Here is a 121,896-nt window from a genome sequence, read left to right on the forward strand (position 1 = left end):
GCGGCCCCGCTCCTTAGGGCGCGCACGCCGGGTCACTGCAGTTTAAAGGGCCACTGCGCCACTGATTGGCGCAGCAGGCCTAATCAGTGTGTTCACCTGTGCACTCCCTACTTATACCTCACTTCCCCTGCACTCCCTCGCCGGATCTTGTTGCCATTGTGCCAGTGAAAGCGTTTCCTTGTGTGTTCCTAGCCTGTGTTCCAGACCTCCTGCCGTTGCCCCTGACTACGATCCTTGCTGCCTGCCCTGACCTTCTGCTACGTCCGACCTTGCTCTTGTCTACTCCCTTGTACCGCGCTTATCTTCAGCAGTCAGAGAGGTTGAGCCGTTGCTGGTGGATACGACCTGGTTGCTACCGCCGCTGCAAGACCATCCCGCTTTGCGGCGGGCTCTGGTGAATACCAGTAGCAACTTAGAACCGGTCCACCAACACGGTCCACACCAATCCCTCTCTGGCACAGAGGATCCACCTCCAGCCAGCCGAATCGTGACAACAAGAAGGGGGATAATGGGCGACCCTGTCTTCTACCCCGCCCTAAAGGAATTGCCTCCGATACCTCCAGATTCATACAAATCCCGGCCCTAGGACTATCATACAGCAACCGTACCAAGGCTTTAAATTTAGGTCCAAACCAGAGAACACCCAACAGGCACCAGCTATATTGCCATTCCATGGAGTCAAAAGCCTTGTAGAGATCAAGACTAACAACATAACCAGGAGAGACATCCCCTTCCAACGCAGCAGTATTGAGCTGAAGCCGCTTCACATTAACCCCTTCATGACCCAGCCCATTTTCACCTTCAGGACCTGGGCATTTTTTGAAAATCTGACCACTGTCACTTTAAACATTAATAACTCTGGAATGCTTTTACTTATCATTCTGATTCCGAGATTGTTTTTTCGTGACATATTCTACTTTATGTTATTGGTAAAATTTCACTGATATTTGCATCCTTTCTTGGTAAAAAATCTAAAAATTTCATGTAAATTTTGAAAATTTAGCATTTTTCTAACTTTGAAAGTCTTTGCTTGAAAGGAAAATGGATATTCCAAATAAATTACATATTGATTCACGTATACAATATGTCTACTTTGTGTTTGCATAAAAAAATTGACAAGTTTTTACTTTTGGAAGACACCAGAGGGCTTCAAAGTTCCGCAGCAATTTTCCAATTTTTCTCAAGATTTTCAAAATCGTAATTTTTCAGGGCCCAGTTCAGGTTGGAAGTGGATTTTAAGGGTCTTCATATTAGAAATACCCCATAAATGACCCCATTATAAAAACTGCACCCCCCAAAGTATTCAAAATGACATTTAGTAAGTGTTTTAACCCTTTAGGTGTTTCACAGGAATAGCAGCAAAGTGAAGGAGAAAATTCTAAATCTTCATTTTTTACACTTGCATGTTCTTGTAGACCCAATTTTTGAATTTTTACAAGGGGTAAAAGGAGAGAAATCACCCTAAAATTTGTAACCCAATTTCTCTCGAGTAAGGAAATACCTCATATTCGTATGTAAAGTGTTCGGCGGGCGCAGTAGAGGGCTCAGAAGGGAAGGAGCGACAATGGGATTTTGGAGGCATGTCCCATTTGGGGCATGTCCCATTTAGGAAGCCCCTTTGGTGCCAGAACAGTGGACCCCCCCACATGTGACCCCATTTTGGAAACTATACCCCTCATGGAATTTAATAAGGGGTGCAGTGAGCATTTACACGCCACTGGCGTTTGACAGATATTTGAAACAGTGGACTGTGCAAATCAAAAATTTTATTTTTCGTTTTCACAGACCACTGTTCCAAAAATCTGTCATACACCAGTGGGGTGTAAATGCTCACTGCACCCCTTATTACATTCCGTGAGGGGTGTAGTTTCCAAAATGGGGTCACATATGGATATTTATTGTTTTGCGTTTGTCAGAACTGCTGTAACAATCAGCCACCCCTGTGCAAATCGCCTCAAATGTACATGGTGCACTCTCCCTTCTGGGCCTTGTTGTGCGCCCCCAGAGCACTTTGCGCCCACATATGGGGTATCTCCGTACTCGGGAGAAATTGGGGGGCTTTTTTTCCCTTTTACCTCTTGTCAAAATTAACAGTATAGGGCAACACCAGTGTGTTAGTGTAAAAAATTTATTTTTTTTACACTAACATGCTGTTGTAGACCCCAACTTCACATTTTCATAAGGGGTTAAAGGAGAAAAAGCCCCACAAAATTTGTTAGGCAATTTCTCCCGAGTACGTAGATACCCCATATGTGGCCCTAAACTGTTGCTTGAAATACGACAGGGCTCCAAAGTGAGAGCGCCATGCACATTTGAGGCCTGAATTAGGGATTTGCATAGGGGTGGGTATTCTACGCCAGTGATTCCCAAACAGGGTGCCTCCAGCTGTTGCAAAACTCCCAGCATGCTTGGACAGTCAACGGCTGTCCGGCAATACTGGGAGTTGTTGTTTTGCAACAGCTGGTGGCTCCATTTTGGAAACAGTGGTGTACCAGACGTTTTTCATTTTTATTGGGGAAGGGAGGGGGGCTGTGTAGGGGTATGTGTATATGTAGTGTTTTTTACTTTTTAATTTGTGTTAGTGTAGTGTAGTGTTTTTAGGGTACAGTCACACGGGCAGGGGATTACAGCGAGTTTGCCGCTGCGAGTTTGAGCTGCCGCGCAAAATTTGCTGCATCGCAAACCTGCAGCCTGATACTCACTGTAAGCCCCCTGCCCATGTGAATGTACCCTGTACATTCACAGGGGGGGGGGGGGGAAACCTCCAGCTGTTGAAAAACTACAACTCCCAACATGCACAGTCTATCAGTGCATGCTGGTAGTTATAGTTTTGCAACTGCTGGAGGCACACGGGTTGGGAAACACTGAGTTAGGAAACAGACAATGTTTCCCAAACAGTGTGCCTCCAGTTGTTGCAAAACCACTACTCCCAAACATTCTCAGGCATGCTGGAAGTAGTAGTTCGGCAACATCTTTAGAGCCAGATGTTGCCGAACTACAACTCCCAGCATGCTTGGAGTTGTAGTTTTTCAACATCTGGAGGACTACAGTTTGCAGACCACTAATACAGTGGTTCCCAATCTGTGCCCTTCCAGATGTTACAGAACTACAACTCCCAGTATGCCTGGACAGTAAGGGCATGCTGAGGATGTGTAGTTTTGCAACATCTGGAAGAGCACAGTGGTCTCCACACTGTGGACCTCCAGATGTTGCAAAACTGCAACTCCCAAACGCCAAGGGCTGTCTGGGCATGCTGGGAGTTGTAGTGTAAGGGGACCAGACGGAGCAGTCCAGATCGCTTTACGGCGGTCTGGACTGCTGCAAAGGTCCCACAACGCCGCCGAAGATCAACTCACCTGTCGCCACCGCCGCCGTCTCCGCTGCCGGGATCCGGGTCTTCAGGGACGAGGTAAGTACCGGGGCCGGGCCCCAGCACGCCCCCGTCCCCCACCGCGTCCTCAGGTCTTCCTCCCATCCTCTTCGGACTTCCAGGGGCCGGGCAGGGCGGGAGGAAGTAACCGCCCCCCCTGCGATTGGTCAGTTAGCTAACCGAGGAATCGCAGGGGATTAGGAGGAGGTGGCTGTCTGTGACAACCGGGATCATGCAAAATTACCGGGCGGGCGGGTCCCAGAGACCCGATCAGCCCGGTATCGCCGCAGATCGCAGGGGTGATTTCCCTCGCGATTTGCGGCAATCGCCGACATGGGGGGGGGGCCTACATTGCCCCCCTCGGCATTTGCCCTGGATGCCTGCTGAAGCATTTCAGCAGGCATCAGCTTCCGATGTCATGCTCGGCACGTGGCAGGGACCGGAAAACGTCATGATGTCCCAGGACGTCATTGGTCCTTAACCCCTTAAGGACCCAGCCATTTTACACCTCAGGACCCGGCCATTTTTTGCACATCTGACCACTGTCACTTTAAACATTTATAACTCTGGAATGCTTTTAGTTATTCTGATTCCAAGATTGTTTTTTCATGACATATTCTACTTTAACATAGTGGTAAAATTTTGTGGTATCTTGTATCCTTTCTTGGTGAAAAATCCCAAAATTTTATGAAAAATTTGAAAATTTTGCATTTTTCTAACTTTGAAGCTCTCTGCTTGTAAGGAAAATGGATATTCCAAATTTTTTTTTATTCACATATACAATATGTCTATTTTATGTTTGCATCATAAAATTGACGTGTTTTTTATTTTTGGAAGACACCAGAGGGCTTCAAAGTTCAGCAGCAATTTTCCAATTTTTCACAAAATTTCCAAACTCACAATTTTTCATGGACCAGTTCAGGTTTGAAGTGGATTTGAAGGGTCTTCATATTAGAAATACTCCACAAATGACCCCATTATAAAAACTGCACCCCCCAAAGTATTCAAAATGACATTCAGTCCGCGTTTTAACCCTTTAGGTGTTTCACAGGAATAGCAGCAAAGTGAAGGAGAAAATTCACAATCTCCATTTTTTACACTCGCATGTTCTTGTAGACCCAATTTTTAAATTTTTACAAGGGGTAAAAGGAGAAAATGTATACTTATATTTGTAGCCCAATTTCTCTCGAGTAAGCACATACCTCATATGTCTATGTAAAGTGTTCGGCGGGCGCAGTATAGGGCTCAGAAGCGAAGGAGCGACAAGGGGATTTTGGAGAGTACGTTTTTTTTTTTAATGGTTTTTGGGGGGCATATTGCATTTAGGAAGCCCCTATGGTGCCAGAACAGCAAAAATCCCCCACATGGCATACCATTTTGGAAACTAGACCCCTTGAGGTACGTAACAAGGAATAAAGTGAGCCTTAATACCCCATAGGAGTTTCACGACTTTTGCATATGTAAAAAAATTAAAAAAAAATTTCACTAAAAGGTGTTTCCCCCCCAAATTTCACATTTTTGCAAGGGTTAATAGCAGAAAATACCCCCCAAACATTGTAACCCCATCTCTTCTGAGTATGGAGGTACCCCATAAGTTGACCTGAAGTGCACTACGGGCGAACTACAATGCTCAGAAGAGAAGGAGTCATATTTGGCTTTTTGAGAGCAAATTTTGCTCGGGGGGCATGTCGCGTTTAGGAAGCCCATATGGTGCCAGGACAGCAAAATAACCCCCACATGGCATACCATTTTGGAAACTAGACCCCTTGAGGAACGTAGGAAGGCGTAAAGTGAGCATTTACCCCCCACTGGTGTCTGTCATATCTTTGGAACAGTGGGCTGTACAACATTTTTAATTTGCACAGCCCACTCTTCCAAAGATCTGTCAGACACCTGTGCGGTCTAAATTCTCACTGCACCCCTCATTACATTCCGTGAGGGGTGTAGTTTCCGAAATGGGGTCACATTTTTTTGCGTTTGTCAAAACCGCTGTAACAATCAGCCACCCCTGTGCAAATCACCTCAAATGTACATGGCGCACTCTCCCTTCTGGGCCTTGTTGTGCGCCCCCAGAGCAGTTTGCGCCCACATGAGGTATCTCCGTACTCGGGAGAAATTGCGTTACAAATTTTGGGGGGCTTTTTTACCCTTTACCTCTTGTCAAAATGAAAAGTATAGGGCAACAACAGCATGTTAGTGTAAAAAGTTTATTTTTTTTACACTAACATGCTGGTGTAGACCCCAACTTCCCCTTTTCATAAGGGGTGAAAGGAGAAAAAGACCCCCAAGATTTGTTAGTCAATTTCTCCCGAGTACGGCGATACCCCATATGTGGCCCTAAACTGTTGCCTTGAAATACGACAGGGCTCCAAAGTGAGAGCGCCATGTGCATTTGAGGCCTGAATTAGGGATTTGCATAGGGGTGGACATAGGGGTATTCTACGCCAGTGATTCCCAAACAGGGTGCCTCCAGCTGTTGCAAAACTCCCAGCATGCCTGGACAGTCAACGGCTGTCCGGCAATACTGGGAGTTGTTGTTTTGCAACAGCTGGAGGCTCCATTTTGGAAAGAGTGGCGTACCAGGCGTTTTTCATTTTTATTGGGGAGGGAGGGGGGCTGTGTAGGGGTATGTGTATATATAGTGTTTTTTACTTTTTATTTTATTTTGTGTTAGTGTAGTGTAGGGTTTTTAGGGTACAGTCACACGGGCGGGGGATTACAGCGAGTTTGAGCTGCCGCGCAAAATTTGCTGCATTGCAAACTTGCAGCCCGATACTCACTGTAAGCCCCCTGCCCATGTGAATGTACCCTGTACATTCACAGGGGGGGGACCTCCAGCTGTTGAAAAACTACTACTCCCAGCATGCCTGAGAATGTTTGGGAGTTGTGGTTTTTCAACAGCTGGAGGCACACGGGTTGGGAAACACTGAGTTAGGAAACAATGTTTCCCAACCAGTGTGCCTCCAGCTGTTGCAAAACCACAACTCCCAAACATTCTCAGGCATGCTGGGAGTAGTAGTTCGGCAACATCTTTAGAGCCAGATGTTGCCGAACTACAACTCCCAGCATGCTTGGAGTTGTAGTTTTGCAACATCTGGAGGACTACAGTTTGCAGACCACTAATACAGTGTTTCCCAATCTGTGCCCTTCCAGATGTTGCAAAACTACAACCCCCAGTATGCCAAAACTGTCCAGGCATGTTGGGAGTTGTAGTTCTGCAACATCTGAAGGGCCAGATGTTACAGCACTACAACTCCCAGCATGCCTGGACAGTAAGGGCATGCTGAGGATGTGTAGTTTTGCAACATCTGGAAGGGCACAGTGGTCCAAAAACTGTGGACCTCCAGATGTTGCAAAACTGCAACTCCCAGCATGCCCAGACGCCAAGGGCTGTCTGGGCATGCTGGGAGTTGTAGTTTACAGGGTCCTATTACAGCAATGCATGTCGCTTTACGGCGACATGCATTGCTGTAAAGGGCCCGACCGCGGCTGAAGATCTACTCACCTGTCGCTGCCGCCGCCATCTTCCTCGCCGGGATCCGGGTCTTCAGGGACGAGGTAAGTACCGGGGCCGGGCCCCAGCACTCCCCCGCCCCCCGCCGCGTCCTCCGGTCTTCCTCCCGTCCTCTCCGGACTTTCAGGGGCCGGGCAGGACGGGAGGAAGTAACCGCCCCCCCTCCTGCGATTGGTCGGTTAACTAACCGACAGATCGCAGGGTATAGGAGGAGGTGGCAGGCTTGCCACCTCGCTCCTATACGTTAGCATGGTCCTGGCTGTCTGTGACAGCCGGGATCATGCGAAATTACTGGGCGGTCGGGTCCCAGAGACCCGATCAGCCCGGTATCGCCGCAGATCGCAAGGGCGATTTCCCTTGCGATTTGCGGCGATCGCTGACATCGCGGCGTTTGCCCTGGATGCCTGCTGAAGGATTTCAGCAGGCATCCAGTTCCGATCTCTGCCCGGCGAGCGGCAGGGACCGGAAAATGCCAGGACGTACGGGGACGTCCTGGGTCCTTAAGGCCCAGGGTGCGGGGACCTTCCCGTACGCCCTGGGTCCTTAAGGGGTTAAAGACACCCCTACCCTAATATGAATTTTAACCCCTTCCCACTATAGGATGCATCATCCGACACTTTCGCGCAATTGGACGTATGCATACGTCATATCGATCTCCTGCACTGCGACGGGCTGCGCAGGAGATCGGTGACAGGACCCGGCTGTTAATCACAGCTGGAGTCACGCCGCAGCTGCTGGAGCTGTGATCGTGCCGATCCCGGCAGCATTAACCCCTTAGATGCCGTGAACAATCCTGATCACGGCATCTATGGTGTTGACAGGGGTGTCGATTGCGGGTCGCCGTTGGTTGCTATGGCACCATGAGGTCCGATCATGGCCTCCTGTATGCCTGCTACGGAAGCCTGTGAGATCCAGCCAGAGGCTGGATCGCAAAGGCTGTAGTGTGTGCAGCTCATCAGGTCATACTGTGCTGCAGTACAAATGTTTAGCAGCATAGTATAACCTGTAAAAAAAATGTAATAAAAAGCTCTTCAATAAAAATATGAAGTGTAAAAAAAAAAAAAAAATATGCCCTTTTCCCAATAAAAGCCCTGTATTATCACCAAAAAAGATCAAAAACACAAATCATATACATACTAGGTATTGCCACGTCCGTAATGACGTGTACTATAAAACCATAATGTAAATTATTCCGCACGGTGAACACCGTAAAAAAAAAAACATTTTTAAAAAGGGCAAAATTCGCCAATTTTGGTACAAATAGCGGAATTAAAACGATCAAAAGGTAGCACATAGCACAAAAATGATACCAATAAAAAGTACAGCTCATCCCGCAAAAAATAAGCTCTTACTCAATGGCGTCAGACGAAAAATTTAAAAGTTACGGCTGTTGGAAAATGAACTGCAGAAAAAAAAATTTTGCTCAGAAAAGGAAAAAGAACATAGAAAGCTATATAAAATGGGTATCGCCATAATCATACTGACCCACAGAATAAATATAACATCACTTTTACCGCACAGTGTACAATATAAAAAAAATTTTAAACGCCAGAAATTTTCCAGTTTTTCACAATATTTTGAAGGTTTTCACAAAATGCTGCATGTGTCAACAAAAAATGCACCACTTATATAAAGTACAATATGTCACGAAAAATCTCAGAATCACTCTGCTCAGTAAAAGTGTTCTGAAGTTATTACCATTTAAAGAGTTACATGTCAAATAAAAAAAAAAAAAAGAGCCTGGTCATTGAGGTAAAAAATGGGTCCGTCCTTAAGGGGTTAAAAGACCTTCAATGGCAACCTAGCGATCTATAGGCAACTTTGGATTTCGCATCACTTTACTCAAACATCCCCCCACAAACTTAAACAAAGTACTGGAAAATGACACTCATGCCGGAAGCTCAGAAGCAGTTTGTCTCTTAAAGCTTAGAGTTTATTTTACATCACATCCACTTTTCATTCAAGAAAAAGATATCTATGCAAACCCGTGAAACCTCCATAGACATGCAGTTTGCGCCAGCCTTCACCAATTTGTATATGGGCTCTTTTGAACAAGAATATATTTATAACAATCACCAATGGAAGGGAAATATAAAGTGGTACAAAGGATACATTGATGACTTGTTATTTATTTAAACAAAAAAAAAAAAACTAATTAGACCAAAAGGGGAATATAGAGGCCAAGGAACACAACTAATTACCTAACCCCAAGGCCGTAGCCTGGGGTGCAAAACACCTCTAAATAGTACCCCCTAAAACATTAATTTTATTTCAATTGGATATATAATAAAAGTTATGTAAACCCAGTGAGATAAATATTAAAAATGGGATGTCAGGTAGGTTAGTGCTTGTGAGATCTGAGCATCAATGCTCCACTGTCAAGGGTTCTGCAGTAGCCCTGTACGCCTACTCTGACACCAACTAAAAACACTAGATTGCCACACAATCTAGTGTTTTTAGTTGGTGTCAGAGTAGGCGTACAGGGCTACTGCAGAACCCTTGACAGTGGAGCAATGATGCTCAGATCTCACAAGCACTAACCTACCTGACATCCCATTTTTAATATTTATCTCACTGGGTTTACATTAATTTTATTTTAATTGGATATATATAATAAAAGTTATGTTTTAGGGGGTACTATTTAGAGGTGTTTCGCACCCCAGGCTACGGCCTTGGGGTTAGGTAATTAGTTGTTATTTATTTGGCATGGAACAAAGGAAGATTTTATCGAGTTCACAGGCTCTCTCAACAATAACAGTTATAACATTTAACTTATTGGTAGATGCGATGAAACTGTGGAATCTCTCGATCTACAATTATCAAATGAAAAAGAAAATAATTACCAAAACTGGATTGTAATAGCTTGCTATCTTACAACAACTGTCACTTCAGAAAATGGAAGCTCAATCTCCCATATGGCCAATTCAATTGCCTAAGAAGAAATTGTACAAAAACTAAAGATTACATTGCACAAAGTAACATCATATCTGGAAGATTTATTGGAAAATGGAGATGTCGAGAAAAAAAAAACTAGTAAGAATAAGGGAAAGAAAGACCTGCAATCAGATTTCAAACACAATATTATAACTACGTACTCCTGGGAAAACATTGGAAGAGTCTGTTACAGGATCCGATTTTACAAAAACATATTTTGGAGAAACAACAGTTAACGAAGAGCTAAAACTCTTAAAAATAAACTGGCTCCAAGTAGGCTCAAGAATGAGAAATCCATCATAAAGAAAACTGAACAAATACGTAGAATCTTTAAATGCAATAGCAGTATGTGCAAATGTTGTCTACTTATTGAAAATGGCACTAAGATCTTCAAGAGCAACACTACAGGAGAATCCTTCAAAATGAGAACAGAATTGATTGCTCCACAACATTCGTAATTTATCTCTTGGAATGTGAATTGGCAGGGACCGACCTGGGGACAGGGAGAGTGAGCCCTAAACTGACCCTAAAACCGGTGGATAGACAACTGGGCGCCGGTCCCTCCCTGAACTAAAGTGCAGGGGCCTAAGAACAACACTAATAAATAGTCTGTCACAAACCAGAAACCTACCAGGAACATACAACTCTATAATATATTAAGTTCATAGGACACAGATTAGTGAGCAGCACAGAGGACACTATCAGCGGACATGAACAAAGGACTCAGTGGTCGTGAACAGAGGACACTATAGCTCAGTAGTCATGTACAGAACTCCAAAGATCTGAAATCAAGAACTAATAAACAGAGTTCAAAACACCAGACAGGAAAAACGGATAAGTCAACAGACTTTAAGAACAGACAGAAATATAGCATAATCCCCCAGAACATCCAGAAGACACAAAGTCCTCATGGACCAGAAACAGGGATCTATCACTAATCAGGAATATTCGCATTCCCTATGCAAAACCTCCAGTAGACACGAAGTCCCCATGGACAGGTAATAGGAATGCCAGATACACAGGATATATTTATAGAACACTGTTTACACTGAACACAAGACAGAAATCGCAATCCCTCAGAAAACCTCCAGTAGACAGGATTGTCACCATGGAGCAGAAACAGGGATGCTTAACATAGGACACTGTACACACTGGACACACAAACTGGACACTCCACTCCACTAGAAGAGTAGTCATTAAGAATAAATCCAAATAGACTACTGTCCAGCGGCACACTCCACTGAGGTCAGGATGCTGGCCCAGTAGGAAAACAGAAATATAAAACACAGAACTTCACATAAATGGATACAAGAGAAAACAGTGTGAACAGACACATAACAGAAAGGATAAATAAACCCTAAAACTGCTAAACAAACACAGCTTAAAATCTAAGAGCATACCCCATAACATGGCTAAAACCAGAACATACAAAGTGCATGCCAAAACAGAGATAGTAGATTAAAAGTTCAAATAAGAAGAGTTTCACCCAGCCTTCATTAGCAGTATGTCCAGCATAGCAGCAAGTCAGGATATAATGAAGATAATCACCAGCACAGAGGCTAGACTGGGCTGACATTAAATAGACACACCCTAAAGGCTATTGGCTAACAGAGGCTTAAGCTCAAAAAGCCAGAACATTTAACTCTTCCCTGACCAGTAAACATAAAACTGTTCACACACAGCAAAACCAATAGGCTGTGTGTGAACACAGACCAGGACAGACATGACACGAGTGCAACCTACAATATGTCCGACGCATGGTACAACAATTAAGAGCTCGAATGAACAAACACAGGTCAAATGTTCAAAAAGGATTTATCTTCCATAGTGTGTAGCAACATGCTAAAGAAACACATAACAATGATCTTTCTGCTAACATTGTAGCCATTAAATTCCTGAAGATGAAAATGTTCCATTCCTGAAGATTCCCATAACAGAATGGAACATTTACAACCGAGAATCCTTGGATTTATAAGCTCAACACTATGCAGGTCTCAGTGAGGGTATGGATCTAATCCGCTAGTCAGCCCTCTATTCCACACGGTCCATTTCTTCTACCCTGCATTCCACACACAGATATTATCCTTATATCCAACAATGTCACAGTTTCCAAATATATTTGTTTAAAATTTTAACTCTGCACCTTTTCATAGTACTGTATATTTGCAAAGAAGAAATTGTCCAGCGCCAGGTGTGCAGGTAAAATCTTGCTTTATTTAGTAACCAACAGAAGTCACATACCGAGAGCAGTGACTGACGCGTTTTGCACTGAGGTGCCTTAATCATAGACTAACACACTTTACAAACCAACCGGTTAAAATACCCAAGAATGGGGGTCACATGACCCTGTACGTCATAAATTACAAAAATATTTGCAAGGCAGTAGGGAAAAAATTTAATGGATGTGCGCATTGCGTCCATCAGGAGGGTACGGCAGTTTATACCTATTCAGGGAAACAACTTCAATTCATTATATTTTTTTAAAGAATTTGTATTGAAGATTTTTCAATAATTGGGACACCTGGATCAGCAAAGTTCCCAAGATTAAAGGGGTATTCCAGGAAAAAACTTTTTTATATATATCAACTGGCTCCAGAAAGTTAAACAGATTTGTAAATTACTTCTATTAAAAAATCTTAATCCTTTCAGTACTTATGAGCTTCTGAAGTTAAGGTTGTTCTTTTCTGTCTAAGTACCCTCTGACACCTGTCTCGGGAAATGCCCAGATTAGAAGAGGTTTGCTATGGGGATTTGCTTCTAAACTGGGCGGTTCCCGAGACAAGTGTCATCAGAGAGCACTTAGACAGAAAAGAACAACCTTAACTTCAGAAGCTCATAAGTACTGAAAGGATTAAGATTTTTTAATAGAAGTAATTTACAAATCTGATTAACTTTCTGGAGCCAGTTGATATGTAAAAAAAAAAAGTTTTCCTGGATAACCCCTTTAACTTCATAACGAATCTTCTGTGCTTTGATGCGTTTCCCATGATAGGAGCCGTTTCCAATTGTCGTTGCTATGGGTTACCTCCGATCGGACGCAATGCTCACATCCTCACAATTTCGTTGCTAAACCATTTTCAAAATCTAAGAGAAAACAAAGGATGGTAGAATTAGCAGGATTTACAAATGATATCAATAAACAGCAACACCAGATGCAAAATGCTAAATCAGGACATTTTATCTTGTTTAATGTAGAGAACAACTGTATGTGCATAGTTCATATTTTATACTATGTAATACTTTACAATGTGATACTTTACGGCAACCATTCCTCTCTTCCAACCCTGGATTCTATCCTGTGGCCTCCCGGTCGGAGGCCCTGGATAGATTCCAGGAGCTGGTCGAAAGGGACCTAGTGAAGTTGCATAGTAAAGTCTCATGCACTAGGGGTTATGATAACTTGAGTAAAGGAGAAAGGTCAGCCCTTAAAGAATTGTGTGACAATACTCATATTATTGTCCGCAATTCAGACAAAGGTGGAAATATCATATTACTAGACTCAGGCCTGTACAAGAAGTTGAATGAGGACATCTTGTCGGATACAAGTACGTACCGCAAATTGAAAAATGATCCAACTCGGGCATTCCAGGAAAACATGAAAAAATTGCTAAGGGAGGGAGTTACTTTAGGAGCAATAGACAATAAATTGGAAGAGTTTTTTTTCTGTCTAATCCCATTATACCTGTGTTCCACTCACTCCCCACACTCCACAAGGGCATTTTTCCAACTCCCCTCAGACCCATTGTGGCTGGTATAGGGTCCTTTGTGGAGAAATTAGGGTGGACCACTATTTACAGCCCCTTACTACTATTACTCCCACTTTCATACAAGACACCAAACATGTCATTAATATCCTGAATGACATAACATGGAAAAATGATTATTCGTGGGTCACATGCTATGTAGTAGGACTCTATCCCTCCATTTCTTGGGATAAAGGCCTGGAAGCACTTTCCATACATTTTAATAGGTGCCGAATTTTTGTTGAACCATAATTACTTTATGTTTGACAACAACTTATTCCTTCTGACCAGGGGACCGTCCATGGGGGCTATATAGTCCTCCTCATTCGCGAACATCTTTATGTTCCATTGGGAACAAGTGTATCTTTTAACACCAAGCAACCACTTTTTTGATGACACACACTGGATAGGAAGATTTATTGATGACCTGTTGTTAATATAGAAAAACACGGAACATCAGTTTACACAATTTGTAGACTACATGGGCAACAATGATCTCAACCTGAGATTCACACACCACTTTGGAGGCAACATGGTTAATTTCCTAGATATTACTGTATGTGGTGTGGGAACCCAAACTGAGATCATCACCTTTAGAAAACAGACTGCCACCAACTCCGTTCTGTTAGCATCTTCATGCCACCCAAGACACGTTTTGCAAAACATCCCTTTTGGAGAATTATGTCATTTAACGAATAAAGATAAACTAAAAACAGCCACGAAAGAACTTGTACATAGATTCAGGGATAGAGGTTATTCAGAAGCCGTTCTGAACAAGGCTTGCCACAGAATAGAAAGTATTGATCGGGCAGATTGGTGGCGTACTCTAGGAGACATAAAGGGGATACCAACTCCACAAGTGTCATCACAAATGGTGTAAATAAAAAAAGTGTACAATTCAATCAAATTAAACAAATTATAAATAAATACACGCCAGTACTTGAGACAGACCCTATTCTGAAGGAGGTAGTATCGGAAGGAATCTCTACTGTATCTAGACGAGGCTCCTCTCTGGGTTCCACGTTATCTCCTAGTCTTTTTACGAGTAACAGTAAAAAATCAAAAAGAAATGTGAATTGAGTGTTTATGGAATTGGAAATGCGAGCACACAAAATGTTTGACATGCAGCTACATGGATATTTCCAAAAGTGTTATATCATGCCACACAGGTGGCGAGTACAAGATACATGACTACATTAACCGCAATTCTAAATTTATAGTATTTGTAGCCACCTGCGTATTGTGTAAATTGCAATACGTAGTATGCACAAGCAATTCAAACACGTTTCAGGAAACATAGCCGATGTCAACAACAACGGGGTTAATATTTCAATGTTATCCAGAAACTGTAGGGATACCCATGCTGGGGACACAAATTCTCTTAGGGTGTCTGGTATAAAAAAGGTTAAATTGGGTGCAAGAGGAGGTGATCTCAGGAGAAAACTATATAACCGGTAAACCTTTTGGATATTCCTCCTGGACACAAGATATCCTCAGGGATTAAACAAAAGATTGGATTTAGTCATGACATGTCCGTGAATAAATATACCGGTTTATATCCGAAAAAAATCTCTTTCAATAAATGTTAAATCACTTCTTGGTAAAATGTAATTTCTAGAACTTAGAACAAATGAATATGCATAAATAATAAAATGACATTTATATTAAAGTACTATATGAAATATGAACTAGGCACATACAGTTCTCTACATTAAGCAAGATAAAATGTCCTGATTTAGCATTTTGTGTCTGTTGTTGCTGTTTATTGATATCATTTGTAAATCCTGCTAATTCTACCATCCTTTTGTTTTCTCTTAGATTTTGAAAATGGTTTTGCAATGAAATTGTGAGGATGTGAGCTTTGTGTCCCATCGGAGGTAACCCATAGCAACAACAATTGGAAACTGCTCCTATCATGGGAAGTGCATCAAAGCACATAAAATTCGTTATGAAGTTAATCTTGGGAACTTTGCTGATCCAGGTGTCCCAATTATTGAAAAATCTTTAATACAAATTATATAAAAAATATAATGAATTGAAGTGGTTTCCCTGAATAGGTACAAACTGCCGTACCCTCCTGATGGACAAAATGTGCACGTCCATTTAGTTTTTTCCCTTCTGTCTTGCAAACATTTTTGTAATTTATGACATACTGGGTCATGTGACCCCCGTTCTCATGTATTTTAACCGGTTGGTTTGTAAAGTGTGTTAGGCTGGGTCCACACTACGTTTTGTCCCATACGGGAGCGCATACGGCAGGAGGGAGCTAAAACCTCGCGCTCCCGTATGTGACCGTATGCGCTCCCGTATGTCATTCACTTCAATGAGCCGACCGGAGTGAAACGTTCGGTCCGGTCGGCTCATTTTTGCGCCGTATGCGCTTTTACAACCGGACCTAAAACCGTGGTCAACCACGGTTTTAGGTCCGGTTGTAAAAGCGCATACGGCGCAAAAATGAGCCAACCGGACCGAACGTTTCACTCCGGTCGGCTCATTGAAGTGAATGGCATACGGGAGCGCATACGGTCACATACGGGAGCGCGAGGTTTTAGCTCCCTCCTGCCGTATGCGCTCCCGTATGGGACAAAACGTAGTGTGGACCCAGCCTTAGTCTACGATTAAGCACCTCGGTCTCTGTATGTGACTTCTGTTGGTTACTAAATAAAGCAAGATTTTACCTGCACACCTGGCGCTGGACAATTCCTTCTTTGCAAGTATCCTTACTAAGCCGTGGGCGGGACCGGTGCGTCCCTGCGCAGGTGGTTCAGCAATTGGTTGCGAAGGTGAGCGGCACAACCTATTTGCATACTGTATATTTATGTATCTTTTATCCCACCCAGGAGTAATGTCCCTGGCTGTAAGTTTATTCTTACACATTCCCTTGATTGAACTTTCCTTTTATACATATTTTTTATGTCTATTTAATATTTTTTTATTACGCTATGCTCAGTGTATTGGAATATCAGGTCCTCTTATATATTGTAGGGATTTCACTCTGGTGTTAGCTCTGGGATTGTCCTTGACACAGCCACACGTTTCCACTTCATTCGGCAGGCAAACAATTCTTTATGCAAGTCTGCCAGCTTTATTAGATAGGTTACAGAATAAATTATAAACATTACACAGGAAAAAACAAACTAGAGCGTCCAGTCACTAACTACACATTAGTCACTTCCATCTCTATCCACTGGTAAGCTAGTTTCCACCAGCTTAAAAACACAAGTTTTATGCAACCTTTACTCACTGTTCACACACAGCGTTTGCAGCCTCATGCTGTGTGTACTAAGACCCCTTGTCTGTCCACTTCACTGGTGGGGGTCACTCACAGCGCCTGGCTGTGTGCTCCTCACAAGGATCCCTGCCTTCCCTCACAGCCACATTTGTTTTCTGGTTTCCTTTCCTTATGTGCAGACTTCCAACACTTCTGCTGATCTCATTAATTAGGGACCTGATGAACATCTCTGCTAGCTCACCTAGGATAAAGGACTGGGAAAAACACCCTTTCATCGCCCTCAATCATGCCTCAATTCCATAATAAAAATACATTTGTGATCGGGGCTCCATACGTGTACTAGTGACAGGAAAGATTGCCTACATACCTATACAAGATCTTACCCTAGCATAGCGGTCTGAGTTGTGCCATAACCGCGCAATGAGGGCACGCCTATAGAGGGCATGCACTTTAGTGAAGCAATAAGATAAGGGAGGGTTGGGAGGGTTCCACAAACGACACTTGCTCCGCCCCTGTAGGAGAGGGGGAAGTTATATACACACGCCCCCACCTGTTCCCAATAAGCCCCACCTGGAAGTGCAGGGAGCGATAATTACTTCCGCCCCTCACACAAATACAGCCCATCAGGCTTTATACTTGTGATCGGGGCTCCATACGTGTACTAGTGACAGGAAAGATTGCCTACATACCTATACAAGATCTTACCCTAGCATAGCGGTCTGAGTTGTGCCATAACCGCGCAATGAGGGCACGCCTATAGAGGGCAAAAAGCAACCATGCTAGGATGAATACAATTCCTGAAATAAAACATCCTACATCCAGCATTAATCTTCACATACCCGAAGTAGACTATACCTAGTGTGCTGAAAGAGTAGCCTGACCAATTAGTGACTACTAGAGGTGGTAACCATACCTTTGAAACCGTGGTAGTAATGTCCATCTGTAAAGAATCAACCTGAGAATAACCTTCCCGGCCAAATATACTAACTGAACTATACTTATCACCATCCCTACTTGTGACATTACTGTCACGATGCCGGCTGGCAGGAGGTGGATCCTCTGTGCCAGAGAGGGATTGGCGTGGACCGTGCTAGTGGACCGGTTCTAAGTCACTACTGGTTTTCACCAGAGCCCGCCGCAAAGCGGGATGGTCTTGCTGCGGCGGTAGTGACCAGGTCGTATCCACTAGCAACGGCTCAACCTCTCTGACTGCTGAAGATAGGCGCGGTACAAGGGAGTAGGCAGAAGCAAGGTCGGACGTAGCAGAAGGTCGGGGCAGGCAGCAAGGATCGTAGTCAGGGGCAACGGCAGGAGGTCTGGAACACAGGCTAGGAACACACAAGGAAACGCTTTCACTGGCACAATGGCAACAAGATCCGGCGAGGGAGTGCAGGGGAAGTGAGGTATACATAGGGAGTGCACAGGTGAACACACTGATTAGAACCACTTGCGCCAATCAGCGGCGCAGTGGCCCTTTAAATCGCAGAGACCCGGCGCGCGCGCGCCCTAGGGAGCGGGGCCGCGCGCGCCGGGACAGGACCGACGGAGAGCGAGTCAGGTACGGGAGCCGGGGTGCGCATCGCGAGCGGGCGCCACCCGCATCGCGAATCGCATCCCGGCTGGAGGCGGTATCGCAGCGCACCGGGTCAGTGGATCTGACCGGAGCGCTGCAGTAGCGAGAGTGTAGCGAGCGCTCCGGGGAGGAGCGGGGACCCGGAGCGCTCGGCGTAACAATTACTTCAAATGGACACGGAAAGGCTAACTTCATGGCAGGTCTGACAAGCACCAATCCCCTGCTATTTAAGAGGCAAAAACTAAACTGACAGGTAAATGACAAGAAATACCTACCTGATAGACCGTGTGGGTCATGTCACCTGACAAGGTTCACGAAGGCACCTTACCTGATTGAGACAGTAACAACAGACATACCTAACTAGCCACTGTACTGACCCAACTGGACTTGGAAGTGATGACCCGTTGCAGATGACAGCTCCCTGCGAGAGCAACGTACCTGTAGACGTGACCAGTGTTTAGGTGAACCATCATGCCTGTAGACCTGACAGGTCTTTGTGACACCGTCGTGCCTGAACCCGTCACAGGTCCCCGCGGAACCATCGAGCCTGTAGACATGACAGGTCTTTGTGAAATCATCGTGCCTGTAAATGTTACAGGTCTTTGTAAACCACTTTTTTTTTTTTTTTTTTTTTATACGTAAGTGTGAAATGCCATATTGAGATTGTATGCTATCTGAAACGTGTCAGATTACCTACATTACCATGTCAAATCAATTGCTCTGAAATGAGACAGCAGCAACCACGATTCAATCCCCGATCCTAAAGAAATGAGTCATGTAACTGTGTATTAAATGCACAATATATCTGCAACTAAATGCTGGCCCTCCTTAAAAGAGAACGTGCAATTATGCCGGATAGTTGAATCTGTGTACTATAACGAAATGATAACGTCATCGAGAAATACAACAGAAGAGGTTGTATCTGACCTGAAAACGTGTCTGGTCATAACAAATATAACACACGACAAAATTGCTCTGAAAACGAGTCAGTAGCAACTGGCATTACCCCTTTTAACCTGAAGAGGAGTCAGGCAACAGGGTAACATCATGAGTATTCATGACAAGATACCTGTATGAAGCTGGCGTGTTGTTCTGAAGGCGTGTCAGTAACAAAAATGACCAATTGTGTCCAATACCCTAAGCAAATGATCTACCTCCCCTGTGTGCACCGCATGAAACATGTTAACCGTATGTACGGCATAACCTGCTAACAGTATACCCAACTACAAGTCGCTACTCAATATGTTATTGCTCTGAGACATGTCTGTAACAATAACCTATGTGGTGCATCCCCCCCCCCCCCCCGCAGATGTAGGAGGTTTAAGAATATGTGCTCGATATATCTGCAATGAATGTAAGCACCATATGAATACTGTAATCGTGTATTGTAAATATATGTACAGCCAGAGGTGCAACTGCTATTCAACACTAGGAACGAATGCACATAATAACCTACCCGCATACAACTATGGTAGTATGCAACAAATGCTGTGTACTGGTGCATGTCTCATACACAAGCTGGGAGCGTAAGTACCGTGAAAACGTAAGGAACGTTATGAATTTATGCTCTAACACCATTATGAGTGCCGCATACATGCCTAGAAAATAAAGTGTAAACATATATCTAAAAAGATAAAAGACAACGTGCAACTATGCCGGATAGTTGAATATGTCTACTATAAGTAACTGATAACGTGGTCATGAAATACCACGGAGGAGGCTGTATCTGTCCTGAGAACGTCTCAGGTCATGACAATAAACCACAATGTAATTGCTCTGAAAATTCGTCGGTAGCAACCGACATTAACTCCTTAAGCTGAAGGAGTCAGGCAAATAGGGCAACATCCTAACAAAGCTGCATAAGCTTTCCGTATAAACACTATGCACGAATATGCAGTATGAAAGCTATGAGCATGAGTACAGTAAAGCTACGGGAGCATATGTGTAGTGTAGACTCTAAGGATGGAAATGCAGAAAAACTATTACCCATGTGCAGTACAACAAAATAAAGCTATGAACGTAACCAGACTATGAGCGTAACATGCAACTATGCCAGATAGTTGAATCTGTGTACTATAACGAAATAACGTAATCGAGAAATACAACAGACGAGGTTGTATCTGACCTGAAAACGTGTCAGGTCATAACAAATACACCAACGACAAAATTGCTCTGAATACGAGTCAGTAGCAACCGACATTACCCCTTAACCTGAAGAGGAGTCAGGCTACAGGTTAACATTGTGAGTATTCCTGAAATTGGTTGCTCTGAATGTGAGTCAGTAACAACCGCGATTCAACCCCTGAAGGAATGAGTCAAATGACCGGGTATTGAACAGCGGATTAGTGCCACTAAAATGATGACCACCCTTTGAACGAGTACCTGTGCCGGATAGTTGAATATGTGTACTATAACTAACTGATAACGTAGTCGTGAAATACAACAGAGGAGGTTGTATCTGACCTGAGAACTTGTCAGGTCATGACAATAAACAACAATGCGATTGCTCTGAACGAGTAAGTAGCAACCAACATTGACCCCTTAACCTGAAGAGGAGTCAGGCAATAGGGCTACATCCTGACAAACCTGAGTGAACTTTCCGTATAAAAGACTATGCACGAATACACAGAATGAATGCTCTAAACATACATACAGTAAAAGCTACGGGAGCATGTGTGTAGTGAAGACGCTATGGATGAACATGCAGAATAAATACCATTACCCATGTACATTAAACGCTATGGATGTTAGTGCAGAGAACATAACAGAATGAATGCTACATGTACACAGAATAAGTACTACAACGTGTCAGCATGATAATTACTACCATCGTATGTACAGAATGAATGCTACGAATGTCCGTGTAGTGTATTGCTACAATTCTATGTGCAATATACATGACGTGAACATGTCTGTGGTATGAATACAACGAGCATATATGTGGTATAAATGCTATGAGCGTATAGTGGTATGATACTATGAGCAGTATAATGCTATGAGTATACTTGCGGTATCAATGTTAAGAGCGTATGTGCCCGATGTAGGCCATGTGTATGTGCAGTATAAGTGCTACAAGTACATGTGCAGTATAAGCGTCGAGCATATGTGCTACGAATTAATATGTGGTATGATGCTATGAGGTATGAGTACTATAAGCAGTATAATGCTGTGAACATGCTATGAGCGCGTGGCCACAACTGCACGAAACAGCATGACACTGTGTGAGAACCGTATGAAACCTGCGTGTATGAATGCGGTGAACATCAAAACCATGACCATGTAACCAATATAACTGCCATGAGCGAATGAACCCTGCGTGTATGAATGCGATGAACGTGTGAACAACAAAACCATAACCGTGTGACCAATATAACTGCCATGAGCGTATGAAACCTGCGTGTATGAATGCGGTGAACAACAAAACCATGACCGTGTAACCAATATAACTGCCTTGAGCGTATGAACCGTATGAACCCTGCGTGTATGAATGCGGTGAACGTGTGAACAACAAAACCATGACCGTGTAACCAATATAACTGCCATGAGCGTATGAACCCTGCGTGTATGAATGCGATGAACGTAAAACCATAACCGTGTGACCAATATAACTGCCATGAGCGTATGAAACCTGCGTGTATGAATGCGATGAACGTGTGAACAACAAAACCATGACCGTGTAACCAATATAACTGCCATGAGCGTATGAACTGTATGAACCCTGCGTTTATGAATGCGGTGAATGTGTGAACAACAAAACCATGACCGTGTAACCAATATAACTGCTATGAGCGTATGAAACCTGGGTGTATGAATGCGGTGAACATGTGAACAACTTAAGAACCGTGAGCGTGTGACCACTATAACTGCCATGAGTGTATGAACCATATAATCGCTATAGGCAGTATACTGCTGTAACCAGTATGAAATACCATTAACATATGAACCGAATGATACTTTGAGCGTATGAACCAGTGATAATTACGAGGTGTTTGATTGCCATAAACGTAACATGGTAGAAAGAACGTAAGACCGTGAACATGCCAAGAATATGTGAACAGCATAAATGCGAAGTTTGTGGACCGTGTAAAACACCAGCGAGTGAGAGAATAACCATGAGGTGAACAGCATAAACGAGTTTGCACAGTATAAATGCTGTGAATGTATCGTCATGTACCGTATATAATGATATTAGCACATGAAACTGTATACATACTATGCGCGTACAAGCAGTGTGCCATAAGCGTATGAATTAACCATGAGAGTAAGGATAAGAAACTATGGAGTTATCAAACCGTGAAGATGCTCTACTCGTGTGCCCCTTGTACCAGTAATGCGTGTATGCCCATTATAAACCAAGCGTATGAACTGTATGGATACCATGATCGTGCAAATAACGAGTATTACACTGTGTATACTATGATTTAATTGGATGTAGCCTATTGTTACGCCGAGCGCTCCGGGTCCCCGCTCCTCCCCGGAGCGCTCGCAACATCCTCGCAATTGCAGCGCCCCGGTCAGACCTGCTGACCGGGTGCGCTGCGATACCTCTCCCAGCCGGGATGCGATTCGCGATGCGGGAGGCGCCCGCTCGCGATGCGCATCCCGGCTCCCGTACCTGACTCGCTCTCCGTCGGTCTTGTCCCGGCGCGCGCGGCCCCGCTCCTTAGGGCGCGCGCGCGCCGGGTCTCTGCAATTTAAAAGGCCACTGCGCCACTGATTGGCGCAGTTGGCTTAATTAGTGTGTTCACCTGTGCACTCCCTATTTATACCTCACTTCCCCTGCACTCCCTCGCCGGATCTTGTTGCCATTGTGCCAGTGAAAGCGTTTCCTTGTGTGTTCCTAGCCTGTGTTCCAGACCTCCTGCCGTTGCCCCTGACTACGATCCTTGCTGCCTGCCCCGACCTTCTGCTACGTCCGACCTTGCTCTTGTCTACTCCCTTGTACCGCGCCTACCTTCAGCAGTCAGAGAGGTTGAGCCGTTGCTGGTGGATACGACCTGGTTGCTACAGCCGCTGCAAGACCATCCCGCTTTGCGGCGGGCTCTGGTGAATACCAGTAGCAACTTAGAACCGGTCCACCAGCACGGTCCACGCCAATCCCTCTCTGGCACAGAGGATCCACCTCCAGCCAGCCGAATCGTGACAGTAGATCCGGCCATGGATCCCGCTGAAGTCCCACTGCCAGTTGTCGCCGACCTCACCACGGTGGTCGCCCAGCAGTCGCAACAGATAGCGCAACAAGGCCATCAGCTGTCTCAACTGACCGTGATGCTACAGCAGCTACTACCACAGCTTCAGCAATCATCTCCTCCGCCAGCTCCTGCACCTCCTCCGCGGCGAGTGGCCGCTTCCGGCCTACGATTATCCTTGCCGGATAAATTTGATGGGGACTCTAAGTTTTGCCGTGGCTTTCTTTCGCAATGTTCCCTGCACTTGGAGAGGATGTCGGACCAGTTTCCTACTGAAAGGTCTAAGGTGGCTTTCGTAGTCAGCCTTCTGTCTGGGAAAGCTCTGTCATGGGCCACACCGCTCTGGGACCGCAATGACCCCGTCACTGCCTCTGTACACTCCTTCTTCACGGAGATTCGAAGTGTCTTTGAGGAACCTGCCCGAGCCTCTTCTGCTGAGACTGCCCTGCTGAACCTGGTCCAGGGTAATTCTTCTGTTGGCGAGTACGCCATCCAATTCCGTACTCTTGCCTCCGAATTATCCTGGAATAATGAGGCCCTCTGCGCGACCTTTAAAAAAGGCCTATCCAGCAACATTAAAGACGTTCTGGCCGCACGAGAAATTCCTGCTAACCTGCATGAACTTATTCATCTGGCCACCCGCATTGACATGCGTTCTTCCGAAAGGCGTCAGGAGCTCCGCCAGGATATGGACTTTGTTCGCACGAGGCGTTTTTTCTCCCCGGCTCCTCTCTCCTCTGGTCCTCTGCAATCCGTTCCTGTGCCTCCTGCCGTGGAGGCTATGCAAGTTGACCGGTCTCGCTTGACACCTCAAGAGAGGACACGACGCCTCATGGAGAATCTGTGCCTGTACTGTGCCGGTACCGAACACTTCCTGAAGGATTGTCCTATCCGTCCTCCCCGCCTGGAAAGACGTACGCTGACTCCGCACAAAGATGAGACAGTTCTTGATGTCAACTCTGCTTCTCCACGCCTTACTGTGCCTGTGCGGATATCTTCCTCTACCTTCTCCTTCTCTACTATGGCCTTCTTGGATTCCGGATCTGCAGGAAATTTTATTTTGGCCTCTCTCATCAACAGGTTCAACATCCCGGTGACCAGTCTCGCCAGACCCCTCTACATCAATTGTGTTAACAATGAAAGATTGGACTGTACTGTGCGTTACCGCACGGAACCTCTCCTAATGTGCATCGGACCTCATCACGAAAAAATTGAGTTTTTGGTCCTCTCCAACTGCACTTCCGAAATTCTTCTTGGATTACCGTGGCTTCAACGCCATTCCCCAACCCTTGATTGGTCCACAGGAGAAATCAAGAGCTGGGGTACTTCTTGTTTCAAGGACTGTCTTAAACCGGTTCCCAGTACTCCCTGCCGTGACCCTGTGGTTCCCCCTGTAACCGGTCTTCCTAAGGCTTATATGGACTATGCTGACGTGTTTTGCAAAAAGCAAGCTGAGACTTTACCTCCTCACAGGTCTTATGACTGTCCTATTGACCTCCTCCCGGGTACTACTCCACCCCGGGGCAGAATTTATCCTCTGTCTGCTCCAGAGACTCTTGCTATGTCTGAATACATCCAGGAAAATTTAAAAAAGGGGTTTATCCGCAAATCCTCCTCTCCTGCCGGAGCTGGATTTTTTTTTGTGTCCAAAAAAGATGGCTCCCTACGTCCTTGCATTGATTACCGCGGACTTAATAAAATCACGGTAAAGAACCGCTACCCCTACCCCTTATCTCAGAACTCTTTGATCGCCTTCAAGGTGCCCACATCTTTACCAAACTGGACTTAAGAGGTGCTTATAATCTCATCCGCATCAGGGAGGGGGACGAATGGAAGACTGCATTTAACACCAGAGATGGACACTGAGTATCTGGTCATGCCCTTTGGCCTGTGCAACGCCCCTGCCGTCTTCCAAGACTTTGTTAATGAAATTTTTCGTGATCTCTTATATTCCTGTGTTGTGGTTTATCTGGACGATATTCTGATTTTTTCTGCCAACTTAGAAGAACACCGCCAGCATGTCCGCATGGTTCTTCAGAGACTTCGAGACAATCAACTTTATGCCAAAATGGAGAAATGTCTGTTTGAATGTCAATCTCTTCCTTTCCTAGGATACTTGGTCTCTGGCCAGGGATTACAAATGGACCCAGATAAACTCTCTGCCGTCTTAGATTGGCCACGCCCCTCCGGACTCCGTGCTATCCAACGTTTTTTGGGGTTCGCCAATTATTACAGACAATTTATTCCACACTTTTCCACTATTGTGGCTCCTATCGTGGCTTTAACCAAGAAAAATGCCAATCCCAAGTCCTGGTCTCCCCAAGCGGAAGACGCATTTAAACGTCTCAAGTCTGCCTTTTCTTCTGCTCCCGTGCTCTCCAGACCTGACCCATCTAAACCCTTCCTATTGGAGGTAGATGCCTCCTCAGTGGGAGCTGGAGCTGTCCTTCTACAAAAAAATTCTTCCGGGCATGCTGTTACTTGTGGTTTTTTTTCTAGGACCTTCTCTCCGGCGGAGAGAAACTACTCCATCGGGGATCGAGAACTACTGGCCATTAAATTGGCGCTTGAGGAATGGAGGCATCTGCTGGAGGGATCAAAATTTCCAGTTATCATATACACCGATCACAAGAATCTCTCCTATCTCCAGTCTGCCCAACGGCTGAACCCTCGCCAGGCCAGGTGGTCGTTGTTCTTTGCCCGTTTTAACTTTGAAATTCATTTTCGCCCTGCCGACAAGAACATTAGGGCCGATGCCCTCTCTCGTTCCTCGGATGCCTCGGAAGTAGAGGTCTCTCCGCAACACATCATTCCTCCTGACTGTCTGATCTCCACTTCTCCAGCCTCCATCAGGCAAACTCCTCCAGGGAAGACCTTCGTTTCTCCACGCCAACGTCTCGGGATTCTCAAATGGGGACACTCCTCCCACCTCGCAGGCCATGTGGGCATCAAAAAATCCTTGCAACTCATCTCTCGTTTCTATTGGTGGCCGACTCTGGAGACGGATGTTGTTGATTTTGTGCGGGCCTGTACTGTCTGTGCCCGGGATAAGACTCCTCACCAGAAGCCTGCTGGTCTCTTTCATCCTCTGCCTGTCCCCGAACAGCCTTGGTCACTGATTGGTATGGACTTTATTACAGACTTACCCCCATCCCGTGGCAACACTGTTTGGGTGGTCGTTGATCGATTTTCCAAGATGGCACATTTTATTCCTCTTCCTGGTCTTCCTTCAGCGCCTCAGTTGGCAAAACAATTTTTTGTACACATTTTTCGTCTTCACGGTTTGCCCACGCAGATCGTCTCGGATAGAGGCGTCCAATTCGTGTCTAAATTCTGGAGGGCCCTCTGTAAACAGCTCAAGATTAAATTAAACTTCTCTTCTTCTTATCATCCCCAATCCAATGGGCAAGTAGAAAGAATTAACCAGGTCCTGGGTGACTATTTACGGCATTTTGTTTCCTCCCGCCAGGATGACTGGGCAGATCTTCTACCATGGGCCGAATTCTCATACAACTTCAGAGTCTCAGAATCTTCTGCTAAGTCCCCATTTTTCGTGGTGTACGGCCGTCACCCTCTTCCCCCCCTCCCTACTCCCTTGCCTTCTGGTTTGCCCGCTGTGGATGAAGTGACTCGTGATTGTTACGCCTAGCGCTCCGGGTCCCCGCTCCTCCCCGGAGCGCTCACGGCGTCTTTCTCCCTGCAGCTCCCCGGTCAGTCCCGCTGACCGGGAGCGCTGCACTGTCATGGCCGTTGGGGATGCGATTCGCACAGCGGGACGCGCCCGCTCGCGAATCGCATCCCAGGTCACTTACCCGTTCCCGTCCCCTGCTGTCATGTGCTGGCGCGCGCGGCTCCGCTCTCTAGGGCGCGCGCGCGCCAGCTCCCTGAGACTTAAAGGGCCAGTGCACCAATGATTGGTGCCTGGCCCAATTAGTTTAATTGGCTTCCACCTGGTCCCTGACTATATCTGACCTCCTCCCATGCACTCCCTTGCCGGATCTTGTTGCCCTTGTGCCTAGTGAAAGCGTATTGTGTGTCTAAAGCCTGTGTACCAGAACTTCTGCTATCCACCCTGACTACGAACCTTGCCGCCTGCCCCCGACCTTCTGCTACGTCCGACCTTGCTTCTGTCTACTCCCTTGTACCTCGCCTATCATCAGCAGTCAGAGAGGTGACCCGTTGCTAGTGGATACGACCTGGTCACTACCGCCGCAGCAAGACCATCCCGCTTTGCGGCGGGCTCTGGTGAAAACCAGTAGTGACTTAGAACCGGTCCACTAGCGCGGTCCTCGCCAATCCCTCTCTGGCACAGAGGATCCACTACCTGCCAGCCGGCATCGTGACAGTGATCTTTCCACCATATGGAAAGAGACCCAAAATTCTCTTTTACAGGCTTCATCCCGCATGAAAAGGTTTGCCGATAAGAAAAGAAGAACCCCTCCCATTTTTGCTCCCGGAGACAAGGTATGGCTCTCCGCTAAATATGTCCGCTTTCGTGTCCCCAGTTACAAACTGGGACCAAGCTATCTTGGTCCTTTCAAAGTCTTGTGCCAGATTAATCCTGTCTCTTACAAACTCCTTCTTCCTCCTTCTCTTCGTATTCCCAATGCCTTCCATGTCTCTCTCCTTAAACCACTCATCATTAACCGCTTCTCTCCCAAACTTGTTTCTCCCACTCCTGTTTCCGGTTCTTCTGACATCTTCTCCGTGAAGGAGATTCTGGCCTCCAAGACGGTCAGAGGAAAAAAAAAATTCTTGGTGGATTGGGAAGGCTGTGGTCCAGAAGAGAGATCCTGGGAACCTGAGGACAACATCCTAGACAAAAGTCTTGTCCTCAGGTTCTCAGGCTCCAAGAAGAGGGGGAGACCCAAGGGGGGGGGGTACTGTTAGGCCGAGCGCTCCGGGTCCCCGCTCCTCCCCGGAGCGCTCGCAACATCCTCGCAATTGCAGCGCCCCGGTCAGACCTGCTGACCGGGTGCGCTGCGATACCTCTCCCAGCCGGGATGCGATTCGCGATGCGGGAGGCGCCCGCTCGCGATGCGCATCCCGGCTCCCGTACCTGACTCGCTCTCCGTCGGTCTTGTCCGGGCGCGCGCGCGCCGGGTCTCTGCAATTTAAAGGGCCACTGCGCCACTGATTGGCACAGTTGGCTTAATTAGTGTGTTCACCTGTGCACTCCCTATTTATACCTCACTTCCCCCGCACTCCCTCGCCGGATCTTGTTGCCATTGTGCCAGTGAAAGCGTTTCCTTGTGTGTTCCTAGCCTGTGTTCCAGACCTCCTGCCGTTGCCCCTGACTACGATCCTTGCTGCCTGCCCCGACCTTCTGCTACGTCCGACCTTGCTCTTGTCTACTCCCTTGTACCGCGCCTACCTTCAGCAGTCAGAGAGGTTGAGCCGTTGCTGGTGGATACGACCTGGTTGCTACCGCCGCTGCAAGACCATCCCGCTTTGCAGCAGGCTCTGGTGAATACCAGTAGCAACTTAGAACCGGTCCACCAGCACGGTCCACGCCAATCCCTCTCTGGCACAGAGGATCCACCTCCAGCCAGCCGAATCGTGACACCTATGTTATATCTCTACAGAGCATTGCACCCTACTGTATACTATATTGAAACAAGACAGTCTGCAGAGCACTGCATCACCACACACAGCATTATGCTACCCTGCAACGTGATCCTCTGCAGAGTATTGCACCACACCAAACAGTAAATGCCACCCTGTGTTGCAACTGCACCACACTGGACATGCTAACTGTAACGACCCTCTGCAGAGCATTGCACTATGCCCTATATAATATGTTGTATTGAAACCATCCCATCTGCAGAGCATTGCACTAACTGTATAAAGTTTGTTTATAATGAGACCATCTGCAGAATATAGCACTATACTGTATATAGTATATATTATATTGTAACAAGACCATCTGCAGAGCATAGCACCATAACTGTATATCATGTATACTATATTGTAACGAGACCATCTGCAGAGCACTGCACTATACAGTACATGTTATATTGTAACGAGACCCTTTGCAGAGCATTACACTGTACCGTATACTGCAAGGGCACCGTATACCCCGCAGCACACAGCAAAAGTTATGTTGAAATGACTCTTTGTAGAGCATTGCACTACACTGTGTACAGCAAACGTTATATTGAAACAACCCTCTTCAGAGCATTGCACTATACTTTAGATTAACGATAGCAGACAAGCTGACAGGACCGCATAACGAGGACTGGGCAGCTGCCGCAACCTGTCCCAAGGGCATAGACAATTGTAGCTGTGCGGGTGGCGGGCGGTCCACATGTCGCCATGAGGCAGCTAGCGGGCTGCGCGAAATGCTGAGGCCGCACCACCCCCAGCACCGATTTAACTCACCTGCTTGCCACTCCTGGCCCCCACTACCTCTGCAGGCAGAGCCAGCCAGCACCATACCTGCCCTATATTACCTTATAATCAGAGTGAGACATCCCCAGATAAGACAGCATGCGGAGCTGCCAGGATGCCGCGCCTGCACCACCCAGACTCATGATCAGCGAGGCCTCCGCACCGTGAGCAGTAGCTCTGAAGATTTTTGTGGGAGATTCAAACACCAGACACAGGAAGCAGAGATTCCACAAACGACACTTGCTCCGCCCCTGTAGGAGAGGGGGAAGTTATATACACACGCCCCCACCTGTTCCCAATAAGCCCCACCTGGAAGTGCAGGGAGCGATAATTACTTCCGCCCCTCACACAAATACAGCCCATCAGGCTTTATACGTGCATCTGCCTGTCGTTACAAGTATGGTTACTAATAACAAATACTGTCACATCAGGTTTCTATAGATCTCATTGTTCTAAGGTCAGCGCTATATGCGCTGTGTTACTGAATAGTTTCCTGATCCATATATATGTCTGCACCGATTTGTAACTACAGGCTTATTCTATCAATACAACCCTACGCCCCCATGCCGATGCTATATGCTCAATCCGTGGCATGAATAAATCCCTGTATCACAGCAATCTAATCCCATTTTATGCTATTCAAAATGCCATTAATAGCAATTCCTCATACCAATACACGCACAGTAGACAATTCTCCTAACCTAATACCTATATTATGCGTGCTGTTACATCAATAGAACGGATCCACGTATCATGCCAGAGAAGCAGATCCCCGCAGTATGTCATCACTAGTATTTTTCTTTGTTAGCACATGCGCATTAGATCAAATATGATGTCGGCCGCTGCGCACAGATGCGCAGACAACAGACGCCATGTACTCCACACTTCAGTATACAGGAACACTTGTAGTAGTGGGTCAGCTGGACCTGTGTGGCAGATGACTCTGATCGCACCAGGGAGCGGAGTCTAAGGTGGCGCTGGTTTTCACCAGAGCCCACCGCAAAGCGGGATGGACTTGCTGCGGCAGGCGGCACCCAGGCCGCTACCCCTGGCACGATCCGTCCACACAGGTTGCCCAGTTGATGCTTGGCACAGAGGAGTCAGACAAAGCACGGGTAAGAAGGCAGGCAGCAAGGTAGTATAGTACTGTCACAAGCAACAAGTCAGGAGGCAGGCGGCTAGGAAACTTAGTCAGGTCACAGGCGCAAGGTCAGGAGGCAGGCGGCAAAGGAGCAAGGTCAGGTCACAAGCAAGAGGTCAGGAACACTATATGGAACACACCAAAGTAATGCTTTCTCTTAGGCACGAGGCATGAAGATCCGGCACAACACCAGGGAGGTGCCAGACTAATATAGGGTCTGCCCAGCAGGGCACCAATTAAGGTTGTACTGGCCCTTTAAATTTAGCAACGCCAGTGAGGCAAGACAGAAGAGAGGCAGGGGACGGAGGAAGGTAAGGAGATGCCCGGGGGCTCGCATGCGGGAGTGCTCCGCACAGCGAGTCAAGGGGTGCGCTCACGGCCGGAGCGTTGCCCTTAGTAATGCTCAGGACGCGGGTGCGTCCCGCACCGCGAGTCCCGAAGCCAGGGAAGTTAGGGAGGGGGGAGCGCTTACGGCCAGAATGAATGGCAGGAGTGCTGCCCCTGACACACCTGGTTACTGGCACCTTCCTTGGTTACAGGTCTTAACAACAGGACTTAAAAGGTATATACATCTAAAGTATAATACATTAACCATTTGTATTAACAATCACATAACCAGAGTGTGGGGCGCATGAAGAACCTGTCTAAGCTGTAGATACCAATAATGGGAATTCTGCGGGACATTAAAACATAGTCACACATATCCGCAAAGGATGGAAAGGAAGTAGCCTCACCAAACAAGTGCATAGCAAACTTGCCCCCATGGGAGCTCAAAAACCCAGCTGCCTCCAGCTCCTGCAGGAGCTCAAAATGAGGGTTCCCCCACAGAATTGCTCTAGGAGACACGGCTGGTTGCGGGAAGCACCCAGATACCACGACCACACCGCAGCCACTGTTTTAATTGGAGGCAAGTGAGGAGAAGAAGGATATATCTATACCGGATATTAGATAAAGTCTCATACAAACCCATGATAGCACCTGCCAGAGGGGTAGTCACATTGGAGAGACCCAGATCGATCCAACAGGCCGCGTACACCAGCTGAGATGCTAAGAAATAATTATACAGGTTAGTAGCCGCTAAGCCACCCTTTAGTTTTGGCACCTGATGCAGTGCCTGACTAAGTCTCGGTGGCTTATCCATCCAGTAGAAGGATCTCAGGATACCATTCATTTGTACAAAGAACCGCTTTGGGGGGGTGTATAGCAAATAAAATGTATGTCATTTTCATGTCCATAACAGGGGGGATCACAGGTGACAAATGGAACACATACAAGAACTTAGGAAGATAAATCATCTTGAAGATATTAACCCTGCCTGCCAATGATAGTGGTAAGGACGACCATGCCTGCAGCCTGACCGCAGTAGAGGACACAATAGGTTCTAAATTGAAGACCAGAAAATCCCCAAGGCAAGCCTCAACCCCCAAATACCTAAACTTGTCAACCACCCGGAGACCATTGGATAGAGAGGGATGAGGAACAGCCGCCCTAGATAGAGGCATTAAGGAGGACTTTGACCCGGAAGCCCGAAAAGGAACCAAACTGATCAAGTAGATCAAACAGCACCACCAAGGAACCTTCCACATCAGCTAGATAAATCAAAGTGTCATCTGCATACATAGAAACCTTCTCCTCCAATGGCCCCCTGTGCAGTCTACAGATCAGAGGACCGAATGGCAGCTGCCAATGGCCCCACAGCAATAGCAAACAGAAAGGGGGATAACAGGCAGCCCTGGCGAGTACCTCTACCCAAGGGGAAAGACTCAGACACCTTCAAAATTAGTACGGACACGAGCCCTAGGCTTATTATAAAATAAACACTCAGGCTCTAAATTTAGGGCCAAGCCTGAGAACACGTAGCAAGCACCAGATATACTGCCTTTCCACGGAATTAAAGGTTTTGCAGATATCCAAGCTAGCCACATAACCAGGAGAGGCATCCTCCCTCGACACTGCAATATTAACCCCTTCCCGACCCATGACATACATGTATGTCATGGGTCAGCTCCCATTCTATAATGCGGGGCCATGGTTAATAAGTGCCGGTTAGCTCAGGGGGGCTGTTCGGGACCACCGCGGTAAAATCGCGGCATCCCGAACAGCTGTAGGACAGGAGGAGGGTCCCCTTACCTGCCTCCTGGTGTCCGATTGCAGAATGACTGCTCAGTGCCTGGGATCCAAGCATGAGCAGTCAAGCGGCAGAATCATTGAGCAATGTTGTCCTATGGTATAACAATGCTCAATGTAAAAGATCAGTGTGTGCAGTGTTTTAGCCCCCCCTGGGGGCTATAACATTGCAAAAAAAAAAGTTAAGATCATTTAACCCCTTCCCTAATAAAAGTAAGAATCACCCCCATTTTCCCATTTAAAAAAACAAACATTGTAAATAAAAATAAACATATGTGGTATCGCCACGTGCGGAAATGTCCGAATTATAAAAATATAGTTAATTAAACTGCATGGTCAATGGTGTACACGCAAAATAATAGCGTATTTTTGGTCACTTTTTATATCATGAAAAAATGAATAAAAAGCGATCAAAAAGTCTGATCAATACAAAAATGGTACCACTAAAAAATTCAGATCACGGCGCAAAAAATTAGCCCTCATACCGCCCCATACGCAGAAAATAAAAAATAAAAAGTTATAGGGGTCAGAAGATGAAATTTTTAAACGTTCAAAGGGGTACTCCGGTGCTTAGACATCTTATCCCCTATCCAAAGGATAGGGGATAAGATTCCTGATCGCTGGAGTCCGGAGTTCAAAAAGACCGGAGAAAAGTCAGGGTAAAACGTCACTCTATTGTCATTGAAGCGCACCACTCCTTTGATGCAGACAGCTCTCAGTATAGCGTCCCGATCTCAAAAGTGCAACAGCTTGGCCAAGAAGGGGCGAAGTGAACCACCAGGAGGAGGTGGCCGATCTGGCACCCTTTGAGCCCGCTCCACAGTAAAAAAACGGTGAGACGATGTCAGCAGGCAAGATGGACTTTAGCCAAGATTCAAGAAAGGCCACAGGGTCCGACAATTTAGCTTTTTCGGGAAGACCCACCAACTGAATATTATTGCATCTGAGGCAGTTTTCCATATCATCTGCCCTCTCAAAGACTGGCTTGATCTGGTGCTGTTAAGGTATCCTCCACAGTGGAAACTCTGTGCTCCACCTCGACAGTACGCTCCCTCAACTTTTGCATTTCATGATGGAGGATTACAAAGTCCGATGCTGCAGAATAGGGAGCACGCTCAGGAGACAGGTGCCGCACCGGGCTCGGGGAGCCCTCAAACAAGGGTAGGAAAAGGTCCGGAAACATACGCCCCGACTCTCCAGGTAGCCTGAAAAATTGGTTGAGGGCCTTAGCGGCTTGAGTAGAGACTTTAGAAGACAGCGGAGTAGGGGCACAGGACACATACTGGGACTGCCTGCCATGTTGGGAACAGGCCTCATCAGAAGAGACATCATCATCTGAAGAATGCCTGGCAGCCTCAGCAGGCAATTTGAATTTATTGGATTTGTCACAGAAGCCCCCCATAACAGCTTCCAGGTAGAGAAGAGGCAGCAAAAGGCACTTTGAGGCAGCAGATAAAGCCCACTAGGCTATAACAGAAGATAGGAGTACACAGCAAAAACAGAGAACCACAAGTCCCAGCAGTACGCACAGCCAGCAGATATTATGAAGCAGCACAGACTGACAGCAGGTGCAGACACTTGGTTCTCCGCCAGCAGCAGCAGGGCCAGTAGCACACTGTAGGCAGAAGAAGCTGCAGAAATCCAGCACGCCAAGGGCGGCAATACAAGACCCAGCTGTACTTACAGCCAGAAGATGTTATGAAGCAGCACAGGCCAACAGCAGGCGCAGACACTCTTCCAGTAGTAGCAAGGCCAGCAGCACACTTGAGGCAGAAGAAGCAGCAGAAGTCCACCATGCCCAGGATTGCACTACAAGTCCCAGCAGTACTCGCAGGAGGAAGATGGTGTGAAGCAGCACAGTCCAACAGACCCAGTGCTCTCCACTAGTGTTGCTCTCGAATATTCTCAATTCAAATTTTATTCGCGAATATAGCACTATATATTTGAAATTACGAATATTCGTTATTTTTTTTTCACAGTACACATCACACTAATCACTGATCATCCCTCTCTGCTTCCAGCTTGTGTGATCTAAAGAAGGCTCTAATACTACTGTGTGAGACTAGTGCACGAATATTCGCGAATATTGAGCCCTCCCTTCTTTTAGCTTGTGGGCAATCTGCATCATTCTCATTAGTCCACAAGCTAAAAGAAGGGAGGGATCAATATTTGAGAATATTTGTATCTGCAGATGCGAATATTCGCGAATATTGATCCCTCCCTTCTTTTAGCTTGTGGGTCAATGAGAATTATGCCAATACAGCTGTCAGAGGTTATCTATAGCAACCATTATATGAAAGTATCCCACCCCTTCACTATATAAGATTCCTCCCAGCAGCAGCTCCCTGCAGTTTCTTGAGGCGGATAATGTGATAGGACAGTGGTCTTCAACCTGTGGACCTCCAGATGTTGCAAAACTACAACTCCCAGCATGCCCGGACAGCCGTTGGCTGTCCGGGCATGCTGAGAGTTGTAGTTTTGCAACATCTGGAGGTCCACAGGTTGAAGACCACTGTGATAGGAGCTAGAATACTGTCCGTGGACTCCTGTGTATTACCGTGAGCATCGGAGCGGTGCTCGCGTCATACACGGCTGGACCCGACGGTAATGGCCGACAATCACGCAGATGTCTGCCATTAACCCCTCAGATGCCATGATCAGTACAGATCACGGCATCTGCGGCAGTGCGCATGTTAAATTAGATGATCGGATTGCCCGCATCGCTGCCGTGGTGATCCGATCATCTCTAATGGCAGACGGAGGTCCCCTCAGCTGCCTCCGTCCGTCTCCTGCTCTGGTCTGAGATCGAGCAGACCAGAGCAGAAGATGACTGATAATACTGATCAGGGCTATGTCCTATGCATAGCACTGAACAGTATTAGCAATTAAATGATTGCCATTGATTAAAAGTGTAAAAAAAAAGTTGAAAAATGTAAAAATAAAAAAAGTCATAAAAAAAGTGACGAATCCCCTCCCCCATTAAACATGTAAATAGTGCGTTTTTTCCCATTTTACCCACAAAAAAACGTAAAACAACATTTCTTTATAAACATATTTGGTATCGACGCATGTATAAATGTCCGAACTATCAAAATATAATGTTAATGATCCCGTACAGTGAACGGCGTTAACTTAAAAAAAAAAAATGCTGCTTTTTAGTCACATTTTATTTCAAATTTTTTTTAAACAAATGATCTAAAAGTTTTAAATATGCGAATGTGGTATCAATAAAAAGTACGGATGATGCACAAAAATTGAGCCCTCATAACACCCTATATACAGAAAAATGAAAAAGTTATAGGTGGTCAAAATAGGGCGATTTTAGATTACGGATTTTGTACCAAAACTTTTAGATTTTTTTAAAGCGGTACAAAAATATAAAAGTATCTAGACACGGGTATCAGATTAATCGTATTGCAGGGATACAGATGTGGAGGATGGGAATCCTGGCAGGGGTTCCCTTGTTCTTCCAGCGAAAAAAGACTTCGGCACTGACAGCTATCATGCCCTCTCCCGTAGGCTTGCATTGAGGGGCGGAGCGTGACGTCACATGGGGGCGGAGGCGTGACATCACACGCCGCCGGCCCTGTGGTCGCCGGTAATCAGACCCGAAGCAAACACGCTCCGGGGACTGATTACAAACGGGGTGCCACGTGCAAGATCACGGGGGTCCCCAGCGGAGGGACTCTCGCGATCAGGCATCTTATGCCTTTCGATAGGGGATAAGATGTCTAAGCACCGGAGAACCCCTTTAAACTTTTGAGTTTTGGCGTGTCTGAACGCTATTGGAGGCTGAGTGTGACGTCAGCCTCCAGGGTAAGTATGGTATAGGGAACTAATGGGCTAGTGCATGAACTCTGATTTTTTGCCCATTGAAACCAATAGGCCCATTGTGGTCTATGGGGATCTCATAGTATGTAAAAGTGTAAGATAAGCAGGAGGGTCTGGTCGATACAGTGGATGGGAGACCCTGGTGGTGGTTCCAGTCCCAGGATGGCACACAGTGTTGTGGTTAAACTTTACTAGTGATTCACAAATGGTAATTAAGAAAGCCTTTGAACTGTGGGAACTAGGTCAATTGGCAATTAACTGAGTGTTTGAACCAGTCCCAAATATGGGTATTGGGGTTAATTGAAACTGGATGTAATGTGTAAGGCTGGGTATAAATGAATGGGAGGTTAAGGAACATAGGGGGAGATTCCTCAAAACCAGTGTAGAGGAAGACTGTTGCAGTTGCCCATAGCAATCAGACAACTTCTTTCATTTTTAACAGGGCCTTTAAAAAATGAAAGAAGCAATCTGATTGGTTGCTATGGGCAACCTTTACTCTGCACTGGTTTTGATGAATCTCCCCCTAAATGAATATCTATCAATACCTGCGCATAGTAAAGGTTGCCCATAGCAACCAATCAGAATGCTTCTTTCATTTTTCAAAGGCTTTGTTAAAAATGAATAGGTTCTATAGGAAAAACGAAAAGCAGAGCTCCTCATAGGGCAATATAGTCTTGTACAGGTGGTATAGTAAGGGTAAGGGTGAGCGTCAGTGTCCAATAATGAAACCTTGCTCACCTTGTTCTGTTGTGTATGATGACAACAGCAATATGTGCATGAATCAAGAGTTCCAGTGGTGGTGTAGCTTCCTGGTGGTCGGTGGCAAGGATCCAGACCGAAGTAGCAAGCAGAAGTAATGGAAGAAAATACCAGGTAGGTATAGCGCGATCCACCATTCGGGAGACTGTCTCTACTACACTACATGTAACTGCAGGGGGGGGAGAAATAGTCAGAACCTAACTGAAGGTTTTCCAACCAGTGTGCCTCCAGCTGTTGCAAACGTACAACTCCCAGCATGCACGGTCTGTCAGTACATGCTGGGAGTTGTAGTTTTGAAACAGCTGGAGGTTTGCCCCCCCCCCCCATGTGAACATACAGGGTACATTCACACGAGCAAGTTTACAGTAAGTTTCTTGCTTGAAGTTTGAGCTGCAGCAAATTTTTCGCCGCAGCGCAAACTCCTAGTGGGAAACTCACTAAGCTCTGTGTGAATGTACACTAAAAACACTACACTACCACATAATAAAGGATGAAACACTACATATACACCCCTTACACTGTCACTGTATTGTACGGCAGTGTTTCCAAAACGGAGCCTCCAGCTGTTGCAAAACAACTCCCAGCATTTCTGGACAGCCACTGACTCAAGGCATGCTAGGAGTTTAGCAACAGCTGGAGGCACCCTGTTTGGGAATCACTGGCATAGAATACCCCTATGTAATCCCTAATTTAGTCCTCAAATGCGCATGGCACTCTCTCGCTTTGGAGCCCTGTCGTATTTTGAAGAAACAATTTAGGGCCAAATATGGGGTATTTCCGTACTCGGGAGAAATCGCACTACAAATTTGGGGGGGCTTTTTCTTCTTTTACCCCTTATGAAAAGGAAAAGTTGGGGTCTACACCAGCCTGTTAGTGTAAAAAATAAAAATAAAAAAAAGTTTACACTAACATTCTGGTGTTGCCCCATACTTTTTATTTTCACAAGAGGTAAATGGAAAAATAAGACCCCCAAAATTTGTAACGCAATTTCTCCTGAGTACGGAAATACCCCATATGTGGGTGTAAAATGCTCTGCGGGTGCACAACATGGCTCAGGAGTGAGAGCGCACCATGTACATTTGAGGACTAAATTGGTGATTTGCACGGTGTGGCTGATTTTACAGCGGTTCTGACATAAACGCAAAAAAATAAATACCCACATGTGACCCCATTTTGGAAACTACACCCCTCAAGGAACGTAACAAGGGGTATAGTGAGCCTTAACACCCCACAGATGTTCGACGAATTTTCGTTAAAGTTGGATGGGAAAATGAAAAAAAAATTAAATTTTCTCACTAAAATGCTAGTGTTACCCTAAATTTTTTATTTTCTGAGTAAGAACATACCCCATATGTGGATGTTTAGTGCTTTGCTGGTGAACTACAAGGTTCAGAAGAGAAGGAGTGCCATTGGGCTTTTGAAGAGAAAATTTGTCCGGAATTGAAGGCCACGTGTGTTTACAAAGCCCCCATGTGCCAGAACAATGGACCCCCCCCCCCCACATGTGACCCCATTTTGGAAACTATACCCCTCACGGAATGTTATAAGGGGTACAGTGAGCATTTACGCCCCACAGGTGTCTGATTTGGAACAGTGGTCCGTGAAAATGAAAAATTTAATTTTTCATTTTCTCAGCCCACTGTTCCATTACCACTGCACTGCATTTATTTATGTTTTTATCAATAAAAAAAAAAAAAAAAAAAAAGCACACGTTTTAACTAAATAATTCTTTTATAACAAAATTATACAAATGTATATAACATAAAACAACAACAACAAAAAAATATGCCCTAAGGCATAATATTATTTTCAGGTCCAGCAGCTTCTGGACCTTTTTCTTATGAGTCTTCTCCAGACCTCTGATCAGGTGCTTCAGGCATTGAATCCTCGCAATGTGCTGCCGCTCCATCTGCCTAATTTTAACTCCTAATATGTAATTGAGTACATCTTATGTATATAAAAAGTTATAATGCTGTGTTCACATAGTTACCCTCCTGACGGAGGCAGTGGGCAACTGCCTCTTCCTCCTCTACTGGTGGTGGGGGGGGGGGGGGGGGCACAGTGCGGCTCCTCCTCCGCCACCACCTCTACATCCCCCCCCACTTCCGGTGAGGACTCTTGGGTTGATTGCTGTGACGGACCAGCCTCCTCCTCTCCATCATCTTGCTGATCCTCCCCCTGTCCTCTTCCTCCTCCTCTGTTCCTTTCTTCCTAACAGAGGGTAGTGTAGCTTCTGTAATGACACAATGTTGAGAATGTTGACAAACAACTTACAACTCATAACCAATGCAAATTCACCCCTTAATGACCTGCCATTTTCCACCTTTTTAGCAAATTACAAATGATTACTTACAATTTACAAACGGATGAAATACTTATTTTCATAAATGTATATATATATTACATTTGTTTCTCTCGTCCACACTCTGTAATGTAAGCATTGTACCTGGGAAAGTCAGTTCCTTGATCTCAATGATCCTATCCAATTGTCTCCTTTTCAGGTCAGACCATTATTTTTACAATGGAAAGAGGGCTGTGCCTCTTTCGGCATAGTTGCTGCAGCTCCTCCTGCACCGCCACTACAATTACTCTTTTGTCAGCATTTGACCGGATCTGATTGTATCCATGTATCAGGAAACGCTGCAGGATGAAAATGCAAGTATATTAATTATCACATTCTAAAAGTATTGTAACATCACAGCACTATGTCTGTGGCATTTATGTATATACAGCATAGAAATATATCTCACATTCACATTGCACATCCATTTTCCTGCCTCACAGACTATATATCAGGGGTACTATTTTTAGTGAGGGTCTGCATATAAAAGCTAAAGGTCCAAGGTGAGCGCAAAGGCCTGATTCACACCTAGCAACCTTTCCGCTGTGCCCACAGAATTAATTGTGCCGATGTGTACCCAGAATTAACCCCTTAAGGACCCAGACAATTTTCACTGTAGGACCGGGCCATTTTTTCAACATCTGAACACTGTCACTTTAAGCATTAATAACTCTGCGATGCTTTTACTTTTCATTCTGATTCCGAGATTGTTTTTTCGTGACATATTCAACTTTATGTTAGTGGTAAAATTTTGTCGATACTTGCATAATTTCTTGGTGAAAAATTCCAAAATTTGATGAAAAATGTGAAAATTTCGCATTTTTCTAACGTTGAAGCTTTCTGCTTGTAAGGAAAATAGACAAATTATACATTGACTCACAATGAGGGAGATTTATCAAAACCTGTCCAGAGGAAAAGTTGCCCAGTTGCCCATAGCAACCAATCAGATCGCTTCTTTCATTTTGCAGAGGCCTTGTTAAAAATGAAAGACACGATCTGATTGGTTGCTATGGGCAACTTTTCCTCTGGACAGGTTTTGATAAATCTCCCCCAATATGTCTACTTTATGTTTGCATCATAAAGTTGACATGTTTTTACTTTTGGAAAACATCAGAGGGCTTCAAAGTTCAGCAGCAATTTTCCAATTTTTCACAAAATTTTCTAAATCTGAATTTTTCATGGACCTGTTCAGGTTTGAAATGGATTTGAAGGGCCTTCATATTAGAAATACCCCCACAAATTACCCCATTATAAAAACTGCACCCCTCAAAGTATTCAAAATGACATTCAGTAAGTGTTTTAACCCTTTAGGTGTTTCACAGGAATAGCAGAAAGTGAAGGGGAAAATTCAAAATCTTCATTTTTAACACTCGCATGTTCTTGTAGTTCTAGTTTTTTAATTTTTACAAGAGGTAAAAGGAGAAAAATCCTCTCAAAATTTGTAACACAATTTCTCTCGAGTAAGGAAATACCTCATATGTGGATGTCAAGTGTTCGGCGGGTGCACTAGAGGGCTCAGAAGGGAAGGAGCAACAATGGTATTTTGGAAAGTGAGTTTTTCTGAAATGGTTTTTTGGGGGCATGTCACATTTAGGAAGCCTCTATGGTGCCAGGACAGCAAAAAAAAAAAAAAAAAACCCATGTGGCATACTTTTTTGGAAACTACACCCCTCAAGGAACATAACAAGGGGTACAGTGAGCCTTAACACCCCACAGGTGTTTGACAACTTTTTTTTTTAAGTCAGATGTGTAAATGAGAAAAAATTATTTCACCAAAATGCTGTTTTTTCCACAAATTTAACATTTTTTCAACTGGTAATAGGAGAAATAGGAGAACATGCCACCCAAAATTTTTAACCCCATTTCTTCTGAGTATGGAAATACTATGTGGATGTAAAGTGCTCTGCTGGCGCACTACAATGCTCAGGAGAGGAGGAGCGCCATTGTGGGGGGTTCACTGTTAACAGAATTTAATAAGGGGTGCAGTGAGTATTTACACCCCACTGGTGTTTGACAGATCTTTGGAACAGTGGGCTGTGCAAATGAAAAATTACATTTTTCATTTTTACGGACCACTGTTCCGAAAATCTTTCAGACACCTGTGGGGTGTAAATGCTCACTGCACCCTTATTACATTCCGTGAGGGGTGTAGCTTCCAAAATGGGGTCACATGTGGGTATTATGTGGGTACAGAACCGCTGTAAAATTAGCCACCCCTGTTCAAATCACTAATTTAGGCCTCAAATGTACATAGTGCCGTGTTTTGCGCCCACATATGGGGTATTTCCATTCTCAGAAGAAATTGCGTTACAAATTTTGGGGGTCTTTTTTTCCTTTTACTGCTTGTGAAAATAAAAAGTATGGGGCAACAGCAGCATGTTAGTGTAAAAATTATTATTTTTTTTTTTACACTAACAGGCTGGTGTAGACCCCAACTTTTCCTTTTCATAAGGGGTAAAAGGAGAAGAAGCCCCCCAAAATTTGTAACACAATTTATCCCGAGTACGTAGATACCCCATATGTGGCCCTAAACTGTTTCCTTGAAATACGACAGGGCTCCGAAGTGAGAGAGCGCCATGCGCATTTGAGGATTACATTAGGGATTGCATAGGGGTGGACATAAGGGTATTCTATGCCAGTGATTCCCAAACAGGGTGCCTCCAGCTGTTGATAAACTCCCAGCATGCCTGGACAATCAGTGGCAGACCAGAAATGCTGGGAGTTGATGTTTTGCAACAGCTGGAGGCTCCGTTTTGAAAACACTGCCGTATGATGTTTTTCATTTTTATTGGGGGGGGGGGGGGGGGGGGCGCAGTGTAAGGGGTGTACATGTAGTGTTTTACCCTTTATTATGTGTTAGTGTAGTGTAGTGTTTTTAGGGTATATTCGCACTGGCGGGTTTACAGTGAGTTACCCGCTAGGAGTTTGCGCTCTGGCGGAAAATTTGCCGCAGCTCAAACTTGAAACAGGAAACTCACTGTAAACCCTCCCGTATGAATGTACCCTGTACGTTCACATGGGGGGTGTGGGGGGCAAACCTCCAGCTGTTGCAAAATTACAACTCCCAGCATGCACTGACAGACCGTGCATGCTGGGAGATATAGTTATGCAACAGGTGTAGGTACACGACTACAATTCCCAGCATGCCAAGACAGCTGTTTGCTGTCTGGGCATGCTGGGAGTTGTAGTTTTGAAGTTTTTCTCATGTTATTATGTACAAAAGTATTACACTATTATCATCAACACTGTTGATTATTCTTTCCTCCATCCTCGTGTACTGGCAGCGAACCATGTTGCACTTGCTTCTCTCACTGGAAGTGTTAGGCGCAAGTAATCGCAGTATTCACACTAGAGTCACGGTAGTGGAATACCTAAGATCTCGCGATAGGGCGCATAGACCTTTCGCATATGCGAAAAGATTTTCATATATGTGCATAGAAAAAAATTATCGCGAATATAACGAATACGCGAATTTAGCGAATATATGATGAATATTCGTCCATATATTCGCAAATTCGAATATGGCCCCTTCCGCTCATCACTACTCTCCACCAGCAGCAGACCATGGGCAGAAGAGGCAGTAGAAGTCCAGCACACCCAGGCCCGCACCACAAGTTCCAGCAAGGATGATGACACAAGAGGAAAAGCAGTCCTCGCCAAGGGCCCAGAGACCCACTTTCATAAAGGTAATGCCACCTTCCACCATAGAGGCCGCGGGAGTTGCCCCAGCAATGTGAAGCCTCGCCCACAAAGGAGCTGCGGATCTAATGGCAGCCCCTCCACAGCCCTCTCGGACTTGTGGCAGTCCCAGGACAGGACCCCGCTACAGCAGCCCTCCGCTGAAACCTCCAGCCAGCCAGGAGGAAGAAGACTAGCAACAGCACTCCCTGATCTCCACCCACGGCCGAGCAGCGCTCCTCAGCGACGACCTTCAGTGCACACAGGAGGACCCAGGACCCTTCCCAGCTGAGCGGCACCCGACAGGAGGAAGGTAAAATCAGGATAATTGTCCAGGCCAGTGGGAGCACAGAAATGTGCGACCGCTCAGCGTGTGCCATACAAGCCACTCCCCCCAAATGTCCAAATGTTGACTGTTTGAGCCATTGAAGTGAACTACATTGTATGCATTAACATCCAGTTTTCGGCAGAATACTGACATATGCGTCTGACAAAACCCCTAAGGCAGCGTGAGTTTTTTTTTTGCCTTTTCTGGACCAACTCAGCAGGGACTCAATAGGGATAAAGGTTGAACTTAATGGAATCTGGTCATTTTTCAACCTTATAAACTATGCAACTGTTTAACTTTGGCTAGGTTTACACTACATTAATGCTCCCGTTAGCCATATAGTCTTCAGCAGATGTCAATGTATATGTCAGGATCCAGACTGGTATGCGGGGAGGACACTGGTAGTGGATCCTCTGCGTCAGTGAGGCGATGGCGTGGGCCGTACCAGGGGAACGAAATCTAAGGGGTTACTGGTTTTCACCAGAGCCCGCCGCAAAGCGGGATGGACTTGCTGCGGCAAGTGACCTCCAGGTCGTTCCACCCGATAGCGACTCAACCTCACTGACAGCTGAGACAGGCGCGGGACACAAGGACAAGGCAAAGGCAAGGTCGGATGTAGCAGAAGGTCAGGGCAGGCGGCAACGGTTCGTAGTCAGGGACAACGGCAAGGGTCTGAATACACAGGCAACAGGCACACTGGAAAACTTTCACTGGCACAAAGGCAACAAGATCCGGCAAGGACAGGAAGGGGAAGTGGGTTTATATGTGTGGGGAGTGCTTGGGAACGGATTGGACCAGGCACCAATCAATGGTGCACTGGCCCTTTAAATCTGAGAGACCCGTCGTGCGCGCGCCCTAGAGAGCGGGACCGCGCGCGCCGGGACTCAGCAGTAGGACGGGGCAGGTGAACAGAACGGGATGCGACCCATGGGCAGGCACGTCCCGCCGCGCAGATCGCATCCCCGCCGGGGGACACAGAGCAGCACTCCCGGTCAGCGAGTCTGACTGGGGCACCGCAAACAGGAGCCGAACGCCGCAAGCGCTCCGGGGAGGAGCAGGACCCGGAGCGCTCGGCGTGACAGTACCCCCCCCCCCCCTTGGGTCTCCCCCTCTTTTTGGAACCAAGGAATTTGTGGATGAGCTCCTTGTCCAACATATTGGCCTCAGGCTCCCAGGACCTCTCTTCAGGACCACAATTCTCCCAGTCAATTAAAAAAAATCTTTTACCTCGGGCAATTTTAGATGCGAGGATCTCCTTCACAGAGAATACATCGGAGGAGCCAGAGACAGGAGTAGGAACAGTGACCTTCGGAGAAAAACGGTTAAAAACCAACAGGCTTGAGCAAAGAAACATGGAAAGAATTAGGGATACGGAGAGAGGAGGGAAGATGAAGTTGATAAGAGACAAGGTTAATTTGTTTTTTGACTTTGAAGGGGCCTAAAAATCGAGGGCCCAACTTGTAACTGGGTACCCGGAAACGTATGTACTTCGCAGAAAGCCATACCTGGTCATCGGGGGAAAAAACAGGAGGAACCCTTCTCTTGTCGGCGTGTCTCTTCATAAGGAAAGACGCCATTAGATGAGACTTTCGAGTGTCACGCCAAATAGAGGAAACATTTTGAGTCAGTTCATCCACAGCAGGAACTCCAGGAGTTGGTGGCCGTACACCACAAAAAATGTATACTTGGAAGAGGATTCAGAGTTTTTAAAATTGTAGGAAAATTCGGCCCGAGGTAGACCCAATCATCTTGACGGGATGAAACAAAATGTCGCAGGTAGTCACCAAGTATCTGGTTCACTCTTTCCACTTGGATTGTGGGTGGTAAGCAGAAGAGAAATGTAATTTGATTTTTTCAAATATGGCGTACAAATGATTTTCACGAAGACGCTGAAGCACTTGACGGACATGGAGACGATGTTCCTCTAGGTTGGAGGAAAAGATTAGAATGTCGTCTAAGTAGACTACCACGCAGGTATACAGCAAGTCCCGAAAAATTTAATTAAAATCTTGAAAGACTACAGGGGCATTGCAAAGTCCAAATGGCATGACGAGATATTCAAAGTGTCCATCTCTAGTATTAAATGTGGTTTTCCACTCGTCACCCTTACGAATTTGAATGAGGTTATATGCGCCCCTTAGATCAAGTTTGATGAAAATTTTTTCTCCACGCAGTCGGACAATGAGTTCAGAGATCAGTGGCAGAGGATAGCGGTTTTTCACTGATTTTATTAAGACCGCGGTAGTCTATACAAGGGCGTAGAGATCCATCTTTTTTGGCAAGGAAGAATCATCCAGCTCCGGATGGAGAAGAAGATTTCCGGATAAAACCTCTTTTTAGGTTTTCCTGAATGTATTCTGTCATGGCTTGTGTTTCTGGAGCGGAGAGTGGGTAAATCCTACCACGGGGTGTTGTGGTACCAGGAAGCAAATCAATAGGGCAGTCATAGGGTCTGTGTGGTGGTAAGACCTCTGCTTACTTTTTACAAAAGACATCAGAATAGTCCTGATAGGCCTTAGGAAGGCCTGGCAATGGTGTAGCAATGGAGACTTGACTGGTAGGAACAGACTTGAGACATCGCTTGTGGCAGGAAGATCCCCTACTCTTAATGTCCCCAGTTGCCCAGTCGAGGATAGGTGCGTGACGCTGGAGCCAGGGCAAGCCAAGAATTTCTGAGGTGCAGTTGGGCAATACCAAAAATTCTATATTTTCATGATGGTGAACTCCAACACTCATGAGCAGAGGTTCTGTGCGGTAACGCACGGTGCAGACCAGTCTTTTTCCATTCACAGATGAAATGAAGAGAGGTTTGACGAGACGGGTAATTGGAATATTGAATCTGTTGATGAGAGAGGCTTCAATGAAATTTCCTGCTGAACCTGAGTCCAGAAAGGACACAGTGGAGAAGGATGTATTAGTATTAGCGGGTACAGCAATCCGCACAGGTATAGTCAGTCGTGGAGAGGAAGAATTCACACCTAGCATTTCCCTGACGCGGAGGACGAATAGGACAGTCCTTGAGGAAATGTTCGGTACTAGCACAGTACAGGCACAAGTTTTCGTTCCTGCGGCGAGTCCTCTCTTGTTGGGTCAGGCGAGACCGATCCACTTGCATAGCCTCCTCGGCGGAAGGCACAGGAACAGGTTGCAAAGGACACTGGAAGAGAGGTGCCAAGCGAGGAAACCGCCTGGTGCAAACAAGATCCTTTTCCTGGCGAAGCTCCTGGCATCTTTCAGAGAAACGCATGTCAATGCGGGTGGCCAAATGGATGAGTTTAGACAGGGTAGCAGGAATTTCTCGTGCGGCCAGAACATCTTTGATGTGGCTGGATAAACCTTTCTTGAAGGTCGCGCAGAGGGCCTCATTGTTCCAGGCTAGCTCAGAGGCGAGTTTGCGGAATTGTATGGCATATTCGCCCACTGAAGAGCTCCCTTGGACAAGGTTCAATAGAACCGTCTCGGCTGAGGAAGCCCGGGCTGGCTCCTAAAAGACACTGCGTACTTCAGAGAAGAAGGACTGAATAGTAGCAGTGGCAGGATCGTTGCGGTCCCAAAGCGGTGTGGCCCAGGATAAGGCCTTTCCAGACTGCAGGCTGACCATGAACGCCACCTTAGACCTTTCTGTAGGAAACTGGTCCGACATCATCTCCAGGTGTAGGGGGGACAGGAACCCACAGCACAGCTTAGAGTCCCCATGAAACTTATTAGGTAGGGACAGGCGGAGTCTAGAAGCGGCTACTCGCTGCGGAGGAGAAGCAGAAGCTGGCGGAGGAGATGGTTGCTGCTGGGGAGGCAGAAGCTGCTGTAGCATGGCAGTCAACTGAGTCAGCTGTTGTCCTTGTTGGGTGATCTGCTGAGATTGCTGAGTGACCACGGAGGTTAGGTCAGCGATACTGATACTAGGCAGCGGCACCTCATCTGGATCCATGGCCGGATCTACTGTCAGGATCCAGACTGGTATGCGGGGAGGACATGGGTAGTGGATCCTCTGCGTCAGTGAGGCGATGGCATGGGCCGTACCAGGGGAACGGAATCTAAGGGGTTACTGGTTTTCACCAAAGCCGGCCGCAAAGTGGGATGGACTTGCTGCGGCAGGTAACCCCCAGGTCGTTCCACCCGATAGCGACTCAACCTCACTGACAGCTGAGACAGGCGCGGGACACAAGGACAAGGCAAAGGCAAAGGTCGGACGTAGCAGAAGGTCAGGGCAGGCAACAACGGTTCGTAGTCAGGGGCAACGGCAAGGGTCTGGATACACAGGCAATAGGCACACGGGAATGCTTTCACTGGCACAAAGGCAACAAGATCCAGCAAGGACAGGAAGGGGAAGTGGGTTTATATGTGTAGGGAGTGATTGAGAACTGATTGGACCAGGCACCAATTAATGGTGCACTGGCCCTTTAAATCTGAGAGACCCGGCGCGCGCGCGCACTGGAGAGCGGGACCGCGCGCGCCGGCACTGAGCAGGAGGACAGGGCAGGTGAACGGAACGGGATGCGAACCGCGTGCAGGCACGTCCCACGGATCGCCAGGGGACACAGAACAGTGCTCCCAGTCAGCGAGTCTGACCAGGGCACTGCAATCAGGAGCCGAACGCCGCGAGCGCTGCGGGGAGTGGGACCCGGAGCGCTCGGCGTGACAGTATACTGTAAAGGGTAGGTTTATACAACCTTAGTGCCCATGTTGGTTACATCTTTCGGTACCCCAACAAAAATGCAATGCCAATGTATAGTGTTAATGGGAGCAGAGAACTCCATTAATTTCTGTGAATGAAAGAGTCACCTGGGCACCAGCCCGTGCATTTGAGTTCACATAGGTCCTGAACAGTCACATTTTTGGGGGGATGCTGACGGCTACGATTAACAGGGAGCACTAACATAGTATGAACTTACCCTTAAATGGGCACTGTGAGATACAAAAACTTTTGATATGTTGTAAAGCATTGCAAAACAATGATTTACTAAGAGTGGAATGGAGTTTTCTTTGTGGGTATTAATTTTTCCACAGTATTTACTAAGGTTTCCCTACATTTTGCACTTTTTCCTACATTTTTTTTTTTTTTTTTTTTTTACACATGCTCTGATCTGTGGGGTTTTCCTTAGCTCAAATCCACCACATTTTCTGTGGAGACCTTAGTAAATATGTAAGATTTTTGTGAAAATCTCGTGGACAAGCCCCATTTTCAGCGCCACACTCACTTTCCATGACATCCACACCCCTTTTCAGTTTCTCAGTAAAATGGAGAGTTAGTCAGTTTTTACTTTTTTTATTCTGGTGCAAATTCAGGTGCACCTTCTGACGCAGACAGAATTTCTGGCGCAATGTGCCAGAATCTGGCGCACAACCAGACAAAACATGTCTGGTTTACATTTGCTACAATTGCAATTGCCTTCCACAATTTTCAGCCTTTCCCATTGAAAAAGCCAGTCAAAACACTGGCCACTAGGGGTCCCCCTACCTTCTAGGACACACACCAGCCTGGCCATGTCCATCGGTCATCGTGATGTCATGGATCCACTTCTTTGATTGACAGCGCTGTATGCAGGTCCAGCACTGCTGTGCTCACTCCCAGCCCTCTCACTCTGCCTATGTGAGCGTGTGACCGCCGGGAGCGAGCACAGGGTAAGTAAATAGCTGCAATGCCTGTGTCGTGCCTCCCATGCTGTGAGGGAAGCATTAGTTTTCACCATATCGGATCTCCACAATAGCCAACAACAGAGTGCTCCTAGCATCACTGATGCTGTGAGTGCTAGGAGTGTATGTCGGCTGGTGCAGCTCCTGGGATTGGAGCAATCACTATTCAGCCCTCTCATATAGCCGCCGGCTGCTGCCACCCACATGTATGCCAGCTGCCACCACTCACATGTCGGCTTGCCATCGCTCACATCTCCCCTAGGGTTAGAATTACTACAACTGTTTGCCCTGACAGTGTGGACATGCTGGGAATTGTAGTTTTGCTAATGATAGGAGATGTGAGCAGACAGCTTACTGAGGGAGGGGGCTAAAGCCTGCACAGTGAGGCCACGCCCCTCCCTTGGAGAAGAATTCAAGCAAGTGAGCGTCAATAAAAAAGTTTAATAAAAAAATAAATAAAGGCGCTAGACACATAAAAATTAGATGTACATGGTCAGGATTAGGTTCGGAGTCAAATATAAACCTGTTAAGGACGCAGGGTGTACCTGTATGCCCTGTGCCTGCTCCTGCAATATAACACGGGGTCACAGGCTGACCCCCGCGTCATATCGGGATCCGTTGCTAATACCGGACATCACCAATCGCTGTGATGTCCGGTATTAACTCCTTAGACGCGGTGATCAAAGTTGATCGCCCCGTCTAAAATGTAAAAAACGCTTCCCGGCAGCTCAGTCAGGCTGATCGGGACCACCGCAGTGAGGACACACGAGGAGGGTCCCTACCTTCTTCCTCAATGTCCAATTGGTGATTGATTGCTCCATGCCTGAAATCCAGGCTGGATCAATCGAGCGAGGAAAACACTGATCAATGGAATGCTATGGCATATCAGTGTATGCAATCAATGTATTGTATGTTATAGTCCCCTATGGGGGCTATAACAGTGGGGAAAATAATATACATGTGGTATTGCCACGTGCCTAAATGTCCAAACTATAAAAATATATTGTTAATTAAACCACATAGTCAATGGCGTAAAAATATTCCAAAGTTCAAAATAGCATATTTTTGGTCACTTTTTATACCATAAATGAATAAAAAGCAATCAAAAAGTCCATTCAAAACAAAAATGGTACCAATAAAAACTTCTGATCACGGCACAATCCCTCATACCACCCTGTATGCTGAAAAATAAAAGTTATAGCCGTCAGAAGATGAAATTTTTAAAAGTATTCATTTTCGTGCATGTAGTTATGATTGTAACCAGAAGTAAAACAAAATCAAACCTATATAAGTAGGGTATCATTTTAACTCCTTGGGGATGGAGCCCATTATAACCCTAAGGACGGGAGCATTTTTTGAAATTCTGACCACTGTCACTTTAAGCATTAATAACTCTGGGATGCTTTTACTTTTCATTCTGAATCAGAGATTGTTTTTTCATGACATATTCTACTATATGTTAGTGGTAAATTTTCGTCGATACTTGCATCATTTCTTGGTGAAAAATTCCAAAATTTGATGAAAAAATTGAATTTAGCATTTTTCTAACTTTGAAGCTCTCTGCTTGTAAGGAAAATAAACATTCTAAATAAATGATATTTTGAATCACATATACATTGGGGGAGATTTATCAAAGGATTTAGACTGGTTTTTCTTGTCTAAATTTGTCGCACAGAAAGTCGCAGTCTAAATATGTGCAACTTTTCTGCGACTTTTGCTCTAGAGGATTTTTAGAACATGATGCATGCAAGTCTATTTTAGACTGAAATGCATTGAAAAATGCATTGGTGCTGAATTTATCAAGTGCGACTTTTCAGCGACAAGTCGCATAGGCTGAAAGTACGCCGAAATGTCAGACCATGTTGGAGCAGGTTTAAATATAGACTAAAGCATAGATCATGCAGTCTGTGCACAGAATTTATCAAGAGCCGTGCGCCATTTGATAAATTAGGTGCACAATAGACCAGACTAACCCTAGACCAATAGTTTGGTCTATATTGATGCGGGACATAGACAACTTTGATAAATATCCCCCAATATGTCTACTTTATGTTTGCATCATAAAGTTGACATGTTTTTACTTTGGAAGACATCAGAGGGCTTCAAAGTTCAGCAGCAATTTTCCAATTTTTCACAACATTTTCAAAATCTGAATTTTTTAGGTGCCAGTTCAGTTTTGAAAGAGATTTGAAGGGCCTTCATATTAGAAATACCCCATAAATTACCCCATTATAAAATCTGCACCCCTTAAAGTATTCAAAATTACATTCAGTAAGTGTATTAACCCTTTAGGTGTTTCACAGGAATAGCAGCAAAGTGAAGGAGAAAATTCAAAATCTTCATTTTTTTTTTACACTCGCATGTTCTTGTAGACACAGTTTTTGAAATTTTAAAAGGGGTAAAAGGAGAAAAAGCCCCCCAAAATTTGTAACCCAATTTCCCTCGAGTATGGAAATACCTCATATGTGTATGTCAAGTGTTTGGCGGGTGCTGTAGAGGGCTCAGAAGGGAAGGAGCGACAATGGGATTTTGGAGATTGAGTTTTGCTGAAATGGTTTTTGGGGGCATGTCGCATTTAGGAAGCCCCTATAGTGCCAGAACAGGAAAAAAAAAAAAAAAACACATGGCATACTATTTTGGAAACTACACCCCTCAAGGCACGTAACAAGGGGTCCGGTGAGCCTTAACACCCCACAGGTGTTTGACGACTTTTCGTTAAATTCGGATGTGTAAATAAAAATAAATTTCACTAAAGTGCAGTTTTTTTCCCCAAATTTACCATTTCTACAAAGGGTAGTGGGAGAAAAATCCCCCCAAAATTTGTAACGCAATTTCTCCCGAGTACGGAGATACCCCATATGTGGCGACGTGTAAGGGGGTGTATATGTAGTGTTTTAACTTTTTATTATTTGTTAGTGTAGTTTAGTGTTTTTAGGGTACATTCACACAGGCAGGGGTTCACAGTAAGTTTCCTTGAAGGAAACCCACTGTAAACCCCCCCCCCGTGTGAATGTACCCTGTACATTCACATGGGGGGGGGGGGGCGCCCCAAACCTTCAGCTGTGACAAAATGACAACTCCCAGAATGCACTGACAGACCGTACATGCTGGGAGTTGTAGTTTTACAACAGCTGTAGGCACACTGGTGGGGAACCCCCCCCCTCTCCGCCCGTGTTCCCCCCGCTCTGTACCGACTTCGATCGGTGCGCAGAGCGGGGGGAAATGAACTCTAACCCCCCGCCCCCCTCCTGCCATTGGTGGTCAGCCTGACCGACCAATGGCAGGGGATAGGAGGGGGTGATAGCTCCGATCAGTCTTATTTTCCGGGAGATCGGGTCACCAGTGTCCCGATTTGCCCGGATCGCGGCAAATCGCAGATCTGAATTAACCTGCGATTTGCTGCGATCGCTGATATGGGGGGGGGGGGGTCTCAGGACCCCCCTAGGCATTGCCACGGGATGCCTGCTGATAGATATCAGCAGGCATCCCGGTCCGATCACCGCCCGGCGAGCGGCAGTGATCGGAAATGCCGAGGGCGTATGGATACGCCCTCCGTCCTTAAGTGACAGGACGCGAGGGCGTATGGATACACCCTTCGTCCCCAAGGAGTTAATCGTATGGACCTACAGAATAAAAATAAAGTGTAATTTTTACCGAAAAATGCACTGCCTAGTAACGGAAGCCCCCAAATATTACAAAAAGTTTTTTTATTTTTTTTCAATTTTGTCCCACAAATAGTATTTTTTTGGGGGGGTAAAATGACTGATGTCATTACAAAATACTATTGGTGGCACAAAAAAAACAAGCCATCATATGGGTCTGTAGGTGCAAAATTTAAAGGGTTATGATTTTTAAAAGGTGAGGAGGAAAAAACGAAAGTGCAACAACGCTCAATCCTTAAGGGATTAAAAAAATATTCTTGGATCTGAAAGGTACGCTTTAAGCACACAATGATAAATTCCCCCAATGTGTTCTACCTGTAGCTGTAGCATACTAACACTATAAAGGAGATTTATCAAGCGATTTAGAGGGGTTTTTTTTGCTTATAAAAGTGGCACAAAAAGTTGCTTGTGAGCAACTTTTTTGTGCGACTTTTGTGGGTAACAAATAGTCGCTTCTTGTTCCCACTTGAGCATAAGCTCTGGGGTACGTGATCGCTCAGCAGGGACTTTATTAATCCTCAGCCCTTTTGGGACGATATTATTAGAAATGGAACTTTCCAAAGAGCGCACTTCCCACCAGGACTTGATATTATCCCTATATTTATTTGCCAGATCCTTAAAAGTTGAATTTAGAGTGGGTATACCTTTACTTTCCAAATTGATTTCTTTCTCAGAGAATACCTCTCTTGCCTCCTCAACCCAACTATCCACATTAATGCGGGTTGACAGAAAATTTGCCATCTACTGGAACAAAAAAAGTTAATAAACCCAAAACAAGGGGAAGATATTGTGATGTTCTTACAGAAGTACAATCACTGTTATTGTTAACAGCCGAACGTAGATCCAGTATAACCTGGACAAAAACTGGAAAAAATATTTCACCGATCCCAGATCACACAATAACTGTGGTCAGGGTAACAACATAATGACATGAGGATTCTAAGACAAGAATTCACCGAAAAAGAATTCCTCCTGATCTACTAATGATAATTATTAAAACATAGCCTTTATTTTACATTAATAAAAAACTGATGAAAACAGTCAAAAATCGAAAGTCAAAAAATTGTGCACTAAAGTGTCTTACTAACACAAAAACTGGTATATAGAGCCCAGAGGTATACTCCAGGATGACAAGATATTAACAATGTATAGAGCAGAGTAGCAGGGGTAGTTGTGGCTATAAGATGGTCAATGCGTCCCAGTTGTCAGACATACTATGGCTATAGGATGTTAATAATAGCCAAAAGAAAAGGGGTTAGTGCTCTCTAATCGTCTAACGTACCCCTCCCTCTGTCCCTGCCTTTTGAGGGACCCACCTCCTTAACAGGGTGGCCTCAACCACAGTGCCGGGCCCTACACTCTCTAAACAAAAAATGTGTAGAGATATACAACAAGTATACTGGTGTATACCCCGGGGCTCTAGATTGACCAATTAACACAAAAAAGCATGCTCAAAAATGTGATCTAAAAACAAACAAAGTTTGCCAAGAGTAGAAATAAATTGTCCTACGCGTTTCACCTGCCTGATAGATGCAGGATCATCAGGGAAAAAACAAAGAAAAGGAACCACTTGGCACATAAATCAATAGTAATTAAATGTATACCAGTAAAGTATATATATATATATATATATATAACCATAAGATATAGAGCAGATGAAAGCACAGCAGCATAGAGAAACGCATGTAAATGTCAGCCAACTTATTGAAAATGCTATCAAATATATTAAATGTAAATTTCACGGCCAAGAATCGCCATGTATTTTTACCTCCAACCAATATGTATTGTGGGAATTAGCTGAACAAATGGTAGGCTGACAGGCAGAAGGCTGGTGCAAAACAAAAAGGTTTATTTAAAAAAAACAAGCAGGAACTAACTATGTAACTATGTAACTATGAACATAACAGTTCAGCAGAAGGCTTCTCAGCAGCCGGTTAACTCAGTCCATACAACAAAAAAATAGAAGGTTGCTCCCTCATAAACATCCATATATGACCTTGTAGTGGTGGTTACTCCAAGTGCAGGGCAGCAAGGCTCTCTCAGTCCTGTTCTCAGGGCACTGCTGTGACTGCTCCAGTCTGTAGCTCACTGCAGAGCAAAAAAAAACCATGACAACCACACTCTTTAGTCCACACTCTCCTCACCTGAGGTCTAGGAGCAGCAGTTTTAATACAGACTAAGTCTAGTAAAGCCCGGACCGGACTCTGGGAACGGCCTCCCACCCACACTACAGCCGTTCCAGAAAAAGAGCCCACTAAAACTGCATGGCAGTTATCCTAGCTATGCACATATCAGTAACCTACTGTTACTGATTAAAAAAAATGCTCTTTTCCCCCACCGAGCCCCGGGACTTCGGTGGCACATACACTGCAGCTTCTTTGCTTTAACTTAGCTGCATGGCAACACTGAAACGGATTGCCGGATCGGCCTCTTTGACAACCCTGGAAGTTTAGTAGTGAATACAGAAATCTACTTGGCACATTTCTACCTTCCACCACTTTGCCTGCTGGTCTCCTACAGTATATATAAATACAATTGTATTCCTAGATGAGCAGAACACAAAAAACACTCTACAAAGGACACAAGAGGTGTCCATACATAGGATGTTAAATTGGGGACCATCAAGGATAATTCATATCCAGGACAGCAAAATCAAAGAGATATCGGTGGGGAGAGGCTCTATGACAGTTAGAATGGAGCAGGTGCAATGGTGCACTCCCCTAATCAAGTACACCCTGCTGGTAACCGGCCGGCTACAGCTAGATACAATAGTATGCTTTAAAATGATAAATCAAACACAAATGGACATAGTGTCTGGGCACATAACTTCAAGACAAAATATCATGATAATATAAAATAAAATAGAGCCGCGGTGTGTAATGGCACACGGCGGTAGATACTTATATGTCACCAAAAGAAGTGCGTGCTCCAAACCGATAGAGTTCTCCGTGACAGATGTACCAGGCATATGGGAGCCCCACTGATGGCAGATAACCTTGATAACTTGCTGCAGGCTAGTGAGTTAACCGTGCAGCAGAGTTTATAAGTCCCGCTGTTCTCTTACCTTCCAGTGATGCAAGACGTCGGGAGCGGCTGTACTGCGCATGATCGGATGGAGCACTCGTCACGTGTGCATTCCAAGTCGAGTCACGTGAAAGGAGACACTTGGAAGGTAATCCAATTGAGGACCAATATATGGAGGGTTGCTTTAACCCCTTAAGGACACAGGGCGTATCCATACGCCCCCGTTTCCAAGTCCTTAAGGACACAGGGCGTATGGATACGCCCTGCGCATTTTCGGCCCCAGCCGCTAGCTGGAGCGGAGCCGGTGCCGGATGCCTGCTGAAATCGTTCAGCAGGCATCCTGGCATATTGCCCAGGGGGGTCATTATGTCCCCCCATGTCGGCGATTGCCGCAGATCGCTGGACAATTCAGTCCAGCGATCTGCGGCGGATTCCGGGTCAATCGGGTCTCCAGTGACCCGATGACCCGGAATTACAGGCTGATCGGGGCCGTCAGAGAAGGCCCCGAACAGCCATTGCCAGCCATTGCCACCTCACGATCGCCCTGATTCGTCGGCCGGTTTCCCGGCCGACCAATCAGGGCGCCTGCTGCGGGTGTCACTCCCGCTCCGCCCCTCTTCCGGAAGACGTGAGCGGGTGCGGGCAGAAGACCCCGGGTGCTGGGGACCCCGATCCCCGGCGTCCCTGTTGGGATCGGGGCCCCAGGAGCGACGGCGGCGGTGGCGAGGGACTGACATGTGCGGCGGCATCGTGGAGCAGCAGCAGGAGGTGAGTGACAGCCTCCTGCTGTTGCTTAGCAACAGTTCCCAGAATGCAAAAAGGGCATGCTGGGAGCTGTAGTTATGCAACAGCAGGAGGCAGACCACCACAACTCCCAGCATGCCCTTATGGGCATGCTGGGACTTGTAGTTTTGCAACAGCTGGAGGCACATTTTTCTATGGAAAAGTGTACCTTCAGCTGTTGTACAACTACAACTCCCAGCTTGCACAATCAGCTAAAGTGCATGCTGGGAGTTGTAGTGGTGCATCTGGTGGTTGCATAACTACAACTCCCAGCATGCCCGTTGGCTGTCGGTGACTGCTGAGAGTTGTAGTTTTGCAACAGCTGAAGGCACACTGAGTTAAGTAGCAAACCAGTGTGTCTCCAGCTGTTGCATAACTACAATCCCCAGCATCCCCAGCCAAAGTAGTATGCCTCCGGCTGTTGCATAACTGCAAGACCCAGCATGCCCTTCTGCTGTCCGTACATGCTGGGGGTTGTAGCTTTTGCAACAGCTGAAGGCACATTGGTTGCAAAACACTGAGTTTGTTACCAAACTCGGTGTTTCACAACCTGTGTGCCTCCAGCTGTTGCAAAACTACAACTCCCAGCATGCACTGATAGACCATACATGCTGGGAGTTGTAGTTTTGCAACAGCTGGATGTTTCTCTCCCCCCCCCCCCCCAATGTACAGGGTACACTCACATGGGCGGAGGATTACAGTAAGTATCCGGCTGCAAGTTTGAGCTGCGGCAAATTTTCTGCCGCAGCTCAAACTGCCAGCGAGAAACTACTGTGAACCCCCGCACGTGCGACTGTACCCTAAAAACACTACACTACACTAGCACAAAATAAAATAAAACGTAAAAAACACTACATATGCACATACCCCTACACAGTCCCCCTCCCCAATAAAAATGAAAAACGTCTGGTACGTCACTGTTTCCAAAACGGAGCCTCCAGCGGTTGCAAAACTACAACTCCCAGCATGCACTGATAGACCGTACATGCTGGGAGTTGTAGTTTTGCAACAGCTGGATGTTCCCCCCCCCAATGTGAACGTACAGGGTACACTCACATGGGCGAAGGTTTACAGTAAGTATCCGGCTGCAAGTTTGAGCTGCTTCAAATTTTCTGCCGCAGCTCAAGCTGCCAGCGAGAAACTACTGTGAACCCCCGCCCATGTGACTGTACCCTAAAAACATTACACTAACACAAAATAAAATAAAAAGTAAAAAACACTACATATATACATACCCCTACACAGCCCCCCTCCCCTCCCCAATAAAAATGAAAAACGTCTGGTACGCCACTGTTTCCAGAACGGAGCCTCCAGCTGTTGCAAAACAACTACTCCCAGTATTGCCAGATAGCCATTGACTGTCCAGGCATGCTGGGAGTTTTACAACAGCTGGAGGCACCCTGTTTGGGAGTCACTGGCATAGAATACCCCTTTGTCCACCCCTATGCAAGTCCCTAATTTAGGCTTCAAATGCGCATGGCGCTCTCACTTTGGAGCCCTGTCTTATTTCAAGGCAACAGTTTAGGGCCACATATGGGGTATCGCCGTACTCGGGAGAAATTGTGTTACAAATTTTGGGGGGTATTTTCTGCTATTACCCTTTTTAAAAATGTAAAATTTTTGGGAAAACAAGCATTTTAGGTAAAAAAAAATTATTTTTTTTACATATGCAAAAGTCATGAAACACCTGTGGGGTATAAAGGTTCACTTAACCCGTTGTTACGTTCCCCGAGGGGTCTAGTTTCCAAAATGGTATGCCATGTTTTGTTTTTTTTGTTTTTTTTTTGCTGTCCTGGCACCATAGGGGCTTCCTAAATGCGGCATGCCCCCAGAGCAAAATTTGCTTTCAAAAAGCCAAATGTGACTCCTTCTCTTCTGAGACCTGTAGTGCGCCAGCAGAGCAATTTTCACCCCCATATGGGGTGTTTTCTGAATCAGGAGAAATTGGGTTTCAAATTTTGGGGGGTATTTTCTGCTATTACCCTTTTTAAAAATTAAAAATTTTTGGGAAACCAAGCATTTTAGGTAAAAAATATATATATTTTTTTTTACATATGCAGAAGTCGTGAATCACCTGTGGGTTATTAAGGTTCACTTTACCCCTTGTTACGTTCCCTGAGGGGGTCTAGTTTCCAAAATGGTATGCCATGTGTTTTTTTTTTGCTGTCCTAAAGGTGACATGCCCCCCAAAAACCATTTGTCGCTCCTTCCCTTCTGAGCCCTCTACTGCACCCACTGAACAATTAACATAGACATATGAGGTATGTGCTTACTCGAGAGAAATTGGGTTTCAAGTACAAGTAAAAATTTTCTCCTTTTTACCCCTTGCAAAAATTCAAAAATTGGGTCTACAACAACATGCGAGTGTAAAAAATGAAGATTTTGAATTTTCTCCTTCACTTTGCTGCTATTCCTGTGAAACACCTAAAGGGTTAATACATTTACTGAATGTCATTTTGAATACTTTGGGGGGTGTAGTTTTTATAATGGGGTCTTTTATGGGGTATTTCTAATATGAAGACCCTTCAAATCCACTTCAAAACTGAACTGGTCCCTGAAAAATAGTGAGTTTGAAAATTTTGTGAAAAATTTCAAAATTGCTGCTGAACTTTGAAGCCCTCTGGTGTCTTCCAAAAGTAAAAACTCATAAATTTTATGATGCAAACATAAAGTAGACATATTGTATATGTGAACCCCAAAAATGTTTATTTTGAATATCCATTTTCCTTACAAGCAGAGAGCTTCAAAGTTAGAAAAATGCAAAATTTTCATTTTTTTCATCAAATTTGGGTTTTTTTCACCAAGAAAGGATGCAAATTACCATAAAATTTTACCACTAAGTTAAAGTAGAATATGTCACGAAAAAACAATCTCGGAATCAGAATGATAACTAAGAGCATTCCAGAGTTATTAATGTTTAAAGTTACAGTGGTCAGATGTTCAAAAAATGCTCTGGTCCTTAAGGTGAAAAAGGGCTCGGTCCTTAAGGGGTTAAACCAATTAACCAAAAGATCACCAAAAGAGGTGATCCACTAATCCCCTATATTTCCCATATATTTAAAAACTATAATCTTTATTAATGATACAAAAACACCAAAATAATTAATGGGTTAAAAGTATCAGTGTGTCTCTCTTCCCATAGTAATAGTCATTTTAGTGCCACTCTGGCATCACTGTTTCTCGATCTGTCCGTGTGCACCTGCAGTGTGCACACTGTAAGGGAAGAGCATACACTGTATATTAAAACCTACTCGCGGCCCCCCTCGACATGTTTCGCTGCTATACACGGCTTTGTCAAGAGGTTTTAGGGCACTGAGCGAGGAACGCCAATTAAGGGGTTTATATAACCTCCTATTGTGACATCACTATTAGGGGAGTACTCATCTCTGATTGGTAGGATGCAATCCCATCCAATCATAGTACACTATATCTGACAGATCTGTCTCTCCACCTATGGCTGCGCTTTTGCTTCCACCAATCCGCATCATTGTTTCATTGTTACCATGATCACATGACCGTTTACGTGCGGCGCCGTAACCCCTGCGCCAACACTTTAATGTTTTCATTCCTGCGCCAACCCTTGTCCTAGCAGCCGCTTCTGCTGCACCTTCCTACATCGGAGCTGCGCGGTTTCACATGCGCGGGGACTTAGTCTCCACAGGATCCAGGCTTGTGCCGGCAGCCTTTCCTGCTTCCTATATCGGAGCTGCGTGGTTTCACACGCGGGGACTTATATGGACATTTATCAACGGGTTTAGTCAGGTTTTCTTAACTATAATTGTCGCAACTGCGACTACGCAATTTTTCGTGAAACATTTTGACTGGAAAGCGAGAAAAGCAAGTTTTCCAAAAATTAACTACGTAGTAATAATTTTAAAATGGACTACGGGTAGTCAGGTATTTATTAACTGCGACAGTCGCAACTGCGAAAAAGGGTTAAAAATTTACTAAATTTACTCGAGCTCAAACTTGGAGCAGAAAAAGCTACTACCAAAGTAAAAAAGGAAAAATTGCTTACGTGAAAGAAAATTATCAACAGGCTGAAACCAGTTGATAAATAAGTCACACACAAGCAAAAAAAAAAGTAAGGAAAAAAAAAAAAATATGTAAGCAAACTGTTACGCCGAGCGCTCCGGGTCCCTGCTCCTCCCCGGTGCGCTCGCGGCATTCCCCTCTCTGCAGCGCCCTGGTCAGACCCGCTGACCGGGAGCGCTGCACTGACACTGCCGACGGGGATGCAATTCGCATAGCGGGACACGCCCACTCGCGGATCTCATCCCAATCCACTTACTTGTCCCGGTCCCCGGCTGTCACGCCCTGGCGCGCGCGGCTCCGCTCCCTAGGGCGCGCGCGCCAGCTCTCTAAGATTTAAAGGGCCAGTGCACCAATGATTGGTGCCTGGCCCAATAAGTCTAATTAGCTCCCACCTGCTCCACGCCTTTATAACCTCACTTCCCCTTCCCAGCTTTGCCGGATCTTGTTGCCATTGTGCCCATGAAAGCGTTCCTTGTATGTCCCAAGCCAGTGTTCCAGACCTCCTGCCGTTGCCCCTGACTACGATCCTTGCTGCCTGCCCTGACCTCCTGCTACGTCCGACCTTGCTCTTGCCTAATCCCTTGTACCGCGCCTATCTCAGCAGTCAGTCGGGTTTGAGTCGCTATCGGGTGGAACGACCTGGGGGTTACCTGCCGCAGCAAGTCCATCCCGCTTTGCGGCGGGCTCTGGTGAATACCAGTAACCCCTTAGACTCCGTTCCCCTGGTACGGCCCACGTCATCACCCCACTGACACAGAGGATCCACCACCAGTATCCTCCCAGTACCCGGATCCTGACAGTAGATCCGGCCATGGATCCCGCTGAGGTGCCACTGCCAAGTCTCGCTGACCTATCCACGGTGGTCGCCCAGCAATCCCAACAGATCGCCCAACAAGGACAGCAGCTGTCGCAGTTGACCGCCATGCATCAGCAACTTCTGCCACAGCTACAGCAGCAACCATCTCCTCCGCCAGCTCCTGCACCTCCTCCGCAGCAAGTGGCCGCTCCTAACCTCCGCTTGTCCCTGCCGGACAAATATGATGGGGACTCTAAACTCTGCTGTGGTTTCCTGTCTCAATGTTCCCTACATTTAGAGATGTTGTCTGTGGAGATTTCCCACAGAACGGTCAAAGGTGGCTTTCGTGGTTAGTCTCCTTTCTGGGAAGGCCTTGTCATGGGCCACACCGCTCTGGGACCGCAACGATCCTGTCACTGCCACTGTTCAGTCCTTCTTCGCTGAGGTTCGTAGTGTCTTCGAGGAACCAGCCCGAGCCTCTTCTGCCGAAACTGCCTTGTTGAACCTTGTCCAAGGAGATTCTTCTATGGGCGAATATGCCATCCAATTTCGTACCTTCACCTCCGAATTATCTTGGAACAATGAGGCCCTCTGCGCGACCTTCAAAAAAGGCTTATCCAGTAACATCAAGGATGTGCTGGCCGCACGAGAAATTCCTGCCAACCTGCATGAACTTATCCATTTGGCAACCCGCATTGACATGCGTTTTTCTGAAAGACACCAGGAGCTCCGCCAGGAAAAGGACCTTGATCTCTGGGCACCTCTCTCCCAGTATCCTTTGCAATCTACCCCTGTGCCTCCCGCCAAGGAGGCTATGCAAGTGGATCTGTCTCGCCTGACCCATGAAGAGAGGACTCGCCGCAGAGATAAAAATGTATGTCTGTACTGCGCTAGTACCGAACATTTCCTAGTGGATTGCCCTATTCGTCCTCCGCGTCTGGGAAACACACGCACCCAGCTCACGTGGGAGGGGCGTCTGTTGGTGTGAAGTCTGCTTCTCCACGTCTCACTGTTCCAGTGCGGATTTCTCCTTCTGCCAACTCCTCCTTCTCAGCTGTGGCCTTCTTCGACTCTGGTTCTGCGGGAAATTTTATTTTGGCCTCTTTTGTTAATAGGTTCAGCATCCCAGTGACCCGTCTCGTCAAGCCGCTCTACATTTCTTCTGTCAACAGAGTAAAATTGGACTGCACTGTGCGTTACCGCACAGAACCCCTTCTTATGAGCATTGGACTGCATCACAAAAAAATAGAATTTTTTGTTCTGCCCAACTGCACCTCTGAAGTCCTCCTCGGTCTGCCATGGCTCCAACGTCATTCTCCTACCCTTGACTGGACCACCAGGGAGATCAAGAATTGGGGTCCTTCTTGTCACAAACGATGCCTCACATCTGCTCCCACTTGTCTAACTCCTGAGGTTCCACCCATACCGGCTCCTCCCAAGGCATACCAGGATATTTTCGGCAAAAAGCAAGTTGGGATTTTGCCTCCTCATAGCCCCCTTCCTGGTAACACTCTGCCCCGTGGCAAGCTTCACCCTCTGCCCCCCTCCCCATTCCCACTTCTTCTGGATTGCCTGCCATTGATGAAGTTACCCAGGACTTCTCTGTCATCCGGAAGGAAACTCAAGAATCGCTCCCAATGGCCTCGTCTCATGTGAAGGGACAAGCAGACAAAAAGAGGGGGAGACATAAGGGGGGGGTACTGTTACGCCGAGCACTCCGGGTCCCTGCTCCTCCCCGGAGCTCTCGCGGTGTTCCCCTCTCTGCAGCGCCCCGGTCAGACCCGCTGACCGGGAGCGCTGCACTGACACTGCCGACGGGGATGCGATTCGCATAGAGGGATGCGATTCGCACATCCTGGCGCACGCGGCTCCGCTCCCTAGGGCGCGTGCACGCCAGCTCTCTAAGATTTAAAGGGCCAGTGCACCAATGATTGGTGCCTGGCCCAATCAGTCTAATTAGCTCCCACCTGCTCCACGCCTTTATAACCTCACTTCCCCTTCCCAGCATTGCCGGATCTTGTTGCCATTGTGCCAGTGAAAGCGTTCCTTGTATGTCCCAAGCCAGTGTTCCAGACCTCCTGCCGTTGCCCCTGACTACAATCCTTGCTGCCTTCCCTGACCTCCTGCTACGTCCGACCTTGCTCTTGCCTAATCCCTTGTACCGCGCCTATCTCAGAAGTCAGTCGGGGTTGAGTCGCTATCGGGTGGAACGACCTGGGGGTTACCTGCCGCAGCAAGTCCATCCCGCTTTGCGGCGGGCTCTGGTGAATATCAGTAACCCCTTAGACTCCGTTCCCCTGGTACGGCCCACGTCATCACCCAACTGACACAGAGGATCCACCACCAGTATCCTCCCAGTACCCGGATCCTGACACAAACATTGATAAATGTCCCTCTTAGTCTCCACAGATATTCCGGGCTACATATATATCTACATACAATATTATGAGGTCTGATGTACATCTATCAGGCGAGGATGCACAACGGAATCTGTACAGTACAGATTGATCTGAGGTTAATAATCTTCGTGGAATAAGACACATCACTTGAAACACCATTATATGGGAATCTGATGTTATTTATAATTCTTCTATTGTACAGCCCTATATATATGTCAGAATAAGGAAAATGTTTGGCTACATATATTCAATTCATAACTATGCATGGTCACACATATCTTCCAGATCATCAATTTCCATATATAGTACTACATTCTATAATATGTGTTATTGTCATATGTTGGACTCACACCAATAGATGTCACTCAGTGTCTATTTTTCACTCCCACATCGTAGTATTTTACAATCGGACATTGATTCCAATATTATCTCCCAATTATATGACAGTCATTGGGACATATATAGTCACACAATTATAGATAATACTTATCATTACATTTGAGCATCCCTCTCTCACATTATAATGATAATAATATTGCTTGTACCCTGAAAATTCTTATACGTCTTTCATGCCTGTCCATGTGTGCATTGACAAATAGATATATATATTAATGTACATTACATTGACAAATAGATATATATATATATTAATGTACACCACCCATATTACATTTAAGTATGATTTTGTGCCCTCATGAATCCATATACTTCATTCCTAGACGCATCGATTGGAGACACAGCACACTGGATCCTTCCAACTCATCTTCATCACATCTATACTCCCTTCTGTAGTGACAACTTGGCCAGGTGTTATCGGTAAGTATGGTAAGTATGTACATATATTTTTTCTTCTTTATACTTTATGGCAGTAACTGTTCTTAAATAAACGCAGAGAAGGTAAATCCTTCATTTAATCCATTAGGACTCAATGTTTTGAGCCGCTGAATCCATCTTGCTTCCTCACAGAATAGTTTTCTATCCAGATTTCCACGTCTGGGGCCCAATGTCATCTTGATTAGTCCCCAAAATTTTAGGGTTTGAATGTCCCCTTTATGGATCATTCGAACATGCCTTGCCAGTGGGGTATCGGCTCCAGTGCGGACAGTACTGAGATGTTGGGAGATCCTTCTCCTGAACTGTTGTGTGGTTTTACCCACATAAAGCTTACTACATCCGCACTGGGCCACATATATCACTCCCGACGTCTGGCAATTGATGAAATCTCTGATGACATATTTTTTAATGTCCATTGGATTTATAAATTCCTTCATCCTCGGTAGGAAATTGCAAAATCAGCAATTTCCACAGGGATGGGACCCTTTTATTGTGGACTTGAGCCATGTTCCCTCCGATTTTGAACCAGATGTTCTCGGATATTTTTCCCTCTCCCATATGTAATAGAGGGAAAAGGTGTAATCACGTCTTTCAGGTCATTATCTGCTTGTAATATAGGCCAAAATTGGCGTAAAATGTTCATGACCTGATGACTATTTTCGTCATATGTGCCAATGCACCGTACTGTCTTATTTGTGATCCCCGGTGTCTGTCTATTTTTCAACAATTCCTGTCTCGGGGTATCACGAGCCCTAGCGAAGGCTCTATGCAGAACCTTCTTGAGATAACCTCTACTGATGAATCTCCTATATAACGTCCTGCATTCCCGTAGGAATGCTTCATCTGTAGAGCTATTCCTCTTAGCACGTAGGTATTGTCCTACGGGAATGCCTCTCTTGAGGGGGCCAGGATGGTAACTGCCCCACTCAAGGAAGCTGTTAGTGGACGTAGGCTTCCTATAGATGCACGTTTGGACGCTACCTCCGGGCTGCAGTGAAATTGGTAAATCAATTGATAGTGGTTTGGGGAATTTCAGAGGTGAAAAACGTCCCTATTGTATTATTGTTTAGTGTAGTTACAAATTGCTGAAAAAGTGCCTCAGTGCCATCCCAAAATAATAAAACATCATCAATAAATCGTGCCCAAAATAAAATATGTGAAGTGTACTGGTGGTGAGTGTCGGTGAATACAATCGTGTCTTCCCACCACCCAAGAAATACATTTGCCAAATTTGGTGCACATGCAGTGCCCATTGCTGTGCCTTTGTGCTGTAAATAAAAGTGACCATCAAATATAAAGTAATTATGTGTGAGTAAGAAACGAAGAAGTGACAAAATAAATTTGTTGTGCTCAGTGAATTGTGTCCCTCTCGTGTTTAAAAAGTGTTCAACCGCCCTCAAACCCAATTCGTGTTTTATATTAGTATACAAGGCCTCAACATCGAGGCTCGCAACATATGTATTGGGCTGGAACGAAATTTCCTGCAGCCTTGATACAGCGTCCCCTGTATCCCTAACATAAGACGGTAACTCTTGGACGAAGGGGGTTAACATCTGGTTGACATACTGACTGATGCCCTCTGTGAGATTTTCATTTCCCGATATAATGGGACGTCCTGGGATAGGTACTTTTCTTTTATGAATTTTAGGCAACGCATACATTGTCACTATAGTAGGCTTAAGATTAAGCATATACCTAAATTCATCTTCAGTAATCAATCCATTGCTTTTTGCTTCCAAAAGCAACACTCTCAGTTCATTTAAATATCTTTCCGTAGGATTCGACTTGAGACGCTGGTATGTGGTTTCGTCCCGAATTAATCGCTGAACCATATAAAGGTACTCTTCCTTATTCAAAATTACTATGTTGCCCCCCTTATCGGAGGGCTTAATAATTATTTCTTGATTTTCTTCCAACTCATGCAACGCTTGACTCTCCTCACAGGTAAGATTGTTGTTTTTCCTTTTTCTAGGTCTAAGGAAGGTAGCGCAGTAGTGATGTGCGTGCGTTCCACGCTACAATACATGTGCGTTCCAGCTGCCGGAACTATATTCGAGATCGGAAACAGCCATTAAATGGTTTAAACCTAGAGTTATACGTCCAAAGGTTTATGCATAACAATCGCCATATGGAGGTATGGACATGTAAAACAGAAATATTAAATGGATGGACAGTAAATAGAGTTACTTTATTACATAATAGATGATAATTTATCAGATATATATAGATTATGAAGGGCTGAATGAAAGAAGTATGTCATATAGCTGCTGCTGGTGAAGCATGTGCATCAGATGCTAAATATAGGCATAGGATACATTAGCGGACTTGCAAAAAATATATGTATATATATATTACCACTCACAAGTAGTCCTAGATAACAGGATGAATTATAGAGTGGGTTTCAAGAAAAGGGACTGTTCAAAAAATATATACATTAAAGCATAGGTACAATTAGGAGTTTCAGTGTGGCTATATGAATATCAACTCATTAGACATAGAGTGTAAATGCAAGACTATGGGGCAATATAAGAGGACTAACGAATGAAGGAGGTGAAACAGAGACATTCATTTAGGCCTCTTGGGGCTACCGTCCCCAGTCTATATATCCACTGGGTTTCTTTTTGTAGAAGCCTTTGATCAAGGTTTCCCCCTCTGATGTTAGGGCGAACCACTTCAAAGGACCTGAAAAGAAAGTGCTCTACGAGTCGATGCATGTGTCAAGCACATATGTTTGGATACCGGTTTGTCTCTTTTGTGGTCAATGTCGCCAATATGCTCAAGGATAGACGTAGCTCCCAAGGGCATTGACATATGTATATCACCCCATGTGTCTTACAATTCGCAAAGTCCCAATTGGTGTAAACACGACCATCATGTGGGCCTGTGAGGTATTTGGTGACCTTGATGTATTCACAGCCCTTGCAGGACCCACATCGGTATGTGCCCGTAATCTTTCGATCCAGCCATGTACCTTTTACGTGCGGGGGTGAGAGATGACTATGAATCAATCTCTCATCTAAATTTCTGCCGCATCTGTATGTAATCTGAGGACGTTCACCTACCAAATCGGATATAGAGGTATCAGATGTAAGGATAGGCCAGAATTGGGTGATAATTTGGCGAATGGACTTTGCTGCTATATTGTAGGTGCCAATAATTCTAAGACAGTTGTCCTTCTTTTTTGGTTTAGGTACTAGTAAGGTACCTCGGTCCCTTTGATTTGCTTCGTTAAAGGCTTTTTTGAGAATCCTGTCCGGATAACCTCATTCTTGGAATCTTTGTCTTAATTTATTAGACTCAGATTTAAAGGTTTCATTACTAGAACAATTTCTTCTCATACGAAGATATTGAGCCTTTGGAATGCCACGTTTCAAAGGGACCGGGTGGTGACTTTCCCACTTTAGAAAACTGTTGCCTGCAGTAGGTTTTCTATAAACGCAGGTCTCTAAATGACCAACGGAGTTTCTGTCCAGAACTACATCGAGAAAGCATAGGGAGTTTTTTTGAATTTCATAGGTGAAATGCAGGCCCAGGTCATTGACGTTGAGTTCCTGTACAAATTATATAAATTCATCCCTTTGACCAGTCCAGATAATCAGCACATCGTCAATGTACCTACCCCAAAAGGATATTGACGATTGATATTTTTCGAAACTGTCACTGAAAACCACAGATCTCTCCCACCAGCCCAGATATATATTTGCATAGGTGGGTGCTGCGGGACTGCCCATGGCAGTCCCTCTGAGCTGGTGGAAGATTTCCGTGTTGAAGATGAAATTATTCTTAGTCAGGACAAAAGTTTAGTAGTTTTAAGATGAAATTGTTATGTGCTCTCATATGTATGCTTCGACTGGACAAAAAGGAATTCACGGCCTCCATGCCTTTCTCATGTGGGATTGAGCTATACAGGGCCTCAACATCAATAGAGCAAAGCCATGCTCCTTCATGAAGGGTTACACCCTCCAACTTCAATAGCAGGTCTGTGGTGTTCCTAATATACGAGGGGAGAGTTAGTACAAAGGGACATAGGATTTGATCCAGATATACCCCTGCGTTTTGAGTAAGGTTATTGATGCCTGAGACTATTGGATGACATTTTAGGGGGGTAAGGCCTTTGTGTATTTTAGGGAGGCCATAAAAGGTGGCAAGAGTAGGATGCAACGGATAGATGAAATCATATTCTTTTTTATCAATAAGGTTGGACCTCAATGCCTCATCAACCAGATCTTTAAGTTCTTTCTGGAACATAAGTGTGGGATCTCTCTCCAAAACTCGATACCCTGTTCTGTCCCTAAGGGCATTTTTGCACATGGTCACATAATCAGAGTAGTCCAAGATGACCAAATTGCCGCCCTTATCAGACGATTTTATCACTATTGTTTTGTCTTTTTCAAGGACACCCAGAGCATGTAGCTCTTCTTTTGTCAAATTTGTGACCGGGTGATGATCCGTTCTAATGATGTCCTCTATGGCCTTGGTCACCATCCTAAGAAAGGTACCAATGCTGTCCTCATCACTTATGGGAGGCATTCTCGTACTGTGTAGATAACATGAGGAGAATGGGCCTCCCCCTAGTTCTCTGTCATATTTCTTCCAAAAGGGAAACTAGGACCTGTGCTTCAGTAAATTCTTCACGGGTAAGCCCATGTTCCATGCCCAGTCTCTGATCACGCATTTTAAAGAACCTTTTTCATTTAAGTGATCTGGCAAATAAATGGAGATCTCGTACCCAACTTAGAGAGTGTAGGGCCCGGCACCGTTGTTGAGGCCACCCTGTTAAGGAGGTGGGTCCCTCAAAAGGCAGGGACAGAGGGAGGGGTACGTTAGACGATTAGAGAGCACTAAACCTTTTCCTTTGGCTATTATTAACATCCTATAGCCACAGTATGTCTGACAACTAGGACGCATTGACCATCTTATAGCCACAACAACCCCTGCTACTCTGCTCTATACATATGCATTGTTAATATCTTGTCATCCTGGAGTATATCTCTGGGCTCTATATACCAGTTTTTGTGTTAGTAAGACACTTTTGTGCACGATTTTTTGACTTTCGATTTTTGACTGTTTTCATCAGGTTTTTTTATTAATGTAAAATAAAGGCTACGTTTTAATAATTATCATTAGTAGATCAGGAGGAATTATTTTTCGGTGAATTCTTGTCTTAGAATCCTCATGTCATTATGTTGTCACCCTGACCACAGTTATTGTGTGATCTGGGATCGGTGAAATATTTCACTTTGCAGTGGTCAGGAATTTATCAAGTGCAAAAGTCGCACATAAGCGAAAAAAGTTGCAAACCCCTTTCAAAAAGTCGCAAGTGTAAGCTAGGTCAGACCTGGCTTACAAACTTGCTTTTGACAGCATTTTTAAAAAGTCACACAAAAAGATGCAACTTTTTGCGCAGCTCAGCTCCCCGACACCTGCTCATGTCTGCTACCTGTCCGCAAGCTGTTGGGACTACAAGTCCCAGCATGTCCTCACTGTAAGGGCATGCTGGGAGTTGTAGTTCTGCAGTAGCTAGCAGGTGGATGGTAGATGCGGGCAGGTGGCCAGGGAGCAGAGCTTTACAAAAAGTCACACGAAAAGTCGCAAGTGCAACTTTTAGTGCGACTTTTTGTAAAGCTCAGCTCCCTGGCCACCCGCCCGCATCTACCACCCATCTGCTATCTACTGCAGGACTACAACTCCCAGCATGCCCTTACAGTGAGGACATACTGGGAGTTGTAGTCTTAACAGCTTGCGGGCAGCTGGCCGGGGTGCGTAGCCGGCCGACAGGAATATGAAATTACAGCACTGTATTTTCATATTTCCCGGGTAGACCTGTGATTGGTCCAGACCTATTGGCCAACCACAGCTGCCAGAGGAAAACATGAAGTTACAGTAGTTTTCTTGTGACCCGCCCACACCGCACTACTACAACTCCCAGCATGTCCTTACTGTGGCGGTGGGTACCGGGGTAATAATTGGGGGTTAGCACTAGCTGTTTTTGGAGCTAACTCTAAGCTCCGGCTTAGTAATCGATTCCGTCTATAGGACAGCTTCGCTTCCACTACTAAGCCTGTAAAGTAAAGCAGTCCACCGAATCTGAAGTAGTCCACAGGTTACACGGATCTGAAATGAGAAGGAAAAAAAATTGGGTTAGTACATTTAGGGTGAAAAAAGTGGTAAAAAAAATGTAATAAACACACTCATTTTATATATATATATATATATATATATATATATATATATATATATATATATATCGCACATTGTTTTTTCACAGCTGCGACTTGAGGTGGGATTACAAATTGGTGTTCTGAAGTAATTTATTGGTTTTTGCTTATGTGTGCTAAAAAATGGTATTCAAAAGTGATTTATTTTGCTTATGTGAGCCAAATTTATCAACCTCCTGTGATAGTATGATACATATGTCACACATAAGCAAAACCAAAAGCAAGAAAAAAATTACAACAGAACTCGCTTACTAAAGCAACAATGATAAATGTCCTTCTATGTATTTTGCAGGTATCATGCAGTCTGCACACAGACTAAGGTAAAGCACATTCAAGTGCTTGTGTGTCTTTAACCTCTTCAGGACACAGGGCCTATGCATACGACCTGCATCCTGAGTCCTTAACTCCTTCAGGACGAAGGGCGTACCTGTACGCCCTTCACCCGGTCCTTAAAATGGGGTCACACCGTGACCCCGCATCACACCGGGTTGGTCCCGTCTGCTAACGATAGCCGGGACCCTGGGCTAATAGCATGCGGCACCGATCGTTGTGCCACGCGCTATTAACCCTTTAGACCCGGTGATCAAAGTTGATCGCCGCGTCTAAAAAGGAAAGTAGAGATATAGAAAGGTGGGCAGCACTGATAGATGTATGCTGGTGCTGCAGGTAAACCCGGTCACAGGTCCAATAAATCCAACGAAGAGAACAGCAGCACTCAATTCCGTGAAAAAATGTGTGGCTTTATTCAACCAAACATACAGGAGGCAACGTTTCAGCTGTCTCACACAGCCTTTGTCGCCTCCTGTATGTTTGGTTGAATAAAGCCACACATTTTTTCACGGAATTGAGTGCTGTTGTTCTCTTCATTAAAAAGGAAAGTAAACGCTTCCCGGCAGCTCTGTCGGGCTGATCGGGACAGTGGTATAGATAGTTTGTCAGCACTTCGTCGTAGAGGTGGTGCTCGTGGATAAGATAGTCAATAGAATAAGAAATGGATCCCGGCACTCACCAGATGATGCAATAAGTTCAGTTTTATTTGTAGAAATACATCTTTTGGTATAGGACGCATTTCGGCAATGTATGCCTTCCTCTGCTGTCTAACCTAAACCACTGTAAGTGACAATTTAAAAGCACGAGGAGGCACCCATAAAGTGACGTCATTCACCGGTCGGCACACCGGGAGTGACGTCAGGTAGTCATAGCAACTCATGTGAATACACAGTAAAGCAGCAGTGAAGAAAACCAACAGTAATAATATGCAATATATATATTATCATCTAGGTCAGTACTGTGCGTACTCCTTAGAGTATCATCTGGGGATCGCTAAGCAGAAAAGGTAAAGTCTATGAGCGGTGGTGCCGTGAAGCGCTCTTCTGGCAAGGGAGAGTTAGTGACGTGGCCGCCGGTTGTCCTGTCTCTGAAGCGGAGCCCCGTGGTGAGACAGTCGTCGGGAAAAGATTGCAGCAATGTCTTTTGGTTGTATAAAGTTCCAAGGAGGAGTGTCGAGTTGTGGCAGACTCATCATGCTTGAAAGGAGAACATCGTAGAAGCGCTGCAAGTACCTGGAAGCGGGCCCACTCGTGATATACATCTCCCGATGGCTTGGTTAGTGGTAGTGTCCGATTGCGCTGTAAGCTCTATATTTGCAAGGACTATGCCCACTTTAAGATCCATCTGGGGTGTATACGGGAGTGATGCCCGTAAAGGGTAGCGAATCCCCTGAGTGCACAAGGGAAAATGAATAGTATGCTGGTAGACGATCGGAGGATGCACAGATAAAGCGGGATCCCAGCAGGGAACGTGTATTGCTACATTTTCAGCAGATAATCGAGCATTTGTAATATTGTAACATGAAGGTAAATATTGAGGAGCAAAAAACAAAGGTCCAATATCACAGGAATAGATAGTGTTCGATCAATGTGTGAAGGCAAAAATAACCAGATAGACATACCCATCTTGTAGGCCGTATGACATACCCCCACCCCCTTTAAACTGGGGGGGACTGCTTCAGGCTGATCGGGACATCGCGATGTCCCGATCAGCTAGGACGTGAGCGGAGACCCCCTTACCTTGCTCCGTCGCGTCCGATTGGCGTTTGATTGCTCCAAGCCTTAGCTACAGGCTTGAGCAATTGAGCCCCTGTCTCGCTGATCCATGCATAGCTATGGCTTTGCAGGGATCAGGGTAAAATATCAGTGTGTGCAGTGTTATAGCCCCCTATGGGAGCTATAGCACTGCAAAAAAAAAAAGTGAAAAAAAGAAGTTAACAAAGGTCATTTAACCCCTTCCCTAATAAAAGTTTGAATCACCCCCCTTTTCCCATAAAAAAAAGAAACTGTGTAAATAAAAATAAACATATGTGGTATTTCCGCGTGCAGAAATGTTCAAACTATAAAAATAGATCGTTAATTAAACCGCAGGTCAATGGCGTACGCGCGAAAAAATTCCAAAGTCCAAAATATAGTATTTTTTGGTATTTAAAAAGCGATCAAAAAGTCTGATCAATACAAAAATGGTACCGATAAAAACTTCAGAACATGGCGCAAAAAATGAGTCCTCATACCGGCCTGTATGCCAAAAAGTAAAAAAGTTATAGGGGTCAGAAGATGAGAATTTTTAACATGTACATTTTTACCTCCAGCTGTTGTATAACTACATCTCCCAGCATGCCATTCGGCGATCACTAAACTGTGTTCCTCTAGATCTTGCAAAACTACAACTCCAAGCATGCCCACACATCAGTTTGCTGTCTGGGAATGCTGGGATTTGTAGTTTTGCAACATCTGGAGGGACACAGTTTGGAGATTACTGTGCGGTGGTTTCTAAACTGTGGCCCCCTAAATCTTGCAAAACTACAACTCCCAGCATGCACGAACAGCAAACGGCTGTCTCACCATGCTGGGAGTTGTAGTTGTGTACCTCCAGCTGCTGTATAACTACATCTCCCAGCATGCCATTCGGCGATCAGTACATGCTGGGAGTTGTAGTTTTGCAACAGCTGGAGGAGGCACACTGGTTGGAAAATACTGAGTTAGGTAACAGAACCTAACTGAAGGTATTCCAACCAGTGTGCCTCCAGCTGTTGCAGAAGTACAACTCGCAGGATGCACGGTCTGTCAGTGCATGCTGGTAGTTGTAGTTTTGCAACACATTGAGGTTTTTCCCCCATGTGAATATACAGGGTACATTTACACAGGCGGGTTTACAGGGAGTATCTTGCTTCAAGTTTATCTACGGCAAATTTTCAGCCGCAGCGCAAACTCCTAGCGGGAAACTCACCGTAAACCCGCCCGTGTGAATGTACCCCAAAAACGCTACACTACATTAACACAAAATAAAGGGTAAAACACTACATATACACCCCCTTACACTGTCCCCCCTCCAATAAAAATTAAAAACGTATCGTACGGCAGTGTTTCAAAACGGAGCCTCCAGTTGTTGCAAAACAACAACTCCCAGCATTTCCGGACAGCCACTGACTGTCCAGACATGCTGGCAGTTTAGCAACAGCTGGAGGCACCCTTTTTGGGAACCACTGGCGCAATATACCTCTATGTCCACCCCTATGCAATCCCTAATTTAGTCCTCAAATGCGAATGGCATTCTCTTACTTCGGAGCCTTGTCGTATTTTAAGGAAACAGTTTAGGGCCACATATTGCATATTTCCGTATTCATATTTTTTCTGAGTAAGAACATACCCCATATGTGGATGTAACGTGCTCTGCGGGCGAACTACAATGCTCAGAAGAGAAGGAGGGGGGGGGGGGGGGGGTCCACAGTTCTGGCACCATGGGGGGCTTTGTAAACGCACAACCAAATTCTCTCTCCAAAAGCTCAATGGCACTCCTTCTCTTCTGAGCATTGTAGTTCGCCAGCTGAGCACTTGACGTCCACACATGGAGTATTTCCATACTCAGAAGAGATGGGGTTACAAATTTTGGGGGGCATTTTCTCCTATTACCCCTTGTAAAAATGTAAATTTTGGGAAGGAAAAATGCATTTTAGTGAAAAAAAATTCATTTACACATCCAACTTTAACGAAAAGTTGTCAAACACCTGTGGGGTATTAAGGCTCACTGTACCGCTTGTTACGTTCCTTGAGGGGTGTAGTTTCCAAAATAGTATGCTATGTGGGTTGTTTTTTTTTTGCTGTTCTGGCACCATAGGGGCTTCCTAAATGTGACATGCCCCCCAAAAACCATTTAAACAAAATTTGCTTTCCAAAAGCCAAATGTGACTCCCTCTCTTCTGAGCATTGTAGTGCGCCAGCAGAGCACTTCACGTCCACACATGGGGTATTTCCATACTCAGAAGAGATGGGGTTACAAACTTTGGGGGACATTTTCTCCTATTACCCCTTGTAAAAATGTAAAATTTGGGGAAAAACCAGCATTTTAGTGAAAAATAAATACATTTTATTTACACATCCAACTGTAACAAAAAGTCGTCAAACACCTGTGGGGTGTTAAGGTTCACTGGACCCCTTGTTATGTTCCTTGAGGGGTGTAGTTTCCAAAATATGGGGGGGGGACGCCAAGAAAAACGCCAATTCTGCCACATGAACGCTACGGCCAGATGTTTGCTGTAAATCAATGAGAAATCGCAAAAATCTTTTTCCACTTGATGTTTTTCAGTTTATCATTTTTCTAATCCTTTTGGTGTTTTTTTTTCACTCTTTTTTAGCTCCTTGGCAGTTTTGCAAAGTCGCAGCATGTTTTTTCCTTGAAATCGTGGCTTTTTTCTCCCATAGAAGCCTAAAACGACATGTTGGTTTTTAACTTTGGCGTTTTTGAAGGCAGTTTTTATTCTTTTTTGATGGAGATAACTTTTTTTAAAATAAAATTTCTTAGGGTACCAGATAATTTTTTTTTTTTATAACATTTCTTAGGGTACCATAAAAAAAATAAAAATAAATAAAAAGATACAGTAGTGAAGGAAAAAATTGTATATAACGAAATGTATCTTTTTTTTATAACATTATTCAAATTTTTATTGATTTTTAAAACAGGGATCAATTTATGTGTGCGGACAGGGCACTAAAATTGTAGCCGGCAATATTAAAAATGTGTAAGTGTGTTTTTCACTTTTTTTTTCTTTTTTTTTTGTATTACTACTACTTTCAGCATGGAACACACTGTTTCATGATGGGGGTAGTAGTACCTGTACTAATTGACAGATCGCCCGGGTTCCGTTGCGATCCTTCTGTATAATTTATAGATGCGGCCGGCCGCTCTTCTATGGTCCCCTGCACTGCCGTTTATATATACCTATTCATATTTCCCGCAGAGAGCTGTGATTGGCCAGATGATTCCAGCCAATCACAACTCTCTGTGGGAAATATAAATAGGTGTATATATACGTCAGTGCAGGGGACCATAGAAGAGCGGCCGGCCACATCTATACATTATACAGGAGGATCACAGCGGGTGTCAGGAGTGACATCCGCTGTGATCTTTCCGTGACTGCAGGTACTACTGCTCCCAACATGGAGCAGAGTGTGCTCCATGTTGGGAATAGTAGTACCTGCAATTAAGGACATATCACAGCGGGTATCACTACTGACTGTTCCATGATGGGAGTAGGAGTACCTGTACTAATAGACATATCGCCCCGGGTGTCAGTTGTGACACCTGATGCAATCATCCTATCTATTGCAGAGATATGGAGCGGCTATATACAGCGCTCGCATCTCTGCACTATACTCCGGCCAGTGATGTGAATGGAACTGCAACCATCCGGGCCAGTCCCCACTCTGGGTGGAAGAGACGAATGAGTGATGTTCTATTCACATCACTGGCTGGAGTATAGTGCAGAGATGTGAGCGCTGTATAGAGCCGCTCTGCGTCTCTGCTATATTATGGACGATCGCATCAGGTGTCACAAATGACACCCGGGCCGATATGTCTATTAGTACAGGTAGTAGTACTACCTAAAAAATGTAAACAAAATAGAGGAAAAAAAAGTGAAACACACACACTTTATTAAAAATTAATTACAATTTGGTTGGAAAAAAATGTATTTAACGAAATTTATATTTTTTATATCACTACTGCATCCTTTTTTTTGGTACCCAACTATTTTGGGTACCAAAAAAAACACCAAAGGGGCCAAAAATGCAATTTCTACTCAAACTCAAAAAACGCAAGAAAAAAATGCCAGGAAAATGCCTTGGGTTTTTTTTCTGGTGTTTTTTTCTGGCGTTTTTTGGGCCAAAAAAAAGAAAAAAAGAAAAAACAAGTAGAAACTTAGCCTGAGGCTAAGTTTCCACTTTGTTTTTTTTTCTGGTAGTTTTTGGAAAACTACCACTGCGGTTTTTGAGCCAAAGACAGAAGTGGATCCATAAGGGAGGAGAAGTGCAAGTCCTTCCTTTATATGTCCAGTTCCTTTTGAATAAATTTCTGGCTTTGGCTCCAGAAACTGCAGTGGTAGATCTCCAAAAACTGCCAGAAAAAAAAACTAAAACAAATGGAAACTTAGCCTAAATGTGAAAAACCCAAAAAACCATTTCAGAAAAACTCACTCTCAAAAATGTCCCGCCCCGGCCTGTGCGCAGGGGGGAAGGGAAGCCTGCGTGCGCACTGCGCACATAGCGTACTCCTCTACACCCATGTACACTCCTCTACACCCCTCTGTCACCCATGTACACTCCTCTACACCCCTCTGTCACCCATGTACACTTCTCTACACCCCTCTGTCACCCATGTACACTTCTCTACACCCCTCTGTCACCCATGTACACTTCTCTACACCCCTCTGTCACCCATGTACACTCCTCTACACCCCTCTGTACACTCCTCTACACCCCTCTGTACACTCCTCTACACCTCTCTGTCACCCATGTACACTTCTCTACACCCCTCTGTCACCCATGTACACTCCTTTACACCCCTCAGTTACCCATGTACACCCATCTGTCACCCATGGACACTCCTCTACACCCCTCTGTCACCCATGTACACTCCTCTATACCCCTCTGTAAACTCCTCTACACCCCTCTGTCACCCATGTACACTTCTCTACACCCCTCTGTCACCCATGTACACTCCTCTACATCCCTCTGTCACCCATGTACACTCCTTTACACCCCTCTGTCACCCATGTACACTTCTCTACACCCCTCTGTCACCCATGTACACCCCTCTGTCACCCATGTACACTCCTCTACACCCCTCTGTAAACTCCTCTACATCCCTCTGTCACCCATGTACACTTCTCTACACCCCTCTGTCATCCATGTAAACTCCTCTACATCCCTCTGTCACCCATGTACACTCCTCTACACTCCTCTTTCATCCATGTACAGTCCTCTACACCCCTCTGTCACCCATGTACACTTCTCTACACCCCTCTGTACACCTCTCTACACCCCTCTGTCACCCATGTACACTCTTCTACACCCCTCTTTCACCCATGTACACTTCTCTACACCCCTCTGTCACCCATGTACACTCCTCTACACCCTTCTGTACACTCCTCTACACCCCTCTTTCATCCATGTCCACTCCTCTACACCCCTCTGTCACCCATGTCCACCCTCCTGTCACCCATGTCCACCCCCCTGTCACCTCTGTCCACCCCCTGTCACCCTTGTTCACCCTCCTGTCATCCCTGTCACCCATTTCCACCCCCCCTGTCACCCCTGTCCACCCCCCTGTCACCAATGTACACCCCTCTGTCACCCATGTACATGTGGTGTCCCAGTACAGGTACATTGTGTCAAGGTATTTTAGGCCCTGTCAGATTGAGACCTCCAATGTCCTGGGGGCTCCCCTGCAGGGACTCAACCATTTCTAATGTGTATTTGCACTGTTATAACTTAATAATCTGTTATTAGGTATCTTTAGCTTTAAGTATGTTACCTAGCAACCTCATGCTCAGTCAGGGTATGGAGGACTGAGGGCTAGACTAAACTTTTGTGTAAGGTGTTATAATATGTTCTTAATTGTATGTAACTTTATTGTAAATCCTAAAGGGGATACAGACAACTCTATGATCCACAGCTGCCTGGCCAATGAGCTTTAGTTTAGTCTTCCCTGATAAGGGGTGGAATTTCCTGTGTAGTTCAGTTCAGAGGTGGAGTTCAGAAGGGTTCAGAGTTCAGGTGTGGAGAGAAGCGGAGTGGAGGGGAGTGCATGAGTTCAGAGTGAAGAAACAGTAACTCATTTCAGTTCAGAGTACAGAGTGGAGAAATATCAAGCCTTTACTTCAGCCTTGATCAGACAATTCCTAAAGGACAATTCAGTAAGTGACTTTAATCTCAAGCCTAATATAGCGCAGACCTAAAACTACTAGTCCGGCCGTAAGAGCCAAGCATATATGCAATATCAAGTCCAGGCACTACAAGCTGTGTGGTCCTCTAGAGACTGTCTGTTAAACCGTTGGGAGACTTTGGTTGAGCGCTGTGAAGATTGTACCACCTATCTTCAAGTTAGTAAAGCCTCCGTTAAACTGCAATCTAGTGTGGAGTCAATTCTTTCCTTGCTAGCCTGTGGGGAGACGGAGTTCCCCGGACCTGTAGTACCCCGGGAGATACCAAGACTACAGTGGCGTCACGTGACATTAAGGGTTAATACCATCCGACCCTGGGTTCATAACCCCCCCAAGAACCAAGTAACTAACCCCAGCGTAGCGGTGGCTGCGGACCATACCCGTGGCCACCACAGCGTTTTTGGCGTCCACGAACAGGATACAGGTGTACGCCTTAACTATTCAGCCACTAAATCAAGTCCTTCCCCCAAGTCTGAACTGTGTACGGGACTGTGTTATTGAAAGAAATTTGTCTAAGAAGGTGCAAATACAAGTGGTGGGGAAGGTGAAGTTTATTGCATTCTCTGAAGTCAAAGAACCGCCATGTGTAAAGGAAAGACAGAAATGATGCTTCCCGATACCTGAAAGAGTTAAAGATCCTCTGGAAAAGAGCGCCAAGGACTCCCACCAAAGTCTTCATCCCGCCCCTGGGCGAGGAAATAGTGTGGTTGTGTCCAGAGCCAAATGGAACGGAAGAAGTCCAGCCCCTGTTGCCAAGGGGGCGGATGAAGTGAATACGCTGCTGTGCAACTTCCGGTCCCAGGCGCAGCCGATGACGCACTTCCGGCTGGTGGCCATTTTGGCGAAGACCTTCATAAAAGGAGAGACACACAGCGGCCTCTTCAGTCTACGAGAAGTACTACAGAGGAGAGAAAAGATGGCGGAGAGAAAGAGCGACACATGTGCCGAGAGTTCCAAGGTGGAGTCCGAGGGTTGGAAGATTGCCGCGGCGGCATTGGAGATGTTCCGGGAGCTGGCGGAGAAGTTGCAGCGACTGTCCCTCGTGGCCGACAAGGCCTACTGCCAAGTGCCGTTGCCGGAGGATGACGGCGAGTGGGCCGCAACGCCGCCTGGGAGTTCCAGAGACCCGTCGCCTGTAAGGTTGTCGCCCCATATCGCACCTGGGGCTCGTGGGCAGAAATCCCGACGGAGTCGGACGTGAGTACACCAGCGGAAGCTGATTTCTCCACTCCCTCTTCTAATAGTCCCGAAGCCAGCCACGAGGCAAAGGTCCCGCCACCTCCACAGGCCACGGCCGCCCAAGACCAGCCCCTCAGTCGGCCGAGCGCCCGCCATCACCCCTGCTTCCTAGATGGTTGTTCGGGGATGAGCCCGCCATCATCAAATACATGTGGGACAATATCCTCCCATTGCCTGGGAAATTCCTGCCTCCCATCCCTCCGGCCTGGTCAGAAAAAGCCCAAAGAGACGCCAAAGTGGCTGCCATACTAGAGCATCTTTTCTCTTTATTCTCTTCCCCCTAACCAACAGGTGCTGTTACTCATGGGGCAACTGCAGGGACCTGCACGTGAAGAAGTTCGCACCTGGCCCACTTCTGAGAGGACTACAGTAGAGCAGATCTTCGAGGGATTGCACCAGGTATTTGAGTCCCACTCCCCCTCAGAGGTCCGCCTCCGACTATATGAGAGGCGACAAAAGCCAGGTGAGACACTACGGGCATACGCAGTAGCCTTACAAAATGCCCTGGAGGCAGTTCAAAAATTAGACAGCATAACCCCCGATCAGGGTAATAAACTTTTGCTGGACAGATTTATTGAAGGGGTCCAAAATAAATGGGACAAGGCCCAGTTAAAGATGTTGGCTGTACAGAACCCCAATATGTCTTTCTCTGCGTTTAAGCGTCTAGCCCTTCAAGTTATAGAGCAGGGGGCAGACCCTGAGAAAAGTCCTGACCCTAGATCAGAGCCCATGGGTGCGGCGGCTAACTCTACGCCAATTTTACCAACAACCCCCACACCCATGGCTGACACTCCAATCCCCGCCACAATTTCTGAAATCCAAGGGATCAAGCAGGACATTGCCCAGCTCACTCAAATGGTAAAGGAGCTAGCTACTCAAGCCACTATGGTCGATAGAGAGCCTCCAGTGACTAAGAGACCTACCCCTGCTCCTCCTTCCCGTTCCAGTGGCTCTCACCCGGTCCCTTCTAATCGGCCTTTTTGTGAGTATTGCAACAAACCTGGGCATTGGAAGATGCAGTGCTGGGCTTTAAACGGGCATTCCCTGAGGTCGAGGGCCGGCCCTCAGGAAAACGAATCACAGGTCCAGCAAAAGAGCAACCCCACTCAGGACAATCATTGTACATTGCATCCTGCCCCTATGTAAATGTTACTATAGATGGTATCCAGCTGCAGGCACTGAATGACACAGGCTCGCAGGTGTCTACCATCTCTAAGGGCCTATTTTATAAATATTGGAATGTTGATTCATTGTGTGAGCCAGACGGTATGGATTTTAGTGTCATGGCAGGAGACGGGAAACCAATTCCCAGACATGGGTACTGGGAGCCCACTATTCAGTTGAGAGGTCACACACTTAGGGGGCAAGGAATAATTGTTACCGATGTGACGGTACCAGGGGCCACATAGTTCATTCTAGGGATGAACATCATGAGACATTGCTTCACTGATATTGTAGATGCTTTGCATGCCTCTCTCCCTTACATGTCTCCTTCCAGACAAAGGACTGCGCAGCACCATCTCAAAATTCTGCGGGCGGAGCAGAAGTTCGTGAACCAAAAAGGAGAGATCTGTAAAGTCCGGATCCAGGACATGAGGTCAGTGACCCTACAGCCAAATACGTAAACAATTTTATGGTGTCGAGCGCGTCCTGGCATAAGGAATCAAGATTATCAGGCTTTGTTAGAACCTCTACAGTCTGAAGATTTTCCCTTGGTTCGAGCTGCCAGAAGTCTAGTGACAGTAGTAAATGGACGAGTCCCAGTTCACTTAGTCAATTTGTCCGGTGTAGCCACTGTATTGCCAAAATACACCCCAGTGGCCCGTCTCTTCTTCCTGGACTCCAGTGATATTCTGTCCTCACGTAAGGTGGCTCAACAACAGACTGCTCAAACTACACCGGGCCATACCGAAGTTTCTCCAGAACATTGGTGGCGCCAGCTACAAGTAGGAGGCTCCCTTACCCCACCGGAACAAGTCGAAGGGGTCATTGAAGTGGCGAAGAGGTGTCAAGATGCCTTCAGCAAACATCCAACCGGATTGAGGAATAACTCACTGCGTTGGGTTCTGCAGCATACTTCTCCACGTTGGATTTGACCAGCGGGTACTGGCAAGTGCCCATGGTCGTAGAAGATGGAGAAAAGACAGCCTTTGTAACCCCCATGGGTCTGTTTGAATTCAAGAGCATGCCCTTTGGGCTATGCAATGCTCCGGCTACCTTCTAACGGCTGATGGAACGATGCCTAGGGCACCTTAACTTTCAGAGTGTCCTACTCTATCTTGATGATGTGATCGTGTACTCCAAGTCTTACCAGAAACATTTGACTCACCTGTCTGATGTATTTCAAGTATTGATCCAACATGGTTTAAAAGTTAAGCCCTCCAAGTGTCACTTACTCAAGCCACAAGTACATTACCTGGGCCATGTCGTCAGCGCTGAAGGGGTTCAACCTGACCCGGCTAAAGTGGAAGTCGTCAAGAACTGGCCTACCCCACGCACTGTCAAGGATATCAGGAGCTTCCTAGGATTTGCGGGGTATTATCGCCGCTTTATCCCTCATTTTGCCCAAATTGCTGAGCCATTGACTTCCCTTCTGCGAGGCACCGCAAAGGAAAACTATAATGGGAAGCTACCTGTAAAATGAGCCAAGGAGCAAGAAGTGGCCTTCCAAGCTCTGAAACACCTATTAACAGAACCCCCCATCCTGGCCTACCCGGACTATACTCAACCCTTCTGGTTATACACCGATGCCAGTTTCGAAGGATTAGGGGCGGTTTTATCCCAGATGCAAGGAAGACAAGAACGAGTGATAGCTTATGCCAGCCGGAACCTGCGAGGAGCTGAAAGGAACGATTCCAATTACAGTTCATTCAAGTTGGAGCTCCTAGCCCTCGTCTGGGCGGTAACCGAGAAATTCAAAGATTACTTGGCAACAACCTCGTTCACTGTTTACACTGATAACAACCCCCTGGCCCACCTGAACACCGCCAGGCAAGGTGCTCTTGAACAAAGGTGGGCCTCCAGGCTAGCCAATTAGGACTTCTCTATTAAATATCGAAGTGGCAAATCCAATGTCAATGCGGATGTGCTATCCCGAATGACTCCCGGCGAAGATCCCCCGGTGGAGGACAGATGGGAAGAGGTGGAGATGCCCCCATTCTATCAGAGGTTCGTGAACCAAGATGTGGCAACCACCCTCGAGGGGAGGGAGTCTAGGTCTAAAACAGTCCAGGAGGACTTGTATACCTGGAGGACCTTACAAGAAGAAAGTCAGACCATGGGGGATCTGTTAGAGTACTTGTTGACCAGAAGGGTACCTCCCCGTTTACGCCGGAGTCAGAGTGACTATGAATTGAAGCGTCTGTGGCGCCAGAGAAAAAGGCTATTTGTGCACAAGGGAATGGTGTACAGGAACTTCTTGGACCCAGTGTCTGGCAAAAGGCTACATCAGATCCTGATTCCTCGTAGAGATGCTGCAATGGTTCTGAATGCCTACCACGATCATTCAGGACACTTTGGGGTTCACAAGACGGAAGCCACCGTCCGACACCGGTTCTACTGGATTGGAATGAGAAGTGATGTTGAAAAATGGTGCATTGAGTGCGCAGTTTGCAGTATCACCAAGAATGGCCGCAAGGATGCCCGAGCACCCCTCCATTCCATCCAGAGTGAGAGGCCTAACCAATTGGTCGCATTGGATCATGTCAAGCTATTGCCTACCCGGTCCAGGTATTCGTATGCCCTCACCATGGTGGATAGTGATCCAAGTGGGTAGTGGTTGTGCCAGTCAAAGATCTAACGGCCAAGACCACAGCCCAGGTGTTCTACACCCATTGGGTACAGATACTCGGATGTCCTGAGACTGTCTTGTCCGACTGAGGACCGGCCTTTGAGGCCCAACTATTCCAGGAATTGTGCCAGTTCCATGTGTGTAAGAAACTCAGAACCACTGCTTATCACCCGCAAGGGAATGGACTTTGTGAAAGAATCAACCAGGTGTTCATCCACATGCTGAGAGCTGCATCTGTGTCTCAACCTGAAGAGTGGCCACGATTGATGCCCGAGTTGTTGGAAATTTATAACAATACCATTCACTGCTCCACGGGATACACTCCATTTTATCTAATGATGGGCCGACATGGCCGACTGCCCAAGGACAGGATCTTTGGCCTTCAAGCACCTTTCAACAACTCGCCACAAGCCTCTATGGAATGGGTCTCTAAACACCAGAAAAGGATTCAAGGGGCAAAAGCGATTGTCAACAAAAAAATGGGTGAGGCACACTATAGACAGCAACAGGACTATAACCGCCATGCCTCTGCCCAGCCATTGCAGATTGGTGACAAAGTTTGGTTGAAGAAATTCCCCAGGACTCATAAATTGGACTCCTTTGGGAAGCTGAGCCTTATACTGTGATCGCCGTACCCTACCCAGACACCGATGTCTACACAGTCCAAAAAGTAGGGTATGAGCCGCAAGTTGTTCACTGAAACCGGATCAAGATGTGTCATAAAGGGGATTTGCCTTTATTGCCGCCTTCTTCTGCACCCCCAAATCTTCCACCTCCAGTTCAGCCAGCACAAGTCCAGCCAGCAAGAACAGTTGAGCCTGAGAGACCGCTCTTAATGTTTGAAGATGATCCTCTCTTCCCTTCAGATCAAACTGTCTTCTTCGGCTACATGCCAGCCAAGACTACCCCATCAACCCCAGTCTTGGTGCCAACAGATAGTTGTTATGATTCGGCAAGCTGGAGGTGGATCCTCTGTGTCAGAGAGGGATTGGCGTGGACCGTGCCGGCAGACCGGTTCTAAGTTGCTACTGGTATTCACCAAAGCAGGATGGTCTTGCAGCGGCGGTAGCAACCAGGTCGTATCCACCGGCAACGGCTCAACCTCTCTGACAGCTGAGATAGGCGGGGTACAAAAGGACAAGGCAAGAGCAAGATCGGACGTAGCAGAAGGTCAGGGCAGGCAGCAAGGGTCGTAGTCAGGGGCAACAGCAGAAGATCTGGAACACAGGCTTTGGACAACACTAAACGCTTTCTCTGGCACAATGGCAACAAGATCCGGCAAGGAAGGGAAGGGGAAGTGAGGTTATATAGACAGGGAGCAGGTGGAAGCTAGTTAGACTGATTAGGCCAGGCACCAATCATTGGTGCACTGGCCCTTTAAATCTTAGAGAGCTGGCGCGCGCGCACCCTAAGGAGCGGAGCCGCGCGTGCCAGGACGTGACAGCCGGGGACCGGGACAGGTGAGTGACTTGGGATGCGATTCGCGAGCGGGCGCGTCCCGCTATGCGAATCGCATCCCCGCCGGCAGTGTCAGTGCAGCGCTCCCGGTCAGCGGGTCTGACCGGGGCGCTGCAGAGAGAGGAACGCCGCGAGCGCTCCGGGGAGGAGCAGGGACCCGGAGCGCTCGGCGTAACAATAGTTTACTCCAGTCATCCATCCACCTGCCTCAATTTCATCTGAACCTTCCAATGTGGGAGAATGCTCTGGGAATCATCACCTGTCCCAGTTGCCGAGAACGAAAGCGCTGTTGTCAGTCCAGCAGAATCAAATCCTAAAGAAGAGATTGTTGTTCCAGAAAATTCAGAGATGGTGTTGCGTAGATCCACACGTTCTAATTTTGGACAACCCCCAGCAAGATATAAGGATTAGTCTAAAAACATGTACAAAAACATATGTAGATAAACTACATACACATAAATCAGTATACACCTCAAGTATACTTCATTGATAATTCACTACAAGTGTATCTAATGGGTAAACCATTATCAGCTCAAAACCTTTTAACCCTGTTTGTGCACAGGAACCTACCTGGCCAGTAAGTATCCTGTCCCTAACATAAGCACTACAGTAAAGAAAAAAGGGTTATATAAAATGTCTAGCTTTGTATTACATGCATACATAAAAATGTCTAGCGTAAAATAAAATGTGTTCTGGGGAGAAGTGCTTGATCGCCCAGGGGCCCCAGAAGCCCAGGCATTGAGTAGAGAGCCTCTGGCAGCCCAATCCGCACCTATTAAAATAAGAAATGTATCTAATGTTACGTAATATAAGGTGATATAATGTACAGTAAAGTTATATAAGTCTGTATATTCAGATACCAAATTGTCTAGTTAGACATGTCAATTGTGTATAGTGTATCATATGCATAGTCCACTTATAGAAAGTACATAGAAAGGTCTTTACAAATGTATATACATGTGTACAGGTTATAAATAGTAAAATAGTTAAATCTTATTAATAAGAACCCTTCAATACTCTGGATAATCAGTCTAATAAACCAGTCTGTTAGTATACTTGGATAAATGCTATCCCATTTACACCTACTTATTATACAGGTGACATAGCAAAGTATATAATGACAATAATATCCTAGTTATAACTATAAATATAAATAGTTTATACACATAGGTATAGTCTGAAGGTTATGTTAGAGGGTTAACTAAAAAACCTGTTCGAAACACTTTGATAAGATATAATAGATATATATTCTGTCTGGGACCCAAATAACCACGGGGGGCTTTACTTTCGGTTTCCCCGTTCTGCCCACCCACAATAGGCGGGGCAGGACGGGGAAACTGACAGGCACCGGGCACCAAAGTCCACTCACCCATTGGCGACGGCAGCGGGCGACGATCGGCGGCAGCAGCGGGCGACGATCGGCGGAAGAAGAGGACGGCGACACAGCTCCCTGGATCCTGCAGAAGCCGGTGAGTTACTTAGCAACATCTGGAGGGCTATAGTGGTCTCTAAACTGTAACCCTCCAGATGTTGCAAAACTACAACTCCCAGCATGCCCAGAAAGCTGTTAAGGCATGCTGGGATTTGCAGTTTTGCAACAGCTGGAGGTCTACAGTTTGAGACCACTGCACAGTGATCTCTATACTGTGCACCTCCAGATCTTGCAAAACTACAACTGATAGCATGCCCACATAGCAGTTTGGTGTCCGGGCATGCTGGGATTTGTAGTTTTGCAACATCTGGAGGTCCACAGTTTGGAGATCACCTTGCAGTGGTCTCTAAACTATAGCCCTCCAGATGTTGCAAAACTGCAAATCGCAGCATGCCCAAACAGCAAACAGCTGTCTCTGCACGCTGGGAGTTGTATTTGCATACCTCCAGCTGTTGCATAACTACATCTCCCAGCATTCCTTTCGGCGATCAGTACATGCTGGGAGTTGAAGTTATGCAACAGCTGGAGGCACACTGGTTGGAAAATACTGAGTTAGGTAACTGAAGATTTTCCAACCAGTGTACCTCCAGCTGTTGCAAAAGTACAACTCCCAGCATGCACGGTCTGTCAGTACATGCTGGGAGTTGTAGTTTTGAAACAGCTGGAGGTTTCACACAGGCAGGTTTAAAACACACAGGCAGTTTTACAGTTAGTTTTCTGCTTCAAGTTTGGGCTGCGGCAAATTTATCGCCGCAGCACAAACCCCTAGCGGTAAACTCACTGTAAATGCCCGCCAGTGTGAATGTACCCTAAAAACACTACACTACACTACACTAACACATAATAAAGGGTAAAACACTACATATACACCCCCTTACACTGTCCCCCCAATAAAAATGAAAAACGTATTGTACGGCAATGTTTCCAAAACGGTGCCTCCAGCTGTTGCAAAAGAACAACTCCCAGCATTTCCGGCAAGCCACTGACTGTCCAGGCATGCTGGGAGTTTAGCAACAGCTGGAGGCACCCTGTTTGGGAATCACTGGCGTAAAATCCCCCTATGTCCACCCCTATGCAATCCCTATGAAGTCCTCAAATGCGCATGGCGCTCTCTCACTTCAGAGCCCTGTCGTATTTCAAGGAAACAGTTTAGGGCCACATATGGCCGTACTCGGGAGAAATTGCACAACAAATTTGGGGGGCTTTTTTATCCTTTTACCCCGTTATGAAAAGGAAAGTATGCGCCAGGGCCCTCAGGGAACGCATAGCCACAACCCATATCCCGTGTGTTAAACGGCACTCTGGTGAGAAGGTTCATACTACCCCGAAAATAGCAGAGGAGTTTTGCCAATTTTATACTGATTTATATAGTCTACCTGCCGCTGCCTGCCCTGACCCTGTCTCTTTCCCTCGGCCTGGGCTCCCTACACTATCTGCTGAGGTGTCAGCTGAACTTGATGCCCCATTCACAGTGGAACAGCTCCTTGGGGTTATTTCCTCTCTACCGGGGGGTAAGAGTCCGGGCCCGGATGGGTATACTGCGGCATTTTATAGGAAATTTGGGGAGCGGCTGGCCCCTTTACTGATAGCCGCATTTAATGCGGTGGGCCCGGAATGCCCCTTTCCCTCCCAATCTACTATGGCCCACGTCGCAGTGCTTCCCAAACCTGACAAGGATCCACAGCTATAGGCCCATTTCCTTATTGAATCTGGACCTTAAGCTGTTCTCTAAATTGATTGCGAATAGGTTGGGGTCTTATTTGCCTCAGTTGATTCATCATGATCAGGTTGGCTTTGTTCTGGGGAGGGAAGCACACGACAACACTTTAAAAACCTTAGATATTATGCACTTTGCCCAATCCAGAAAGATCCCCTTAATTATTCTATCCCTTGACGCTGAAAAAGCGTTTGACCGCATTTCGTGGTCATCGAGGTTCTGGGTGCTATCGGTCTGAGTCCGGTTCTCACAACTAAAATTATGTCCCTATATCGGTTCCCTTCAGCTAGGTTGCGAATTAACGGCTATCTTTCCCCTTCTTTTTCCATACATAATGGTACTCGCCAGGGTTGCCCCTTATCTCCCCTCTTATATGTATTAGTTATGGAGCATCTCCTGGCCTCTATCCGTAGCAATCTGGACATCTCGGGGGTTAGGATTGGAGATGCTGAGTATAAGTGCTCGGCCTTTGCTGACGACCTTTTGGTCTACGTTACCAACCCTCATATTTCACTTCCCTCCTTAATATCCGTGGTGTCCGAATTTGGGAAATGGTCTAATTTTAAAATTAATGTGTCTAAATCTGAGGCTTTGAACGTTTCCCTCCCGCTCTCTGTGGTAGATTTGCTTAGGAGGAATTTCCCTTTCGCTTGGCCGACCCAAGGCATAAAATATTTAGGGATTGGGGTCCCTTCGGACTTATCTCTTCTGTATCACCGTAATTTTGCCCCACTTCTTTCCCAGTTTAATACCTACCTGGACCGGTGGCAGACCAGAACTATCTCTTGGTTTGGGAGGGTGAACGCCTTAAAGATGACCCTCTTGCCTAAATTGTTGTATTTACTCCAGATAATCCCAATTACCTTATCTGCCTCATATTGGCGTGCCATGCATGGTAGATTTGGCTCTTTTTCCTTTTGGGCCGGGGGGCGAACGAGGCTTAACCGTAGAGTGCTATTCCGTCCAAAGGGGGAGGGGGGCCTTGGCCTCCCGGACTGCCGTCTATACTATTTGGCTGCCATGCATGCCAGACTGTTAGATTTACTACACAATTCTACATCGAAACTCTGGGTACGAGTGGCACATGATATCTACCCGGGAGAGTTGGCCGGACTGCCGTGGACATGGTCCCCGCCTCCCTCCTCCTTGCCCTCTTTATCTTTTACCTCGCGACAGACGCTGACTGCTCTTTGTGACCGGAGGTTGAGGGATTCTTTAATCGACCATAATGGATCCATGCTCCCTGTGACAGGTAACCCTGCATTCCCCCCGGGTATGTCCCCCAGGTGTCTACTGAAGGTATCTGATGTGCTCCCTCTGCGTTTTTATCATGTACTCTCCTCTGCTGCGTTGCTGCCCATGGCTTCTCTTGTGCGGCATGGGTCCTCTGACGGCAGTGGCCTTTTTATTTATACGCAGCTCCAACATTTTTATGCCTCGGTTAAGCGACATGCGACATTGCATAGAGACCTGACCACATTCGAGAAGCTGTGTCTACCACCCCCGGTACCCCCACACACTATTGGTTTTCTATATCGCATACTGCTTTCTCGTTATCATTCCGCCTTGCCTACATATTGCGCAGCATGGGAACAGGAACTGGGCTTAACACTTACCCCGGCACAATGGGCTAAGTGTTTTCAGCTATCTCATAAATCGGTGGTAGCGTGCAAGGCTCAAGAGACGAATTATAAAGTGCTTTCCCGCTGGTACCGCACACCGGTCCAACTTCACGGTTGGTTCCCTATGGTTCCTGACTCATGCTGGCGATGTGGGGACTCGGTGGGCACCATGTCACACATATGGTGGGCATGCCCCAAATTGTCATCCTTCTAGTCCACGGTTCTTAGGGTGACTCGGGAGGTGACAAAAATAACTATCCCTAGTTCCCCGGGAGCTGCTTTACTGTCCCATCTTCCAATGTCTGCCAGTTCCTTTCAAAAATCCCTCCTTAGTTACATGCTTCAAGCAGCACGTACGGTTATTCCCCGCAGGTGGAGGTCTATTGAACTTCCCACGATTGGTGAATGGCTGGCTGAAATTGCGCTCACTCAAAGAATGGAGGAATTGGTGGCCCTTACCCCTGCGGAGAATGATCGCTGCACGTGGTTTGACTGGTTGACGTTCCAGTCTTCGCCTGGATACGGAGCAATGTTTGCCCTAGCTCCCCAAGCTCTCCCTTAAGATGCTTGTCCTCCCCCTTAGAGCGTACTATCCCCTTCCCCCTTTTCCTTCCCTTCCTTGGATGTCCCTGTGTCCCCCTCCCTTTATTGTTTCCAGTGTGTTTCCCCCTGTCCGTCCATGTTTCTTCCTACTTTCCCTTCCCTACACTTTTGTTTTCCTTCTCACTTTGGCTGCTTTTCTTCTTTTCTTCCTTCCCCCCCCTTTTTTTTTTCTTCTTTCTTTTCTTGTTTGCATGGTTATGTTCCTTCTTTTCATGTTAAGAGTATGCAGGTCTGACATCTTGGGGATCGCGAATACTCACCTACTGTGGCTTTTCATGCTGTTTATGCCTTGTAATTATTGCGGTGAATGTAGCCTTATGTTCTTTTGGTTAATGGACTGACACGGTCTATCACGAATGAGCATACCATCTTTGTGCCTCACATGCTCCACTCTTGTGATCTTAGGTATTGTCTGCCTTATACCATTGTACAATGGCATTTTCCTTGTTCGCAATCTCTGCACTTGTACATGTTACTCAATTCTTATGTTGTTTCTGTTTTATCATTGGAAAATAAAAAAATTTCAAATAAAAAAAAAAGGAAAGTTGGGGTCTATACAAGCCTGTTGGTATAATTTTAAAAAAAATTTTTTACACTAACATGCTGGTGTTGCCCCATACTTTTTATTTTCACAAGCGGTAAAAGCAAAAAAAGACCTCCAAATTTGTAACACAATTTCTCCTGAGTACGGAAATACCCCAGATGTGGGCGTAAAATGTTCTACGGACGCACAACAAGGCTCAGGAGTGAGAGCGCACCATATACATTTGAGGTCTAAATAGGTGATTTGCACAGGGGTGGCTGATTTTACAGCGATTCTGACATAAACGCAAAAAAAAAAAATACCCACATGTGACCCCATTTTGGAAACTGCACCCCTCACAGAATGTAATAAAGGGAACAGTGAGCATTTACGCCCCACAGGTGTCTGACAGATTTTTGGAACAGTGATCCGTGAAAATTTTAAATTTAATTTTCCATTTGCACAGCCCACTGTTCCAAAGATCTGTCAAACGCCAGTGGGGTGTAAATGCTCACTGCACCACTTATTAAATTCTGTGAGGGGTGTAGTTTCCAAAATAGGGTCACATGTGGGGGGGTACACTGTTCTGGCACCACGGGGGGGGGGGGGGGGGCTTTGTAAATGCACATGGCCCCTGACTATCATTCCAAATGAATTCTCTTTCCAAAAGCTCAATGGCGCTCCTCCTCTTCTGAGCATTGTAGTTCGCCCATAGTGCACTTCAGGCCAACTTATGGGGTACGTTCATACTCAGAAGAGATGGGGTTACAAATTTTGGGGGGTATTTTCTGCTATTAACCCTTGCAAAAATGTGAAATTTGGGGGCAAACACACATTTTAGTGAAAAAAACATTTTTTTTACATATGCAAAAGTCGTGAAACCCCTATGGGGTATTTAAGGCTCACGTTATTCCTTGTTACGTTCCTCAAGGGGTCTAGTTTCCAAAATGGTATGCCATGTGTTTTTTTTTTGCTGTTCTGGCACCATAGGGGCTTCCTAAATGCAACATGCCCCCCCCAAGAAAAATTTGCTCTCAAAAAGCCAAATATGACTCCTCTTCTGAGCATTGTAGTTCGCCCGCAGTGCACTTCAGGCCAACTTATGGGGTACCTCCATACTCAGAAGAGATGGGGGGTATTTTCTGCTATTAACCCTTGCAAAAATGTGAAATTTGGGGGAAACACACATTTTTTGCTGTTCTGGCACCATAGGGGCTTCCTAAATGCAACATGCCCCACAAAAACCATTTCTGAAAAACGTACTCTCCAAAATCCCCTTGTTGCTCCTTCCCTTCTGAGCCCTCTACTGCGCCCGCCGAACACTTTACATAGACATATGAGGTATGTCCTTACTCGAGAGAAATTGGGCTACAAATATAAGTATACATTTTCTCCTTTTACCCCTTGTAAAAATTCAAAAATTGGGTTTACAAGAACATGCGAGTGTAACAAATGAAGATTGTGAATTTTCTCCTTCACTTTGCTGCTATTTCTGTGAAACACCTAAAGGGTTAAAAAGCTGACTGAATGTCATTTTGAATACTTGGGTGCAGTTTTTATAATGGGGTCATTTGTGGGGTATTTCTAATATGAAGACCCTTCAAATCCCCTTCAAACCTGAACTGGTCCCTGAAAAATAGTGAGTTTGCAAATTTTTTGAAAAATTGGAAAATTGCTGCTGAACTTTGAAGCTCTCTGGTGTCTTCCAAAAGTAAAAACACGTAGACATATTGGAAATGTGAATAAATTTTTTTTTTTTTTGGAATATCCATTTTCCTTCAAAGTTCGAAAAATGCAAAATTTTTAAATTTTTCATCTAATTTTGGGATTTTTCACCAAGAAAGGATGCATGTTACCACAAAATTTTGTGTGTGTGTATGTATATATGTATGTATGTATGTATATATGTATGTATGTATGTTCCACAAAAACTTTCAAACGGCTAAAGATATTAACATGAAACTTGGCACACGTTACTTGTATGTCAACAACAAACATAGGATAAGTAATTCAACCCTTACTCACCCCCATTTGCCAGGGGCTGGGCTTATGTTTAAAGTCCCATGAAAGTCGATGGGAGGTCGAGATATGAAGACAGGAAAGGAGGTCGGGATAGGAGGACGGGATAGGAGGTTGAGATAGGAGGACAGGATAGGAGGTCGGGATGGGAGGTCAGGATAGGTCGGGATAGGAGGTTGAGATTGGAGGACGGGATAGGAGGTCGAGATAGGAGGACGGGATAGGAGGTCGAGGATGGGATAGCAGGACGGGATAGGAGGATGGGATAGGAGGTTGAGATAGGAGGTCGGGATAGGAGGACGGGATAGGAGAACGGTATAGGAGGTCGGGACAGGAGGTCGAGATAGGAGGTCGGGATAGGAGGTCGAGATGTGGGGTTGGGATATGACAACAATATATGAGGACTGCATATGAAGTCAAAAGCTTCCTTCTTTGTTTATTTTCCTCCCCAACAAGGATTAGGAAGGAAAAACCGGGCAACGCTGGGTACTCAGCTAGTAATATATATATATACATATAAAACTCAACGTGTGTGTGTATATATGTATGTATGTATATATGTATGTATGTATGTATGTTCCACAAAAACTTTCAAACGGCTAAAGATATTAAAATGAAACTTGGCACACATGTTACTTATATGTCAACAACAAACATAGGATAGGTAATTTAACCCTTGCTCACCCCCATTTGCCAGGGGCGGGGCTTATGTGTAAAGTCCCATGCAAGTCAATGGGAAATATATGTTACTGCATAACTTCCAAATGGCTGGAGATATTTCGATAATACTTGGTCATATGTTACTTATATGTCCACTTAAAATATAGGATAGTTAATTTAACCCTTAACTACCCCCATTTGTGAGGGTCAGGTTTTTTTTTTTTAAGTCCCATGCAAATCAATGGGAAATGTATGTTCCCATCTAATTTACGTTCGGCTGGAGCTATTTCATTACCTGGTACACATATTACAAGTCAGGATATGAGGACGGGATGGGAGGTCGGGATAGGAGGACGGGATATGAGAACGGGATATGAGGTCGGGATAGTAGGTCGGGTAGGAGGTCAGGATAGGATGTCGGGATAGGAGGTAGGGATAGGAGGATAAGATAGGAGGACGGGATATGAGGACGGGATGGGAGGTCAAGATAAGAGGTCGGGAAAGGAGGACGGGATAGGAGGTCGAGATAGGAGGTCGAGATATGAGGTCGGGATAGGAGGTCGGGGTAGGAGGACGGGATAGGAGGTCAAGATAGGAGCTCGAGATATGAGGTCGGGATAGGAGGACGGGATAGGAGGTCTGGATAGGAGGTCAGGATAGAAGGTCGAGATAGGAGGATGGGATAGGAGGTCGAGATAGGAGGATGGGATAGGAGGTCAAGATAGGAGGTCGAGATATGAGGACAGGAAAGGAGGTTGGGATAGGAGGTCAGGATAGGAGGACTGAATAGGAGGTCGGGATAGGAGGTCAGGATAGGAGGTCGGGATAGGAGCTCGAGATTGGAGGACGGGATAGGAGGTCGAGATAGGAGGACGGGATAGGAGGTCGAGGACAGGATAGCAGGACGGGATAGGAGGACGGGATAGGAGGATGGGATAGGAGGTCGGGATAGGAGGTCGGGATAGGAGGACGGGATAGGAGGACGGTATAGGAGGTTGGGACAGGAGGTCGAGATAGGAGGTCGGGATAGGAGGTCGAGATAGGAGGATGGGATAGGAGGTCTGGATAGGAGGTCGAGATAGGAGGTCGAGATAGGAGGACGGGAAAGGAGGTCTGGATATGAGGTCGAGATAGAAGGTCGAGATAGGAGGATGGGATAGGATGTCGAGATAGGAGGAGGGGATAGGAGGTCGAGGACGGGATAGCAGAACGGGATAGGAGGACGGGATAGGAGGATGGGATAGGAGGACGGGATATGAGGACGGGATAGGAAGTTGGGATAGGAGGTCGAGATAGGAGGACAAGATAGGAGGTCAAGATAGGAGGTCGGGAAAGGAGGTCGGGATAGGAGGACGGGATAGGAGGTCTGGATAGGAGGTCGAGATAGGAGGACGAAATAGGAGGTCGGGATAGGAGCTCAAGATTGGAGGACGGGATAGGAGGTCGAGATAGGAGGAGGGGAAAGGAGGTTGGGATAGGAGGTCGAGATAGGAGGACGAAATAGGAGGTCGGGATAGGAGCTCGAGATTGGAGGACGGGATAGGAGGTCGAGATAGGAGGAGGGGATAGGAGGTCGAGGACGGGATAGCAGAACGGGATAGGAGGACAGAATAGGAGGATGGGATAGGAGGACGGGATATGAAGATGGGATAGGAGGTCAGGATAGGAGGTCGAGATAGGAGGATGGGATAGGAGGTCAAGATAGGAGGTTGGGAAAGGAGGTCGGGATAGGAGGACGGGATAGGAGGTCTGGATAGGAGGTCAGGATAGGAGGTCGAGATAGGAGGATGGGATAGGAGGTCAAGATAGGAGGTCGAGATATGAGGACAGGAAAGGAGGTCGGGATAGGAGGTCAGGATAGGAGGACGGGATAGGAGGTTGAGATAGGAGGTCGAGATAGGAGGTCAAGATAGGTCGAGATAGGAGGACAGGAAAGGAGGTCGGGATAGGAGGTCAGGATAGGAGGACGGGATAGGAGGTTGAGATAGGAGGTCGAGATAGGAGGACGGGATAGGAGGTCGGGATAGGAGGTCAGGATAGGAGGTCGGGATAGGAGCTCGAGATTGGTGGACGGGATAGGAGGTCGGGATAGGAGGTCGAGATAGGAGAACGGGATAGGAGTTCAAGGACGGGATAGCAGGACGGGATAGGAGGACGAGATAGGAGGACGGAATAGGAGGTCGGGATAGGAGGACGGGATATGAAGTCAGGATAGGAGGTCAGGATAGAAGGTCGAGATAGGAGGATGGGATAGGAGGTCAAGATAGGAGGTCGAGATATGAGGAAGGGAAAGGAGGTCGGGATAGGAAGTCGGGATAGGAGGACGGGTTAGGAGGTCGAGATAGGTTGGGATTGGATGTCAGGATAGGAGGTTGGGATAGGAGGACAAGATAGGAGGATGGGATATGAGGACGGGATAGGGGGTCTGGATAGGAAGTTGGGATAGGAGGTCGAGATAGGAGGACAGGATAGGAGGTCAAGATAGGAGGTCGAGATATGAGGACGGGAAAGGAGGTCGGGATAGGAGGACGGGATAGGAGGTCGAGATAGGAGGTCGAGATAGGAGGACGGGATAGGATGTCGAGATAGGAGGACGGGATAGGAGGTCAAGATAGGAGGTTGAGATATGAGGACGGGAAAGGAGGTCGGGATAGGAGGTCGAGATAGGAGGACGAAATAGGAGGTCGGGATAGGAGGTTGGGATAGGAGTTTGAGATTGTAGGAGGTCGGGATAGGAGGTCGAGATAGGAGGAGGGGATAGCAGGTCGAGGACGGGATAGCAGAACGGGATAGGAGGACGGGATAGGAGGTCGGGATAGGAGGTCGGATAGGAGGACGGGATAGGAGGACGGTATAGGAGGTCGGGACAGGAGGTCGAGATAGGAGGTCGGGATAGGAGGTCGGGATGTGGTGTCGGGATATGACAACAATATATGAGGTCTGCATATGAAGTCAAAAGCTTCCTCCTTTGTTTATTTTCCTCCCCAAAAAGGATTAGGAAGGAAAAACCGGGCAACGCCGGTTACTCAGCTAGTACAAAATAAATCAGGACCACACACCAAAAATACATGGCTACATCTTAAAGTTTTTTTTTTTGTGCAACACATGTTCCAACAGAAATTATGGATAATATCTCTTGCAACTCTACAGGCATAATATACGTTATTCAATGCAGCTGCAATAAGCAATATGTGGGCAGAACAAAACACACTTTAAAAACACGCATCTCCGAACATATATATAATATAAAGAAAGGAAACATGAAACACCCATTATCTTCAAATTTTTCACAATATCACCAACAGGACCCATCCAACATGATATACACAGGTATACAAAAAATAAAAAAAGGCTGGCGAGGGGTAAATTATGTTGCAAAAATGTCGAGGGCAGAAGCCAGGAAGATATATGAATTTGAATCTATAGAGACAAAGGGCCTCAATTCGGAATTGGAAGTGTTCAGATTTCTGTGATGCCTCCATGATGAGCCTTGCCCCATGCCACATCCAGTACCAGGCTGTTTATCAGTTTCTGGATGTGCCCAGGGACGAGACTCACATGGTCCTACCATCTGTACCAGAGATCTTTTCCTATTGTCCATTTTATCAACCAGAAGTCCACGAGCCATCAATCAAACGTATTATTGATCTTTCAATTTCTTATGAACTTCCTATCAATTAATTTTTTATTAATTTTTATTAATCTTCAAAAAATGTTTAATCATTTAATATCATGTCTTCACTTACTTCTACCACAAGTCCAAATTTATATCTCAATTTTATATTTAAACACATAAATATATTTCCATATCACAAATTTCATTTTTATATTTATACTAGCTGAGTACCCGGCGTTGCCCGGTTTTTCCTTCCTAATCCTTGTTGGGGAGGAAAATAAACAAAGGAGGAAACTTTTGACTTCATATCCAGTCTTTATATATTGTTGTCATATCCCAACCCCATATCCCGACCTCCTATCCCGTCCTCCTATCCCGACCTCCTATCTCGACCTCCTATCCCGACTTCCTATCCCGTCCTCCTATCCCATCCTCCTATCCCATCCTCCTATCCCGTCCTCCTATCCCGTCCTCCTATCCAGTCCTCATATCTCGACCTTCTATCCCGACCTCCTATCCCGTCCTCCAATCTCGAGCTGCTATCTTGACCTCCTATCCCGACCTCCTATCCCGACCTCCTATCCCGTCCTCCTATCTCGACCTCCTATCCCGTCCTCATATCTCGACCTCCTATCCTATTCTCCTATTTTGACCTCCTATCCCGACCTCCTATCCAAACCTCCTATCCCGTCCTCCTATCCTGTCCTCCTATCCCGACTTCCTTTCCCGTCCTCATATATCGACCTCCTATCCCATCCTCCTATCTCGACCTCCTATCCTGACCTCCTATCCCGTCCTCATATCTCGTCCTCATATCCCGTCCTCCTATCCCGACCTCCTATCTCGACCTCCTATCCTGACCTCCCATCCCGTCCTCATATCCCGACCCGTAATATGTGTACCAGGTATTGAAATATCTCCAGCCGTACGGAAGTTATATGGAAACATACATTTCCCATTGATTTGCATGGGACTTTAAACAAAAACCCCGACCCTCACAAATGGGGGTAGTTAAGGGTTAAATTAACTATCCTATATTTTAAGTGGACATATAAGTAACATGTGACCAAGTATTATCGAAATATCTCCAGCCGTTTCGAAGTTATGCAGTAACATATATTTCCCATTGACTTGTATGGGACTTTACACATAAACCCCGCCCCCGGCAAATGGGGGTGAGTAAGGGTTAAATCACCTATCCTATGTTTGTTGTTGACATATAAGTAACATGTGTGCCAAGTTTCATGTTAATATCTTTAGCCGTTTGGACGTTTTTGTGGAACATACATACATACACACACACACACATTGAGTTTTATATATATATAGATTACTAGCTGAGTACCCGGCGTTGCCCGGTTTTTCCTTCCTAATCCTTTTTGGGGAGGAAAATAAACAAAGGAGGAAGCTTTTGACTTGATATGCAGTCCTCATTTATTGTTGTCATATCCCGACCCCACATCTCCACCTCCTATCCCGACCTCCTATCTCGACCTCCTATCCCGACCTCCTATCCCGACCTCCTATCCCGTCCTCCTATCCCGACCTCCTATGCCGTCCTCCTATCCCGTCCTGCTATCCCGTCCTCGAGCTCCTATCCCGTCCTCCTATCTCAACCTCCTATCCTGACCTCCTATCCCGTCCATCAATCTCGAGCTCCTATCCCAACCTCCTATCCTGACCTCCTATCCCGACCTCCTATCCCGACCTCCTATCCCGTCCTCCTATCGCGACCTCCTATCTCGACCTCCTATCCCGTCCTCCTATCCTGACCTCCTATCCCGACCTCCTTTCCTGTCCTCATATCTCGACCTCCTATCTTGACCTCCTATCCCATCCTCCTATCTCAACATCCTATCCTGACCTCCTATCCAGACCTCCTATCCCGACCTCCTTTCCCGTCCTCATATCTCGACCTCCTATCTTGACCTCCTATCCCGTCCTCCTATCTCGACCTCCTATCCCAACTTCCTATCCAGACCTCCTATCCTGTCCTCATATCCTGTCCTCCTATCTTATCCTCCTATCCCGACCTCCTACCCGACCTCCTATCCCGACCTCATATCTCGTCCTCATATCCTGTCCTCCTATCTTATCCTCCTATCCCGACCTCCTACCCGACCTCCTATCCCGACCTCCCATCCCGTCCTCATATCCTGACTCGTAATATGTGTACCAGGTAATGAAATAGCTCCAGCCAAACGGAAATTAGATGGGAACATACATTTCCCATTGATTTGCATGGGACTTTAAAAAAAACCCTGACCCTCACGATTAAATTAACTATCCTATATTTTAAGTGGACATATAAGTAACATGTGACCAAGTATTATCCAAATATCTCCAGCCGTTTGGAAGTTATGCAGTAACATATATTTCCCATTGACTTGCATGGGACTTTAAACATAAGCCCCGCCCCTGGCAAATGGGGGTGAGTAAGGGTTAAATTACCTATCCTATGTTTGTTGTTGACATATAAGTAACATGTGTGCCAAGGTTCATGTTAATATCTTTAGCCGTTTGAAAGTTTTTGTGGAACATACATACATACATACACACACATGTTGAGTTTTATATATATAGATATATGGTTCCATACTCCAATACATTCTATTCCAACCTAACAAACATTTTAAACGTGACTATGTCACACATTATTGATTATGTTACATTCCATGTGCAACATATTCATTCATTATATTTATAAACCAATTAATTATAAAACTGTACGCAATTATTCATTTATCCTAATAATAGAACAATACTTTCTCACATTCATATCGATGAAACCATTCAGACTAGTTGTATATAAGTAAATGCAATTTTTTCCCTTTTTTTTCTCCCCTATATAATCCAGTCCATGTTTTGTAAAATGCTAATAATCCAGCCCGCGGCTTACAACAAACTGACACCAAAATTAAAATACAAGGACTATATAAACCTTCATACAACAGCTATTGAAAAAGGGGTCTCCCCGAAACGTGTCTAGCGTACCATCTAGCTCTACCCTACCATATTGACCACCTATAGGGTCCAATTCAAGTTATCCAGACTTGCAACAGCTGGAACCCCCTGCAATAGGGACCACTGTTTGAGACCAACTGGGACGTGCTTACTCCACCACGAGAACGCCGTCCACACACGGCATTTGGATTATCGTTGCCTGCGTCCACTCACCACAGCTGCTTGCCGCAATATTCTCCGCACCATCGGAGGAACCCTGAGGTTTTACCGCCCAGACGCATCGGGCCAGCCGCTGAGCAGAGCCAATCCATGCCACGGAGCCCAGCACATCAGGGGTTACCATCTCTGGGATACGGAGCGGTGAGTGGTGCAGAAGCACTAACCACTATCTATCTACCTACAACTATTAACTATTGTTGCAACTTATGATAAAAACTTTGATACTATCTATTTCAATTATCGCGATCAGAACACTTGCTATACAAAGCTATGGCCAAAGTCTGCTGAGATACGGCCAGCAACAGACTAATAACTCCGATCTGATCCAATAGGTGGCTGCTATATGGACTAATTATTTTAACTATTTTTTAATTAATTTTTTATCTATTTTTAATACTATCATTTTGACCTATTATCATTGCATTAATCTGTTTGTCGTCTAGTCCACAGCAAGGGCCCTGCTTGGACTATTCTGTGCAATTTAATAAAATACTCTTATATACAACCAGTCCTATTCTAACTATTTCCTATATTCATATTATGAGTCTTTCATAATTATACACTACATTCCACATACAAATATATACCTTGTGGTCTGCATTAATTTCCCTCTATTGTTTCCACTATTTGACGTGTGGGTTACGTGTAACGCAGAAACCTTGGCATATATTTTTTCACATTTAATAGTGTGAGCCCCCCAATCTCCTTTTTATATTACAATGTATAATTTATTTGGGATGTCCATTTTCCTTATAAGGCTAAGTTTCTACTTGTTTTTTTGTCCTGCGTTTTTTTGGTTGAAAAAAACACCAGTGCAATTTCCTGCATCTGGCGTTTTCTTTTTGCCATTTTTTTGTGGTGTTTTTTCATTTGTGTGGAAATTGCACCTTGGCAGTTTTTTTTTTTTTGGTACCCCAAATTTGTTGGGTACCAAAAAAATAAAAAAGGAGGCAGTAGTGATGGGAAAAATATGTATTTAACGAAATTAATATTTTTGATAACTACATTTTAATTTTTAATAAAGTGTGTGTTTCACGATGGGAGTAGTAGTACCTGTACTAATAGACATATCGCCCCGGGTATCAGTTGTGACACCCGATGCGATCGTCCATAATATAGCAGAGATGCAGAGCGGCTGTATACAGCGCTCACATCTCTGCACTATACTCCAGCAAGTGATGTGAATAGAACATCACTCATTCATATTTTCTGCCCAGAGTGGTGATTGGCCGGATGGTGGCAGCCAATCACAGCTCTCAGAGGGAAATATGAATGAGTGATGTTCTATTCACATCACTGGCCGGAGTATAATGCAGAGATGCGGAGCGCAGGAGAAAGCCGCTCTGCATCTCTGCAATAGAAAGGACAATCACATCGGGTGTCAGTAGTGATGCCCACTGTGATCTGTTCTTACCTGCAGGTACTACTACTCCCAACATGGAGCACACTCTGCTCCATGATGGGAGCTGTAGTACCTGCATTAATAGACAGATCGCAGTGAGTGTAATTTCTGACACCCGCTGCGATCTGTCTATTAATGCAGGTACTACAACTCCCAGCAGAGTGTGCTCCATGTTGGGAGTAGTAGTACTTGCAGTTAAGGAAAGATCACAGCGGATGTCACTCCTGACACCCGCTGTGATCCTCCTGTATAATGTATAGATGGGGGCGGCCGCTCTTCTATGGTCCCCTGCACTGACATATATATACACCTATTCATATTTCCCACAGAGAGCTGTGATTGGCTAAAACCATCTGGCCAATCACAGCTCTCTGCGGGAAATATGAATAGTTGTATATATACATCAGTGCAGGGGACCATAGAAGAGCGGCTGTCCGCTTCTATAGATTATACAGGAGGATCGCAACGGGCGATCTGTCTATCAGCACAGGTACTACTACTCCCATCATGGAACAGTGTGTTCCATGCTGGGAGTAGTAGTACTACCTAAAAAAAAAAAATTTAAGAAAAAAAGTGAAAAACACACACACACACACACACACACACACTACATTTTTATTATTGTCGGCTACATTTTTAGGTCCCCACCCACCCACATAAATTGATCCTGATTTTAAAAATTTATAAAAATGTTGTTATAAAAAAGATAAATTTCGTTAAATACTAATTTTTTCCTTCACTACTGTATCTTTTTTTTTTCTTATTAGCACCCTACGAAATGTTATTAAAAAAGGTATCTCCATCACTTTTTTGGATCGCTTAAGTCCAAAAAAAGAATAAAAACCGTCTGCAAAAACACCAAAGTTAAAACCCACATATAGTTTTTCTTGGCGTTTTTTCACTCCTATAGACTTCTATGAGAGAAAAACCCCACGATTTTGACAAAAAAAAATTGCCAGTGGCTCAACATGCTGCGATTCTGGAAAACCGCCAAGGAGCTTAAAAACGCCAAAAAAGAGTGAAAAAACGTCAAAAGGAATAAAAAAACGCCAAACTGAAAAACTCCAAGTGGAAAAAGAATTTAGCGATTTCTCATTGATTTACAGCTAACATCTGGCCGCAGTGGTTTTTGCCCAAAAAAACGCCATGCGGCAGAATTGGCGTTTTTCTTGGCGTTTAACCCCTTAAGGACGCAGCCCTTTTTCACCATAAGGACTGAGCCCTTTTTCGCAATTCTGACCACCGTCGCTTTATGAATTGATAGCACGAAAACGCTTTTACCGAATATTCTGATTCTGAGATTGTTTTTTCGTGACATATTCTACTTTATTTTGGTGGTAAATTTTCGGCGTTACTTGCATCCTTTTTTGGTGGAAAATCCCAAAGTTTCATGAAAATTTTGAATTTTTCTAACTTTGAAGCTCTCTACTTGTAAGGAAAATGGATATTCACAATAAATTTTATTTTTATTCTCAAATACAATATGTCCACTTTATGTTGGCATCATAAAATGGACATATTTTTACTTTTTGAAAAAATTAGAGGGCTTCAAAGTAGAGCAGCAATTTTAAAAAAATTCATGAAAATTGCTAAATCTGATGGGACAGATGTTACAGAACTACAACTCCCAGCATGCCTGGGCAGTGCAGGCATGCTGAGAGTTGTAGTTCGGCAACATCTGGAGGGCTACCGTTTGGGCACCACTGTAACAGGGGTCTCCAAACTGTGACCATCCAGATGTTGAAAAACTACAACTCCCAGCATGCCCAGACAGCCTTTGGCTGTCTGGGCATGCTGGGAGTTGCAGTTTGGCCTTCCTAGGGGTTGCCACAGTAAAGATCACTGTACTTTCACTTTCAATTCCCCCCCCCCCCCCCCACTGTAGTTTCCCTACCTGACCCAGGATCCAGCAGTCTCCAGCAACGATCGGGGATCTCCAGGCATCTTCTCCTGCAGATACCGGCCTCCATCTTCTTCCCACAATCCCCTCGACATCCAGGGGTGGGCAGAATGGGGGGTTGCCATGGCAAGCCACTGTCCTGCTCTGCCATTGGTCAGAATCAGTTCTTACCAATGGCAGGGGATAGGAGGAGATTGCAGCTCTGCGACCTCACTCCTAGCCCTCAAGATGATCGGGGCTGTCCCTGACAGCTCCGATCATCGCTATTTTCCAGGTGATCGGCTCACCAGAGACCCGATCAGCCCAGAATAGCAGAAAATCGCATGTCTGAATTGACATGCGATTTTCTGCGATCGCCGACATGGGGGGGTCTCAGGACCCCCGTGGGCGATGTGCCAGGGTGCCTGCTGAATGATTTCAGCAGGCATTCTGGTCCGGTCCCCAACCGGCTAGCGGCGGGGACCGGAATTCCCATGGGCGTATGCATATGCCCCACGTCCTTAAGGGCTCGGGATGCAGGGTGTATGCATACGCCCGGCGTCCTGAACAGTAGAAAAAAACAAGTAGAAATTTAGCCTAAGCAGAGAGTTTCAAAGTTAGAAAAATGCTAAATTTTTTACATTTTCATCACATTTTGGAATTTTTCACCAAGAAATGATGCAAGTATCGACGAAAATTTACCACTAACATAAAGTAGAATATGTCATGAAAAAACAATCTCAGAATGAGATGAAAAGTAAAAGCATCCCAGAGTTATTAATGCTTAAAGTGACAGGGTCGGATGTGCAAAAAATGGCCGGGTCTTAAAGGTGAAAATGGGCTGGGTCCTTAAGGGGTTAAGGTAGTTGCCTGAGATTCATGTGCTGTGAATTAGTTATTTAAATGACCTCATGTGATGGGTTCAATGAAAAGCCTTGGCTGTTCCCAGTGTGAAAATGATCTATTTGTTTGGCAGGTAAGGAACTAGTAAAGCAGCTTTTATATTTTGGTGAGTTTAACCCATCTGTAATAAATCTGTCTTAATGTATAGGAAGGAAAATAAAAATTTCAAAGACTGAAACATACAGTAGGTGTATGAGGTAGGAATGATGTAGGCAAATCGAGAAAGTAGCTGATGGAAAGCCATAACTGTTTCCAGCATGGTCTCTAAATGGAAATTAATGACAAAACCACTGCTGTGTGAAAGCACACCTGAAAGTTTCCAAAAAATGCCCAAACTGCCACAAAGTTTTTTTTGGGGGGAGTTTTATTTGTGAAAAAAAAATGTTGTGGCCAAATGTTCTCTGCAAGTCATTGGGAACTTATGCCATACCCACTGGTCTACTTTTTTTTTTTTTCCACTCTGTTTTTTTGGCTCAGGAATAGTTGTTTTCAAAAATCCCAGCATATTGAGGCTATGGTGGGTTGGTGTGTGTTGTGTGTGTTTTTTATCTTTTTTTTTTACAAATCTTTTGAGGAGATTTATCAAAACCTGTGCAGAGGAAAAGTTGTTCAGTTGCCCATAGCACCCAATCTGATCACTTCTTTCATTTTTCACAGGCCTTCATAAAAATGAAAGAAGCAAGCTAAATTGTTGCTATGGGCAACTGGGCAAGTTTCCCTTTGCACAGGTTTTGATAAATCTCCCCCATTGCATTTTAATGACACTTTTTTCCCCCTCTCCCATAGACTTCTATGGGAGAGAGAAAGTAATTTAAAATGCAAGGTGGGTTTTGCATAAAAATATATTCCCCACAAACTCCAGATGGAAAATGCAGTGGCAGATGTATTTCAGATGCATTCTAGAATTTGTAGTAATGCGGAGCAAGTGACAAGCACTCCGCTTTCTGGCCGGCTACCATGAACATGAAACTACGGCACTGTAGTTTAATTTTTCCCTCCTGAAGCAGTGATTGGCCGAGACCCCTTTGTCCTGTACGGATTAAAATCTCTTTTACTATATTAGGATACATTGGTCACATGATTCTCCCAACTGATGGTTGCAGGAGAAGTCTAAAGACTAACTTCTGCCTCCTTTGAGAAGGGGTGGATCCAAACCTGTTATAACCAGTCTAGGCCTAGCTATTGTCAGAACAACCTTTCCTAACTCTTTATCATTCCTTTGCTGTGCAAAGTCCTTTCTTGTGTGGTTTTTGTTCTTCGCTGCTGTACACCGAATTTATCAAAAAGGTGCAAAGACTTTAATAAATATCGCAGAAATCTTATTTCACCTCACAAATGGCTGTGAGCTGCCAAATTGTTAGTTTCCTTTCATTTTCCCTCAGACTGAGTTGCCTGTGCTCCGAAGACCTGTGTGCTCTGTACAGAAGTTGCTGTCATAGCAGGTTGCCCTACTTGTGTTTAACACCTTAAGGACTTAGACCGTTTATTCTGATTCTAGAGATTTTTTTTTTCCGTGACATATTATACTTTAACATAGTGGTAAATTTTCGTCATTACTTGCATCTTTTCTTGGCGAAAAATCCCAAAATTTCTAAAAAATGTAGCTTTTTTTTTTTTTCAAACTCTCTGCTTGTAAGGAAAATGGATATTCCAAATTTTATACTGATTCACAAATACAATAATACAATATGTCTACTTTATGTTGCCATCAGAAAGTTGAAATGTTTTTACTTTTTGATGACATTAGAGGGCTTCAAAAATAGCAAGAATTTTCAAAATTTTCACGAAAATTTCAAAATCTGAATTTTTCAGGGGCCAGTTAAGCTTGAAGATGATTTGAGGGGGCCTTTCTGTGAGAAATACCCCATTATAGAAACTACACCCCTCAAAGTATTCAAAATGACATTCAGAAAGTTTAACCCTTTAGGTGTTTCACAAGAATAGCAGACAAGTGGGGGGAGAAAAATCAAAATCTGCATTTTTTACTCGTTCTTGTAGCAACATTTTTTTTTTCATTTTTTAAAAGAGGTATAAGGAGAAAAATCCCCCCCCCCCCCCAAAAAAAAAAAAAAAAGCTTGTAGCCCAATTTCTCTTGAGTATGGAAATACCTCATAAGTTGACTTAAAGTGCTCTGCAGGCTCACAATATGGCTCAAGAGGGAAAGAGAAACTGTGGGATTTTTTTAAACAAATTTTGCTGTCATGGTTTTTGGTGGCCATGTTGCATTTAGGAAGCCCCCATGGTACCATAACAGCAAAATAACCCCCACATGGCATACTATTTTGGAAATTACACCCCTCAAGGAACATAACAAGGGGTATAGTCAGCTTTAGCACCTCAAAAGTGTTTGACGACTTTGAAGTTGGATGTGAAAATGAAAAATTTTATTCTTAACACTAAGAGGTTACCCCAAATTTTTCTTTTTCACAAGGGATAATAGGAGAAAATGGACCCCAATATTTGAAGCCCAATTTGTCCCGATTAAGAAAATGCCCCATATGTGGATGTTAACTGCTCTGCTGGTGCACTACAGGTCTCAGAACAGAAGGCACGCCATTGGACTTTTGGAGAGAGAATTTTGCTGAAATCGAAGTTGTGGGGCCATGTGCATTTACAAACCTCCCATGATGCCAGAACAGCAGAACTCCACCCCCCCCCCCCCCCCATGTGACACAATTGTGGAAACTACACCCCTCACATAATCACATAATTTAATAAGGTGTGCAGTGAGCATTTACACCCCACTGGCATACGACAGATCTTTGGAACAGTTGGCTGTTTTTCATTTTCACGGACCACTGTTAAAAAATAAAAAATCTGTCAGACACTGCACCCCTTATTACATTCCTTGAAGGGTTTAGTTTCCAAAATGGGGTCACATGTGGGGGTCCACTGTTCTGGCACTATGGGGGCTTTGTAAACACACGTGGCCTTCAATTCCAGACACAGTCTCTCTCCAAAAGCCCAATGGTGCTCCTTCACTTCTGAGCATTGTAGTTCACCCGCAGGGCACTTGACATCCACATATGGGACATTTCCATACTGAGAATAAATGGGGGTTACACCTTTTGGGGGGCTTTTTTCCTATTAACTCTTGTGAAAATGAGGGAAAATACCAGCATTTTAGTGAAAAAATAAATAAATTTTCACGTCCAAATTTGAAACACCTGTGGGGTGTTAAGGCTCACTACAGAACCGCTGTAACTAGAGATGAGCGAATCGAAGCTGACCAACCCGAAATGTTACGAATTTCAAGAAATATTCGATTTGTAACAAATGCGAATATCGCCGCGATTGTATCGCGTGAATCACTTAATTAAACTCCATTTACTGCGGTGCAGGCTCCAGGGTATCTAAAATGGCGAATCCACATGTCAGGATATGGGGCAAGGAACGCTGGGAAGGGAAGGAGGTGGGATGACCCTGAATCACATGCAGGATGCAGCCTATCAGCAGCCAGTCACCCCTGTGATGTCACAGCCCTATATAATCGCCAGCCATAATTCTGGCTCCTCACTAAATTACAATACACTGCAGAAGGATCATAGGACGTAGAGCCTGTGTGTGTTACAGAAGAGAAAAGTGCATTACAGCAGCATTAAACATCCTCCTAGTCATATCAGCGTTCTCGTGAACAGAGAGCATTGTTTTTTTCACTGAAAAGGATTTTTGCTGCAGGCATTAACCTTCCAGTCACTTTCTTCAGCATAGTGTTACAGAGAGGGGCACATAGCTGTTTGTTGCCTCAACTTCTTAAACCTTAGCAGAGGAGGCAGGAATAATTTTTCAGTGCAATAGTGTCTTTGTTCCACAAAAAATTATCTACTGGTTATACTAGTCTGTAGACTGTATAATACCCAGCAGTCCATTCCTAATAGTCTTTGACAGACTGCAGTTTTGTTTAGTACACAGCTTTTTTTGGGGGGCTGCAGCACTGTGTACAGCTAGTGTTTTACAAAAAATAATTTTTTAAGGGTACTGTAGGGTATTTTTCTGCCCTCATCAGTGCATACCGCATACATGGGTACAAAATAGTACACTACTTAGATGTGTTAATCTGTCAAGGGCCTACATACTGTGAAAGGACAGACAAAAGTATTCACCAGCTGGTGTTTTACAAAAATAGAGTTTTTAGGCATACTGTAGTGCATTTTTCTGCCCTCATAAGTGCATACCGCATATGTACCTCTAAGTAGTGTACAATTTTTTTTTATTTTTATTTTTTTAACCTGTTAATCTGTCAAGGGCCTAGATACTGTGAAAGGCCAGCCAAAAGTGCACACCTGCTGCTGTTCTAGACAAATACTGTTTTAAGTGTAGTGAAACCCATTGTACTCCCCTCATATACGCACTAAGTATGTCAGGCAGAGAAGTGCCAGGACGTGAACAGAGGAGTGGCAGAGGCCTAAATCCTTCAGACAGAGTTCGCAGCAGGAGTCGCAGCGAGAGGCCTGAGCTCCCGTTATCAGCTAGCAGTCGTGTTTTGACCAGCAACCCATCTGCCGTCGTCGATTGGTTAACACGGTCATCCACTTCATCATAAATGACATCTGACACCCCCAGTCAACAGTCGGTGGGTTCCTCAGACACAACCCTCAGTTGGCATGGCCCGGGAGCAGTCCCTGTCCTCGCATTGCCTGTGTCCTATGCTGTTCCCTCTCTTACAGAAGTATCTTATGCTGTTGGTTCAGCTCCACTAGTCACTGAGGACGATCTAACAGAACAGTCAGAAGCTACTGCCCAGCCAAGAAGAGACATCCGCTGCTTCCTTCACTAGGTGAGCAAGTAGTGATGAGGAGAGTGACGTGGGAGGTGGTGTTGCCAGGGTTCAGGGTCCTGTAGCAAACACTGTTGAGGAACCTGAGGAGGACATCAGTGACGTGCAGACACTTGTTGATGACGATGAAGAAGCCGATCACACTTGGGAGCAGAGCGCATAAGGGGCTTCATCATCAGGAGGAGAGGGTTGCCAGTGAGGCAGCAGCTGAGCAAGCAAGGCGGTAGCATGGTTGGCAGTCAGCATGGTGGCAGAAGTGGAAATTCCGGACCCAAACGTGCCTGGGGAAGACCACCTGCTTCACGGCAGCCTACCTTCCTGGGAGGTAGTGGAACAGGGGTTCCAGGAGACGGCATCAGTAGCAGTCAATTAGTGTGGACTGTTGATAAAAAAAAAAAATGCCACAGCACATTTTCCCACCAAGCATCCGGAGGAGGTTCACATAGCCACATGCAAGATATGTCAGCAGAAGGTGAAGCGTGGCCAGGGTCCCAATGTTGGCATCACGGCCCTGTGTCAACATGCTTCGCCATCATAAAGTGGCCTGGGAGAACTGTGGCTCCAATGTAGTGGTCCAGCCTGCTGCATCACCCAGTGGCATGCCGCTCCCTCTTGAGCCAGCCAAGGCTTCACCACCTCAGCCGAATGGAGCTGTGTGTCATACCCTCCTTCTGTCGCTCCAGATGCTCCTGCTCCTCCTACTTTTAGTCAGTCATTCCGCCAACATTACATCGGCGAAGCCATGTCCAAGAGACAACGGTATGCACCCGCTCATCCAACAGCGCAGAAGCTGAATGTGCTCCTGTCCAAGTTGCTGGTGCTGCAGTCCCTCCCTTTTCAAGTGGTGGACTCTGCACCTTTCAGAGAACTGATGGCTTGTGCCGAGCCAAGGTGGAGAGTACCAAGCCGTCATATCTTCGCAAAGAAGGTTGTACCAGCTCTGCACAATTTTGTGGAAGAGAAGGTGGGCCAGTCCTTGAGCTCAGGCTGAACCATGTGCCCTACACACGTGTGCAATTTGGTTGTGAAGCAGTCCCTGAAGTCTTCCCCCCCCCACACTCCCATTTGCAAAACATCCTAACAATGGGAAGGAAATTTTGCATGCACTTCAGCCACTTGTACACCGCAAAGCACACTCACCTTGAGCTGCAGCATCAGAAGGGTATCCCACAGCATAGTCTGATTTGTGAGGAGAAAAGGGTGGAAAAAAGCCGGTACAGTGGAGGCGCTGCTTGAGTGGTGAAATTACTGAGAAACTCAGGCGGTGCAGGATAACTATTTTTATTGAAAGTAATTGGGACAACGCGTTTCGGCATCTGCTGATGCCTTCCTCAGGTCCACTTAACAGTTCTAAAATAATAAAAGAAGATATATCTGTATATCTCAAACTGATTATATACATACATCTCGATCAAAAAACATATGGACGGTGTTAGGTCTGGTACAGAAGATATGTATAATGTAAAAAGAAACGTATAAAAAGAAAAAAACATTTTCTTAGGAACAGTGAATCCGTATTTCTCTATGCATGTCTAGGAAATCGCTAACAAGTTCACACACAGAGAAGAACAGGAGGTGAATGAAATACAGATAAAGAAATAAATAAATAAATCCATGTAAATAGATCAGCAGTGTCCCAATGGATGGTCTATGGGCTGACAGATGAGTAGGTAAGTATTTAAATGGAATGACATGCATAAAACATAGATGGTAAGAAGAATTTTTCCATGTAATAAAAACAATTAAAAGCATGGTCCATAGATGATTGGAATGCAAAAAAATATATAGTTGTGCTGTCGGAAATGCAACAGTGGTTGTGCTATCAGAAAAAATTGAATGAGTGTGTGTGTGTGTGTATATGTGTGTGTGTGTGTGTGTGTGTATATATATATATATATATATATATATATATACATAATATATAATCTCTATCTCGATTGTGTGAATTATATATATATATATTTTATATATTTGGGAAGTTCCAGGGGGAGAAGGGTTGGAGAAATAAAATGTCAGGATGGTGTCAAAGAGGACTTACCCCATATTCCTATGATGTTCAATGTGGGATAGCTGGGGAAGGGAGGCAGAAAGTGGAGAGTTAAGGGTAGGGCTGGGTAGGTGATTAATATGGTGGGGTAGGGAGGCAAAGCATTGCTCGACTCTGGGGGGGGGGGGAATAGTTTGGTAGGGTTGGCAGAATGAGCGAGAGATGCTGATGTGTGATTATTATATGTTGTACTGTCATATGGTGTCAAGGGGATTCATCTGGCTTTTTAAAGTTCAATGCACTCATTTAGTCCATCTGGCTGGACACAGTGCATTTTGTAGATCCAAAATGCCTCTCTTTTGTTCAGTGTAGCTGTCCTATTTTCTGTGACGGGTGAAATTTGTTCAATCGGAGTGATCCTGATTAGGTTGAAATCTTTGTGTTTTTCGGCCAGATGGCGGGAAACGCTGTGCTTTTGGAACCCAATGGAACAGTTGTAACGGTGACCGTTGAGCCGTTTCCGCAGGGCTTGAGTGGTCCTCCCTATATATTGGCGGCCACAGTTACATTCAATTAGGTAGATGACGAAGGTAGATCCACAGTTGAGATGTGAGTTGATGGGAAAGGTGGCGGCAGTGATCCTTGAAGTGAAAAAGGTAGTGTTGTGACTGATATTGTTGCAACAGAGACAATTTTTTTGCCTGCATTTGTATGACCCCATCTTCATTGGAGTTCTTGTAGGCTGTGAGTTGGTGGCACACTTCTTCCTTAAACGACTGGGAGCTAAAAGATTCTTCAGTGTTTTAGCTTGTCTGAAAGTGATCCCAGGTGCTGGGGGAATGATTTTTTTTCAAAATTGGGTCATGTAAAAGGATGTGCCAATGTTTTTTGAGTATATTTTTGATCCGGTTGTGAGATTGATTGTATGTGGTGATGAAGTTGGTGGAGAATTTTTTGGAGTTTTGTATAGGGCTGTTGCAATTGGATGGGGAATTAGTGCTGGGGTCCTTGGGGGAGAGAAGGGTGCTCTGTTCGGTGATCAGATTCCGGTGATATGCGTCCTTTAGGATCGGTGCTGGGTAATTTTTCTGTAGAAAACGTTTGTGTAGAATTTTGGATTGGGATTTGTTGTCCTTGATATTCGTACAGTTTCTTCTGATCCGGCGGTATTGGCTGAACGGGATGTTGTTGAGCCATCTGTTGTAGTGTGCGCTTTTGTAGTCCAAAAAACTGTTTGTGTCTACTTCTTTGAAGTGAGTGCATGTGATGATGGAACCTTCTTCGTGGCTGATTTGTAGATCGAGGAACACTGTTGACTCGGAGCTGATGTTCGGGGAAAACTCCAAACCCCAGTCGTTGTTGTTGAGGTATGTGATGAATTCATCTGCTTGTACGGCACTTCCACTCCAAATCAGAAAAAGATCCTCGATGTATCTCTTGTAGTACTTGACATGGGGGTAATGTTCAGTGGAACCGAAAATGTGAGTGGTCTCAAAACTCCCCATAAATTTGCGTAACTGGGGGCTACTCGGGTCCCCATGGCTGTTCCCCGTTGTTGATGGTATATGGAACCCTCGTGAGTGAACACATTGTGTGTAAGAATAAAACGTAATCTGTTTAGTAGAAACTGTATTTGTTCGTTTTTCATTTTTCCCATCTGATGAAGATAATTGGATGTTGTCATTAGTCCTAGTTCATGCTGAATATTGGCATATAAAGAGGTTACGTCTAGTGTCAAAAAGATGTATCCAGGTTGCCATTTGATATCCCTGAGGTCACTAATAAGACTTGCCGAGTCTTTCAGATAAGACGGTAGGGTTGTTACAATTTCTTGTAGATAGAGGTCTATAAAGTGGGAGAGTTGACTGGTTGGGCACCCGATGCCTGATATAATCGGTCTTCCGGGGGGATGTTCCAAGTTCTTATGAATCTTGGGCAGATGGTAAAAAAAAGCCAGAGGGGGAGATGTTACATTAAGGAAGCTTTTCTCATTTTTGAGGATCCCTTCGGAATGTGCTGTGTTGAGAAGTTCCGTGTATTCTTTGAGGAATGTCTCAGATGGGTTTTGGGGTAATTTTGTGTAGTAAGAGGAGTCCGACAGAATCCGGTTTGCTTCTGCCAGGTAGTCGGCCTGGTCCTGAAGGACAACACCTCCTCCTTTGTCTGCACTGCGGATGACTATGTCAAGGTTTTCTTTGAGTGCTTTCAGTGCTTTGTGTTCTGCTCTTGACAGATTGTTGTTACAGAGGAGGTGTGATGGTGTGGAGGGTAGCCTGGTGAGTTCCTCTAATACTAAGCTGTAGAAGCTATTGAGATGATGACCTTTGTGGTGATGTGGATAAAAATTGGATTTCCCTTTTACAGTCTGATGCAGAAAGGGGTCCAAGTTTTCTGGTTCTGTCGTAAAGGTTTTTTTTGGTCCCAGTGCGGCCCCTCCAAGGTCGGTATATCACTGTTGGTGTGGTGGAGGGTGCACATCAGTGAATACATTTCTCTCAGGGAGCGCCCCCTGCACCTTTTTCTCCCCTCTCGTCTCATAGTCTGATTTGTGACGTTGCCACACGTTGGAATTACATCCTCCATATGTTGGACTGACTGTGATAGCTTTTCTCTGTTCATACAGATTTCTTAATGATCCAAGCGGATAGGGGTACTCCCCTGTGTAGCTTCAATGTGAACCAGTGGCAGCTCACACGTGACACCTGTCGTTTGTTTAGCCTTCGCCAAATGGGCTTTTTTTTTATTTTTTCTATAGTAATCTGACAGGAGAGGAGGAGTAGGAGCAGGCAGAGGAGCTAGAGGGTTATGAGGAAGGCGAGACAGAGGACCCAGATGCAGTGGAGATGGAGGCAGGTATTCCCTCCGAGTCACTTGCAGAAATGGCACGATGCATGCTCACCTGCTTGCGTAGTGACAGCCGAATTGTCAGCTTTCGGTAGTGGGATGACTTCTGGATCTCCACCTTATTGGACCCTCGCTACCGCCCAAAAAAAAGGACTTTTTTATTTATTTTTTTTTTTTTTACATCCACTGAGATGGAGGACAAAATGTCCTACTACAGAGGCATCCTATGTAGTCAGTTGGCCGATGCCTATCTGTGTCATCGTCCATCCTCTCGCAGGTCTGAATCTGTGGTCCCCTTGCGCTCATCTTCCACTGCTGCTGGGGATGGGTGGGGTGGCAAGAGCACTACCAGCTCCATCAGCAGCAGCCTGAGTCTACAGTCGCTGATGAGTAGCTTTCTTCCCCTGCATAGTGAAGGAACTCATCAGCAGCCGGTAGACCTGAACCAGCAGGTGGTGACATACATGCCCATGCCAACACACCTTGAAAATCCGCTGGACTTCTGGGCAGCCGAACTTGATTTGTGGCTGCAATTAGCAGTTTTCCCTGGAAAACCTGTCCTGCCCGGCCAGTAGTGTGCCATCAGAGCGGGTGTTTAGCGTGGCAGGGGCCATTTTCACCCCAAGGAGTACTCTTCTGTCCACGAAAAATGTGGAGAGACTGACCTTTTGTGAAGATGAATCAGGCATGGATCAGCCAGGATTTCCAACCACCAATGCCTGATGCATGAGAGTAGATTTGGCCATGGTGCCACACCAACACTTCACAAATATGGATAGGGCCTAAAAGATTTAAGGCGCTGCTCCCCAGTTAAAAGGTCTGATGAGGAGGAATGTTTTTATCACCCACCTTCATCATGGGGTACTGGTATTGCCACATATCGTACTACTCTGTCACCGGGTCACTTTCAGGACTCCTGATGCTTCTGCTGCCCTCTCCAGGCTGTCTCATTCATGGTCTCTTCTCATTCTTCTGCCAACGCCAGGCTGTGCCATTCATCCACTATATGGTTTACTGATGCTTCAGCCAGCTCCAGTCTGTGACATTCAGCAACTATGGTTTAGTGATGCTGCTGGGCCTAGGACATTACCTATACATGTTTATGGTAGCACTAGGTACCATACATCTTCAATGAAAATTTCTAAAATCGTCTTTTATTCTTAGAGATTGTGAGGCCATATTGTCTCATCTGCCACCAACTCCAGGCTGTGCCATTCAGCCACTATATGGTCTCCTCATGCTTCAGCCACATGCAAGCTGTGACATCCAGACACTATATGGTCTCCTCATGCTGCCAACACCTCCATGCTGTGTGATTTAGCCATTATATGGTCGGGGTATATGTAGTGTTTTACTTTTTTATTTTGTGTTAGTGTAGTGTTTTTAGGGTACATTCACCCGGGTGGGGGTTCTCAGCTAGTTTCCCGCTGGGAGTTTGAGCTTCAGCGGAAAATATGCTGCATCTCAAATTTGTAGCATGAAACTCACTGTAAACCCCCGCCTGTGTGAATGTACCCTGTGCATTAACATGGGGGGCTAACCTTGAGCTGTTGCAAAACTCTAACTCCCAGCATGCCCTTTGGCTGTCCGTGCATGCTGGGAGTTGTAGTTTGCAACAGCTGGAGGCACACTGAGTTTGGTTGCGAAACAAAGAGTTTGTTACCTGTGTGCCTTCAGTTGTTGAAAAAACAACTCTTAGCATGCAGTGAGAGCTGATGGGCATGCTGTTGTAGTTATGCAACAGCTGGAAGCATACAACTACAACTTCCAGCATGCCCTTTGGCTGTCCGTGCATGCTGGAGGTTGTAGTTATGCAACAGCAGGGGGCACTCTGGTTGCAAAACACAGTTTGTTGCTTAACACAATGTTTCCCAACCTGTGCCTCCAGCTGTTGCAAAACTACAACTCCCAGCATGCATGGTCTGTCAGTGCATTCTTGTAGTTATAGTTTTACAACAGCTGGAGGCACAAGGGTTGGGAAACACTGAGTTAAATAACAGACAATATTTCCCAACCAGTGTGCTTCCAGTTGTTGCAAAACTACAGCTCCCAGGATGCCCAGACAGCCGAAGGGCATGCTGGGAGTTGTAGTTATGCAACAACTGGAGGAGAACAGTTTGGAGACCACTGTGTAGTGGTGTCCAAACTGTAGCCCTCCAGATGTTGAAAAACTACAACTCCCAGCATGCTAAAACTGTCCAGGCATGCTGGGAGTTGTAGTTCTGCAACATCTGAAGGGCCAGATGTTACAGAACTACAACTCCCAGCATGCCTGGGAAGTCTGGGCATGCTGGGAGTTGTAGTTTGGCAACTCCTAGAAGGCAGCAGTGAAGGTCACTTACCACTGATCTTCACTGCCGCCTCCGCCGCCGCTTCCTTACTGCTGCCAATCCCGCTACGATCACCGATCCGGCCTCCTCCTCCTGCACTCTGGTACCTGCTGCCATCTTCTCCCTGCTCTGCCCCGACATCCAGGGGCAGGGATTTCAACCTTAACCCTCCCGCCCCCCTCCTGCCATTGAGGACAAGAATCTACAAGAATCAGCTGGAGGCCGGCTGGTATGACATGGGCTTGAGTCGGGAGCCCGCGTCATACAACTGTTAACGGCACATGGACGACTATACACGTCCATGGTCGTTAACCAGTTAAGGCAATTTGGATCACAGAGCAACCCTAATGCATGAATATTCTCTCCAGCTGGTTGTCAGAAAATACAAGGATAGCAGTGGTGTCTCCAGCTGTTGCCAAATGTGAAATAAAATCCAACATAATACTAGCTTGTTTTGCATGTCCTAGTGGTATGTAATAATCTCTATTAATATATTGATCTTTGTTAAGAATAATGTATTGCTATATTAGATGATCTGATTAGGTGCTTAGGGGGAGATTTATCAAAACCTGTCTAGAGGAAAAGTTGCTGAGTTGCCCATAGCAACCAATCAGATTGCTTATTTCATTTTTGACAAGGCCTCTACAAAATGAAAGAAGCATTGCTTCTATGGGCAGCTCAACAACTTTTCCTCTGGGAAAGTTTAAATAAATCTCAACAAAATTTTTAGTTGTTCTTTGACTTTGCTTACTCTATTAGAACAGATGACTCCTTGCTAAATAACGGGTCCCCCGTGCTTGAAAGTAATTTCACAGGGGTCTAACATTTTCTTAAGCCAAGTTGGTTATGGTCTACATTGGCAGGGTTTTTAAATATTAACACCAACAATTTGGACCAATGGGTGGAGGGTTGAATTTGGAATTACTATTTACAATTGATCACTAGAAGTGATCACTGAAACCCTAAATTTACCACCCACTAAATTAATTACACCGCAAATTTTTTTTTACTTTTGCCAACATTTAAAATTTCCAGTGTCCTGTCTCCAGTATTTGTAGTACAGAAAGCCGCATGTATCCACATGCTATTTATTTGTGTCTAATTGCCTCAGGCTGCAGTCTGGAGGACAATATGAACTGGGACAACACTGTTATTAAAAACTTATACACATTACCCCCCCCCCCCCCCCGACGTTTCACCACAAGACAGTGGCTTTATCAAGGGCTATAGGGTCAATGGCATGTGTTTTGAGCTCTGTTTGGGTTTTTATAACCTCCTGTCTGGTGATGTCATGCGTAGGAAGTGATCTCACAACAAAAAACTAAATTCCATTGGTATTCAGTGTGATTGACAACCAGCGTGGTCCATTCAGAACTAGTCTTATACATCTCCAATCCATGTCCTTATGCTTCACATATTAATTAACCAATCACTCCTTCCAGGGGGATGATCTTCTTACCTGATTGAAGAAATCCCCATCCACGTAGCTGCGCCCGTACTTCTGCGCAACTACTTAAACTCTCGGAGATCCCGAGGGTACATGTGCGCATGTGTGGATGTTTTGTTTACATCCACGCTGATTGGTTTACATTATTCTGACGTGTCGCTCTGTAGTTGGATACCGCGGCTCTGACATAGATGCACAGTACAAGCTGCGCGAGGTGTTTGTTTTTCTAACCGATAACACCAGTATGAATTAACAACGCAGACAAAGCTGCGTGGTATTCAGTATACTTGTTGATACCATGGATTGACATAGATGCGCAGAACATGCTGCGCGAGAAGTTAGTTATTTTTTAAGTACCTTCTTCTATATTAGATCTAAATCTATATATGTAAGGTTATGCAAATTATAATTAAGTAGATCAATTATACTTAGGGTAAGGATCAAGATGTATGATTATGAGCGGAATATATCCGTGTTGGCCCATCTATCTAATAAATCATTCTTATTTGTGTTCTCATTTTCATTTTATTTTACTGGCTATATGATAATTTAATACTATCCACATTCGGGTAGATATGGTAATATCTTGCCACTGATAGGTAGTACTAATGAGGCTTGTGAAATTATACATATTAATCTATAAAATAGATCATGGATCTCCATATGCAGACTGCTAACTATTACAGTCAGATACAGTATTAGACATGTTTGGACCATTCTTCACAAGTAACCAGGTAAGTATATTCGTATATCTCATAAACCAGAGAAATTGGGCCAAACAATGGTATATCCCACTCTCAATATTCTCATATAAGTATACAGATATCAATCACAAATAGATATCCACATCCAAATAAGTATATAGATCAATTTGCATATACACCTAAGTAGGCATTTTCATGTTCCCATAAGATAGTGGACAATAAAGCGATACTGTATATCATCCACCAAGGATGGCACACAGCATCACTATCCACTCATTGGACCATACATTTCAATCCGCCTATATACAAATTACATTTGTTACATGATTACTAGAATCTAGGTACAAATATATCTTAAATAAGGAATGTTATATTGTTGTTAGATCTTCCTATTAATCAATAGATGATGATAATCAATATTTTATACCAACTTATTACTAGACATCACTAAACGGCTCATTACTTGGCAAAAATTATCCATAATTTATATATACCAATAAATTATTACAGGTTTCAAAAACATTTTCTTATTATTATGCATTACAAGAATGCAGAAAAGGTAAAACCTTCATTTAGACTGCTAGGGCTTTTGGTTTTGAGGCGAAATATCCAGCGAGCTTCCTCGCATAATAATTTTGTATTCAAGTTCCCTCGTCTAGGTCCTAGTTTGTAGTGTGATACCCCCCAGAATTTTAATTCAAGGGGATTATGGGGATGCACATCCCTCATATGTCTGGATATGGGAGTGTCAGCTTTTGTATTTATTGTGCTAATATGTTTTGATATGCGTCTACGTAGCTCCTGTATTGTCTTTCCCACATAAAATTTGGGACAGGGGCACTCAGCCACATAGACCACTCCCATTGTCCGACAATTTATGAAATCTTTGATATAAGTTTCATTATCTACATGATTAACAAACTGTTTCTTTTTAGGCATGAATCGACAAAAGGAACATGAACCACACGGATAGGATCCCTTGATCGATGACTGTAACCAAGCTGTGCCGGACCTTTCCTGATATAAACTCTTGACCAACTGTTCCTGAATGTTACGACCCCTCCGGTAAGTGACCGACGGTGCTGGTGTGATCACTTCTTTTATTTTGGCGTCAAATGTTAAAATTGGCCAGAAACGCCTCAAAATTCCTAGCACCTGTTGGTTGTTTTGATCAAAAGTACCGATACATTTTATTACTCTATCTCTCGTCTGTATAGGTTTATCTTGTAACAGTGTCTCGCGTGGCATGGCCCTGGCCCTTGCATATGCTTTGTGTAGAACTTTTTTGGGGTACCCCCGTGTCAAGAATCTTCTATACAGGAGATCGCATTTCTCCTGGAACGTAGCAGTGTCAGAACAATTACGCTTGGCCCTAAGATATTGGCCAATTGGTATTCCCTTTTTAAGGGATTTGGGATGATAACTCAAGCCAGTTTAGAAAATTATTCGTTGATGTGGGTTTCCGAAATATTTGAGTATGTACTGATCCTGATGTGTCTAAAGAAATAGTGAGATCTAAAAAGTGCAAGTGTGTATTGTGAATTTCCGAAGTGAAGTGCATACCTATGTGATTAGTGTTAAGTGTTTCAACAAATAATTTGAATTGCTGTTCAGTGCCATCCCAAAAAAATCTAAATATCATCAATAAAACGTCCCCAAAATAAAACGTGCGAAGTGAATTGAGTGTTGGTGTCAGAAAAAACAATAGTATCTTCCCACCAACCAAGGAATAAATTAGAATAATTCGGTGCACACGGAGTGCCCATTGCAGTGCCCTTTAACTGAAAATAAAATTTGTGATAAAATAGAAAGAAATGGTGCGTAAGAATAAAGTGCAATAGTGTCAACACAAATTGATTATGTGCTCTAAATTGTGTACCCTTTGTTTTAAAAAAATATTCAACTGCTACCAATCCTAAATCATGATGTATGTTCGTATACAACGACTCAACATCC

At 45.3% G+C, this 121,896-nt stretch overlaps 1 long non-coding RNA gene across 1 annotated transcript; it reads left to right on the forward strand.

The window, feature by feature from the left end:
* The first annotated feature begins 37,809 nt into the window (after positions 1-37,809).
* On the forward strand, positions 37,810-102,137 carry LOC130368261 (uncharacterized). Its single transcript, XR_008892389.1, has 6 exons — positions 37,810-37,917; positions 40,305-40,462; positions 65,203-65,308; positions 67,095-67,155; positions 67,290-67,451; positions 101,341-102,137. It is a non-coding gene; the product is annotated as an uncharacterized LOC130368261 (long non-coding RNA).
* The last annotated feature ends 19,759 nt before the right edge of the window (positions 102,138-121,896 follow it).

The sequence above is a fragment of the Hyla sarda genome, chromosome 1 (assembly GCF_029499605.1).
Source record: "Hyla sarda isolate aHylSar1 chromosome 1, aHylSar1.hap1, whole genome shotgun sequence".
NCBI classification, from domain to species: domain Eukaryota; kingdom Metazoa; phylum Chordata; class Amphibia; order Anura; family Hylidae; genus Hyla; species Hyla sarda.